At 40.8% G+C, this 124322-nt stretch overlaps 2 protein-coding genes across 6 annotated transcripts; both read left to right on the top strand.

The window, feature by feature from the left end:
* The first annotated feature begins 16863 nt into the window (after positions 1–16863).
* Positions 16864–79128, top strand: st3gal3b (ST3 beta-galactoside alpha-2,3-sialyltransferase 3b). Of its 5 annotated transcripts, none has more exons than XM_084731406.1 (13): positions 16864–16964; positions 30135–30282; positions 37215–37277; positions 37827–37868; positions 39896–39938; positions 42014–42106; positions 48475–48569; positions 55038–55101; positions 55188–55283; positions 55887–56073; positions 69626–69772; positions 72315–72461; positions 78058–79128. In XM_084731406.1, exons 2-13 carry the CDS (start codon positions 30174–30176, stop codon positions 78145–78147), a joined length of 1176 nt encoding a protein of 391 aa, XP_084587532.1. In that variant the 5' UTR covers positions 16864–16964; positions 30135–30173; the 3' UTR covers positions 78148–79128. The 5 variants fall into 5 exon arrangements, with proteins under 5 accessions (XP_084587532.1, XP_084587533.1, XP_084587531.1 ...); XM_084731407.1 differs by lacking the exon at positions 16864–16964 and adding an exon at positions 25365–25611; XM_084731405.1 differs by lacking the exon at positions 16864–16964 and adding an exon at positions 25369–25813.
* A 12701-nt stretch (positions 79129–91829) lies between these two features.
* artnb (artemin b) lies at positions 91830–119281 on the top strand. Its single transcript, XM_084732405.1, has 4 exons — positions 91830–93290; positions 115242–115312; positions 117638–117851; positions 118170–119281. The coding sequence occupies exons 1-4, from the start codon at positions 93188–93190 to the stop codon at positions 118679–118681; spliced, it is 900 nt and encodes a 299-aa protein (XP_084588531.1). The 5' UTR covers positions 91830–93187; the 3' UTR covers positions 118682–119281.
* The last annotated feature ends 5041 nt before the right edge of the window (positions 119282–124322 follow it).

Raw genomic sequence — 124322 nt, 5'->3', positions numbered from 1 at the left:
TTGTGGGCAAATAGTCCAACAGTTTGAGAATGTTTCCCAACACACAACTGTGAAAGTTTAGAGTTTAGAAATGTCACCATCTACAATCCATAATATCATTAAAAGATTCAGCGAATCCTGAGAAATCTCTACATGCAAGCGGTAACGTTGAAAACGAGTGTTGAATGCCCGCGACCTTTGACCCTGCAGGCGACAGTAAAAACTGACAATTGTATACAGGATACTATGTGGGCTTGGGAACACTGGGATGGAAAAATGTTGTCAGTAAACACAGTTTGTTGTTGCATCTAAAAATGTAAGTTAAGACTCAAAGAGAAGGACAGGAATCAACAACACGCAGACTTCAGACTGATGCAAAGTTGAAAAGTGTGCTGTGGTCTGACGAGTCCATGTTTCAGATTGTTTTCAGAAATCATGGACGTCGGGTCGTCCAGCCTGAAGAGCAGCCAGCATCTGAGATGGTATGGGGGTGTGTTAGCGCCCACGGCATCATGGGTAACTGTCTATGACGGCCCCATTAATGCTGAAAGACAGATGTTTTGGAGCAACATATGCTGCCATCAAGACGTCTTTTTTTAAGGAATGTCCCTGCTTATTGCAGCAAGGTAATGCCAATAAACGTTCTGCATGTGTGACAAGAGCATGGCTTCGAAGCAAAAGAGTTCGGGGCCTGTCTGCAGTCGAGACTTGTCTCCCATCGAAAATGTGTGGCACATTATGATGTGCGACAAGCAGAAACAGAGACACCAGACTGTTGAGCACCTGAAGCTGCACATCAAGCAAGAGCGGGAAATAATTTTGCTTTCAAAACTTCACCAGTTACTGACCTGGGTATTGATAAATTATAATGAAGTTCATCAGTGTCAGGGACCAAGCAGTGAGGCAAAGAGGAAAGTTGAAAAAGAGGGTTTTTATTTACCCAAAAAATGCAAAACAATATAAACCAAGAACTTAATAACTAGGCCTATAAAAGAGGTCAACAGATTATAACTAGACTCAAAATGAGAGCAACAAAACAAGGTGTTAACTGAACAAACTGAAACATGAGGGAACATATATACTGACTTGGCCAAACCAACTAACACAAAAGGGGAAACAAAATGGGTATCTACTAAAACTAATACACAGAAAAAACTAACAAAACCCAAACCCCCCTCTGACATGGCTGGAGATGGTACGGCCTGATGAGCTGGCCACAGGATTTAACAGGATCCACCCCTGTGCCGCACCTTTTGCCTGTCCAGGAGCAAACCACCCCCACCAGCATGGTAACTCAAAAAAAGACAAAGAAAAATAATTAATACAACAGAAAATTACTGAATTTAACCTTACAGTGTGAAAATGTGTGCACTCCATTTAAACAGTGTAAAGCTAAAGGAAAATAAAGATATTATAACTCAAATAAACTGTAGTGTGGACCTGAATTGTTTGGGGGTGTGGTTGACTGCAAATTAAATTAACCTGTGCATTGATGAGTGAGGTGAGTGTGTGCGTGGTTTTACCCTCAACTGTCCATTTGTGTGGCCGTGGCCATCACAATCACATTTAATATTAAATATCCTGTCTTTGCACTGTATTCAGTTGAATATAGGTCAATGTTTTTGTAAATCATTGCATTCTGTTATTTATGTTCTACAGTGTCCCAACTTTTTTTTTTGGAATTGGGGTTTTTAATCTTAGTTTTATTTATCATATCACACACTATCAGGCTGATTTTCAGGCAGCCTCTCGCAGGCAATAGAAAACATCAAAAGATTACAGTATCCACTCTGCAGGCCACTCGTTGAAAAGGCCTCTACGTTTCTGCAGCTCTGCATTTTTTAACCTTTCTTCTGCTGTGAGCTGCCGGTGTTGGATGTCTCAGCCAGAGGGCCTGCAGCTGTGCCAAAGCAGGACGAGTCTTGCGAGGTGAAGACCGCTGCTGGAATCTGATGAGATGGATGGCTCCTGGCTCTCCGTATCACTGCACCCTTTACAACCCCAGCGAGCTCCGGGTTATTAAACGCATCAGATTTAACACCTCAGAATTTATGACAGCCATCCCAGAGTCTTACAAAAATATTTAAGCTCATTTGAGACAGTAACTTAGTAGTTATGTGGTACGTAACCTTCAACATTTTTGCACACTGGTACTGTGGTTGTTCCTCCTGAAATCAGGTCAGGTAGGTTTACAGTCGAACATGTTGGATGCTGTCCATCGAAACCAAAAAAGCTCTTTGACTATTCCACTGAAACCACCAAAGAATTTCCCTTATCACTATTTAACAAAGAAAAACAGCCGTTGCATCACATTGCACAACAAATAGTTTATGTTAATAAGTTAATAATGGCGTCTTATTGGGAGGAAAAACCCCACAGTTGTTTATAGTTGTGGGATTATACAGCAGTTGTACTGGACACTGAGAAAATCCACAGAGCTCAAGTTTTATTACGACTGTCTGACTGATAATTTATGATGGAAACTTCCAGCTGGCTCAGAGTATAACTGATGAAATCAATAACAATAATACGTGGAACAGGTGGACTTCACGAGGTGACGATGAGTTCTGATCCGCCCTGTTATCTATTGTCTCCACAGAGCCAATCAAATGGCCTGAGACAGCCTGTAATCATCTTTAATGGACCTTTAGCACCTGTACAGTACACAGTTATTACTCCTTTAAACCACAGGTATGCAGTCTACCTTTGTGTCTGGCTGACAGACCACAGACACCGAACTGCCTGAAGGAATATCATTTAACTAAACAGCAGAGCATATACAGCATTAATTATGGACTCCATGGCTTCATTGCTTGTCATTATATGCAGGCCTGTCATGGATCTGCCCCCCGTTTAAAACACACTATAGTGAAGGGTTAGTTAGGTTTAGTCCACCAGTCTTGTTTGTTTCACAGGCTAAAAACTAAAGGGAACAGGGCCTTTTCAGTCACGGCCCCGAGGCTCTGGAACAATCTGCCTGAGGAATTAGGTCGGCCGAATCAGTGATCTCTTTTAAATCCCTTCTTAAAACATACTTTTATCAGAGAGACTTTCCTGATTTTATCTGAGTTTTAACTGTTATTATATTTTAACCTGCGCTTAAATACACATTACAAGATGTAATCTACTTAGTTTTAAATCATAGTTGAGTGCTGAGCGCAATTTGAATTTATATCCAAACCTTTCATCTGCATTTTAGTAGCCAATCAGCTGATTTGATCACCAATAAAAAACAGGATTTATGGACAAAAAAACAAAACAACAGGACAATTGATTGCTGTTAAGAATTTAACCATTTAAAAATGTACTAATGAACAATTAATCAATTGTCATGGCAGTAACAGCACCTCAATTCAAAAATGACAATAAAAAAAAAAAAAAAAAAAATCAAAATAAGGGGAAAAAAACATGTTTTGTATCATATAAACTCTTAATGATTAATCGATTGTTAGTATTTTCAACGACTGGTTAGCAAAAAATTGTCATGAATTTTCTTTGGCAGTGAATGTTTGGATTATATACATGTTTGAAATTAAATAAAATCACAGTAGATAATCATCCCAGTCCAGTACGATATTAAGACATTTTTTTTCCATTGCAATAAAGTGATATGTTGTTACATCCCTAATAAATAACAATTCAATTTTCTTATAGCAACTTAGTACATTATAGAGTGTTATAAACTGGTCATTAAGTGTTTTATGTGTTTAATAAACGAGTAAGAGATAAATAAGATCAAATAAAGTATCACCACAATGTATGGCCGTGGTTTTATGACATATTTCGGACGTGTTTTCCATATTTGAAGGGAGATTTGGCAGCAAAATTCAAGACTGAAAATTTTGCTGATCTTATCTGAGGTCTGGTTGGTGCCACTGCTGACATATGTAGTTTATCAAACTCTACATACTGCTGAGTTCTTTGAAAATGAATTAAAGGACTTTTCTGGGTTTTCATTGAAATGCCTCTGGGGAATTTCTGGACTGGCTTGAAGTGCCATTTCACTTCAATCGACGTGAACTGTCATTTATGTTGTGCATAGACTCAGTGGATGTCGTCACTGACTTGTGGGCTGGTAGTGACATGATGAATGCATGACATCCTGCCATGTTCAGCGCTTGTGCTCTCAATGTTACTTCCTCCAAACCACTTGTGACAAGAAACAAAAGGATGTGTGACGCTTCAGAGCAGGTAATCCCCTTCTTTGGTTTCAGGCTGGCATATTCTGGTTTCTCTGATACTGTGACAACTAGTCCGTGGTTCCATGTAAAATCATCATATGTTTTCCTTTTTTGTTTTCTCGTTCGGGAAAATAGAGCAACATATGTTGTATTCTCTGGAAGTTCATTTCAGACATGAAAAAAATAGATTAAAAAGTTATGTAAAAATAAAAACAATCATATTAAAATTATGCAACAACAAGTCAAAGGCATAAAATAGTAAACACAATAAATTTTAATCTAATTTTTTTACTTAAAAGACCCTGCATCTACAGATTGTAGATTGCAACCATCTGAGTACTGCTTGCCTCACCCTCCCCTTCCAAACACATATTAGAAACTACGGTGGCTGCAAAACCTGCAAAATTACAAAAGGTTGTATCTACTGCAGGTGTTTGGTTTGTCCATTCTGGGCTCCAGTAGAAACATGGTGGTTCAACATGGTGGACTCCGGCTCATTCTAAGGTAAACAAAAACACAGCAGTTATTATTTTCAGGTGACTAAACACTAATGAAATCATATTTATGAATATTATATCACATTTCTGTTGGGTTCTGCCAATAAATCCCCATAAATCTGACACACTGAACCTTTAATTGTTTGCAACGCTAGTGGCATGGAAGCATGGATTGAAATTTTGGTTTATTGGTCAGCTTGGAGCCACGTTCACGTGCACATGAACACCATCTGGACGTGTGCGGTGTGAAGGCGTGTGCGTACAAATGAACGGCATGTTGGGGCTTTCATTGTTTTTGGAAGATTCTGCAGTGTTTTGCGAACTAAAAAACTAAACCCGACCTTCACTTGGCATGAGGCTAAGTAGATAATGACTGACTTTTAATTTTTGGGTGAACTATCCCTTTAAATAGAGCCTGACAGAGCTGCTAGAGTGGGTGTAGCCTCTTAGTTTGTTTTTACTTAATATTGACTTAAATGATCAGTTAAACATACAATATTCTTTCACATTAAATAATAAGAAAAGACATGGTTTGATGATGTCATGACGTACCGTGGGATCATGGGAATTGTTGTCTTCACTTTTAAACAACCACCATCGCTTCTAAAAATCTATCTCACGTGACTCAGGCAGAAATCGTGTTCATGTATGAGGAAATATTCATGTTTAGTCACGTGGCTGACTTCCTTCCTCACTCTGTGGTGCATCCAGACGTAGCTGGATTTTATAGCAACAGCTAGTAGGAAACGTGCCGTTACCTTGAGAGAATTAAGGATTTCTCTGCGTTTTAACATTGTTGGGAACATCTGGGGTAACGAAAGTACACAACTCGACAAAATATGTAACATGCCTGGTGTTTTTATACATTTTAATAGACATGGCTTGTTACCTTAGAATTTAGATTTTACATTTTTGTCTGTTCCTGGCAGAAATGTTCTTCCACACTATGGAGGATTTAATCAGTGTTTGAACCTAACAGTCTCTGGGAAATGAAGGTCCATTACCATAACAGACAGGTGGCAGGAAGCACAAAGCTTTGTTGTGGGGGTGATGGGTAGATAGCTATCTTATTGGTGCACACACACACACCACACACACACACACACACACACGCTGACGCCTTTTCCGAGCATCACTGCTGGCTGGCTCTGCGTTCTTTCCCTCCATCCTCCACATCTACACAAGATCATAACATCTGCTGACAGGCGGGCGATGCTGCCAGCTCGAGCTGCTTGGTTTTCCTCCGCCCCCGAGCCTCTGCCAGCTGGGGGGGGGGTACCATGTACCAATTTGTAAATGTTACATAAAGTAACTGGAAGAGAACAAATACAGACATTTTGGCAAAAAACATTTCGGCGTGGAATGAAAGTTTTCGATATCTGAATCCTGGGAAATGCGGCACTGATTTCTCTGATACGCCTGAACACGTGTTGTGCTCCTTTTAGGGGGTTTTAGATCAAATTCACACAGTCAAATTATTATTTTTTTCCTGTTTCTGTTTGTTACTGAGGTTGGTATTACAACCCTAATTGTGAAAGGGTTGTGATGTTGTGTAAAAAGTATATAAATCAGTCTTTGATCCGTTTTTATTTTGCTGCTTGATGTGAAAGCACGAGCTCCAAAAACTAATAAACTGTGGAGATTTGACAAGACATCCTGCGCAGCTGCTGTGAAAATGGATGCAGGGGAAATAATCCGTCTTTGTTCGGGATTATCACAGCCAGAACTTTCCATCTTAAATGAGGATTTATTTTGCTAAATGATTTTAGTGAGAGAGCTGTTTCCAAGTTGACATGAAATTCAGGTGCAGCTTTCACCAAAAGCTTTCAGTGTTTTGTTTTCAGGTTTTTACTTTAAAAGTGCCTCACAGAGAGCAGCTTCTCATCTGGGATGCAGAAACAGAAATCCATGACTCAACGCTGAATGCAGAAATATTTAATTAGCTGCTTTGCTCGACTATTATTTTGTATCACCAGCGGCTGTTTTTCGATGAGTCTGTGGGAGCTAAAATTAAATGAAAGAGCTTCTGTGTGGTTAAGTACTACTCGCTAAATCTGATGCGCTCAAGTGGATCATCACAAAGAACAAAGTGATTTTTATGTGGGGTAATAGAGGAGGGCGTATCATGACTGAACACAACAGGGTCATGTGAATTCATCTGAGAGTTGTGCCCGTTTCCTTGACACGGCCTGTTTAATTTGACTTGTACAGAAGCTCAGATCAGTGTGCTAAAAACAAAAAAAATACTTCAGTCAAAAGAAAACTCAGGCACCTCGAAAGTAAGTATTCAAGAATATTATTTTTAACCTTTCTTGCTATAAATTAGAGGTTGGAGAAATGTTTCCTCTTACTGATTAGACTTTTGATTTCAAGGTCATGATTCGATTTGATTTCACTGACAGCTGTGCCATCGCGAGTCTTGATTTGTAACTCAACAGATCATTGGTTTTATGCCCATCTACATTTCCAAATTCTGTTTTAAAAAGATAAACAGATAAATACTACCGGCGGAAACACTGAGCTAGCTGCTAACCATAACAAAGATTAAGTCTCAGGTCTCAGTCAGAGAACTGGATCCATCTCCGGCTCTGTCAGTGGAAAGTGTAGCTGCAGGCTACTGTTAAACTATGTTGTCTTTGATTGAAGGAAAAAAAAAAAAACACTTCAGAGACTCTGACATGTTTTTTTTTCTTCCGACGTGTGCCAGACACGCTCAAGAAGGCAGGGATGAAGACAAAAGAGAAATACTGGGAGAATTGCAGATCCTTAATATACACATATTGATTGATTTTTGATTTAGAACTGAAATCGTGACGGCCCTGATTGGGTCGTCTAACCTCCCACTGTTTTGGTTTGACGGCCCGCCACGTTACTGCGTTGGTTCAGTCTCACGGCTCTCATTGGTGGTGTTGTTTTTGGCTGCAGCGGGCAGCTGTTTCCAACAAAAAAGCTCTGCTATGGTGAAGTGAAGTAAAGATCCAGCACCAGATGTTTGCCACAGGAGGTGGTGGAGACCAAAACAGAGCTAAAACTAGATAAATGTACGCTGCCTCGATCTCATGAGGTTATCGCTGCCCACGTGTGCATGATGTCAGAGCAAGTCAGACACAAATGTAATCGGCATGCATTGTGCGGCGATTGCCCGTGATCGACTCTGCGCAGGCTCATCTCGAACGCACCTATAGTTTGATGATGCTGGGAAGAAATGTGGGATCATGGGAGTTGTTGTCTTCATTATTAAACAAAGCTGCTGAAAATTAAATTTAGCCTCATGCATCAACTTCCTCCCTTGCTGTCTGACGTATCCCATGTATCCCGTGTTTTCCAGGACGTTATAACAACTAGCTAACAACGGCTAGCAGCAAATGTTACCTTGAATAAATTGCACAATTTCTCTGCATTTTAAAATTGTTGGAAACATTTGGTATAATGTTAGTACACAACTCAAGAACTGATATAACATGTCTAGTGTTTTTAGACTTTTTAATGTGTAAATGTTACACATTATAGCTTTAACACGTTAAGTATACAGATTTACAAAGTGATAATGTGTCAGTGGCATGTTTACAGCCTCTTTCTGTTGCCCCGAAGTGTCCAAAAAAAATCAATTAACACGGTAATTTTTGTCATGAAGACATGGAGACAGGAACATGTAAACAAATGTCTCTCTTATTGTTTTCACACCGGCGCTCCATCTCTCAGCATGCCTCTGTATCTGAACTCTCACACCGTCTCTCACTCCTCTCCGTGACCCCAGCAGCTGTGGCTCCCTCAGGTCGCTCTGTTAGGAGGGTATTATTGTCTGCGGCCGCCTCAGACCGGTCACATGGTAGTCAAGTGACAGAGCTCAGGTTACTCTGTGCTGCTGATGTCTGATTTCAGACTCTGATGTTAGCCAATAGTTTGCTGAGTTTGTGTCCCCAAAAACAGCCGTACTAAAAAAACAAAGAGTAGTCGCAAGTGTTTCTGCTGTTCCTGCTTTATTGATCAGTGTGAAGCATCACAGAAGGCTACAGTGAGCATGAGAGTGTGACAAAAAATAAACAAAAGCTTTGACTTTTACACATTTTATTCTAACCATCGCCCATTTATAATTTATGAGCAGTATAAATCATTGTGGTAAGAAGATGTAAGTTCATGATATAAGTGTCTGTTAATGTTTTTGTCAACAATTCTCTCTCATAATTATCCATGACTAATGTATAATAATAGCTGTAATTATATTTAATTATATGTAATTATACAATTGACCAATTCAGGGTGTGTTATAAAGCATTTATTAACTGACAGGTTTATAAAACTGTTTTGCAAATGTGTTCAAAACTCATGAGACATAAAAATCACTAAATACTCCAATGAATTCTCTTTATAAACAAAATGCCTCTATTGTCGGCATCAAGCGTCTGTCAAACACCCTCTTTGTTTTAAGGTCTAACATGACGATGCCATGACAATAAAGGCATTTTTATTTGTTTTAAAAGAGAGCAACTTGGAATTTTTGTGATTTTTGTGTGTCTGTCCAAAGAGCACCTCAGACAAACTCATTTTGAGTCCAGGAAGCGCTCCTACCCAAAATATTTTAGACTCATGAAAACATGTGGAGCTTGAAAGCTTGTTTTTGACCTTGAATATCATAATCTGAAAAAAAAAAGAAAGAAAATAACTTAAAGGCATAGTTGAAAGATTCCAAAAATTATGAGCTGCAGATTTTGGAGATATGGGCCATGGAGATGTCTGCCTGCTACCCAGAATAATGGGACTAAATAGCACTTGGCTTGTGGTTCTCGAACCCCCAAAATACATGTGAAAAATTCAAATCCAGCTTCTCTTTTCAAATCTCATGACCGGGTTACTCAAGGCAATCCACAGACCTTGTTGTGAGCAGTTTCATGTAGGAACTACTGCTCTTTCTATTAGAAAAAAACAACAACAGTTGTTCCAGGCGATTCTACTGAATAAAGAAAGTAGTTCCTACATGAAACTGCTTACTACAAGGTCTGCAGATTATTTTGAGCAATCGGGTCATGAGAAGGTAGAAAACTGTGCAGCCAATGTCTCCAAAACTCTGCAACCCACACAAATACTATATAGATGGATAAATAGCACTGCAGAGGAAAAATATCTATTTTTGATTTTGGGGTGAACTGTTCCTTTAAGATCCACCTAGAGCACTAGATTTCCTCGGGAGCTTTCAGCCAGATCACACAGTCTACATCAGCAGACGGTGTGTTTGATTACAGCATTAATCTTAATCTGTTAAACATACTTGTTTATATGATGCTTATTAAAAGGGAGAGAAGAAATAAAGTTTTACCACCAACTCCATGTATTTTCTTTTGAGCTGGAACTGTGCAAAAATATAAAGAATGAAAGGGAAATGTGTACTTTTGCATTTGCGCAAAGCAAGTCGACCTCGCCAACATGGTGTGACGTTTCAGCCACATCAAATCTACAGGCAGGTCAACTAACCGCTGATCAGCACCTCCTGTAAACCTTCATGACACCTAACCACATCCTGCTACAGTCTTCATATAGTCACGTATGCAAAGAGAAAGCAATATGAGTAATATGCACTAAAGTAAAGTCAAGTGAATAAATCACACATTCTCTTAAAGTAGGCTACTACTTCAGCACAGGCGAGGTACTAGATACTAAGGTGGTCTAAGGAAAAAGTAGGAAGTGAAAAAACATAAAATACCTCCATGCTGCTCATCTGGTTGATTAAAAAAACGTTATTTACACCATGTTTTTATCCTGAATCTTCACTGTAGATCTTTAGTTTGGAGCCACGTTCACACACACACTGTCTGAACTGGGTGTGTGTGGTGTGACGGTGTGCAAACAGCATGTTGGGACTTTAGGAGACTTGGATTATAACAGACAAACAGTATGGAGGCACTTTTTTTATTTTTCTTTCCAGTTGTTTTTTGGTCACCATTCACTTCTGTTGTTTGGGAGATTTTGCTGCGTTGTTTTCCTGTGAAACTCCAGCAGTGTTTTGTAGACTAACAAAAATAAATCTGATCCTCAATCGGCATTACGGTGAGCAGATAATGACTGAGTTTTCATTTTCGGGCGAGCTATCCCTTTTAAAAAAGTGTTGTCGCAAGTTGTATGTAGCGTTTGTGGTGTTGGCTTCCTGTAATTAGTAAACAAATGTTGAGCTATTCTGGTTTTTATTGAATTTCCACCACTGTCTATATGTGAAGTATTACCAAACTAACTTATTATGAATGTGTGAAGATTCTGTGTAAGATCAGATAAGGCCTTTTGCCACATAAGCACAGTGTTTCACACGGGGTGATGCTTGCAAAAAGAGGAAACATGATCCTTCCTCAGTGAAACTAGTTCAAAAGAGAAATGCACTGGCTAATAACAGACATTCGAAGGAATAATTTTGTACAACTGTCATCAAACCCCTGTCAGTACTGTGGAACAACACAAAGAGAGACACTCGCAGTGTGCTGCAATATACAGGATGCTCACTTTCACTTTTCTGACTGTAATCTGATATTCTCACATCAAAGATGATGAAGAAAGGCATGAAAATGTGCGCTCAGAAAACATTAGACTCTTCTGGGCTGATGCCTGCAGATGGTCTGTATGACCTGCACTGTTCGGAGTTCGGACTAGAGAGCTGGCAGGGATAAGTCCTGGCCAAAAATGCTGACAATTTGTGTTCATCCTCCGGGTTGTGTGTGGATAATTGATAATTGAGTTGCAGTGCATGAGTGAGGGCGGTTTTAAAGTTCCTATGAAGCAGCTAGCGGATGCTTATTGCTGACCTATTTCTTGTAAAAACAGGCAGCTGGGGAGGAACTTGTCACAAACAGTGCTTACAGTAGCTAATCCAGCTGTGTGTTACACCCCACCATGGGTATTAGAGCGAGACCGGTCCTATTAGCTGACTCTTCCTGGACTGTGAGCATCTTGTGAACGCAAAATAATACCGTGGTGGTTTTCTTGCTGGGTTTGGCTGCTGGCACCCTGGAGCTAACAGAGCTAAAAGCAATTAGCAGTAAGCTAACTTACTTTAGCAACAAGTAAAGCTATCTCTCCATCAGAAAACTCCAGAAACAACCTTGGCGCTGTATTCCCTGTTGGTCTGTATTCATCCCAGTGACCAGCCGTGTTCACTGGAAGGCTGCTGAGCCCAGCAAGCTACTTTAGCAACAAGTAAACTGCTACAGCTATCTGTCCAACAGGAAACGCTGCAGTTAAATAACTGAAAGTTGAAGCTGAGCAGCTGGAGGACATCAGAGGGGAAATATTTTCTCCATAAAATATGATCTAGTTTCACTAAAATCTTTGACTGAAGTTATGAAGTTGTGTTTTTGTGCAGTGAGGCCCGTTCCCCAGAAAAACTACAGTCTGCTCTGGTGAATGGATGTTTTCTTTTCCCATACTGTGCTGTGTCATAAGTGAGAAAGTGTTTCATTGGTTGGAGCTTTAGACAAACATTAAAAATACCAGACAAAACTTTTAAAACAACTTTTTTGTCACTGTTGAACCAGATACTGGTTTATAGGTGACACATAGTGCAACACATATGTGATTAAAAAAACATTTAAAAACTGATTTTGACACCATGGAAATTTCTGTTCCATTTTTTTTTTCACAGAGAGTGGATTTTGTCCACTCTGTTTAATCAGATCTGGCACCTTATTGTTGATGTAAAGTAATTTTAAGTTCCTTTTGATATCAGTTTCACTTCCCGCTTCATCTGGTGAAAGTCCTACCCTGAGAATTGATTTCACTTATATTCTGTTCAATTTCTGTTCTCTGTGCTTGTAAAAGTTACTTGCGCTCACATTAATCATTACCACATCAGAGACAGTGGACTTTTCCCACCCAAAGCCCCTCATGAGGTGAAAGTCAGACATAAGCCACTTGTCCATTAACAGGGACACACAGTGTTTCACACTTCACGGTTTAAGGCTGCTGACAGCTGCGTTTGATTCAGGGCCACGAGACCACTGCCATGGTTACACAGCCCCGGACGAACACAGGTGGACTGCAGGTCAGCGCAAACAGGGATTACTGTCAACCTCAGTGAGTGAACGTGTGACTCAGTTTCATCCTGCCGTCGTAGACCGATAATGTTTGCATTTTGTCTGGCTCAAATTGTATTAAACCAGTATTAATGGGTGATTCTGATAAAAAAAAATCAACAAAGCAAATGGCATTAGAAGGTCAATCTAATTTAATCCCTAACTTATTGCAGTCTTGCATAATTGAAGAAAAGCCCTGGCTGCCTCCCTTCTCAGGTTTTAAACTTTCACAGCAACAAACAAAATCAATAAAGCTTCTCTGTGGCTTTAAGTGAATCAGACTGCAAAATAATTGATTTTGCTGAGCACAATACCCTACGCAGGATTTACTGTGACAGCTACAGTACTAAGAAGCAGAGGCACATATGAGTCACGAGCAAATTTCAAGTCTTAACCGTCAAGTCTCGAGTCACTGTGGTGAGAATCAAGCAGGTCAAAGACGAGTCCCTGCTATGAGTCAAGCAAGACAAGTCAAGTCATGAGAAATTCTGATGATAAAACAGTACAAAACATGACAACAACTCACTAAATGCATTATATTTTCAGACCAGGCAGGATCACAGTGTTTTCTGGTCAACAATATTGTTTACATGGAGCTGATGGTAGCTGCCGCACAGTGTGGCGAACGTTAGCACCAGCAGCCACAAGCCGGTGCTGAATGCCGTTACTCATTGTTCTGTTTAGGTCATATATGCCAGTTTATTCTGACACGACCCGCATAAAGCCTTATTTTCATTTTCTGCTGCTCAGTTTATGAGCTGTCCTCTGTCTCACTTGGCTGATAACAAGATCCAGGCCATCCGGGTGCAGGAAGAGAGGGGCTGCCGACTGACGGAGCTCCGCTATTGGCAGTCGGCTGCATAACATCTTAACAGTTGATTCTACTACGGCGTGTCTGCACCACAGTTCTGATCCGTCCTCCACACGGCTGCAAGGCCCACTAGCAGCGTTTCAGAAGCGTTTCAGCGGTTCTACCCACCTGATTATGTTTACTTGCTCAGATTTTTGTTGATTAGGTCCTCTTTCCTTGCTCTTTGTGTTTCTACCACGGATAATCAGCTTATGTGGTTAAATAGTTTTTCTTCTATCTGTCTTTGTGATCTTGAGTCTGCACAAGGCCTTTTATTTTATATTCTCCCTGCCTCTCCTGTGTCTGACTTCCTGCCCATTCGATCTGCTTTGTGCTAATTGACGCAGCATCTGTCAAAAAGGGACTCGGCGAGTATTTGAAGCGGAGTGGAGAGCTGCTTCTGGGATGCGCCGAGGTGCTGCTAGTTGAATCACAAGCATTGTGCAGAATGGCCCTGGCTTGGTGGAAAATGCTACTTGGAGGTAACAGTTATACTAACCCGTGTTGGATGTTGTGGTGGCTGCATCGCTGATTTTTAAGCTGAAGATTTTGCACCTCGCTGTTCTCTTCTTATTTTTATTATTTATGGCGTAGTCACTGTCATGATAGCTGCCTTGTGCGCTGGCCTCTGGTCTGCTTTGTCCCAGCAGGTTGCCACGTTTGTATATCGCTCTAGAAATCAGCAAATCAGGTTTCACAAGCAAAATATAACTTCTCCAAATACAGAAACATGCAAATACTTCAACCCATCTGTCTCAAGTCGAGTTTAAGTCACAAGTCATGAAGTCAAAGTCAGTTGGAGTGTTTTATCAAAGTTAGTCGAGCAAGTCTAAACTTCTCGAATTTGCGACTTAAAGCTACTACAAGGGACTTCCATATTGTGTTGATTTTGGCGGCCCCTGTGGACAAGAGATAGTGTTTCTGCGATCATTACCACAAAATATAAAGTCAAAAATGAAATTATCTAAAGGAAATTTCCTCCTGCTTCCTTATAACTGACTAGTTAGCTTGTTTCATTTGATCTCAAATGAAAATGAATCTGACCCAGTGGAAGGCATTAAGAACAACTAGATGTAGGTCATAAAGAGGCATCAGTTAAAATGAGATTGTTTCATAAGCAGGTAAAACTCCTTGTAGTAGCTTTAAGTCTAAGTCACGTGACTCAAGTCCCCCACACACACCAAGAGGAGCGGTGGTGGAATGTATGTAATCAGATCATGTGTGAATGGCTGGTGGCAGAGACCCTAACCTATAGTCTAACTGCTGGTCTTTTATGTGCAGTGTGTGCCCGGCGCTTGTCTCAACCTGCCCGCTGCTTTTCCACTTCCTCCGGCTTGAAAGCCCCCTCACACTCGTAAAAAGCAGAAGTTTTGCAGATGCTCCTGCAGTCCTACAGAGCAGCCCCGAACAGGGAGAAGCAACATGTCCTGTGTGCATGTGCACACACAGACACAGAGACAGAGAGTCTAGCTGAGTCTAAAAGATGTGAAAGTGTGGGCTGATAAATGTTTGAACACATCGAGAGCAGACTACATGATGACTAGTTTTGTGCAAGCAGAGCAACTGCTTCTTGTGCAGCAAGCTCTTTTTGGCTTTATGGTACCATTTGCTGTTTTATAGCACATATTTAAAAATTGACTGTATATTATAAGTATATTCTGCTGTGTTACTTATTCATTTTATTTGTTTGGCTTTATTGCAACACATTATTTTTTCTTTGCCCTACACTGCTCCAAGGTAGGTTCAAAGAAATCCAATTTGTACCATACTGACCAAACATAAATAATTGTCTTTATTCCCCATTTTTCTACACAAAATATATGTCATGTGCTGCTTAAAATCATGTACAGCACTGACTCTGTTTCATTGTCTTGTCTGTTTCATTCATTGGACTTCCTGTTGTTGCAACCTCATTAAGCAGCAGACGGCAGCAATCTAAGCCCATAGGTTTTCCCCAAGGCTCTACTTTATCACATGATTGATCGAGCTCATAATCGTCTGAGCAATCTTGTGTCTGCGAGCACGCAATCTTTCCTGGTTCCAGAGCAACCAGTTCTGGTGTGGCATGGCTGGAAATATCATATCTGTACTGTGATACAGTTTCTACCACAAATGAAAATGCCACATTTTCACAATCATGGTGGTTTGAGGAAGAGAGGCTGTCAGAGGGAGCTTTCATTCAGGGAATATTCATCCTGAACTGATGTAGAAACCTCCTGCGGTTTAAATGTGGTTTGCATGACTCAAATCTTTGACCTTATCCTTGCTATTGTGCTTTGTGGATTGTCGAGTTATTGCTGGGAGGTAAAATATTTATTACGTATTTTGAAAATGTCATGATATTCAGCATGTGCTATTTTGCTGAAACACACATACATTTATGCCGCAAGTATACCATAGAATTCTGCACCCTGTAAACCAAATCCACATTTATTCATTCCAGTGTCTTTCAGCCCTTTTAAATACATGTGCTAGCTTGGTTTGACTCGGTACGTTAAGCTCAATTTTTCACAATAAAAGTTAACTGCTGTTTTGTTGTCTTTTTATTATGAAGCAGGAAATGTTGGGTTTTCAACAGCAGTAACATGACTCCTATCCATCTATCCAGTAAAATGAAGCTGAAAGTACAAACAGCGGCGCAGGAGAGAAACTAAACTTCAAACCACAGAGATTCAGTTAGGAGCTACCAAAGTACTGAGAGCTGAACACAGACACTTTTAAAAATTACAGGTCTGCTCAAACAATGATTGCATAAACGTGCAAAAATTTTCACCTTTACTTTCCGAGCATCAAAAGTTCAACATACTGTTTGCAAAAATACTGTAGTCTAATAAGTGTGGTAAGTAGCAAAATATGTATATCACAAAGTCAACTGATGGAAGCTTTTAACCCAAAAAGTACACAGGACTCACATAGAGCATTTACAGACTCTTATATGATACGAATATGTTAAATTTCCACAAAATCTTGTTATTTAGAAAAATATGCCAGTAATTTTACAAAGGATCATAATCCCAACAAAATATCTTTCACAATATAAGCTGATTTAAACAAGCTTCCAGCTCTGGTACAAAGTTCACCCCTCCCTTTACCTCCTTGCTCTCTGCTACATCTGATCCTCTGACATGTTATGAAATGATTATGATGATGTGACGTAGCAGAAGAGTTTACTTTTAAAGTGTAACAGGCCGCCCATCTTGTCATTGGTTTACAAATGTACTTTTATCTATCCTTCCTGTTATTGGTTAACTAATGTTTGCAGAGAGCACAAAAATGACAGTGATCTGTGTTTGCTCTCTCTTTTGGAAATACTGCCAGATGAGAGCGTTTGATCATTATTTCAGCCACACGTGTCTGTTTGATACTAATACTCTGGATTAAGGACCTGACAGCCACAGCTGAAAAGGTAATGTCCATTTCTACCGTTGGGGAAATTTAAGGTCATAGACCACAGAGATATATTTCATTTGTCTGAATAAGTTTTGTAATTTTTTGTCTCGTGCCTTTCACAACACCACATTTAGAAACAGATCAATTTCTCTGTCAGATGGAAGGAAGTTAAAAGCTACATCCTCACTCCTACAGTTTCACAGTTTGCATGTGATCAAAACAAGAGTGTGCAAATTTTAAAAGCCCAAACAATGCTCATTATACCGTTCAAAAAAATTTTCTATCATGAAGACTTAATGTTTGTTTCTCTTCTCTTCTTTTGTGTGGGAATGTTTTTCCATATAATCTGCCTCCTAAGATACAGTATCTGCCCGAGCATAGATAAAGGCTCAAAACAAAAACAGGAATTATTTGTGGTCCAAGGATGAAGCCGCGACCTTGGCCTAGTGGGGCCTAAAATAAACTCTCTGGTCCACCCGGGGAAAATAGAAAGTGACTCTGAAAGAAGTACAGTCCATAAGAAAACCTATGTGCTCATAATCACAAACTTTTATTTGAGAAACAGGAGTTTTACAGTGGCATGGGGCTGAAATGTATAGAATTTCAACAATTAATCCTCAACCTTGGATGATTATTAACTCCTCATGACAGAAACAGCTCAGCATCATGGGAAATGTGCTTACTTCGTTTCTTGCAAGAGTTAGGATGCGAGGATCAATACCACTTTAATGTCTGGAGCCGGAGCTGGAGCCAGCAGGTAATTACCTTAGCTTAGCCAAGAAACAGACAAAACACAACTTGCCATTTTAAGTTTTGTTTTTATGCACAGATAAGAACAAGCTTTATATAACGATATAAATTCTGAAATTCTAAAAGCTGACCAGACATCAGAATGATATTAATCATCACTCTCAGCAGGAAAATAATTAAGTTTTTCCCCAAAGTTTCAAACAATTGCTTTTAGAATGGTAGCCTAGCATTTTCCCATGAAGGACACAGAATCTATGAACAGCACAGAGAACTAAAATAAAGCTCAGTATTAACTGATTTTATCTGTTGACTCATTACTGAATAAGCACGACCTTTGCTGTCTTGTGTTTACTTCAGCCCTGAATAGACATGTTGTGCGTTTCACAGTATCATTGCATGGGAAGAGAAGTGTTTGCATGGGAGAGAACTGCGGATGATAAAGAGAAAATGAAGAAAGAATTTGAATGAGATCTCTGCCAGAGTTTTTCCTAAGCATCTTGACTGGGATGTGACTAATGCTTTGCACTTTACCTGACAAGCTCATCTCTTTGACTGCCATTTAAAGGAATTTGTATATTTTATAGGCTGTGTATCATCAGTCCAGAGACAGCAGGATACATGGCCTTGTGTGTGAATTACTGCTGATTCAGTTATACCACAAAAATAATGTTGCAAGAAGTGCTACCAGAGCTTTTCCTTTTTATCCTATTTTCTGTGTGAACTTCTCTTATTGTGGTTATATTGCCAAATTTTTCTTTTGGTCCATTGGGTCTTCCTGTTATTATGCATGCACCATCTCTGCATCTGGTATCCTGTTCTTACCCTGATATATCCACAGTTGGAGCCAGCAGCTGGTTAGCTAATGCCCAGGCCACACTGCTTGCATAAGCAGCATGTGTGTGAAGCAGAACGTCTGGCTTTTCATTTTTGGTGCAAATATTCACAGGTTAGGCTGGAGACATACTTGCTGTTTAACCGTGCGATAACGTACGCGTAACATTCATTTCTGAGGACGCACACAACCATTGCTACAAATGGACTCGGGATGCGCGAGGCAGCCATGATGTGTAGGGATGCGAATGCAAGCAAGAATATCTCCAGCCTTAGAGCAACCACACAGCCCATGTGAGCGTCGTGTCTCGCGTGTCTTCATCTAGAGATTCGGCATCTCACCTACTTTTCGCACATGACGCACACAGTTCTCAACAAAAATAGAGTGAAAACGATCTATTGACAGTCATATCGACATCATGCCTGCACAGTTTCAAGGTCTAAGTCTGTCAAATGTGCCACGGACATGAAAAAAATTGGATGAATGATGAATGATATTTTCCCAGTGTGCGCTCTCTTCTTTTTTCTCTTGCTCTCCTTCTCTCCGAATGAGGGGAGAAAAATCACACTGCTTTCTTCTCCTCTGAAAACATAAAGTAGAAAAATAGGGCTGCAGCTCACTGACAGGTAGCTTATCACTGAAAGTGGAATCAGGGGAAACAACTCACCCGGCTCCATTCACAGGCAACAAATTTTCCTACTAGCAATGTTAACACAATTTAACATGTTATATCTTGTTTGCCTAATCTGTGCAAAAGATTTAACGTAAAAACGTGAAGTTGTGGTTTTACACAGGGGTATATAGTACCCCAGTGTTTCCCAGTGTGGGCCACAAAATACTACTAAACTAAAACTCCATTGGCCCTTTTCCAAAGCTGGCCTGGCTTGACTTGATTTTATTCGGCTTGTCAGTCCAGCATGGCAGGGGTTTGCATTTCCAACAGGGCTACCTGCTTGAAGGTGTGCCTTTCACCTGAAGACGAGCTGTTGTTTCGTTATTTAAATGCTTTTATTATGAAGCAGCACACACAGGAAATGTTTTCACTCAGGGGTTTCATCAGGAGTAACTTAGCATGACTCTGACACAGCTGAAAGCAAATATGAATGGCAAATATAGGCTCAAAGGGGTGTTGGGTCTGTTATTAAAGAAGTTGCTGTAGTTATGTTTGTGCCAACCACAGTCGAAACCAAAAATAAATGGGAAGTGAAAGTGTTGTTCACTCAGATGCACAGTGCATCGTTGTATCTATGGCATCTATCAGCAGCATTAGTTTATTTCCTCCTGCCTGCCCGCAAGAGCAAAAGCCACGGCATTGAGCAGATAGTTCATCTATGATTCAGATGATACAACTATCAATTATTTATTTTGCCACAGTAAAATCTGGCTGTACTCATGTAGGAATACCACTCAGAGGGATGACGCAATCAAACATGAGAACGTCTGATTAAAGATGGTGTTAGTTACCACCTTCACTACCAGATGCTATTTTCGGCGTGCTGTACTGTTGAACGGTATGGCTGACTAGAATTTGTTTGCACATCCAGTTACACGAGGCTCCGGAGCCTGGCTTGCAACAGCAGTGAAACACAAGAATCCAGATTAAGTTCCTCTAAAGAGGGATTCATTACTCAGCCTTTGTGGCTAGTAGGACACAGATTTTTATCAAGCGGTTTATGATCTCTAGTGAGCTTCTATCCCGATGTTGAGCTTCTGCACATCTGTTATCTCCCAGTATTATCACTTAGGGGAGACCAGGAGCAACTGAAACATCTTTTTTTTACATTTCCTTCATAACCCACAGACTACTTGAAATACTATAGTCATAGTTTGATATAAGAAACATACATGTGCACTAATTAATAATGCAACCAATGTATTTTCACTATTAAGGACTATATGATATTAAATTTAATGCAAGAAGTCAAAGTGTTACAGTTGCCCCCTTTGCAGGGACAGTTGTTGTTGTATTTCTATTTTTGCAGAAGCCTAGAAAACTATTCTAGTGGTAACTAGACATCAAGTTAAATGGAATATTGCATTTAAATGGACTGAAATGTGTTCTTTTTCTAACAGAAAAGCATGTTAACACTGGCAAACAAGGTCCTCTTGCAGCCATGATAAAATCTTGCATGCTAGCTAGCAACATGTATATTAGCATAGTTTTTTTCATGTCAACACAGAGATAAAATTGATGTAAGTAATTTCAGTCATCTAAACTTTAGACAGCAGGTGGAAACTTTCATACCTCAAAATTATTTTTTTTGTTGAATACTTCTGTCGAGGTGAAATTATCCTGCATGTGCACGCTAGCTTGTTTCTGATTGGTGGAATTCAGTGTTGAGACATTTTCCTCTGACATCACCCTCAGGGAGGAAAACTCACACGTTGTACTGTTGTGTTCCTGGTTGCAAGTCGTGTAAACGTAGGCAATCTGACAAATCCTTATCATGTCACTTCCCAATTGATCAACAACAGCTAAAGTAAATGCATTCATCCACTTCTGAGCTAAAGTTAGTGACATCATTACTGCCACACAAAACACAAACTACTTAAGCTCTTCTTTTGTGTTTGATGTTATCTGTAACACTGCACAGAAATGTATGTTCCAGTGAGCATAATGTCACATAATGTTACTGACTTAAAAGGAAACATTTCTGAAGTCGGGTGAAGGGACAGCAAGACAGCTAACACAACTGTACGACATTTGAGCTTGAGCTATGCGAACATGGTGAACTGCCCCTTGTTACAACTGACCCTGGACTCCCTTGCATGTAAACTATGCAGTATTTTTAAAGCCTGGTGGATATAAATTGCTCTCAAAAAGCCACAATTAATACAAGCACTTGAAAGGCATTACGTTTTCCGACACATCACCACTGTTTCCACCACACACTGATCTGTTGTACCTTTAAGCTTCTAGAGTGGGCTTAAAGTGGGAGCTTGTGCCCAGCGAACACTGTCTGACTACACTTGAAGAAGATGAAATGCTAATTCCAGTAATGGACCTGATGATATCTCTGCTAGTGGCACAGATTCCACAATCCACACTGGATGACAGATTTCATTTTTCGTTGGAGTATGTATTTCTGTTATCGTGACAGACCTGTCATTCAGATCCGTTCTGTTATTTTTACCCTCAGCAGTGCGAAAATAATTAGAGCATTGGAGGAGTGGAGCATGACGAAGGAAAAGCGGGAAAACCACAATTGTAAAATGATTGAGTCACATTTCAAACCCCGAAGGATCAAATTAATTCGGATGTGGCTTCATCTCAGCAACCCGACTGAGGATGTACAATGAAGCGAATGCATTACGATCTGTGGATCTGGTATAAAACAAACACCTCTTTCCCCTTCAGGAGCGCAGCTCCTCACTGGCAGACAAACAAATAACACTGTACTTCCCAGACGTGGTTAGACAATGGAAAATGTTGGCTCCTTGCATTGTTTTCTGTGTCCATTGATCGTTCCCTCTTGTAAGTGTGATGTAAATGAATGATTTGTGTGCCAAAGGCCACAGAGTTCTGCCAAACTCGCCAGGAGTCCCACGCCAGCTTTGAAACAAGCGTATGATGCTGGGACACTTCAATAGGCTTGTGTATGTGTATGTGTGTGTGTGCGTGTCTCGGTGTTTGCTTGTGTATGTATTTTATTCTCCTGGCTCCTGCTAATCTCCTGACCCCAGATGGAGAGCAGTGGGTGAGCAGATTGTATTTCCTGCTTGATTTAATATTAATAGATCGGTATGCTACTCTGCCACACTCTTTGCAGGGCAACAAACGGAAGACTGTCCCCCACCCGACACCCTCCCACTCACTTTCTCCAACCTTGGCTCTCAGCCCAACAACTGCTTATGTAGGATACAAGGCCTTGTGAATGTCAGGGCACAAGAAAGACCCAAGATCTGAGAGGAAAACTGAATTAACAGAGTAACCCGAGCAGGTGTGAAGGACAGGACTATGGATCTGCTGCCATACAACAATCTGCTGCGAGGAGACAGACACGGGGCCTGCAGAGCCGATGTTTATTTAGCATCTTAGCCAAGGAGAAGTCACTCAATTATTTATATCAGTACGCCTATTCTTAGAAGTTTGATAAAAAGTCTGTTCACATTTATGGGAAACATCAGCATGTGATTCTCACACCACCTCTTCAGGCTGCTGTTCATGTTAGTGCTTTACAGCGATATTGACAACGAGGTCAGTTTGAACTGAATCTGAAGCTGTTTTCTACATACATGAGCTTATGTGCACAGGAACATGAGCTGATAAGTGCAGGGATTTATTGCAGAGGACTACCAGAATGTGTTATTATTCTCCTTTAAAATAATATTAGTGATGGCTGGTTGTGGCTTAACTTGGACCAACACTGAGACAAGAATCTTTATAAAAGGGCAGGTCTCATTAATGACAGAAAATTAGATACTAAAGCTGTAATGTGTAGCATTTCTACATTAAAGTGTATAAAAATACTCAACATATGTTCTATATTTTGTTGTGTATCTACATTATCCCAAATGATTCTAACAATGTTCAAAAGTGGTGAAATCTGTAATTTATTCAAGGTTCTAGCCATTGCAGGCTAGCTGCTAGAAGCTATAATGTCCGGGAAAACACGGGATACATCCAGATATGTCAGACACATAAGAAAGAGAGGAAGGAAGTGAGCGAACGTAACTAAACTTGAGTCGTGTCACCTACCGTGGATGTTTAACAGTGAAAGCAACTCCCATGAGCCCGTGCTACTTCATAATGTCATCAAACTGCATCTTTTGTTGTTGTTTTAGTGTGAGAGAGACCCATAGTGGCAGAATTTACATATTGTGTGTTTAAAAAAAGCAATTAAAGGGCTGGTGTGTAGTATTTAGTTGCATCTAGCGATTCGTCACCCTCCCCTTCCGAACGTGTAAGAAAAACTATGGTGGCTGCAAAACTCGTGAAAAATCGAGTCAGTCTTTGGTTGTTCAATCTGGGTTACCATAGAAACATGGTGGTGCAACATGGCAGACCCCATGGAAGAGGACCCACCTTCTCTGCAGATATAAACATTCCATTCTAAAGCACCAAATCTTATTTTCAGGCTATTGATCATTGGCTACAAATGAATATTATATTCAATTTCTGCCGTATTCTGGCTATAAATATCTGTAATTCTACACAGTGGACCCTTTAAGGTATGTTGGTTTAAGTGTCTGAAAACTGTTGCAATGAGAGAGTTACAAGCCTGCCTATTGCTGTAACACAAGTGATTCCTGTAACCTCTTATCTATGAAAAAAAAAAAATTGTTTTCATTCTACATGCCTGTGTGTATGAATGTGTGTCCCTGACTGATAAATGGTTTTCTAGTATGAATGACTAAAGCCCCTTTGGGTGTTTGAGTGCCAAACACCTACGTGATCTTAGACCAGCCAGACTTAATACATCACTGAGCTTTTTGAACCCTTGATACCAACAAAATATCCACCTTTTCTTCATTTAGAATGGAAGTCAATGGGGGATAGTTCTGAACCGTTCATACTTTGAGCTGGAAACTTTATTCAGACTTTAAAAACTGGTGACTACCTTTGGTGCTTTTTCAACTAAGCGCTTCCTGTTTTTCATGAATCCCATCGTAAGTTTCATGTGTTTTTTTTTCTGTCACTGCAGTCAGTATTCAGCGGTGATTCACCTGGATTTTCTGACTTCATGATGAGGAAAGAAACCACCTCCTTGGATACAATACACAAAAACAGTGCAATACACACAGCAGTTAGCCTACTTATGGTTTGTGGGTGGAAGCATTATCATCATGATGGAGCAAAGGGGATTATACTTGTGTAAGTAATGATTATTTGCAGTCCTCTAAGGGATAATTTGAGCTAACGTTTTCAGGAAAAGCAGTCCAAACCAGTGCAGAGACACCAGAGACACTGGATGGTGGTCCATTGAAGGTTTGATATGGATAAAGATAAAAAAAAAACTGATCATGGGATACTACTGACTAAACAAAACAAGAGGGATTGTCTGGAGAAAAATGTTTATTTCAAAGACATTTTTTGTGTTGGTGATGTAAGGGGCAGGCTGAATCTGAAAAGATAAGTTAATAAGGTAATTTTGTAGTGGTAACTTTTTTATGGTCAAATAAACTTGATATTAATTCAGCTGTACTTCAGAAAACATGTTCAATAAGGTTTAAGTTAAATTGAGCCAACAGCAACTTAACATTACAAACAAATTTGATTTCCTTTGACATTTTCTCAGTCTCTGCATTGGCACAAGGACAATATAACTACTCCAAGGAAATTTATTAAATTTTATGTGTAAGGGGTAAGAACTGAATTCAATATTAACCTCCATCATGGTTCGCGTGTTTTCAGTATTTCATTAAATTATCAGAAACGCAACAAGTGTCTATATGTTCTCCACAAATATAAAAAAAGACAGGTCTCAGTTGAGTTTTACTCACAATGCATGCTGGGAAGCCTGCTATTATGTCAATCATAGTTTGGTTTAATGAGTTGATTGAACTCTGCTCTAAAAATAAATGCCAGTTATCATGAATGGAACAGCAACAACTTTTGCACCACTGATAACATGTTAAGTCTCTGGGTTTCAGTGAATTCCAACATGACAGTAACATGTGAAAACATGTCTCAAACCTGTACAGTCAATCAAAAAAAAAAAAAAAAAAAAAAATAGTGCAGAGCCAGCACATACCATTACAGTGTGAGGCAGGCAGTTCAACGAGCTCTATGCATTATTGCATCTCTACTATTGCTGCTGAGCATTGACTGTTACAGTTGCAGATGGGTGGGGGGTCGATGTGTCTGCTATTATAAGTGCGAAAGCAAACCCAGCTACAGTGCCATGTTAACAGCTGACGCGCGGAGAGGAGCGACCACGTGAAGGACCGGATGAAAAGGTGCATTCATTTTAGCTCTGTTATAACAGGAGGGGGCATCATAATTCAGAGACGCCTCATGTGACTGTCGCCGCTGGCAGAAACTGTGATGCTGTAGTCGCCGCTGGTAATGTTGATGGAGAAGGGTGCTGCCTGTGCGCCGTGCCAGTTTTCTTGATGCGAAGAAGAAGTGGAGCTGCTGGTGAGACAGTAGTCAGTAGAGGAAACACGCAGTCAAGAGTGGTCGTCTTGTGCGCACACAGCCCGGCTGGGGTACTTTCACGGATTTTCATCACGATGGCTTGGAGAGGAGGGAGAACACGGTCGTTTTATCGACCAATCCATTCGTTAATCTAAAACCCTGGTGTTGTTTCTGACCCGAGGACTCAAGAGGAAAAGAAAAGGTAATGTCTACAATTGAGTAAATCAATTGGAAATGGCAATGAGACGTCGCTGCGCCGTGTTTTACTCGACAGTGATGGTGGTGGTGCTGGTTAATTTAGGCAAACCGGTGGTCCAGGGTTCTCCAAACCTCAGCCAGCAGCATTGTTCTCTTGGTTCACTCGGTGCTGTTATAAACCGTTATTTACCCAACGTGTGTGGACCGTTTGAGGCACCGATTTCTGCTCTACCAGAGCCTCATGTCTGACCACAAAATCTCCAAGCCAGTGGTGTGTTGTTATGCTGCAGGCCTGTCGACGGGATCAAGGCAAATTTCCCACTATGCCAACGTAGCGTTGTTAGCATAGCGACTAAGCTAACAGAAGCTAACGGTAACGGTCAGATAGCGGCTTCATATTCTTTTCTACGGCGCTTACTTCGTCTGTATGCTAACTAAATATCTGATAGTTAACCCTTTGTCGCGTTCGTAGCGACAACTTCAGCTCAAACTGTGCGTTTTAAAGCAAAATGAGCCCACAGGTAATCTTTAAAGTACACACTGTATGTGGAGACACTGAGGTATAGCGTTGAATTGTAGGACGGTAAAGTTCCGTTATGTTTGTTTTGCTAGCTTCTCATCAGCCTTCACTGTGGTCACGTAGCTAGCTAAAGTTAGTGAACTACACGTCTCGTTAGTGAAAGTGGACACCTGAACAGTTGACCTTCGACATGGCCTGAAACACGACGCTGTTTAAACCGTGCTTTAGTAATGAGTATTAACTGTGTGTGAGGGGAACAGTCACAGTCAACAGCCGCCGCTGCTGCTGCTGAAACCCGTTTCACAATGATGTGGTGAACTGAAACCACTGTGGGACCCTCACTGGTCGTCGTGGTTAAGCGTCTTTTCTGCGTGTTTGTGCTTTTCTCGTCACAAATGTTATTGTAATTCCCGTTTGTATGGATAATACATTGTCGCGAGAAGTCTACAGATGCAGGAGGAATTTAACGTTATGTTTTGACTGGACTCACAGCAGCTTCACTGGTGCAGCAGCATGCTTGTGTACATTTGGCTAAATTGGTCTCTGCAGTAAATTAAGACTCATCGATATGAGTTATAACCAATATCTAGATATTTTAGGCTGTTCCGCAATATATTATATATTTAGGGAGGAAGCAGTGTAAACATTTCACATAATTATATAGTAACCACGGTTGGTTAAAATGTAGAGCTTGACAGATGTATTTGTCAGCTGATATATTCAGTATCTGTTTACCAGTAAGTCCTAACTGACTGAATGTTAAAATATTAAGCAACTGTCTGATGCTGAACAGTAATGATTTTCATCCAGCAGTTTGTTTTGTTTTTATTTTAATTTATTCTTTATTTTCTCAGTGCTAATTTCTCCAGTTGGTGGACAGTGTACGTGTTAGATGTGTTGGATTATTGAACAGAAACAGCCTTCTGAGTACATTTGGATAGAAATATTGGTGCAAAATCCACACAGAAAAGGTCTATTTTTATCCCAGCTCAAAAAATCACTACATCAGTAATGTGAGTAAATCCTGTGTATTTAAATGTGCAGAAAGTGTTCAAAAAGAACTGAAATGATGTCACCAAGTTTTATATTGAAATGACATCATGTCCTTTGTAATGTTCATGTTTTCATAGATACAAAACAAACCCACATTGCTGCTGCGCCTGCGTCTGGATGACTGTTGCTAACACTGGCATGATTCTTAAAGACAATTAAAATAATAATCATCTGGAATTTTATTGCGGTTTATCTTGAAACCGGTGAATCTTTCATCTCTAATAATCATCAGTAATGTGGATATAATGACTGAGTGGGTAAAGGCAAATACTTTTACAGCTAGAACTGGTAAATTCAGATAATTATATCACTTTTCTGTAATGCAGCCTTTAAAATCAGGAAAAGACAACACTTATGCCATATCATGATGTAACGATATCAAAAATATAAGATGATATCTACTCCCATATCATGATATTGGTACAATATTGACCAGCCCACTCTTTATGCTGTTGAATGTAAAGCTACAAGTTATCAATCAGTCCTCTATTTTTATAATCAATTAATGTTTGAGTATTTTTAAGACAAAAAGTCAAAATTCTTGTGGATATTTTCTGGTGTCTTTGCACTTGTAAAAAGAGGATACCTGATACCTCTTTCGATGCCATGTCAAAAAGAAAAGAAAAAGAAATAGTCGTAGGCAAACAAAATAGGATACTTTGAGACATTTGAGGACAATATCTTAGGCTTTGCGAAACACTGACATTTTTCACAGTTTTCTGACATATTATAGACCAAATGATTAACAGAGGCAATGAAAATAATTGTTAATTGCAGCTCTGGTTTAATGCATGTATGAAAGTATTTTTCATTTCAGTTATTGTTTTCAATAAGCACAATCAATCTGACTGCCTGGCAGTTTGGCAGGTAACTTTTAGGAGTATTACCAAGTTTTATTTTTAACCCGGTAGATTGCATCTGTTGCCTCATGTGGATTATGAACTGCTCTTTTGAAATGCATGGTTTTGCAGAGGTATTACAGTCTTATCTGAGCTCATCTCTGCTCAGACACCTCCCTGTGTGCTTTATAGTCCCTCACTTGCTTTCAGCAGTTGTCAGGATATGCACCAGATAGATTTTCTAAACATGTTGCATCTATGAAAATGCTGCACAGCATGTTGTGTTTCAGCAGGGTCTGTTTTTAATGATAGCTGGAAATTATGCTAAGATAAAAATACGTCTGGGGTTGAAAGCAATTGCACGGTAGTGCTGGGTTACAGTCCATAAGATGGTACATGACTCAAAGTAATTAGCAGAGTTTGCTCAGAACAGAGATCAGGCCACACAGACACAGAGATGAGTAATGGGTCGACTTGTCTGCTGTCAGGCGACAAGTAGACTGGACATGATTCACTGAAGGACTCTGCGATATGGCTTACAGGCTGAAATAACATCTCAGTATTCCCTGATATATCATATATAGCTCAATATACACATTTTCTCCAAAATAACTTGTGTAAATTCTCAAGTAGTGCAAAGAGATGGTCTGTAAATTAAACTACCCAGTAGTATAAAGTAGTTAGGGCTGGGCGATGTGGACGTTGGTGATTTCACAAAACCTATTTACACAATGAGATGTTTTAATGAATAGGCCTAATCATCGGTAATGTGAATATAATCACTATGTGGGTAAAGGTAAATAATAGAACCGCTAAAGCAGTCTGGTAAGATTAGACAACTGCATCACTTTACTATAATCCAGCCTTTAAAACCAGGAAAGACAACACTTATGCCATATTATGATGAAATGATATCTAAAATCTAAGACCATATCTAGACTCATATCACAGTATTGATATCTCAGACCCAGAATATAATATGACTAAAGACAAAACAGTGTGATAGCTTATCATGATTATAATGGCAAAAATGATCAGTTATCAGTATTATAACAGTTTTGTTAAATGGGCTGAAAATGTTCAGGAAGTACTGATGCGCACATTGACTGCAGAATATGAAAGTGAAAAAGGAGAAGAGGTTTAGGTGGGGTTTTTATGCTAGAAGAGCTGTGGATGTGGTGCGGTCCTGCTCCTGCAACTCTGCTAGATAGCAATTTTCCACCAAGGACCAAACCATTACCAAATTGCATTTATGTTATTTATTGGCAAAATGAAATCATCTTGAATGGCTTCTTCGGCTTACTGCAGCAGTGAGGGTGTGGTTTCTTATGAACTCGTACGAACATGCAGGGTGTTTTAGATGCCTGGACAACTGATAAGAAGCAGTGTGCAACCGTCAAAAACCACTTCACCAAAACAAAATGGTTCTCTCTTCTGTCTGTCATGCAGGGACAAGTTTTTCGAGGCTGCCCATGACAATAATCCAGCTTCCCCCCAAAAAAACAGCTAATGTTGAAATTGTTTTCTTCTTGTAATTCACGCTGCCTTCAGGGACTGTCCTCCAGACATGATTAAATAGTCCTCAAGGAGAGAGGATTGTAGCCAAGGGAAAAAGATGCCAAAAATAATCTTTATTAAACTACCTTCCGCCCCATGTTTAATACGTACATTATATCTGCTACTTACAAACCTCTCAATCATCCATCTCAATATCTCTAACCTGTCTCCAGTTTTGACTCCACCTTTTCCCCTCTATCCTCACTCCCTGTGTCTGTATTCGTCTTTTCTCTCACACAGCATATCATCTTATTGCCTTGCTTTTGTCAGTTTTGTTTCCTCACCACTGACAGATGAATTTCTCTTTCGGGTTGTGTAAATAAATGCCGCCTTCTGGTCCCCTCTTGTCATTTCAGGTGATGACCTGGATGGTGCCATGTGAATGACTGAAGACCATGAAGCCCACACACAAGCTGCTGTTCGTCCTGTGCCCCATGCTGGTCCTGGGCTTTATTTACTACTCCTCCGGGAAGCTACATCTACACGTATGGGGCCAGAAGCCTCGTAAGTGATACCTCCAGTCTGACTGTTTGTAACATTTATTCATCACCTGACCATCCATCTGTCATATCCCATAGTCCGTTTGAAACCAACACGCATATTTTTTATCTGTTTTATTGAGCAAATATGTGCGACACCTGTCTCTGTTTTGATGTCTGCCTCTCTGTGCTGACTGCCAGTGAACCGTTCGTCTATTTCAATATGTTTTGTTTTTAATTTGTAGTCTCTCTGCTGAAACGTTAGTATGTCAAGCTGTATGTTGGTGTCTCAAAATCTGTCTTCCTCGGATATTAAATTAGGTTTTCATTCACTTCACCAGAGCACCGGATGTTGTGGGGAGAGTGTAATCAGATTTCCTTGTATATCTTGTGCTGGTTGCTCCATCTCTGCCACTTAAAACTAGCCCTTGCGGTTTGTCTCAGCAATGGAAATCTTTTGACAGACGTCTAACTTGACTACAGTAAAACTTATTTGTTTTAACCAAACAGATGTAAACCTTTTCTGACTCTGTTTTAGACAGTGTACTTGAAGGAAGTGGTATTTTGAGATAAACACACTCAAATGGTGAGACCCTAACACACAGGAAAAAAATGCAGTTTCACAACGCCCTTTGTTACATGCTGGGAAGGCACGTCTCGAACTTAAAAATACCCCTGGCGTGTTTGGGTGGTGGTTATGACTCAGTATAATTCCTTTTTAATGTTGGATATCCTGAGATTTTGAGACCATATTTAGAAATGTAAATAAAAGAGTAATGATGACAGATCTGGATGTTTGTATGGGCTGCTGTTACAGTTTGGCTCACTAAGAAATATTTCTTTAGGCAAAGTATGTGGTCACACGCCGCAGACCGATGAGGGAAGAGGGGGAAATTATGTCATACAGCGCAGGCGCCCTGAAACAGCTGTCAAAATCCAGCAGAGGGGGCTAGAAGATTTCTCTTCAACAAGTTTGAAACTTTCTTGCCTGTGCCCCCTACAGAGCATATTTTCTAGGAAAACATTCTCATGGAACAGCCTTTGGCACAGAAAACACAAATGTCAGTGTTTTGAACCAGATTGAGAGCCTCGGTAGAGGGACAGCATGCTGTCTAAAGTGTGACGCTTGGCGAAGATTTGTTAAACTCCCTTGTGATGTGTCCTTGATATCCTCACACCGGCTGTAATGTAAAGTTTTGCTATGGAACTGGTGTTTTTTGTCTTTTTAATTATAGACATTGTCAGTTTAGTCTTAGGCAGACAGAGGAATGTCCACTCCATTCCCAAAAACAGTCATGTGCAACGCTGATCTTAGGTAGAAGGATTATGCTAACAGTTGGCAACATGATGATTCAGGATGGCGTGTTGAAGCCAGGACCGCGGCTCTGGTGTTGACCCATCGATTCACACCACTCTACTGCCAGCTATCAGCAGCTGACTCTTCTTGTACTGTTGTCATCAGGAATATTTATCAAGCTTGTTTCAGAGAAGTATATCATGTGTAGCACTTCCTAAATGCTCTGAAAACTTCAAATGGCTCTGCCACTTTTGAAAACGGGCATTTTTGCACTGAAGTTGCTGCAGCGTATTGCCTACAGAGGATCGGGTAATATTTCTGTGAAGCAGTTGGAGCAATGGAAACAAACATTGTGCTGCAAAATAAAAAAAAAATCAGCCTGTGAGAGAATGCTCTCTTCCTGGGTGTTGTTCCTTTCTTTTCACTGTTCTCTAGTGTTTCTCCTACTGTGAGAAGAAGTGGGATTCCAAATTTCCCTTGTCTTCTGTGCCAGGTGCTGGTTATGCAAGCATCGATTTTTCTACCTGTAAAAAGTATTCTGTTAACATGGAGTTCTGTTTTACCATGCCAGAATAGTGTGAACTTAAAAAGACTTAATCAGATAGAAGAATTCAGCATTGTTATTGTCTGAATGAGCTCTAAAAGTGTCTGATAAGTCTTTGCTACTTCATAGTGAAATTTGTAGGTCTTTCAGTAAGAAACTGGTGCAATGTTGCTCAGATAGTTCAGATTATTTGAAGCGGGGTTGCATGAGGTACTTTGTACTCCATAATCAGTGTATAAGCTATAAGATGGCAGTCGGGACGCCCTCAGTTTGAAGAAACAGCAAATGTACTTGTGTAGAACACTGAAGATCCTGGTCTATCCCGCTTCTCAATCAGTTTGTGTTTTGTGTTATTGTGTGGCTGTAAATCTGCACTAATCTTTTACAATGACACTTTAATAAAATATAGATTCACAATGACACAAACAAACTAACTGATCGATACGGTGTTTAGACCAACAGCTACATTGTTCTGTAAGGTTACTACTTTAACTGTTTTTGCCAGAGAAGTCTGGTGGATTTGGAGAGAGTGGTATTTGACGTTTCTTGTCAGAAAAGGCTGCCTCACAGGCAGGTAAAGTGGTGAAGATATTCTAAATGTAGTGCACACTTAAACTGACTTGGTGGTGATATGTTTCGCTCCTGAACCTGTCCACAGCACAGTACTGTATGTTCACATTACCGGTGACACAGCTACAAAACAGCCAAATGTGGTTGGCTGCAGTTCAGTTTTTATTTTCAGTGCATCATGCAGGACTTGCAGCGACAGTTAGCGGACATCAGTTTCTTCATGTCGCCAGCTTTCTTTGAAAGTTGCTTGCAGCCTGATCCTTTGCTGCCACTGATCTGAACATACCAGTACTCCTCTCTGCTTCTCCAAATTTGGGGCTTGCAAACTGCCATCTGCTGTACTTAATGCTCTGACTATGGAGAAATACCTCATGCAACCCCATTTTTAATAATACTAACTATCCCATGCTTGTTCCTGGTCCCATGAACATCTAGCAGGCTCACAGTCAAAGTGTCGTGTCCCATCTACTGTGCACGAATATCAAAATTTCTGTCTGTATTTTTGAACTTGATGTTGCTCTGCCCTTCTGTCTAAATAAACAGTTGGCTATGACGTGAACTGTTGCAGTTTGTCCACATTGTGGTTGTTGTGGCAAACAGCCCTGACATAAATAAGTCCAAATTTAGCTGTAAATATATACTGTAGATTATATAGTTTGTGTAGGTGATTTCTCACACTGTGTGTTCAGTAGCACAAAGCAAAAGCAGAGGAAGTCAGAATGCCATAGATAGCATGGGTAGATATTGGCTCTGCATTACCGTGGCGGCAGATGTTTGGCTTAAAGATGATGAGAGGGGAAAGATGAGCATGTTGACTGTCTCTGTCGCCCTCCGACCCGGTCAGCTAAGCTGATAATGCTGTCTCACTTGAGAGGATCAGATCCGGGTAATCGCTCTTCCTGATTCTTGACTTACAGTGTGTTACAGAGTCAATGCTTGAGGGATAAATGAAACATACAGAGGCTTACGTCTTGCTCATCATATACATCATCAAGCGCATCTCTGTAGTTATTCTGTACCTTTTATTTTCTAACATGCATTAATTTCTTGCTAGCGTTAGTGTATACTTATTTAAAGGACTCATGTCTGATTTCTTGCAGCAGAAAACACAGGTTTGAAATGCACTGGGATGTAAAATCCATGTGAAATATCTGCATACTTGCCATTGAACATCTGTGAAAAAATGAAAATAATGAGCTGTATCTAATAGAGAATGAGGGCCTGTGTGTGTGATTCCATGCCCTGTCATGTTGTTCTTCTTTAGTCTGTTTTATTTGTTTGTCTAAAATTGTTTAAGTAATCATGCCTGTCACCAATCATATTGGTCTTGAATTCTGTTCCTGTTTTTTCTTTCATTATTTCTTTTTTAGTTGGCTTTTTGTTTGTTTTTCAAACAATGGCAGCATTTCCTGTGGCCATTTGCTTTGCATCTCATGACTCAGCCTGGCTAGCTACCACAGAGTCTCATTTTCGGAGCAGGTTCGTGTGACCATTGTCATTCCTCTGTCAGCTGGGGTGGTTGTTTGACTCTTGTAAGGTTGGAGTGATGAGGGGCCCCTGTCCACTTTATCTGCGTCCTTTCACCAATAGAGTCAACAATAGAGCCTTTTTTTTCCACCTTATGTAGTTCTCTGTACTGTACTCTGTAGCGGCTCCAGTAATGCTCTTGGTTAATGTGGTCAAGAATTACTGTCACTGACACACAAGGGCCTGTTAGCTGCCACTTATATCTCTGGCTGTTTTTTTTTTCTGTCTCATTCAACTCTGACACCATAATTAAAGCCTGTACAGTGATGATTAAATACATTCACACAGCCCGCTGAACTGCAAAAACAGGTTGTTTTTGTCTGCAGCTGTAGAAGTAATGCAACCATGTGTACCTGTTAGGGTTTTTGAATCTGATACCTTGACTTTGATAACTTTTTTATGAAATCCATTTAAAGAAAAATAAATTTACATTACACATTATGGTACAGTTTCTTCCTTTTAAAGAAGGAAGACGTGGAAGCAGCTGGTGAAACTGGACTAAAATGAAAAAACTGGTGGATTTTCTATACTGTATTGAAGAAGAGGGTACTGTGGGAAAAAAGTGGAATACTGGGCAGTTCCAGCATGCATCTGTGATGTGGAGCCTGATGTTAGCCAGTTCATAAGAAAATTCTTAAAGGCTCACTGGTGCTGGTGAGATTTGGGCCTTAAGCATTGAAATTTATTACAATATGACCAGGCGTTTTTCAATACTTGTTTGAGTCAAATTACAGAACAGCTGTTGTCATTGATCTGCATTCATGTTGTTAGACAACTGTGTGAGTATAAAACTTTGTGAGCATAAAACAAGGATTTAATCCACTTCCCCAGTGCAGCAGGGCAGAAATTATTGTCGGCCTTGTTTAGTGGGTAGTATTTACGAGGTGCAATTGAATCACCATTTTGGACAACTGAATTGTTTTGTTTTGAGAATAGTAATCATGCTTACCAGTTAATGGCTGCAGTGAGTTTTACACAAGATCCGCTCACTGGACCTTTTCTGGAACTTTTAGTCTTATATGGTGGCTTTCATCAGCAGATGGAGTTTGCTCAGTTTTCATGGAAATGTTTTTCGGGTTGAGATTTTTCACTCATTCTTTTTACATTCTGCTGCAGTGTGGATAGTAGGGTCGGGCCATGTACAGTATTAAAGTTGTTTGAACAGCCACCGTCAGCCCAACAACTAGCAGCTACTGATATATGGATGCAAATGTGTGTCCAGAGTTTCAACTCGGAGACATGTAAGAGTGGCAAGTCTTATGTTATATGCAATAAATAAACAAAATAAACTCAAAGTGTCAAGAAAGGAAATATTCTACTGTACACCTTATTCCTTATACCTTTTTCCTGAACATTAATGAGCTTAATTTTCTTGTTAAACTCATTTCATTCAAACTCAACAGAAAAACAAAATGAAACTCCTCCTGCACCTTGTCCAACTCCTTTTACACACAGATCCCACAACATCACTTTTTCCTGGCTGTTTAGTGGTTTGAGTCCCTCGGTGTAACGAGGATGTTCCAAATAGATTGACCAACACTTGTCTGAGACTTGTCATCTTCAACTTTTGTCAAAAGTTGTGGTGTATAATGAAGTTCAACAGCCATCTATCTTTTAAATTCAGAGCCTCCCAACAGCACAGTCACTTTCAAAGGTTCTCTGTGCTGATAGTAACAGGGACATCACCTCGGGGTGTTAAATCACACTTGAAATTAACACCCGCAGGGTGAGAAAAAAAAATGTGTTCCACCAGCCAAGCTGCTAACATGGCAGCAGTAACCAACAGGCAACAACATTTAACCCTGTTGATTTCACCCCTAAACTGCTTTTCTAAAATAAAACGCCAAAATTGATCATGAAAATATTGTTATGAGATAAATCCAGGTGTTCGCTAATAATGATTCTCTGTGTATATCTTTCAAATCGAAGAATGTTTTTACTATAAAGATACATGATCTTTCGGAGAGCAATTTCCCGTTCCCCTGTCATTTTCAGCGCTCACTTATCAGTAATGTCAGCAGTTGCTCAGGAGGGTTCTCTAAATATTCCCCAGCTTAGTTTTCAACATCAGGGATCGCCTTCTCTTGTCTCAGAGCTGAAGGAGTCATACGCCTATACAGTTTCAGCTGGAACAGGCTTTTGAGTTTTATTAATTTGGGAATTAGATCTGCCAGAAGCCCTCACATGGAGATGCGGAGCCGGAGTCATGCTTGCAGCCTGTTATGAAAGAACACATTTTTGGACAGCCATTTACATTTGAAGGATTTTCTTTTTGTCACAAGGAGCACTTGTTGTTCCTGTTCTGTACTTTTTATCGTGCTTAATCGTCGACATTTGAATGAAATGGCGCGGCAGCTGTCCTATGATTATTTGTGACATTATGACATTTTTCATTTTTCTTTCTCTTAAACCTGTGTGTTTTTTTTTTGCTTGAAGCCAACTTTCTTTTTAATTATAGGTCCACTGTTGTTTTAATCTATTTAGTAAAACAAATTAGAATGATTAATCTGAAATGGGAAGTGCAATGGAAATGTGCGGCAGATGCCAAAATCTTAACATAATAAACACGGCTTGAGGCACTTTCAGAGTACGTCACAGTCATTTGCTGTGGGTTCGTCAAAGCTGTTAACACGTCTCTTTACAGAAACGGTGAGAATCTTTCACGTTGCTCTGTCAGTCTGTAATAAAACAGACTATAAGCAATAAGTCATTCTCCTAGATTTTTTTTTACTGTTCTCTATGAATGGACCTGTTGTAATGGTAGATAAACATTGAAGGATCAGTGTTAAAGCTTTGATGTTTTGTTTCTTTCTGTCCCTGTCTGGCTTTTGTGTGCATCTGTTTTTGTGCGTAGCCACGGTCTGTGTTTTTGCTGCAGATGTGCTGATGTTGATAACATACTTTAACATACGTATTCTGAGTGCATTGGATTTGGTTAATAGTTGTATGGTTAATAGTTGCTTCCACAGCTCTACACTGATGATCTTTTTTCAGTGTCTTAACCCCCTTTTGTTTTCAGAGGGTGATGCAGAAGAGACAACTGTAGGCCTGACTAAAGTGGCTGAAGTGAAAAGAATTCCAGGTAGAGGCACTGAGCCCAATTTTTTGGGTGACTGTAAAACTATTGTGAAGCGGATGATTTTAAACTGGGCTGTTGAGTTTTGTTGTTTTTTTTTTTTTTTTTTTTTTTTTAAGGAATAGAAATCGCTGCTAACTCAACAATGAAAGCTTTCAATAATACCACTTTCATCTACCTATCATCATTTTTTTTATGTTTTATTACCAAAAATGTTTGTGCTCATTCACTCATTACGTCCTTGTGGGTAACTTTCAATATACCGCTGCCATAATAACCACAAAAACACAATGGGGGCTTTTCTGCACTCAATTTTCCACTTCATTGGTCTTTCCGTCTTTGAATAAAGATTGAGACTCAGAATTATAATTCAACCTACTGGGATTAAAGCTATTAACCACCTCCTCCTCCTCCTCCTCCTCCTCCTCCTCCTCCTCCTCCTCCTCCTCTTTTTACACTGTATTGTCTGACATTTGCAGTTGGCTTTATTTTCAAGTCCAATGCTGCCATAACAGACTGACCTCAACGGTGCTAACTGACCATTTTGTGTTTCAGAGTTGGAAACGGACGTCACCGTGGGACGAATAGTAGGCTCAGGTACATCTGCAGCCCCACCAACCGAACCCGCACCCATCCTTGTTGTACCTCCGCTGTTTGAAAGAAAATGACAGAACCTTTTCTTAAAACCCTGCAATACTTCAGCAGCCGCATTACAGCCGGGCTGCTGAGAACCTTTACCAAAAAATAGCCAGACAACTTTGCCAACCAGATGTGTTACTACTATGGAGAGAAAGTCGAGGTTCCCAAAGTGTAGTAAACAAAAATATAAATGCAAATTACATTTTTATCACATTTTTCAGGCTTCTTAAAATACTTTAATAGTTTTAGTCTTTTTAACCACTTGTCCAGTCAGGCAAGTGAGTTGCCATATTTACTTGCCATCATGCCAGCATGGCATTTTACGTGTCCCAGGCAAGCTGACAGTTCTTATATTTGCGCCCTGGGTTAATTTTGTTTACAAAATTGTTAAAATCTGTGTTAGTGAGCACCTCTCCTTAACCAAGATAATCCACCCACCTGCCAGGTGTGGCATATAGAGATCCCGATTTAACACTGGGGTTATTGCTGAGTATTATTGGGAATTTTTTTCCCAATAACCTTCCCTACTTTGCCTCCAGTTCTGAGGAGCGATTGGTTAGGGTAAGAGTATCAGGGTAGGCCAATAGTGGCAGAGTAGGGCAGGTCATGACTTTGCCCTCCTGGAAGAAAAAGCCCTATGTGAAATAGCCCTAGTTTAGTGCAGGTTTCAAGCTCAAACTGTACATTTTAGTGTGTCCTTTTATTGCAACCAGTCCGCAGCACACCTGTGAAATAATCATGCTGTTTAATCAGCATCTCTGTTTGCCACTTCTGTCAGGTTGTTGGATTATCTTGACAAAAGAGAAGTGCTCGGATTTTAACAAATTTGTGAAAGAAATAAACCTTTAAAAAGTCTTAGATCTTTTACTTCAACTTTGGAAAGTTGCGAGCAGAACCAAAAGTGTTGCATTTATATTTTTGTTCAGTTTAAGTTGTTACAGTAATAAAATACTAAATTTGGTACCCATGACAACAAGTGAGGAGTTAAAACATCTGCTCAGCCATCGTCCTCCACATGAAACCGTGGCGTGATGCAACACTGCCCTCTGTTGTCTTGGCTCAGTAACAAGTGGTTGGCAAGTGAAGCAGTCTGCAGGAGTTTTGGTGCATCTTACTGTGAGGTTCTCACAGACCAACATATTTTTTTACTGGTAGGACCCTGCTGCTTTAATTTCTCCCAAGCTGTTGCCTCGACTCGGCCCTCTGGCTGCTTTATGCTTCTCAACAGAAACTCACACACACATGCACACTCACTCACTCACTCATCTTGGCTGCTATGGCAAATTACCCATCCTCCAGGGCAGTGCTTGGATCCTTCCCTTAACCGGCCGTCACGCATTCCCATTGTCCTTTTTCTTTATCTTTCTCCTCCAGCTTCTCTGTGAAGACAAGATCCGCAACCACAGGAGTAATACCACGCTCTTCCTACTTTCAACTAATGCTCTGTCATGCTAGATGGCTATTTTGCAGACAGAAATTAATGTAATATGTTAAGTGTTTTATAGCATCATTATAAAATACAAGAGTGCAGTAGATACTCAAATGACACCATTCAGAATAAAGTTCTCATTTCTCCATATCCTAGTTTTTTGTGCTTCTGTCTTCTACTTCAACGCTTCACCAGGCACCTATCGGCTGCCTCTTTGGTTGTCCATAGGTGATCTCTAACTTCTTTTCTAACTTTATTTTAAACTCAACAGATTGTTTTGGCTGGCTTCTCCCTAACCTCGCTTGTTTGTCACAAATCCTTAATTCTAATGCTCATATTCTTTTACATTTGCCATATTGTTTTCCCTGTGACGGATGCACAGGTTGTTCACAACTACAGCTAATGAGCTGTTAGTTGAAATTATGTAGCTTGGATGACCAGAGCTAATGATCCAACTATATAAACTTTCAGCCATGCTTTCTATTGATGTGCTTTTGTGACCTGCAGGGTAATGGATCATTTCCATCTCTGTTTTTTTTTTGTCTTTCTTCTCCAGTGTATGATAAGCAGGGCTTTCTGCTACAGCTGGACACAAAACTGTGAGTATATCTCTTTCTAGTAAACATCTCTGTCATTTAATGTAACACATTTAGCAATTCTCATTCATGTACAGCAGGGAATATTTTCAATTCGTAATATTTATAACAGCTGAATTCACAGTTAAACTCTGACTCCATTAGTTTAAATATGTTTTACAGCTTGTTCCACTGAACACTTACTCATACAGGTTCTGCTTGATCAATGGGGAAACGCAAAACATGAAAATGTAAACCTTCAGCCAATTAATCTCACTTGATATTTTTTTTTCAAATAAACATGTCTCATTGGAGACCTAACCAAATCCTGGTGACAAATGTGCACATTTAATTGGTGGCCTGAGTAATACATGAAGAGATTTGTGTGAACGGAGATGTAGTTGGTGTTTTCCCGTTTATTCCAGAGCGGCTGTGATTTGTCAGGGTGAGAACACGCTAACGTTTAGTCATTATGCAGCCGTCACTGTGTCAGCGTGTCTGTTGATTTGTGTATAATTCCCTGAATTGGTTTGACACTCTTGCTCTAAACTGCCACGATAAGGCCCTCTCTCCGGCCCTCCCATTACCGGGCAGGCAATAATCATATGCTGCCATCACCGCCCAGGCTCTCGCGGGGCACGTCTGTCCGCACTCTGTACACACACTGTAAGCACCATGTCAGCACGCACTTTAAAGTGGTTCTCACATGGCTTCAGTTTATCTCATCCAGCTCCTTGCATTATATGTACAGTCTCATTAATTACTCCATTAGATGACATGCATACGATAATGCAGTTCATCTTAAAGCTGGTAAGTAGTTTTGCTGCTGGCGGTCTGAGTGATTGAAAAGTGCCCCTAAGATTTCATTCTCACCAAATCACTTACTAGCTCGAGGACAAATAAAGGGATAGTTCAGATTATTTGAAGCAGGGTTGTATAAGGTACATATTGATATTCAGCAATATACTGCTGTGGACAGGGTCAGCAACAAAAAGTGTTTCAATCACTTAAAAAAAAGTCCACCTAAAAAAAATCAATATCAGTTCAAGTATACGCTTTACATTGCTGTCAGGCAGCTTTTTCTGATGTTATACAAGCCAATTATCACTCTCCAAACCAGCTAAACTCCATAAACATTTTTTAATTTTACCTCACAGAACACAGGAGTTGTTGATCTACTGCTGCCTCGATCTGTTGCTGTGTTATTGTGTGACTTTGGGGTTTTACAAGGTTAGTTCAGATTCACAGACGTCACACAGTTACACAAACGAATTGAAGCAGCTGTAGACCAACAACTCTGTCTTCTGTGAGGTGAAATTATTGATTCTGTATATGGAATTTGGTTGGTTTGGAGAGACTGATGGTTATGGCTTATATAACTGCAGTTTCCAGTCAGAAAAAGCTGCCTCATCACAATGTAAAGTGGTGGAAATATTCTAAATATAGCATACGCTTTAATTAAAACTGTTTTTTTTTTTTAAAGTGGCTAAAGTACCTTTTGTTACTGACACTGTCCACAGCAATTCATTGCTTATATTCTGTGCTGGTGTCCTTCTCTGCCTCTCCAAGCTAGGGGCGTGTCGACTGACAGCTACTGTAGCTGATGCACCGACTGTGAATAAGTACAAGCTGCAAGTGAACAGCGTTATAGCATACTGAAATAAGTTATAGTAGCATAGAAGAGGTTCAGATTGTGCACAAGCAGGCTGCAGTCAAGCCCCTTCTGCTGCCAACTTTTGATTTCATGCAGTGCTCAGACTTGGACCTCTCTCCCTTCTCCTTGTTTATTTGAACTAGATTCATGGCATACATCAGGTTATTAATGATCATGCTAGTAATCGGGAGGTTTCTAGTTTTAGCGCTGCCTGTGTGATTATTTGAACAAGGCCCCTCTGCTTTGTCATGCCCCCACACAAAGCGATACGCTGTTGATAAGATCTCCGACTTCCTAAGCAAACCTGTTTTTTTCCTTCTCCTATCTTTCAAGCAGATTGTTTGACAAGCTCAATTTTTGAGGGGTAGAAATGTGTCGGCATGATTGATAATCCGTTATCCTGATGTGTCTGATTAATCGCTTCCTTTGTTCTTTTACTGCACAGGCCACCAGAGTTGGCGTACAAGTATGGCAACCTCAGCGAAGGAGTGTGCAAGCCAGGATACGCAGCAGCCAAGATGACCACCATCTATCCTAAGTGAGAAGGATTGCTCTTTCTTTTACACATATTTTCACATAACATTGAGGAGATGCATTGGATGCCCGCAGACCTGCCTTTGAAACTGGCTTCAGAAACTTCACATGCAGAATTGGGAGCTTCACAAACAAATCATTTTAATTGGATGTCAGCGGGAGAAAAGCTAACACTGTTACTCGAGCATACCATGATGCATGATGTCACTCCTCAAGCCAGCTTGGCCTTAAGGGATTTGAGTCAGAAACAGAGAAGCCCCCACATTCCTGTTCAATCTTCTCCAGTCTCAATCATGCTTCTATCGCCTTCTCCCTGGCCACAAAACCCCGACTGTGTCCTTGTGATCCCCCTGTCTCACAAAAGAACCTTTGTCACCAGAGCACAAGGTCTCCCATCTTTCTCCTATCGCATCGCAGAGCCTTAGAGGCTTTCTCCATGAACGACACCAATCAACTTCCTGTCCTGACTCATCACGAGCTTCCTGCAACGCAGCCCACACAGTCCATACAATCGTCCACGGCCCTCTCTGATGTCACTGGCGCTTTTGATTTTTCTCTTTGCCTCCACTTGCCGCCTGTCTCAGCTCGATCTGTAGGGCATTGTCCCATCAGAATTCTTGGAGCTAAGCTAATGGAGGGGCAATTTACCGCATTGCTGAACAATACCCAGTGGCACTTCAGTGCAGTATTTGAACTAGTTATGGGCCAACTCCTTTCCAAAAATAAGTAATAAAACCAGATGCATCTGTTGCTTGAAGATGCACAATTATATGTTCATAGCTTTAGATGAAAAAAGACAGCACAGCAGTCCAACAACAAATTCCAGTACATTACAGATTTTTTTTTTATACACTCATGAAAAATGAAAAAAAACATATGGAGATGCTGATTAAACAGCATAATCATTGCACAGGTCTGCTTTGGATTGGTCATGAAAAATGCTACAGGCTACAGATGCTCTTTTTATCTGGGGGGGGCAAAGTTATGACTCACCCTACTCTGCTTCTGATTGGCTTACCCTGATATTTTTACCTTAACCCTAACCAATCGCTTCTCATGCCTAAACCTAACAAACACAACCCGTGGAGGCAACGAGTACTAGCCACTCAGAAGGAGAGTAGGCCAGGTCATGACTTTGCCCTCTTGGGGGAAAAAAAATGGTTTCTGCAGCCTTATGTGAAATAGCCATAGTTCGGTGCCTAATAAATGTCTTTTCTCATGATCAAACTGTGCATTTGATGCTGCATTTGAGACAATGTCGAAGGTCAGAATTTCCCAGCTGAACTTCCAACCTGAAAGCGTTCCAGGTGCACGACGCCAAAAGTAAACAAATAACACAGCTGACCGTGACAAATTGAAACCCTCAGCAGTGCGGCCTCCTGACACAGAGGAGGAAGAAATGATGGGTGAGGCAACAGACGGCATTATACATTTTATTTTACGGCACTTAATAACATCGGTGACACATTTTATCAGAAATGCAGAACAAGTTTGACTATATGATAGCTTGTATTATTTTAGGCTTCCATGGTTGCTGTCATTGATGTGATGTCAGACAACAATTTAGATGGATTTACTCCAAGTTCACAAGCAGGAACTCTGAGTGGCGTTCCATTGTACTTTTTCTAGACAGTGTGTGGACCATAGCATAAGAGTGGCCTTTTAGTTTGACCAGCCCAAGACACACCTGTGCAGTAATTGTGCTGTTAACTCAGCACCTCTCTCTGCTTGTTTGATATTCTTCCCCAATATTCTATTTAAAATGGAAACCCCTTAAAATAAGATGCTGTCAGAATGTGTAAAGGATCCAAAGCATGTGGCATAATCTGTATAGTATGTTGAATGAGCTGACAAACCATCACCAAGCAGCACCATCAGCTGTAAATTGCGGCACTGCTTAACAAGACAGACGAAGGCATTTTGTGGAGCTGCCCTCTACCTATCTGAGAGGCTACGTGTTAACAATGTCCTCCCTCGTAATGACTTCCTCTAATCAGCCGCACGTGTCGGATCAAAGTTCTGTACAACTCGGGACCCCCACCGGGAGCCCACTGATTACTACCACCTTCAACCCAGTCACACACAGGTCAATGAGCCCAGTTAATGCTGCACGTTTGTGGAAGTTTGTGTTTGTACACATGCGCATATGGTTGAACCTACACAGTCGTGCAGTGCGTGAGTTTGTATGTGATTTATTGTGTCCTGTCTGAAAGGGAGTCAGTTAACATCTTGTTTGTTAACCTGTGTGTTGTTTCTTAATCTTGGTCTGCTTTGTATGTTTACCAAGCAAAAACAGATCAATTTAAAAGTCCTTGTTAGCATTTTGGTTAAATATGTGTGGCCTGCAGCTTCAGCTGTTAGAGAAAACCTACTTAACCTCTGGCAGTGAGGTCCTGTGGCTCTCCCTCTAATCATCTCCTGCTTCCTCCATGTTTGCCTTCTCTGAAGCCCCTGCCCCACAGAATCCAATTTATTTTCCACACCTCCCCTCCACGCCGCTTTACCCAAAACTGTTTGTACTGGAGCCCTAAATCAAGTGTTGGCAGTGAACTTGAAGCGGCACGGTTATGAAAATATTTCCCATGAGAGATGGACCTAGCAAAGGAAATGAGCACAATGCATCCGTGCTCGTTGGCTGTTTTGGGTGCCCTCACTTTTTATTTAACAACAAGCAGCCCCCCTGTCTCTCTGCTTTGTCAGGATGTCAGTGACTGACTGTCGGTCAGGGCTCAGTGACTTGCAATGGTCTCGTGTTATTTATAGCCCCTTCTGGCCTCAGAAGTCTTGGGTTTAATGAATCTCCATTTGTTTTGGCAGGGCAGAAGTCTCTGAGTGTGTGTGTGTGTGTGTGTGTGCCCCTGTCAGGTGATGTGAGGAGGAGAGAGAGTCATACATAACTAGCTCTCCTTTCTCTCTCTCCCTTTGCTTTCATGCTTTAAAACTGGAGGATAATGAGGGTATCAGAGACCGATTGGGGTGCTTGGAAGAGGTTTAAGCTAACCGGAAGGCCTCCCAATAATGTCGGCCATGTTTGGTCATTGCGCCTCAGAGCTCCACATATTTCTTGTGAACCCATGGCAGTGTTATGGTTAGCTATCCAAGATTCCTGCTGAGAAACACGGCAGCCTGATGGTGCTTGTGTGTCCTGCTCTTGATTCCAGTTTAAAATGCCTTTGCCAGTTATTGCAGTCTGCCGGCTGTGGGAACCATAATTTACAGTTGGTGTAAAGATGCAATCGTTATGTCGCTGGTGGTCTGGTTTCTGGTAATGAGACAATGCAGCAATGTCTGTAACTGTCTCCTATCATAAACAAAATAATACACACCAGCTCAGTAGATCTCTCCAAGGCGCCTAGTATTGTCTTTTCTGTGTGTGTGTGTTCTGATTGATCATTTCGGTCTGACATGGAGCTCCATGCACCTTAACGTCTACCTCTCCTCTCGCGTCCGCCCAACCTGACAGCAGGTCATAAAAACACACATCCATCCTGAAGCAGCACTCAGGTCGCAGGCGTGACTAAGAGGAAATGGCTTCTTTTGATTTTAGGGCTGCAGTTAATCAAATGGAGACACACATACACACACTTATGCAGACACAGGATAAGGAAGAGGCGATGCTGGAAGGAGCGGTTATGGGGCATTAAAAACATTGGACACAGACATGTTTTTGATTATCAAACTGAATTTGTTTTTGTGTTTTTGAATATCAAACTCAATTTGTTTTTTTAATCTGGCAGGATAATTTGCTTTCTCTGCCATGGGCAAATGTAGACCTTGAGGCATATTTTAGGACACGTTCACTCCTAAAGGTCCGGTTCATGAATCGAACCAATGTGAGGAAGATGCGTTGTGTCAATTTGCCAATGGGTCCGGTTTGCATTTACAAAAGCAAAACTCTGATGATCCAGAAATTCTAAACACAAGTCATGTATTGTTATTGTTAAGTCATTGGTTAAACAGTTGCTGTGTAACAAGACAACAAATGGCCTAATTTCTACTTTGATATCATAACAAAGCAGGTATTAAATAATTTAATAATGCAGGTTTGTCGCTTGTCATTCCACAGTTTTGTTTCAGCCGTGCTACTGGTTCACCAGTCACCAAAACAGGAAGACCAGTGAAATGACACCTACAGTGGTGCCCTTGAACACCTGAGTGGTGTTCACACCAGAATAGAGTCATCCAGAGTTCACTTAACAGTGGTCTAAGACCACCAAATTACCGCTCTCCAGTCCACCTCAGAGTTCATGTCCAGCGTTCCCACAACCCGAATGAATCGCACCAAGGGGGTCAACGATCCAGGGGGCTGTACTACGAAGGATTTTCTATGTTAACTCAGGCTTTTTTCTTCAGGCTTTGACTGTGTTCACATGTAAAGGGGCGTCTAGGGCGTAATTTGACTGGACTGATCTTGTGACACCTACTCCTGTCAAGATCAGAGACGCCCAATTACAGACCCGTGGGCCTCCTTTGGCCCTTGCTGTCTTTGTTTTGGCCCGCCATGGCAAAAGTCTTTCCTTTTACATTTATGCTCCCAAAATGAAGCACATGTATGTTTTGTGTCAATCATCTCTGCAAATGAATAAAATCTCTGTTAAGCAGATGAAAGAATAGTGTTTAAATTATTTTGAAATGTAACTTTACATAACATCAGAACTTATGATTGGTCCACGGCTTCGTATCCAGAGTAATTTTGGGCCCTTTATAGGAAAGAATTTGGGCACCTCTGGTCAAGTTGTCATTATAACGTAGAGCTATGAAGAATATAAAAAATATATTACAGCAAAAAGCAACAGCATTACTACGAACAAGAAATGCTGGCAGAAAACTACTAATCAGCTTAATGCACTAATAATGTCTGCCATTTATTTCTAATGTGACAACTGCACATTAAACAATTAAACCTGATACAGCAAATTTAGCAAAGTGTCACATTGTCCCATAATGAAGGGTAGAGGAAGGATATGCATAAAATTTAAAGAAGAAAAGTGATGCAGAAGACGGCTTCGTTCAGTGACATCACTAATATACAGCTCAGGATGTTGCCATATATCTTCCCTGCTTCTGACCAGGTTATGAGTTCAGGATAAGTTACCATGGTGATCTAGCCAGGTTAAAAGAGAGCCACCTTCATGACATTGAACACTCTGGCTTTAGACCCAACATACCTCGCTATCCCATTAATCTCACTTCGTATTTCACCCCTCAGGGTTCATTTCAAGCGGACTAAACAAGGCTGGAGTAAACCTGCCCTGAGGCTCAGATCTCAGTCAATTTTCTGGATACTTATTTTATGGTGTGTTTTTCCTTAAACTGTTTCTCCTCTCACAGCGGAGAGAACAACTTCCTCCACTGTAACTCGGTTTGTAGAAACAGTCTTGCCCCAGATCATTTGAGGAAAAGCATTCTGGCACGAGTGTGCTGTCTCTGCAGATTAATCAAAACCGTGTGTCAGCTGTGATTTAGGCCTGGGTGGAGAGGTTATGTTGATGGGTTATGCACTGCAACCGCCTTCTGTGTGTCACCCCCCCCCCCCCCCACCCCCCCAGCCGCCTCTCAGTTTTTATTACCCTCTTAGTTTTCTAGCTACCTTGCTAATGTGTGTGCAGTCTTTGCTTGTTTTGGGCGGCTTTAGCAGAGGAGGCGGGGATGCTGTTAGGTTAATGACAGTGGAACAAGTGAATTCATTTATCTCTCTGTGGCTTACTGTCCCAGGTGGAGCAGGGATTATGGGAAGTCACAGGGTTGATCTATGGAGAGGAGAAAAGCTGAAGTCAGGAGAAATGCATGACAAAGTGAATAATTCTTAATTTTAGAATCAGTTACAGAAGTTGCAGTAGTTGTGGGTATTTATTGGCCACAGCTCGTATTGGCAGGGATGTAATTGTATATCACTCGGGTAGACACTCATTTTTGCCCCTTTTCCACTGCGGGCAGTGAAGACTTGTCGCTGTTGTGACTTCTGCGACTCTTTTGCCCATTTTCCATACACATGTGCTACTTGCCTTGACTCTGTTTGACTTTATGTGTCAGCCCAGCACAGCGGAGTTTGTGCAACTTGAAAGTTTGTATTTAACTGAAAGTACAAACAGCGACACAGGAGATAAACTAAGTTTCAAACTGCAGAGATTCAGTTAGAAGTTACAAAAGTATTGACAGCTCAACACAGACTTTTAAAAATGCATTTCTTTCTGATTTCCTGCATGTGAGGTGCACATCAAAAAAACAAAAGTAGAAAGGCAAAAGGGTCTACTGGTATTTGGAAAGGAGTCGATCTCCTATTTTAGCCAGGTTTAGCTGCATTTAAAAACCTTCATATATGTGTGGTAAACATTTCTTCCTTCTTCCACTCTTTCCTACGTCTCATTGCAGGTTTATGAAACCAGCACCAATGTTTCTTGATCGGAACTTCAAACGTCTAGCAAAAGTCAGCAATTACTTACCTCCATTTGGATTCAAAACACAAGGTAAGAATTGTTCACTCCATCAACCTACCTTCCATTAGCAATGTTTACTGTACATTTCTTGAATAATGTGTTCAAGGATGGTGTCCACAAAAAACAGTAACACTAGTAGGAACATTTCGGATCTGGTGTGTAGATGCTGTATGGGAGCTTGACAGCAGCTGGATGGTACAGCATATTATCTCAGAGGAATAAACTGTGATTGAGTTTGTTATCAAGCTCAGATTTGTGTTTCCAGTAATGTCCATTTGATTAACAGTTTCGTTATATGCTGCCAACATTACACTTTGTTTAAAAGAGGTGATGAAATGAAAAGCAAAGGCTGTCTTCCCTTATCAGGCACCTGTCAGATTCTTGTCTTTCTTGTATCTACTTGTGGCATCAATTATCAATTAACTTGTCAGACTGATCAACAGACTGACAGCTCGGTCAGACTACAGAGTAACTTGTCTCAAAGGAGATGCTGACAGTCTGTTTTTCCGTTTTTAAATAGTTGAAAACAGTCTTTCAGGCAGCGATTCAGAGGTATGAAACCAAGCTGGTTATTATGTCCTGCTTTTTTTAATCTCTTTTCATGATCAAGGTTTCGCTCTGATGGTTCAGCTGTGGGGAATGCCAGCGTTCTGCCACCTTGCTACTTTTCATCATCCGTCATTGTTGCAGGGCTGTTGATATTGGCAGAATATATTCTGCCTCAGGTCTGTTACTCTGCCTTGTCCTGAGTCAGGACAAAGTGAGATGGGTAATCCATCACAGTGTATATTTGGTCACCTTGCCAAAGTTATGCTATTATGAAACGGTAATGCGAGCAGGGACTGTTTTTGAAAACTCCTGCTGTTGGTTTATCCATGGGAGATGGAGATGTCAGAAGCAATTGCTAAACGGCAGCCTTTTTTTAAATGCAAGACATTACCTCATGTTTATCTCACATCCATGCTTATTGTTTGACTGTTGAGTAGGGATGGGTTCTTATAGCTAGCTACATTTGGGATCTGGTTTGCACTTGGCAAAATACCAAAATATCTTTAATCTCTGAAGTCAACAAATCTCTTATCAAGCCATTTATCTGTCCTCTGTTTTTTTTATTCGCAAAGACCAATGGAAAACATACAGGCGGCAGACTTCTCATTTTTAGAGGACTGTTGCTGGCTCCATTGGCCAACATCCCGAGCAAACGTTAAATTTGTAACAGTTCAAATGAAAAGTTCAGCTGCTCTCTGGTTAATGTGAGCCCTGAAGCTGTTGTTTCTGAGTAAAAAGACACATTGCTCTGTAACCCCACTTTATACAAGTGGACAGCGTGTGTGATGATCTCACCTCAATTTAAGAATCTCCCTGTTAAACTCTGAAATCATCAAATATATTTTAATGTAATCACCTAACAAGGGTTGGGCTGATGGACAAGACACGAGTTTTGCTCATGTAGGAGAGAAAATAAAAAGAAGCTCCGTTATGTTTCCATGTCCCGTTTATTATTTTCTCATTAAAACAGACCAGTTAGTCGAACCTAAAACGCTTGGTGTTTCTTTTCTGCAAGCAGCAAGTGCAAGGCAGGAACTGAATGAGGAGATGGAGTGCTGGTAGTGAAAAAGCCAGTGAAACAAAGAAATAAAACATTATTTGCTGATTTTTTCACAGCAGTTATATTGTATTGTTTTGTTTACCGCTATAGTGGTGCAGATGGATCACCCACTGATGATGTTTTCTTGCTTGACTTGCGTTGTAGCCTGTGATTCCGTAGGCGTGATCGTCATACAGTTTACATACATCAAACTTGATCTCACTCTCTGCAGGCATCATTAAAGCTGTAGTCATTTTAGCCATTAGCTTCCTGCAAATGTTGAAAGGTAAACCTATGAGATTCAATGAGGCATTCAAAAGGATTTGGACTCAATAAGTGGATTTGACACTGGATTTGAATTTGTTAAAAACCTTTTGAACCTCCGTTCTTTCTTCTGGGTTCTATTTTCAGACATCATTGCTTATTTAATAAATGTTTTTTGACAGCTGTCTCATACTGGTGTGTCCTTGAGCGCACCACCAAAACAAGTTCCTAAAACGGTCCCTGTTTGGAGCTGGAGGATATTTCAGAAAAGGAGGATTTGCGAATGGATGTGTTTTTATTTTTAAACATGGGGCTTGAAGGAAAGCCCATTCTCTGCATGACTGCATGCTTTATGGCAGCAAAATGCCACGAAACTAACCTGTTACGTGGCATATTAAACTGATTTTACCCCTGCCCAGTTTTCAGCCTCCAACTGTGGCTCAGCAAGTGTTATAACCTTCTGACCACGCTGAAACTAAATGAACCAAAACAAGAATAATACTTTTATTGTACCGTGCACATAAATCATCATATCTGAATATTTTCAGTTTTTTTATTTAGGCCCCTGTGTTTGTCATCATGGCAGCTCATAAGTGTGTGTGCATTTGTTTGCAAGATGAATTCTATCTTTGGACCAGGGAACTCTTCCAACGCTCCAACTTAAATGCCTCCACACACACTTATACTTGTTCCCTGACCTTAACACACACTCCAGCACTTCAGATATCAAACCAGCACACAGTGCCATGGGAACTGAAGAGATAACATTAACCTGGCTTCAGTGACATGCTCTGCCACATATTTTCCAATACTTACAAGAAGAAGGTATAGTGATTGTTACCTTTGTGCTCCGCTGTCATACGAACAACACACACACACACACACACACACACACACACACACACACACACACACACACACACACAAACGCACACACAAACGCACACACACGCCCCGTCTCAGTCGCTATCAAAAGAGCACTCTGTGCGAGTGTTACACCTGGTTTCTGTTTTCTCCACGGGCTGCTGTGGCAGCGGGGTTTCCCTTTTAGTGGTACTCATGTGGAGAGATGATACGTGTGGATGTTGAATAGAACGCCACAAAGGATTCCAAATTGGGAACATGGAGTGGTGGTGGTGGGCGGGAGTTTTATTTTTACTTTTCATTGTGCCAAGAGGTATCTTTGGCACACATCAACTATAGCCTGAGAACATTAAGTTGAAAAACCGCACTTGTGAGCACTGCAGGAGGCCGGTCAGCCACTGAACAGACAGCTGGAGTTACGTTATCCTGACACCTTTCTGCAGACTGAAATGAGCTTAGGTGTTTACAAGGGCTGTCCCGAATGCTTCAGAGCTTTGTTTGTTGCCATAGACTTTTCCCTACTGTCCACCAAGTTGTCGCCCATGCTGCAGGAGTTTGCCGCTCTGTGCCGAGCTCACATCTGTTAGTTCTCAGTTCTGTTAGAGATGCAGTTTTGTAGAAAACTTGAAGGATGTGCACCATATCATCAAGTGCAGCGTACACAAGATTGTAGCAGTTTAAGTATCTTTGCAACAAAGATTTTCAAATGATCCATACATATCACAGGACACACATTGCATGAAATGCCCAGAACTTCACAGTGCCTTTAAACCATCTATCACAGCCCTTAAAATTGTTGACTAAAGGGATTGAGCTAACAGAAGCTGACAGAGGCCTTCATACAATACTTCTTACTGGTATGTGTTGATGAGAGATGCTGCCAGGAACCGGCTTTTAATTTAGCCGAGCGCACATTGCACTAATGTTTAATTTAGTTTTGATTGTGAGTATAATCGCATTAAAATAATCAGAGTATGTTTTCCGTGAGCTCTGCCTCAGTCACATGATCAAACCTTGGATGTGAGAAGTAATGCACTGCTTCTTTGTCACTGCCTTCTTTGTGACATGAAAAAAGTGCACAAGTATATGAGAACATTCATAAAAAAAACGCAGCAAAACTTCTTTTATGGAGTAATCCGGAAGTGTAATTTGTAGTACTATGTGCAGCAAATGAATGATGTTGTTTCCTCACCAGGTAATTCAGAGGATTGGTAAATCACTGGGCCATTAGGGTTGCACTGTGGATGTATTTGTGTGCCAATAGCAAACTGGTGCCAAAGAGTTGAGCACACCTCAGTTTTTCAATCTACAACTCGGAAATTAAGACCTTTGTCTGTGCAGCTGTATTTTGGGATTGTTCAGTTATAAATATCTTTGATAGATTAGTCATTATAGCATGATAAATTATGATCTTTTTTTTCTTTTTTGAGTCAAAACCTACCAAAGTGCACGCCTAATAAGCACCACTCTCTCATCACATGATGCTTTCATATTGTTTAGACTACACTCTTCCCAACAGTGTGTCTGTGTTTATGTGTTGTGTGATGCTTCTGACCTTCTTCCATGTTACCAGCAAAGATTTTTGTCATTTCAAGAGTTCCATGTTGGACTAATGTCTGAACCCAGAGTCATTCGTCTTTGGCTCCACCACGAGACATACTTGGTTGAAATGTTTACCCCGGGTACTTATAACAATTAGCTTCCATGTCGTCCTCTGGAAGCGAGTCCTGCCCATTGTGATTTTTCACTTTTCACCCTCTTGGATCCAGGTGTGGTCCTCAGCCGTGTGTTTATGCTGCTCAGGGTGATGCTTGACGCCAGACATCGACACCACATCCAAACAATGGGCTGTTGCTCTGCTCGCCTCTCCTCAGCAGGTTAATCATTAGGATCGTTAGCCAGGGTGAATGGGGCTGTAATACGTCTCACAAACTGCTTTGAGGCCCCAGTCTAAACCCTCTTGTTCTTACTCTCCCTGCGTCCCTTTACTCTCATCTTTGCTGTTTCTCTTGGCCCCCCTTTGTCCTATATGGTGATTATATTAAGTGGAGTAGAGAGGGCAATGAAAATACCTCTCATTTTTAATGATGTGACACTGAGCGACTTCCAAGAAGAAATGAGAATCCAGGAAAGACGATTAACTGCTATCATTAGCTGCAAAGATTAGTCGATTAATCAGTTAGCAGATTGAAATAAAATTAGTTGCCACCTATTTGATTTTGTAAAGATTTGCTTTGCCATTTCAGTAAATGAGGAGTCTTTCAGTTTTGGTCTGTTTGTTGGACAAAAGAAGCTGTTTGATGGTGGTATTCTGGGAAATAGTAATGCAAACTTTTCACAATTTTTTAACGTTTTATAGATTGAACGATCAATCGATTTAGGCCACATTTGACCAGAATCAGATGTTGTTGTGTTTAGCATTGGGAAAGCTGGCCAGAAAATACATTTATTTCTCCAATTCACTGGCTTTCTCGCTGCCAGCGCTCTCTCACCATATTCAGTCTCTACCTTGCTCTCTCCACCTGGATAACACAGGCTTTCAGAGATATTTCAGCCTGACTGTAGAGAGAGTCTGATTGCTGGCTTGTGATTGGCCACCGCAGCATGACATCGGGTTGCATTTCTGCTGCATTCTTATCTGAATGTGCCCTAATTATTGAAAATAATTTGCCGATTAATTGATAGTGAAGATAATCATTAGTTGCAGCTTAGGCCATCATAGTACTGTAGTTAAATCCAAATAGTCCTTCTATGGTGCTTCCTCATCACTACAAATGCAACTTGGATTAAAGATAGCAACAACTGTAATGGAATCTGCACATTTGAGTTGTTATGATAGGTGAATTACAAGTGTGCGAGGCCTAAAAATGGTCAGGAGAGTAAGAAATATATGTCACATCTAATGCTGGAAGCATGACTCGAGCAGAATGCCCCGTGGAACATGGCAGGAATGTGTGCTATGGCTAAACATCCCCGTTTCTCACCCTGCGATCAGAAGCGGTGCTAGCCACGCAGGGAGACGAGCTCAACTTCGCCCACTTAACAAGGAGAATGTGCTTGTTTGAAAACAGCATTCCTCTCTGAGTGCTTTTATGGGAGAGTTTCTGCATACACACACGCATACCATCCTGAACCCTGTATGTCCGCCTCTCCCAGATTCACTCCTCTCAGGAACACAACAGCTTTTTTCCCTCCGTGATCCCATCACTGCTATTCCTGAGGGCTGATTGGTCACTCCTTATCTGTGAGTGAATAAACGGAGAGAGGTGTTCTCTCCTCCAACTGTCTTAAGGACCACCTAGATTGCTATATCTGTGGTGGTATGTTGAAGTCCGTGGCAGCTTGTTAATCTTTTTAAAGGAGCAATCCCCTGTTTTTGGCCTCTCAAATATTTCATTTTCATTATTAGGGAACATCACCACCTCATCTGCAATGTTTAAACTGATGCGCCACTCCCCACAAGGAGTGAACGCTTAAAATGACTGGCCCTGATGATAGCGCTACATTTTTCTCTGTCAAATTATGAGATACAGTGTCTTTTGATGAAGAGAATTTGACACTAGTTTTGTGTATCCAGCCTCCCATTCATTGCCAAGAAAGCAATTATCCACCAGTGTATTTATACACAAACTGCTCTGGGCAGTAAAATTACCTACACAAGTATTTACATTCAGTACGCCCATGTAAGAAGTACATTATTAATATTGTGTACTGCAGTGCAGTAAAGATGTCAGCTTAATTGTCCTCTCACGGTGGTTATTTCCTCTTTTTTCCCTCTGCAGAGAGAATCATAGACAGCATTTTAACTACCACGAAAAATTACGGACTTGGAGAGGACTTGGACAGGTAATTGTTGCAGCTCGCAGGAAGTCCAGTTTTTGTCTGTCCATCAGTTCTGAATTTCACTAACTTCTGACCCTCCTGCCTTGCAGTCTCAGCTGTAAAAGATGCATCATCGTGGGCAACGGGGGCATCCTGTCCAACAAGTCTCTGGGCTCCCGTATAGACGACTACGATGTGGTAGTGAGGTAAGATGACGCCATGCAGTAAAATAAAATGAATGTGAGAACACTAACAGGATGAAAGCAATACTATTTGTGATATTTAATATGTCCTAATTTAAAGATGCAGTAATGGATCTGGAGAAAGATTATTGATTGTTGAGTCTAATTCCCAGGCTGTCAAATACTAATGCTTTGGTATTTGATGATAATGTCAATATGTGACGACCTGGGAATTAGACCCAACAATCTACTCTCTCTCCAGAATGACTCATAAATATTTAATGTGGGATTGTATGAGGTACTTAATGATAGTCAGCGTTTTACCAACAGTAGACGCCAGTCAGCAAAAATTGTATTTTAGCCACTTAGAAAGGTCTGAAACGTCTGCTGACCCTGTCCATAGCAGTTTAATGCTTAGCTTCCATGCTGGTTCTCCTCTTTGCTTCTCCAAACTGGGGGCGTCATCTACTGTAGCTAATACACCGACTATTGATGAGTATCTCATACAACCCCATGTTAAATAATCCAAACTACTACTTCTGTTATAACCTTTAAAGAAGACCTCATGAAGGTGTATACGCAGTAATTGATGAAGTGTTAATAAAAATGTTTAATTTGCTCTGGCAGGTTGAATGAAGCTCCAGTAGCTGGTTATGGTAAAGACGTAGGAACCAAAACCACCATGAGGATTACATATCCAGAGGGAGCGATCCAGAAGCCTGAAAACTATGAAAAAGACTCACTTTTTGTTTTTTCCGCTTTCAAACCGCTGGATTTCAAGTGGCTCAGACAGATGGTCTTCAAGGAGAAACTGGTAAGGACGCTTTTAAGTCATTGAGGAGTGAAAGTGAAACCAACCCTGAAAGGTCTAGGAACGGCGAGTCACAGCCGACATTTAAGAATAAAAGAAAATCCCAGCTTTAAAACTGCATGTCAGAAAGAGCAAAGGTATTTTATCAGGTTCACTTTCTCACTCACACCCTCAGAGAATTTCTGCTTCTCTTGGTGTCTAAATGAGTCTGAATGTCTGAGTTGTGTTTTGTTTAAGCAGAGCATAGCAGCGTAACCTCTGATCACATTCTGTACATTCCTTCCTGTGGAAACGTAAGCCGTTTTGGTAAAGGGGTTAAGCGAACATCATGAATCTCTGCTATATAAAGGGGATGTTTTAGATTGTTTGAATGCTCAGTGTGGAAAAGACAGTTGAGGAAAACCAAAGACGAGCACACAAGTTTATTTTTTTTCCTCCTTTCTCTCTCTTGAATCGTCTTCATGCTACATGGACATTATCTCATAGGTTATGTTGCTCCCTTCCTAACCTGTTCTCTCACATGTTCAGATGTACCAATAACTATGAATTAATTTACTAAATAACAAGTCTTTTGGGTGTCCTTGCCATGGTTAAAGGACAGGCTGTGAATTGGTTTCTTAATCACAAGGGTCAGACTGAGTGGCAGACCAGGCTTTCCTTTATCTTTTGAAGTATTACAGAAGGCTGTCATTTTTAACGGCTCTTGTGTCCTTTTGTAGTCCATTGTCACTGAAAAAGCTGTCATAAGCACTTTCATTTTGTTCTTGTTGAACAGTCTCTAGTATCTCTGAGATTATTTTTAGTCCTTTCAACTCAAAGAAAGTGGGAGCCCTCAGTAAATGCTCTTCATAGAGTCATTAAAATAGAAGTAGTCGTACTTTGAAGGATGTTTAAACCATTGACTGCAAATCTTGATTACTTACATCACTGCTGATCATTTTCCAAAGTATGGAGGGCTAAAGGTGGTTTTATTTCACTTTACATTACTATAATTTATTGTAAAATAACACAAAGGTAAGACATTACACATTTTGTTAATAATATGTAAGCTACTGTATTTAAGTTGTAGCAAACTGGTTAAACCATGCAGATACACTTGTACAGTCCTTTAAGGCACAAGCTGTACACACGCCAAATAGCTGAACTCCTTATTCTTTATGAGAGATGCTTCTGTCAAACCAGAACTGGGGAAACCTGCTTTGTTTTCCAGCACAGCTGTGTGACTTTGAGGGAGCAGCTGCCAGCTGGATTTTTTTTTTACAAGGTGACATTTGTCAATATAGTACAGTCATGAGTGAGGGAGGGGGGGATAAAAAAAATAAAGAGAAAAGGGCAATGCCTTTATAATACGGGATGGAAAGGTTATACAGTGGTAAGCTGAAACTAACTAATGGTGTGAATTTGGATTAAAGGTTGAGGAAATAGAGGAAAAGGATAAAGTGAAATGGGGTGAAGGGATAATAGCTGGGGAAAAGAAAATGAGCAGTGGAAGGTAACGGTAAAGTGAAATGGAGGAAAATAGCTTGCTTGGCTGGCTGATGGCCCCTTCGGCCTCTGATAGGGCCCAGATTTTTCTGTTGTGTCAGAAGGAGAGGACAGTGGAAATGGCTGCCTGGGATAATTGATCTGGCCCCTGGCGTCCGATTCAGCCCCCCTTTGATCTGCTGAGGAAGGAAGAATGTTTCTCATGGGTTAAAAATTAGGGAACAAAAAAAAAATCTGTCTTTTGGTTGGAGCCTTGATGATAATATGGAAGAAGAGAACTGACAGATGTGCAAAGACCCATGTTTGACCTATGGATAATCTTTGAAAAAGATACGTCTGCAGTAGTTGCTTTACCATCATAAAGTCACTGGAATTTCTTTTGGATAAAGCATCATAAGCTCCATTCATACATATTCATACAGTTCATTAAGGCTGTGTATTGTTTAAAAAACGCACAGTTTAATAACAGTATCCTGAAACTTATATTGATACCAATAGAGGGCATCTTTTCTTGACACATGCTGGACCACATCAACACTTTTCATCTCCAGTGAGAGTTAACTGGGCCGGTGTCTGCTGGTTAATTTAGGCCGGAGCCTTTCTCACTGACTTCATTGTGCAAAAATGCTGATGCCATTTCCTAGGAAGGCTTGGCATCAAAACAAGAAAAGGTGTGCATGCTGATATTTTCATGTTGCGAAGAATCCTTCCTGGTGCCTGCGGGCTACTGTAGTGATAATTCTGTTGGAGCGCGCAGAGTATCTGCGTGACACGATGTCACCAGACATTACCCAGATTTTTTTGTCATTCTTTCTGTTATTGTGCCATTATATTACAGTTAAGTGCATATTATGTAGCAGATTACAAGTGCCTTTCACTGATAATTTAAATTAACCTTTAAATGATCATTTAAATTTCTCTGAACATCTTTCACTTTAAACGATAATTTAAATTAGGTAATTTAAATGACTTATTAGAGAGTTTGTGTGTTAATTATACACATCATCCCCTTTACTGTTTTGAAATTTTGTTGATTAAAAATGATCATGTCAGGAGAATACCTAAAGATCAGTGACATGAAAATTTTAGTGTACAAGTAGCTACGTAGGCAGCATGAAAGAAGCTACAAATACTGAAATGAGGACCTTTTCTTAAAACCTGTTATCGGGGCAACAGTATCTGTTTACCATGGAGAGTGGATTTTAAGTCTTAGCAACAACATGAAAGGAGTTGCAGAGCTGTTAAAAGACCGTTATCCAGGCTTGTAACTGTATCTGACTCTCACTCAGGATAGACTAGACATAGAGATGTTTATGCGTGTCTGTTCATGTGCCTTCTGTGAACTCGCAGATGAATTTCCAACAGTGTTTCAATTTTTTTCTCATTTTTTTCACTTATTGCAAAACAAGACATCTAAATCAATAAAAGCTATGTATCATATTATCAGATCAGAGATTTTGTTTAGAGGGATATACCAAATAACTCAAGATATTAAAAAGGAAATTCTCACCAAGTAGCAGCAAGCATCCCTCCCTTTGCTTTATCCGTTCAGTCCACCCCAGAGGGACAGCTAATGTAACGCTGGACAGTTGTCCTTTGGGAGCTTTTACCTCCGCTGGTCCAGCAGGGTATTTCTTTTTGTGACCTGCACACTCACAGCTGGAAGGGATGCAAAACCTTTTCACTCTCCTTCTGCGGTTATGAAAGCATGTGTATTTCTTCATCTTCTTCTTCTGTGAAAGGTTAGTGGGTGGTGCACACAGTTGTTGTGCAGCCGCAAGTGACTCATCCAGCCGGTTGTCAGCAGCGTGCTCGACTATCCTGCGCTATTGTGGCTTTTCAAATGCCGACAGCGCTGTCTTGGATGGCTGAACAGAATACAAATTAGCGAGGCAATTTCCCAATCTGTTATTTAGTGTTTCGTACACTTAAAAACACAAACGCGTACATAAACTCCCACATACTCAAAGGCACACAGAGTCATAAACTTCAGGGAAAAATTCAGACTTAATTCCAAATTTGCAAACTTAACCAGAACCGATTGTAGACTTGCAGACACAGTTTCCTCTCTGATTGTGACTCACATTTTAGGTCTTCTACCTATACAGTTGAAATACTGCAGCATCACAGGCTTCCAATTTCACTTTCTCATTATTGCAAGTCTGCGTGATTACGACTCTGTCACTCGCTTTAAAGTCTGACCCCACATACGCAGCAGCCTGGTTGATTGCCCAGTTACATGCTGTTTACAAATGTGCTCAAACATGATTTCCACAATCACTGATATATTCTTTTTTTCCTATTTATCCAGTTTAAAATTCCCCCTCATGCACGCGGCACACACTCACAGCCGCAGTTGTTTGTATATGCGGGGATATTTTCAAACAGAGCCAGTGAAGGATATACAGCCGGTGGTAAACACGGGGTTCCAAGGTGGAGTGTCGGTGTTCTATCTCTCCTGTTTGTTTACAGGAGCTCTCCCTGCTCTCTAAAGGCCAGAGAGATAAATGATGGATGGAGACAATTTGTGGAAGAGGGTACTTCTCCTTTAATAGAAATACAGCCAGTGGTTCTTAATCAGAATTACCAAAATATTGTAGCCAAGCCAGTATTTTAAAAACATTGCACGTCTGTTAAGCAATGCCAGAAATCAAGTGTACGAGGAATTACCAAAATAGCCAGTTGCTTCACATCACTGACAAATTTCCAGAATTAGCTCCTTCCTGCTGGAATATTGTGATGGAGCATTTCCCGTTCTAATCTGTGTAACAGCCAGGTTTTTCAGTTTGTCATTTTAGCCCTAAAAGTTTATTGTAACTCTATCACTGAGGACGCGCTGTGGGACATAAATAACAGCTATATGGCTCTTCTTTAAGCCCAAACATCTGTGCAGAAGCCCAAAGTAGCATGCATACATGCATTCATAAACATTTACATACTTGTAAACATGGATTTTGAACATGAACCAAGTGACTAACATAGGGTCCGGATGTCACTGATTACCATGAGTGTTGTGTTTCAAAAATGAGTCACCTACCTAGCCTGCAATGATTAACACTCAGACCTGCACTTGTGATTCCTTTAGTGGTATGTTCTGTTTGGTAATTAAGTATTTATGCAAGTTTAAGGAGAACTTTGACATTTCATGATAAGTTGCTACAAGGACTAATGTGTTTTTTTCAGAGACCAGTAGAGGGTTTTGCCTGCTATCATCTAAAGAGACGCAACAGTATTCTTCTCTTTAGCTCTGCAAACTGGCAAAGGCTTATTACAGCAGAAAAACTGGTCTGCACAAACACTTGAAGTGAAAGCACCAACAGTATTACTGTGACAGCAAGACAGCACAGTTCTTTTCACTTTTTAACAGGATGATATATCAGGATTACCACCGTGCATGATTCTGTCAGTAGTATTAAGTTAAAATCAGTTTTTAAATGTTTCTTAATAGCCTCCATGTTAAAGGTATGGCCTGCACCGCCGCTGTAAACTCAACTTTAAACCATGCATCATCTAACATTATTATTTGACTGTTTTTTACTTTCTGTTTACTTTAACGACCACGTCTGAGTGAGAAAATGTCTATAACTAACATTATAGACTGTTAATGAAGTCTGTGACTGTTGTTATAGACCGTAAGTCATTTTAATGTTTTTCCTCACTGCACAGTAATACAAAAATAGATTTGCCAGTGATTATCAAAACTACATATTCCTCCAGTGATTAAATAAACCATGTCATAACTAGGGAGGTGCGCGATTTGTCAACTATACGATTAAACATCACCACCCTTGATAGTCAATATTTCATTCATGCTCAATGCCAGTTAACTGTTGCCTCTAAGATGTTATGCAGCGGCCCGCCACTAGTCGGGGCTGTGGCCCAGACAGACAGCAGCCCCTCTCGTTGTATGCTGTAAGCGCGTACACCCTGATGGCTCAGGCAACCCCGGATATTTTTATCAGCAAAGTCAGACAGATGACAGCTCATAAAACCAGCGGGGTTTGGCAGCATTTTAATCAAGAAAATGGAAGTAATGTTGAATGTAGACAGTAACAGAATCAACTGGTATATTATCACTTGACTGGAGTAACATTTGATCACGTTCAGCACAGACATGGACGTTAACCTGCAAGCAGAGCAGCTACTGCTGCTAGCACTGCTAACATTAGCCACACTGTGTGGCAGGTTGCCAGCTAACATCAGCTCCAGGTTGTTAACCTGCTGCAAAGTAGTGCACATTTCAGTGGCATTTAAAGTATGATTTGGTGATTGTAGACTGTGATTAACGGCTTCAAATGGCTCTTAACATGCACATTTCTTTTTCGGACAGTGTTTAACATTCTAAATGAATATTTCTGCTCAATTTTAACAGCTTTCTGAATGTTTTCTTAGTGTTAGATTAGTCGACTAGTCTAAACTAAATTTTGCGTTTAATCGACAGGGAAATTAGTCGCCAAGAATATCCCTAGTCATAACCATTTTAAGTTTAAAGTCAAATACTTTACAGTTCATGGAAACAGTTCATACAGTGATTAAATTAACATGTGTCGCATCAGTCCTTTTGAATTCGAAGTCCAGTGTTTCTCTCATCAGGCATCTGACAAATAGTCTAATATCCACCCTATGTATTAGATCCTATTTTTAGAATCTGCTACTATTATCATTATTTTAATGTGCATTATGTGTATTTTTCAGGATTATGATTGAATAAAATATTGAAATATTAATTAGACAAGTTGCATTTATTTTGGCTAACTTAATCTTTAGAATAATTGAGAAATCATAATTGTTTAAAAATAATCATCGGTTGCAGCAAGCAACCTGTTTTTACCCAGAGACCATGTTACAAGTCCACAGGGTCACAATGCTGTCAAGCGTTGGCACCGTTTTCAGTTTTGCCGTCATGGGAGTGTGGAGACGAGGTTTTCACACACTGGATAACCTTAAAGAGGCCAGGAGAAGAGAAACCACCGTGACCTCAGTGAGGGCAGAGGTCTTGGTATGTGTCAAGAAAAGCAAAAGCAAATTGGTGAATGCTTCAGATTCCTGGCTAACAAAAGGAATAAAATAACTAAAGCTGCTCCAGGATTTTACCTCTCTGGATGTCAGAAATCATGATACCCTGCTGTGCTCCTCAGCTTTTTACCACCTAGTCTGGCAAACCTCTCTCCGTTCAAACATTTTTTCTGAAATGGTTTCCCTTGTATGTGGCGAGACACTGCAACTTGTAAACTCAAAGGTCCAACATGTACACAGTGCTAATGACCTCCAGACAACCTTAATTGTGATTGTTAGCAGCTCGGAGCTGCCGTTTTCATTTCTAAATTGCTCCAAGTCTACCTTCCGGAATCCAGTCCACCTCGTTTAAGCCGTCCTGCCCATAAACATCAAACGCGACCACATCCTCAAACAGGTCGTTTACAGGACCGAAGAACCCAGATAGAGCCAAATCATACGATATCTGCCCATCATCCGTGTCATTCCAGCCGTATTATGAGATCATTGTGGAGAATACACAAGAACACTTCAAAACTTTGAAATCAAACATATTCTGTTTCTGGTTACTGCTTGTGGCTGAGAGAAAACTGCGGTTTGTTTGTGTTTGTTTACATTAAATCCTGAGGAACCCAGCAGATGTGAAACTTTTTTTTTGTTCTTCCCTGTTCCCCTCTATATTACAGCTCGGTTCAGTGTCCCACATTTCCACACTCAGTCCCACTGGAACTATAAACTAAGCAGCCTGCTTCATTCAATACAGAGAAACATTTTAGTTTAAAGGTGAGTTAAGTTTCATTGGCCATAACCATAAACACAAGGTTGGATAAGTCCAGGGTCTAAACCAAGCTGTTTCTTACTTAGGAATTTAAAATTTGTGGACTCAAGTGCAGCTGAGGAGTATTTTGTTCAGTTAAATGCAACTGGAAAAGCCTTTATGCCCTGCTTAATTTAAGTCACTAGTTCCTTTAGTAATAATTTTTGTCATAATTTTTTTAATACTTTTTTTTCACAGACGAAACAAAGAAAACTAAATAATACTTTTTAAAAACTTTTTGATGACAAAAACTAAATCTATTGACACTTGTGTCAACGAATAAAAATAAGACGAGAATGTGCGGGAGGGATAAGTTGTATATGCATAATACTTCATCTATGGTCCTCTTCTATCAAGTCCTGGTAACTAAACCACAAGCAATAGTGCAGCTACATTACTGCCCTCTGGTGGTCAGGAGGACTAATAACGCAGTGATAATGGGTGCAATGATAGATAAAAATTTGACAGTTGACACTAAAATGATAATGCTATATGTGCATTAATGAGAGAATTAAAGCAGACGTTTAAAAGTAACAATGTTAATGTTAATAACAGGTTGATAGACGTTTCCCACAGCAGTATCAAGAGTTTGGAAAATCTAGAGAAATATATAAATTATGCATTTCGCTTTAATTAAACCTGTTTGATTTTAGTGGACCAAATCTACAATAGATTGTATTTAGTCAACTAAATGTAGATTAGAGCTGAAATTTTTTTTTTTTGGGGGGGGGGGGGAAATTTCATTTCATTTCATTTCATTCATTATACAGGAAAAGATTAAAAGTAACATAATCTGTACCAAATAAGGATATTATTTGAAGATATTTATTCTTATTTTATTACTTTTTAAAGATATTATTCTGTAGAATCTGATGTGTAGGACAGCATATCTCTGCCAATTCCGATTAATTGTGCAGCCCTAATCTAGACTACATTAAATCAATTTTGATGACTAAAATATAACTAAAAGACTGACTAAAACTAAATAAAAATAATTAAAATAATAATAAATTAATAAAACTATCAGTAGTTTTGTACATCATCTAGCTGTTTTGGGTACAGATACATGAGGGAAATCATCTTTTTTTTTTTTGAGTTGCACATTTTCCATTTTAGCACTCACTTTCTGATTGTTCTTAACCCTCTGTATCTCTCGGTTCACATCACTTTTTCCATCTGTTTGATCCCTTGCTCATATTGGCTTCCAGTAGGTCCTCTCTTCACCCCACCATTGTCCTGCTCTAATCCTGTGCTTTAAGCTCCTTTGGTGATGGTTTCTATGGCTGTGATTTTTCCTACAGCTGTGAAACTACAAGACAAATACATTTAGCTTTTGCAAAGCTTCTGTTGCAATTGACAACAAAAACATAAAGAAACTGAGTGCTTTTATGGTATTAGTCAACTCTCGGTGATGCATTAATGGTTCCTCCTTTTGCATCAATAACACAGAGAGAGAAATGGAATTTAAATTTTACAGGCTCTTCAACATGATCGTACACTATAAATAAATATGTTGTGTTGCCTCTTACAGGCTCACCACCAGTGTTGAAGATCTCACCAAATCTCAACACATTCACATATTTATACATGTATGATAATGTGTTGCTTTGTGTGAGCAACCATTCTACCTCCGTCAGTTCTCAGCAAATATTGTTCTTGTAGCAGATGGCCACTCAGATATAAAGTAGCTTTACTGCAGACTACAAATTTGGCTTTCATTCCACTTTTGAAGCCCCTCAAAGTCTTACCAGTTTTGCCCTCAGCTTCTATGAGGCTTACTTGTTTCCAAGCCTGTGAGCTGGAGGAAAAAGTTTGGAAAAAAGGGACCTAATTTTGGTGGTTTTGCCAAGCTATGTAAAATGTGAAACTGGAATCTGTGACCATTCTTACATTTTCTTGTGCTCTGTCATTCATCAAAACTTCTCTTCCTCACTTTTTACTACTAGGTAGGCTCAGTGTACTCCACATGTACAATGTGAAGATGACTTTTAGGGAAGGAAGATACTAAAAGTGTGCTAGAATCATGGCCAACAGACAGTGTAAAGTGTAATATGTTGTCAGAATGTGCATAAAAACGGGGATGGAAACACAATTTTTGGGGCATCTTAAAGGGCATGTTGATTGTTATCAAGCATTCATGAGCCCTGAGCAAATACAAAGTTACATGCATCTTAGCCAAGTAATTATTTCTTGGAGTTAAGAAGACTGTAAGTTTGGTGGCCAAAGCACATATTTGGTGGCCCAAATGTAAACCCATCTGTAAACAAAACAGAAAGGGCAATTTAATGGAACTTAACACAGACTTTCTTTACTATGTAACCTGTATTGTGGACATCTATAAGGATGAGTAGGATTAGTAAACCCATACTTTAGTAGCCCTGACATATCGGAAGCTAGCTAGTGCCAAGTACTGTCAGCTGAAGTAATCAGGATGTAACATCGTGCTGGTGAAGGCTCACAGTGTGGGGATAAAACCTGATGGCCTGCATGGAATATCTGGTGGCCACAGCGTAACTTTTTGTGGCCATGGGCTGTCTGGCCATTGATTGAATGCAGTAAATCAATCAAATGAACAACATAAGGAGACTGTAACATAATTAACATAACATATTCCATCACTTTACTGACATCGTTTTCATTGGTTTAAGGCTCAATGGACACTCTTTAATTTCCATCATCTTGTAGCGCCCTCTTCTTCTTCTGAAGTGTTTTAATGGCACCGGAGTTGGAGGATTAGTGCCACCAACTGTTCTTTATCTGCCCAAGTCCATCCACAGTCGTGGTTGCTTAAAATTTGACCAATGTCAAGTCAGGTGAAACTGTTAGTTTCCTAGTTTGCCTCCTTCCTCTGACTGTTGTTGACTTCTCTACAGTCGACCTCTATTGTGATCAATTAACTCTCCCAGTTCAGGGTTGTTTTAACAGGTGCCTCATTGGAGCACGTGGCCTTGTGCACACACTTAAATCTAATAATCCAGACCAATTTAACCATAAAGCTGTCGCAGGAGAAGGGAACCAGTCATTTCCTTTCCGACCACAGCCCGGCGACAGGCCCCGAACACCAAAGCTACACACTCGTGTTCACCTTTTGAGGGTGTGTGTGCGTGTGTGTGTATGTGTGTATGGGGCTGGATGAGTACGTGGTGTGGGGCCGCTCTGCAGCTTCCTGTTCAGTGTCCACGGTCAAATGCCACTGACTCAGCGGTGTTTCTCTCGACAAACTAATACACACGCACACAGAGGTTAGCGGTCAGTCCACAGTTGAAGCCACATCCTGTTCCCTGGAGGTTATTTGCTTCGAGCTTTGAGTACTACTTCTGCAGAGCATTTATTAAACAGTCTTTGATCGCTATTGCTCATAATTTACAAGTTTGTTTTAACCTTTATTCAACTAGTTAAGGCCTGGTGTATTCTCACTAAACTCACCTTGTATCACTGCTCCATTTTCTTAAGTATTCGTTGCCAGTCACAACCCACAAACAACCTTCATTGCTCTCACTTTGGAGAGCTAAACAAGGATGTTATAATTTCCTTTCCCTTTCCTTTCCATCCTAATTGGTGGAGGTTTGAGTTGGTGACCTTTACTGTAAGCAACTTCCCACATTTTTAAACCCATAACAGTACCCACAACCCCCTCCCTCCCTCCCGACCGTCCTGAATCCTCACATACTAACTGCTCTCGCATTTCTCACAGCCACCTGTACTTTGCCAGTTGTCTGAATGTCTTCAAAGAGATCCCCACCCCGTGACATTCGTGTCTATGTACATGTCAGGTCATTTGCTGTTTAAAGCGAGGGGTGTGTGTTGTGTGTCATTAGCTTCTCTCCTTCCTAGAATAAAGGGGAAAAAAAACGCATCACTCTCTTTATTCAGCATACACAGACGCACACACATCCAAACAGTGCTGCTAAATAGATTCCTGGCAAACACAAGCTGTGTTGACAGGAGAGATGAGCTGCTGTTCCTGTTGCAGCTTGCCGAAGGCACAGAGCCGGGCCCGCGTTCAAAAAGAGCCGCCACTGTTGAAGCCACAAAGCCAGCAGACTTGTTGCTACTGCCTGTGCCAACACACACAAACACTCAAGAACAAACACACACACACACACACACACACACACACACACACACACACACACAAGGAGTCATGCATTGCTGTATCAAAGGCGGCCGGGCGGGTGCTTGACTATTTGAACAGGTGATTCCCATTTACATCTGCTGACCCTATTGGCTTCGTGCCTTTTAGGAAGTTGCACTGTCAGGCGAGTCAATCACGCACTGCTAGTTCGTTGCACGTTTGTTAAGTTCATCATTTGAAGTAAAGCTGTGAAGTGGACTGTTTGATGCAGGTGTAATCTCGTTAATTAGGTTTTAAAAAACATCAAAACTGTTATTCATATAGATCCTATAGTTTTCAAAGATACCTTTTTTATGAGTTTGTGTCTCAGTTTCCCGATATTCACTGGCTGTTTTTTAATGACTGAATTCAGGTAAAATTAATTTTATCAGTTACATAATACCATTCATGTGGTTCTGTTGGCCTGTCTGACAGGTTGCCCTAGCGACTGATGACGATTGCACTGTGTAAAAATACCTCAGGCCATCGTATTTCATACTGGGCTTTGGAGGTTTGTGATTTCCCAGCTGCACGACAACAACAGATACTACAACACTGATTCCAGTAAAGCTGTGTAAAACTTCTTGTAAAACAGAATGTGATCATTTGCTGTTAATTTATGACATTTATTCAATTGAAACTGACTGTGTAAAGACAAAATATTTAATGATTTACCTTTATATATGTTTATTCTGAATTTGATGCGTGCCATACTTTTCGAAACAGTTTGGACAAGGGCAACAAAAGACTGGAAACAAAGCACCTGTCTGGAGCAGATTGAGTGGTTACAGGTGATAGTGTCATGATTGGTTATGAAAACGGCATCCTGGAAAGGCTCAGTTGTTAGCAAGCAAGAACGGCTGAGTTTCACCACTTTTAGACACATGATTTTATAAAAGATATTACTACATGGGCCCGATAAAACTTCATGAAACATTTGACATTAAACAGCGAATTTGCAAATGATTGGGTTCTGTTTTCATTTACGTTTTACGCAGCATCCTACCTTTTTTGGAATTGGAACTGTAAATGGAGAGTCAGCCGCTGTTTTTCCTCAATTAATAATGTAATTTTACCAATGTGCAGCGCGGAAGCTGTGGTAAAGAAAGCAGTAAATTCTTATAGGACAGTCATGGAGAAACCTTATAAGGGAAAAAAGTTCAAAGAAAGATCACACTGGTCCTAAGTCAGTGTGTGTAAACATAATTTAACTTGCTAAAACTTAATAATCCTTATCAACATCATAATAATCATCCCCATTTTCCATCTTGTCTGGTTTTAAGTTGGAGGCTTAAACATATAATGTAATAGTTTTTAGCTGTTAACTGTAGTGTGCTACAGTCATAGACATTTTACCTTACATTTGACGTTGACCATATAACATCTTAATGGAATTAAAATGCTTCTGTATTTATTATACATTGCCGTATTGCACTAATATTTAACATTAGCGTTAAGCTGCTTAATGAAAGTTGGAGCAAATGATGACTTCACGTGGTTTGATTTGCATGTTGGCACACAGTCTTCTTCCTGAGGGCGGCGGTTTGTAAACAGAAGAATGGATGTTTAGGGACTGCAGTGTTTCAACTGCATACTCATATTTTTTCATTACTATCACCTTCATAACTGTTTTGTGCGTGCTGTCAGGTTTGCTTTCAGTTGCACTGTTAGTTTGCGAAACCATTATGTGATTCTAATCAGAGTCCCTAACTCTTTTCCTACAACTTTTCAGACGGGGTTTGTTCGGCTCTCCAGGGCAGCTGCACCCCTCACCCACTGCTCGATTCTGCTCCTACCAGGGTCGTAATTACTGATGTCTTGCGAGCCCCTCACCCTGATTTCATCCATTAAAAGCCCAAGAGCCATTTCCCTAATCAGTGCTAGTATGGGGTCTGGCTTCTGCTTGGCTTCTGTGTTTAATGTCAGTGTTGCGGAGGATAATCTCACTTTGATGTTTGGATGGTAAATTGCAGGTGGCTGTCTACGGTGGGAGGTGTCATCGTGCGAATGTCACTTCTGTGTTTGATGCACATGACTCTGATCTCACAGAGGAAAAAACAGTCCTACCACTAATGCATCATTTTCTGTTTTCTCTCCCTTCCTTTTGTCCATGTTTCTGTCTCATTTCCTTGCCAATACCTCAGAGGGGCACAGAGGGGTTTTGGAAGTCGGTGGCTCACTACGTGCCTCGGGAGCCGACGGAGATAAGAATCCTCAATCCCTACTTCATCCAGGAGGCCGCCTTCCAGTTCATAGGCCTGCCCTTCAACAATGGCCTAATGGGCAAAGGGGTAAGTCGCACGCAAGCACACTTTTACAACTTGGGCTGCAACTACCACTTATTTCCATTGTTGATTGATGTTTCCTAAAGCCCAAAATGATGTCTTCAAATGTCTTGTTTTCTCCACAACCCAATTATATTCAGTTTACTGTCATACTGGAGTAAAGACACCAGGAAATATTCACATTTAGGAAGCTGGAATAAGACAATTTAGACTTTTTCTGAAAAAAAGCTCCAACTGATGAGTCTGTTCTCAAAATAGTTGGTGATTAATGGTCGACAACTAATCTCTGCAGCTCTGCTTACAACGTGGTTGTTCTCTTTTTCCAATGTTTTGTAAATTTGCACACCTTCACGTAAATATGAAAAAAGTCAAATAAAAGTGACTGACAGTTGACAATCAGTCAAATCATGAAAAAGAGACACACCCAACTGAAAAACTGAAATGATCTTTTTCAGAATCATTACACTGAAGCCAAGGTCAGATGATGACAGCGCTGTGCCCTGTACTGTATGTGTATTTCTAGATAATTAATAGAAGAAAATAATACAAATTACACATAACCTGTTGTTTCTTTGGACATTTAAGGCCCATTCTAATTCTTTGATGAGTAATGTTTGTTAGTCATGTAACAGGAGCTCTAAATAGAGAACAGTTGTACTAAAAATATGGAATTTAACTGTACTTTTCCCACCTTTCTATAGATATTTATGATCTGCTCTTTAGCTTTGGTGGATAAGAATGAAGAACATTTACTTGGTTATCTGTACTTTACTTGACTTTCACTCCACTACATTTCAAAGACAAATATTCTACTTTTGACTCCACTACATTTCTATGAAGGTTGTCGTTACTCTTTACTTTTAGACGAAGCAGAGCTTTGAAGTCAGCTGATGCCGTTTTTTCTTTTCTAATATGCAACTGGCCACAGAAGGAAACCAATCACAGTACCCGCTCTCAACTGGGACTGATGTAAAAGAAGAAATACATCATCCAAATTTTGACTGAGCAACTTTCACTGGTAGTTGAGTAATATTTGACCAGGAGTATTTATACTTTGACTCAAGTACTGTGATTAAGTTGTATTTTATCTTAATATTTTTGTACTTTAATCTTTGTTTTAAAGGCTTTCTTTAAGTGTTTTTTTTAACCTCGAAATGGCATCTTACCTAAGTCAATTTCAAAATACAGAGAGTTAAGGAAAGTACCAAACAAGAGGAAATGCCAACCAATTTCTTACTGTTGAATACCTGCTGCAAACCTGGTCCAGTCTGAATTCTACAGTACTCTATTGTTTTTGATGTATGTGCTATGCTCATGAACCATGTTTGTCATGAACGACTGTTTTAGCTCTTGAAAAGAGAACAGAAAACATTTTGCTGGAGAAACAAAGTGAACAAATTGTAGCCGGCGACCACCAGCCAGAGTACACAGGAGAAAATTCCAAAGCACTGATCATTTGAAATCAAATACTGGTGTGTATGTGTGCATGGTTGAGTGAAAACAGCACCGTTTGTGTTCATGTATGGTTGAATTGTGTGTCTGTGTGTTTTGTTGGTAAGTAGAGGGGATATTGTTAAAGAATAGGAGAGGACATGAGGAGTGTATCACCGTAACTCTGCCCTCTGGGGCCACCAGAACACCCCTGCATGAACTGCAACATGTGTTCAACATGTGGGCATCTGGCCTGCGTGTGTGTCCGTGTGTGAGAGAGAGTGCATTGGTCATTTGTGTGTGTGTGTGTGTGTGTGCACATTTATGTTTGTGTCTGGGTTTTTGCAGCGCTGTCTCATACAACACAGGCCGCAGAGTTGTATGATTTGGCACATTGTCTCTGTAGAACACTTTCCTGTCTATCTTCTGATCATCGGAGTTTATGTTTATGTGTGTGGTAATTAATGAGGAGGTCTATTTGTTACGCTAGTGTTTATGTTGAGTGTGTGTGTGAGTGTGTGTGTAAATTAATCTGTATTAGAACACGCAGTAGGGGGTGGGCCAGCTGCTGGTTCAGCTCCACCTACCCTGAGGGCTGCAAATCAGGGTAATGATTTAAATGGGGCCTCCCTCCACTCTTTCTTCTGCACCCACTTTTTTCCATCGCACACACACAATTTTTTTTCCCTCTCTCTTATTCTCCAACACACACACACACACACACACACACACACACAGAGCCCCTGTACCCCCCACATCTCTGGCAGCCCAAGGCGATTAGGAAGCACAATTCGACCCTGTAGATCACTGTGTCGTAGCAGGGGTCTGCAGGGGTCGCGTCTTAAAGGTAATAGTTAATCACCAAGTGCTCAAAGTCAGTTAGCAGCAGCAGAGCAGAACAAAGACAGAGGTACAAAGGAGGGAGGGAAGCAGATACATGAGAGGGACTGGACATCTGCATCTGAGCTGGTGTCAGAAACCACCATCAGTTTCAAAATTGGCTGAAAATGATAAAACTGCACATCTTTCGTCCATATGAATCCCTGTGTTAATCTAAATAAATGAAGCCTGTGTGCCGTGATGTTTCTGACAGTCTGCGTCTCTGTCCTCTTTCCAGAACATTCCAACTTTGGGAACAGTCGCTATAACGATGGCACTGCATAACTGTGATGAAGTGGCCGTGGCTGGCTTTGGCTACGACATGAACACGCCCCACGCACCTCTGCACTACTACGAGACTGTCAAGATGTCCGCCATTAAAGAGGTGAGTTTGTGAGCGTCTGAGCACAGCAGTTATTTCTCTACGAAAAACCTGAGGTGTCGATGCTATTTTTTTCCTTTCGCGCACCGATTCTGACACCTGAGCTTTGCATAAAGGCTATTAATGAGAAACAATCCAGTACCAGTGCATTCACCTGGTAAAGAGTCAGTTTTGTTTTCCACACATCCCCAAAACAGTTCAGTCTCAAAAGACAGTCAACTCAAAAAGCCTGCTTTGTGATTTGCCACTGATCCCCACAAAAACAAAACGAATCAGATAAGACTAAGACTGAAACTGAAACAGTTAAGTAACAGAGATTATGTACAATATATACACCAGGTTCTCACATTACCAAAGGTCAGTCAGTGACTTATTCAGTCAGGTTTGCAGTGTCTGCCTTATGCAACTCCTGCAGAAACTCCAGTGGAAATACACAATCCACCAGAGTCTTCCTCCTCCTGATACAGACTCTAGAGACCTTGAGCTGGCTATAATAACTCAGACTTGAGAATACGATGTGATGCTGAGGTAAAGCGGGCGTTTTTTTCCCTCCACTGGCCAACAAATTTGGTGTGCAGGACGCTGGTAGAAAGTAGCAGGGTCCCATTTTGGGGCTTATACATGACGTAGTATCAGATCGGTGCACAGACTCGTGTGCTCGCCGATAGCCTTACAAAAAATCTATTTTTGTCTTTGGTCGAGAGTCTATCAAGAGGTAAAAACTTTTTCTTGTGTTCTACAAATTTGCCATATTAAGGATCTCATAAATGACCAGATTTTTAAATGAAATCTGGTGTGATATTCTCTACATACTAATGAGAACAATATTCTCTGGCTTCTCCCTGATCGCTGTGGCCACTGAAGAATAACTGAAGAAACAAATAACTGTAATCCTTGATTAGGAGAGACCACCACTCCTGTGGAGTCGGGTGAGGCGGAGGTGAACTGGCCTACAGCCAAAATACATTCACTCCAAAGCATTCACTCTGTTGTCTGATGGTTATGTTAGTCTAAGAACTGTGCATGACTTGGACTTCGCTCAGCTTTTGTGTTTCACATCCAAAGCTGTGACAGTTTTGAGCAGGACTTGAGGAGTCGCACTAATTGGATCCGTCGGTCAGGACACACGCTGATCAGCTCCTTGTACTGTGACAGATGAGAGTATTCAGATATGAGGGTTTAATGGCAGGCTCTTTTGTGCCGTTTGAAACCGTGAAGGTGGGAGGAAAAATTCTGGCAGGGAGTTGTAGCTTGGCTGTGTCATTTTCTTTTTATGATAATTATACCATCAGTTAAAATATGCTCATTTTGCTCAGTTGCCAGACTTTCAGCACTCTGAATATTCATATTAACTCAGACTAAATACTGAGATTCATATACATTTTATTTCCTTGTATGTTTTTTTTAAATATAGCTTTATGTTATGTTTAACTTTAATGTGAACTGACTGGTTAATACACAAAATAAAAATGCAAAAACAAACAAAAATAAGACAGTTGGACTAAAATTAACTTAATAAACTTTATAACTTCTTTCATTTTCATCTGTTAAAGGACCAGTGTGTAGGATTTAGTGACATCTACTGGTGAGTTTGCACATGCAAACACCTTGCCTCACTTTCCAAGCGCACAGGAGAACATACAGTGGCTGCCAAACTCACACAAACATCGAAAGGCCGTATCTAAACATGTGACTCGTCTGAACTATCATGTCTTCCCCTCTAAACACCAAGTCTCTGTCTCGTCAAAGAGTGCATAAAGGTTGTGGTGAGGCGTTACCCAGCAGGCCACACGTGTACACGTGCAGTAATTTTCTACCACAAAATGTAAAACTTCAATCATAATCCAGAAAATGAAAACTAGAACTGACGAATGAAAATCAAGGTTAAGGTTAATTCAGCCAGACTGAAGTGGCAGTGGCCTTTCGTCAGCCACTGTATCAACACGCTAACTGCTAACGTGTCGTTTGATCAATCGTTTTTTAAAAGGCCTCATGACGGATCTCTCTCCTCCATCGGTCAAGTCTTCCTCTCAGTGTTTATGCTGAAGCCCAGTGGAATCAAAGATGTCACCCGCCTGCTGACGTGTGTAAACCATGAGCTCAGTATGATGATAACCTTTGTCTAAACTCCCAGTGAACCTTTGGCATCTATTATCATCATCTTCATCAGCATTGTCATCATCAGCCACACATGGCTAATTGATGGGAATACTTTTGCCTTTTTTTGTTTGGAACACTTAACAGCTCCCGCTCCCTCGGGTCGTGAAATTATCCACGCATTTTTCCGCTGCTTCGGAGAAAGAGGCTGTTTCCTATCTGGATGGACGCTTTAAAGGTCCACGGAAATCATGTAATTAAGCAAGATAGACAAAAACATGATCTTAAAATGTCACATGCATCACTTAAACCAGTATAGTGCTACTGAGGTCACCTGTCAAAGCTTCTGAGATCAATATTTTTATATTAACAATCGATCAAATGACCGTTTGTATGTGAACAGGTTTAGGTTGTCACTCTGCTCTGCAGTTCCCCTCAGCTCTACAGCACTTTTTGGCAGCTTGAAATTTTTTGTTTTGATGTTATGGCCTGAGACGTTACTGTTTTAATTCACTCTCACTGCTTTGAACCGCAGCAGGAAGCTGTTTTCAACAATAAAACTTGCCAATCAGCAGACAGACAAAGTTAACAGTTTGTGAACGCACTGGAACATTTATCAGCTCAAGAGGCAGATATTTGGTGGTGGAGAGGAAAACGGAGCTAAAAGAAGAGTGAATCAGGAGGTCAGAATCATGACTCCAAATTAATGTTTACACCTTGTTTCTGCTGCAACCAAGGACAGTGGACATAAAATCTTTAGGTTCAGATGAATGTTCTGATGGTGACTCTAACAGCCAGACAGGAATCGTGTCATAACACAGCGAAAAACTCGAGTGGACAAACACATATTGGTCCTTTCCTACCGCTCCTTTCTGGAGAGCACTTTAACACTGTTCTGTGGCCTGGTATTTTTCATTGTCATGTCAAGTAAGATTGCTGGACAACAAAATAGTTGCATGACAGTGATCTCTGGGTTCTGAGTGGTGAGGAAAGAACAGGCGGTTATTAGAGAGGAAGCACGTCCCAGGCAGACGGTACAGGGTCCCATCCCTCCAAACCAATCGGGATCAAAGATCATTTGTACCGACCAGTATTATATTGCTGAACAAACTGTAAAACAAAAGGACAACTGAACCTCTGTGTGTCAGGATGCTGTACCTTACAGTGTGTAGAGCTCACTGATGACTGACAGTGTTTATGTGTACAGTATTGTTGATGTTTGGAGTCGATGTTGTTGGTTCTGATGTAGTTTGTCATTTGTTTTATGATGATTGATTGGTGTCCGAGGTTTGTTTATATTGTCTGATGAGGCACACACTGAATTTCCGTGAGGACATAAAATAAATCTAGCTATCTATCAATAAATCTATCTATCAACAAAGATCCACAGACTGTGAACCGCAAACCACATTAGCATTCCAGCTAATGCCAGCTCATTCTACAAACAAGAACACGTCTTGGGTCACACCTTAGCTGGCTAACAACCAAACAAACATCCGTCAGGTGAAAGCTGCTCTCCTGATGTCAGTCTGCTGGCTTGCTAGCTTATTGAAAAGGCAGATGTAACATTGCAAAGCTCAGAAATGTAAATGCAAATGTCAACATCTCACAGTTTACATGATCGTTCAGTCTTTGATTTTTTTTTCCCCTGATGAAAATTGTAGTTTTTGTCTGTTTCAAAATCAGAACTGGAGAGCAAAAAACATGTTTTCTGTTTTTGTTATACACCTAGTAGTTTACACATTTTGTCACACAGGCTATGTCAGATTTATGAGTTGGATTGTTCTCTATAGATTGTTCTCAGACACAGGCTTATGTCTATATACTCGTATAAGTGATCTCATCAGACTGCACTCAGAAGACATTAAAACTAGTTTTAAAATCTCAGTTGAGAGTTGCACGTGCACAATACTGATTGGGCAGGATGTACAGATCAGGTCGTTTTCCCTGCATCTCTGGTTTATGACATACAAAAAAAACCAAATTTGAGTTTTTCATTGGTTTATCTGGTTTTAAAACCAAAAAAAAATTATTTTTTTTCAAATTTTCAGTTAGTTTTTGAAATGAAAAAATAAAATAACAACTCTTACATAAACTACATTTATCAGCGCTCAGCAGTTTATGTTGTGTCTCTGTGTCCCTGCCAGCTCAGCTGTCAATCAAACAGCAGGTTGTCACCCCAGAAGCTGTGAGGCTAAATTCTGATTCATGTCCAGAGTCTTTTCCCTTTCAAGAATACATTTGAAGATCACTTTAATATGATTGTTGAGTTTCACTCGGAATAAAAAAAACATCACAGCCCTGTTTCGTATGTTAATTTCTAATAAAACTGTAGCTTATTGTTCCTCGTGGTCCTGCCGTGACCCATCACATAGTGGTAGGAGGTCCGACCCAGACAGGCCTGGAGTCTATAGGAGAGTCTTGAAGCAGCAGCATAGACCAGAGGCAGCTGCAGGGCCCAACCTCCCTCCTATTCCCTCCTGTACGTTTCTTCCTCCACCCTTTGCCTCCTTCATCTGCTCTCTGGCTGTTCTTTTAGTCTCCGCATCCCAAAGCACCACACAGGAACCACCGGCTCTGGTTACAGGTCGGCCCACCGGACTGAATCCTCATAGCACAGCAGGGAGGAAAACTGACCCAGCGTGGCTTTACACATATAGATATATGCACGCATGAACACCCACACGTATAGACACTGGGAGTATGAAAATCCTAAACTAACCCACAGGTTTCAGTGAATATTTCAGTGTTTTTTCCAGCAAGTCCTCTCAAATGCTAACGTTTTCCTAGAATGATGATGTGCTGTTTCCATATCAAGGTATAAAAGTCATTTATTATCATTATACAACAAAGGTTTGTATGTGAAATTAGAGTTGTAGTTTCTCCATGCTATGCACAAATTAGACACATATAAAGATAATTAACTAAATTCAGAGTAGAATGAGATAAAAGCAAAAGAAAATAAATATACACTTATTTACATGCAGCAGCAAGATGGACAACTGTGTGAATGGACAGATCAGAACACTGAAATGAGGCATCAGAATCTACTGGTATAGGACATATAGGAACCTGACTTGTGCCACATCTGCACTTTTTTTGGTATCCAATCCTAGCGTCCTGTCAGCTCAGAGTACGATCCTCCCGTCAAGTGCAACAGTTTGATCTGGGAGCTTGAGAATTGTGCCTGAACTCTGTGGGGCCCAACCCGACGGGTTTGGGTCAGGTTGGGCTTTACTTCTCACATATTTTGAAGATATATATAAAGATGCCATGTGTATTCTAAAGGTGTACAGCTCTTAAATCCAGTCCAGTTTCAGTGTCTGAGTGTATTTCTGTCGTAGTTGATTTGTGTTTCAGCAATAAAGGGGAAAAAAAACAAAGACGTAAAGTGGCAAAAATTGAAGGAGCTCCTGGCTGTAGCATCTACATGCACAGCCGTTGTTATTGCATATATATTTTTATCACTCTGAATTTCTTTTTTTCTTTTGATTCTCTGCAGTCGTGGACACACAACATATCCAAGGAGAAGGAGTTCCTCCGCAAGCTGGTGAAGGCCAACGTCATCACAGACCTGACCAACGGTATCTGAGTTTACACCCACCTACAGTCTCCTACTGCCTTTCCCAAAGGACTGCTAAACAGGAAGCGGGGAAACGGATCGACTCTGGGAGAAAGAACCCTCAGAATCAGGGTGGCCTGCTCACCGTCGGGGTTTTCATATCAAAGGAGATTATTTAAGAAATTTTATAAAAAAAGCTACAGGAGGGTTTCTGTGGAGAGATGCACACATGTGCCTTCTGAACCAAAGACTCCTGCTGACTGAAGCAGGGAGGGGGGTGGGGGGACACGGGGAGCACTGGATCTGCCCGGTTCCTGTCTCATCAAGAGACAGTCGCGGTAAAGATCTGCCGGCCCCCACGCTTCAACGTTTACCACTTCAAATCTCCCCCACAAGTATCACATGAATGAATAGTAAGAGGTGAGGGGACATGCTGACATGCAGATGTCAGGATTTAGCTCGACCTGCTGGCTGACTTGATGAGGGGGACAAAGGAAAGAAAGGAATGAACGGAGGACTGAAACAGAGCGCGTGCGGGGATGGGTTGAGTATTAGCAGTGCCAAACGTACCTCGTACAGGGGGAGAGGTCGTCCTCCTCTCCTTTTGCTGCCTGAATGTATTCACTTTCCTCAGTGTAAATATCAAAGATTTTTACTGTGCTTTTTAACAAGCTGCAGCAGCACCCCTCCCACCCCGCCATCACCCACCCCCATCCCCCACCCGCCATTTGTCCATTCATTCACTTTTTTACTGTTTGTCCAGGGTCCAAAATTAACACTTGCCAAGCCAGATGACAGTATATAAATCAGCGAGGGTCACCTTCCACACAGACTTTGAGACACTAACATTTAAGTGTTTTAGTAACATAAAGACTTCCTTTGTAAAGTATTTTGTCTGTAAGGGAATTATTATTAGTGACTCTCTAAACCAGGTTTTTTTCTGTTTGTAAAGCTGGCTCTACACAGAGTGGGTGTGAGTGTGTTTTTCTATCTGGACGGTTGGTTCGTTATCACTAAAAAGATAAGAATTAAAGATTTTAATGTTACTTTAAAGTGTTAAGTTTTGCATTAAAGGATCAGTGTGTAGGATTCAGTGGCATCTAGTGGTGAGGTTGTAGATTGCAACCATCTGAACCCTGCTGACCTCACCCTCCCCTTCCAAGTATGTAGGAGAAACTACGGCGCCCACAAAACAGAAAACTCATAATTTCATGGCAGCTGTCTGTACTAATTTTTTTTTATTTTTGAATCAGACTCTTAAGTTTTGAAACAAATCAAGAAAAATTCCCAGCCTATAATATTAAGTTGAGATGGTTTACTTACTAACAAACAAATCAAATTCACAGCTCACTGTGAACAATTAAATACAGAATTATTTGTGTTTCTAAAACTCAAAGATTTGAGTTTATCTAAAGAAGAAAAGTAAATTAGCTCAACAAAAGATTGCAGGTTGGCAAAACTTGTTTTTGTTTATCTCAAAACTTAAAAAAGACTTAGTGAAGACAGTTACTTTGAAGTTCTCTCAACAATGGTGTAGAAACGTAGCAGTGCGACATGGCGGCGTCCGTGGAGGAGGGCTCACCGTAGACAGTACGTAGCTGCCACATAGCAACGTTGCCACCATATTGGACAGGGCAAGACTGGCCTGTGAACACGTACAGGTATGGAGCAGAAAAGAAGATGTTCTAACTAATTAAAATCAGTTGAGAAGTCAAAACGTTATGGTGCGATTTCTCCAGAGAAAGAGCAGCTCTCTCAGTCTTGCCCTGTCCGATATGGCGGCAACATCGAAGTACAATCCAAAGGCCAAAGCAGCAACTACGTTTATATTTCTATGACACACATCATCTGTAGATTAAAGGGCTCATTCTAAAGTAACAGAAACACAACATATCTTGATGACACACTGATGAAAACATACATCTGAGTATTAAACTCCATTTCTGCCATATTCTGCCAATGATCCCCTGAAAATCTCACACACTGGACCTTATTAAAACTCAGAATCTTTTAGTTTTAAATCATGGTTTTAGCCATTTAAGATTCTTTTCACTAAATAACATTGATGACACAGAGCAGAAAAAAACGTGCTAATTATTTTGGTCAGTCTAAATTATTTTTGTAGGTTTTTTTTTTTAATTTACCAGCTCTGGCAGGTGAGCCTAAAAGTTAAACGTCTCTCTTCCTGTGTCTTTGTAAATCCTTGTTCCTCTCGATTCATTCATGTCACAGTACTGTCTCCACCGCTTCATCAGCTGTTGGCCTCCGGGCCGCAGCGCAGACACACAGTAACATGTCGGATCCCATTTCCTTCCTCCCGTTGCTGCAGATTTCCTTGTTCTTCAGTAAATGGTGAAATCTCGGATTGTAGAATATTATAAATATATATATTTTTGTTTTTAGGTTAATTTTAATTATTTATTTTGTTACAGAGTCCCAGCGTTTTGGTCACAGGCAGGCCTGCTTCCTGTTGTATTTGTTCAGAGAGGACACAAAAGTTTGAGTTTGTGTTTCTTTCGACTCCACCACCATGTGCTTCCTCAGAGACTGCATCATGTTTTTAAGTTTGTGGCAGAAGCAGTGTTGTAACTGAATCCACTGATGAATTGGCTGAGTGTTAAATGTTGTCAGTCGGCAGCCCTTCATGTCTGTGCTTTATGCAGTTTACGTTAAACACTTTTTTTTTTGTGATAATGGACACGTAATAGAAATTTCTTTAAATTGAGAGAACCTGAAGAGGTGATATAACTGCCACGTTCAATCTCAGATTCACCTTGTACATGTGCAGCTCAGGCCTTTGCAGATGAAGGCTGTACCACAAGCTTTTCAGTATTTCAACACTGCATTGACATAGGAAGTGTTCAGTATTACACAATCGAAGCTTTTGCTTCTCCCTCTGCTTCCCCAAATGTCTGAATGTCACATCTGTTTGCTTTTTGTCATTTTATCAAATGAATGCGATAATCAGCTTTATATAGTGATGGTGCATTTAAATACTGCTTTACCAAAGCAGGGTTTTGTTGTTTTACAGTTTTACACACACACACACACACACACACACACACACACACACACACACACACACACACACACACACACACAGAGAGGTTCACTTCCATTATTCTCAATCAGTAAGCTGCTCTTGTTGCATCTGTTACACTGCTCCATCACGTGTTCCTCTTCCTGATTAGTTTTCCCGAACGCTGCTGGGATCGCGCAGCAGCGTGTCCGGCCCGGTCCCTACAGAGCGGTCCCGCTGGGTTTGCAGGAATGGATCTTCCCCTGTTTTGGGACTTCTTTATTTTATTTTGTTTTATCCTTTTTCGAGAGCAAAGGCACAGGGAACAGCTGACCATTGCACTATCACGAGGCGCTCTCAGTGCCTTACACCTCATCACCTGGAAACTGTAGCGAGGAGTTTCTGACATGGGGAAAAAGTTACCGCAGCTTGATCCAGAATGTAAGATCGGCTCCAGGTCAGGACAGGTCACTCCTCCATGGGCGTGATTTGGGACCAGTCCATTTCATATCTGTGCTTTATATACAGTCTTGGAAGACCTGAGGCCCCATACTGGTGGTTTTGTGTGTTTTTTAAGTATTAATGGCAGCAGTTTTAAAGGGCAGCTTTAGATTATTTGAAGAGGGGTTGTATGAGGAACTTATTGGTAGTCAGTGTGTTACCTACAGGTCAGCAGGCAGAAGGAACAGGGTCAGCAACAAAAGGTATTTTAGCCACTTACAAAAGGTCCACCTAAAAAAATTAATAATCAGTTTAAGTGTACTCTATATTTAGAATATTGTCACTGCTTTACCTCGCTGTGGGACGACCTCTTCTGATGGAAACCAGTGTCAGAAACAGCAGATGGACCAACTCCTGTATTCTGTGAGGTAAAATGACAGATTTCACATTTAGAGTTTGGTTGGTTTGGAGAGAGCGAGATTTGGTTTATGTAACGCTGGTTTCCCATCAGAGAAGGCTGTCTGGCAGCAAAGCGAAGTGGAGAAAAATTCTAAATGTAGTGTGCACTTGAACTGATAGTGATTTTATATCTTTTCTTAAGTGGCTAAAATAGTTTTTGTTGCTGACCCTGTCCAGCTCATTGCTTAGTTCACCTTCTACTGCAGCTAATAAACTGATTATTGATAAGTACCTCCTACAACCACACCTTAAATAACCTGAATTATCCCTTTAATGCAAGAGATTACTTTCATCTTCATCTATGGTTGCTAATTGTTTGTCTGCAACATTTTTCATAAATACTATGGTTTCTGGCAGCTTACTATTAAAGGAGCATTTCACCAGTTTACTCGTCACAGGGAGTTCTACTGCAGCCTGTGAAAACAGTCATAAAAAGCCTTCTGCGGCTCTGGAGGAACTTTTGTAAGTCTGAGAAAATGTAGGATCTTGTGTTTTTGGAGCTGAAAGGCAGAATATGTTGCTCTCTGCTGCTACAATTTTAATCAATCCCTTTTTTTTAAATCTGTCTCTTTAGACCTCCAATTTTATAGACGTGCAATGCTAAATCACTGGAGTAACTCTTTAATGCTTGAATGTTGGAACATCCTTGAATGCACCAGCAAGTGAGAGCTTGAATATGGTCCTCTGCTGACCGCCGCAGGACCATATCATTATAACAGGACAAAAATAAACGAGACCAAACAAACAGGTTTGATTTTGCAGAATGAAGATTATCATAGCATACTGAAATAATTGAAACCAGCAGCTGCCTGAAAGATAGAAAAACAATCTAAAATCTTATTGTATATTTTGGAAAATGGTTATTAATAATGTAAAATATGTGCAATCTGTGGTCAGTGGTCTAAAACTAAAACGCGCCAAACCACTAGTATGGTCTTTAAAGCTTTGAGACAAAGCAGATCCTTAGTTGGAGTGAGTTCTTTTTCTTTTCTTTTGTTTTTTTTTCCTTCTAGGTTTTAAATTTTTATGAATGCTGGAGGAGTTCAAATGGATTGGACCCAAATCGCCTCTTCTGCAGACATGTTGATATTAAAGCCGAATGTATTCGCTTTTATCATTCATCATATTTATAAACCTTTATTTTTTATTTGACCATCATCAGTGGGAAGTCAGTGATCAAAAGTGTTACTGTTTCTTTTTTATATAATGTTCTAAATGGCTTTCTGCAACTCAATAAATAAGTTTGTAATGGATATTATTGCCTGTGCATGTTTGCATCTTTTGCCTGCTTCCATGGAGCAACCGGATCTATTTTTTTTCCCCCAAGCAGCTCACCAGTGTTTTTTGTTTTGTATTTGTCTTTGTACATACGTATTTCTGTACACTGTGAATTTTCAGTATACATAGTAAATATTTTTGATGTATTTAGTCTACTTTGTTTTACCTCAACAGACATGCAGTACAAATGAATTACAAAACAGATGGAGTACAAAGAACAGTGCAAAGACAGTTTTATTATTTTTCATAACTGCACACTCATTCTTAATTTGATGCCTGTTTCAGAAAAGTTGGGACGGGACAACTTTACCTTCAACAACACCGAGAAAGTGTTTGGGAACTGAGGACACTAACTGTTGAAGTTTTGAAAGCGAAATTCTTTCCAGTTCTTGCTTAATATTTGAACTATGTTTACTGACTGAACGGTTTTCCAAAGTGCTCCTGATCCCACATGGTGTCTTTTACAGAATTATTTGGGTTTTTAATGCGTTTTTTGATTCAGTGCCGCCTGAATGATCGAAGGTCATGGGCGTTCATTGCTGGTTTTCAGCCCTGCAAAGACATGCAAAGAGTTCTCCAGATTCTCTGAATCCTTTAATGACATTATGGATTGTAGATGGCGAAATCTCTGAATTCCTCGCGGGTTCGTGTTGTGAAACAAAAACCGTTGTACATCTTTCCCACACAGTTTTTCACAGATGAACCTCACCCCAGTCTTGGTTGTGGACGACTGAGCCTGTCGAGGAAGCCTTTTTTCATACTCAGTCATGATACTATCACCTGGTCCTTAATCTGTTTAACTGTGAAAAACTGCTGTTTTTATCATTCCATAACTTTCCCAGTATTTTGTTGCCCCAGTCCCAACTTTCGTTTTGTTGCAGGCATCACATTCAGACTGACTGAATATTTACAAAGCGAAAAAAAAACCAAAGTTTATCAGTTTTTAAATTTTGCATTCTGGTTTTATCAATGCTTCACACAGCGTCCCAGCTTTTTGGAGCTGGGGTTGTACTTTTCATCCTTGCCTTTGTCAAAACGTGACAGCGGGTTGCCTGAACGTCCTTGCAGATGGCTTTTCAAATCACAGTGCGGCCTTCAGTACTGCAGTCTAGTGTGCTCATAGTGGTGGGGGCCTCATGCTATGCAGCGTCCATCAGGTACTCTCCTGTCTGTGTGTCACTTGGTGTGTTTCAGAGGTTACAAACTGCAGGAAGCTCCCAGTAAAGATGAAGGAGGGATGGAGCGGAGGAGCGTGGAGAAGGGGATTTCCTCTCCTGCTCTGTACTCTGTATCTCCTACCTGCAGAGCCAGAGGAAATCATTTTTCAATCCTCCATCCACCGGACTTCCTCCCTAATGTACTCTCCTCTTCTCTCATGTGTTTATGTCTGTCCCACTCTGTCCCTCTCCGACTCTCACTTTTCCCCCCTCACACTCTCCTCTTTCTCCCCCCCCCAAGTCTTTCTCTATTTTGCTGTCTGTTCTCATCTCTGCGCCGTGTATTTCTCTCTCCTCACCTGCTCAACTCTGAGGCGGATCTCATTTCATTGCCGTAGCCACGAGGGACCCATTGGAGACCTGTTCCACACACACACACACACACACACACACACACACGCACACACACAGTAAACACACAGACTTTTCAGCTGCAGCCGTGAAGCTCTCACTCACTTTCACACAGCGCAGCATCACCATAAAGCTGAGGAGGCCGTCCAGCTGTGGCTGCTGTAAGTCAGTGTTGGTGCGAGGTGAGGGAGGACAAGTCGCTGAGGGCCCCTTAAAGCGCCGCTGGACCGTCCCATCCTGCTGTTAATGGGGTGCCAGAAACTTTCAGCCCCCCCACACATGAGTCACGCCTCACCGGTCACCAAAACCACCTCTCTCTCTCTCTCTCTGGCTACTCTTGACTCAACAGATTTCCTGACCTCCGCAGGGTGGGATGGAGCGCTCCTTCCCCGCAGCAGGGAGGATATTTGCCACCTGGGATCCTCCCAGAGGCAGCAGCTGGCCGGCCGGTCCGGCTGGAGGCGGTCGTTCCTGTTCGTCCGGCAGACAGGAGTGCGAGCACGCCTGTACCTCTTCAGCCGCTGGGCCTTTTATTCTCAGCGACAGGTTCCCCGCCCCACCTCCTCTCAGAAGGGTTGGAACGGAGGGGCCACGACCCCCGGGCCTGAAATTTAAACTCCTCGTAAAAAGAGTTGGAGTGGGGAGAGAAAACACCCATTCAGACACCCGTTTTTCTTTTTTTTTTCCTCTTCTGTTTACTTAAAGTTGGGTCAGCTGAGATGAGGGAAAACAACATTCCCCTCTCCTCCACACTGTGTCCCACATTCTGTCAGTTTACCTTTGTCTCTGGACGAGACACACCTACACGCCTGTCACGAATCACTGACGGGAACTGACTCTTTCTTCTTGTCCTCTCAGCCTTTAAAAACCTCTCATGATAATTTCTAGTTTCAGAATCATACAAAACATCACAAAGGTTACACTGAATTGTTAAAAGATGGCGGAACTGCTAATTCTGTCCTGCTGCGATGGAAACAAAACACACAAACAAGAGCTCGGAGGCATAAAGCAAGTCAGAAACATCTGTAAGCTAGAACATCTGTACGTCATAAGACACTCCACTCAATCAACTACCTGGCCTTTAGGTTAAGAAAGGAGGAGTCAGTACAAATACAACTTACTAAGCACAAAATAAATAGATGTCATCATATTTGCAGCCCTGAATTGCTCTGACAGTTTTGTTTTCATTTGTTTATTTGTAGCCAGCTGGAAACAATTCTCCTCCCCTCATTATGTTTACAGTACATTATAAAGTTTGATCTGTCGGTTATCCTTTAAATTATTTTTAACAGTCAATTATTTGAGTCTAAAATTGTCAGAAAATAGTAAAAAGAGACAATCGAAATTTCCCAGAACCCAAAGTAGGATCTTCTAATTGCTTCAAAATGTTCAAAACCACCAAATTGTTGGAAAATTGTAGTTGTCCATTTTTTCCTGACAACTTTAAGGACCGCTCATCCATTCATACAAATTGAGATTTAGAGTTCTTGACCTTGGTTGTAGCTGTTCTGGAGATTTTTGATCATATAACACGTTCTTCAGCAGATGGTGTCGACACTAAGTGGACCTTGTGGTGAGATAATGGCTGTTTCGAAATCTGAACATCTGCTGCATCTCATGATGAAGATCATGTGGTGTGAGATTATTTTGTGAGCTGCTGTTTCCAGTGTCAAGAATGAACTCCGACTCCCAAATCAGAAATATTGCATTGATGTAAAACAGCAAAAAGAAAGCAGCAAATCCTCATGTCAGAGCAGCTGGATCCGCTGAATGCTAACAGGCTCAAGGGCTCCACAGATGGATGTTGGTCAGTCGGTCCACCGCTGTGGTCCAGACTGAAGCAGCTTAACTCGTAGTAGGTGGTTTGCCATGATTTTTAATAGAGACATTCGTGGTTGTCAGATGATGATGTTACAGTAGGCTAGCGTCACCATGAGGCTCATATTTGTGGCTTACAGTGAAATTTCTTCACAAGTCTCGGCTGGTTTGTCGTGAAATTTAATTCAGACATTCATCTCCTCCTCTGGATGAATTGCAGTAACTTTGGTGACGCCTACACTTTTCATCTTTAATTGGTCCACTGTTGTGGTTTTTGATTAAATAACTAATGACAGTCTAATCACCCTCAGCTGCACCATGTGTTTTGTCTTAGCCAGCAAATGTTAGCATGCTAACACACTAAACTAGCATTTGGCTTAAAGCACCACTGTGCCTCACGACAGCCTCACGGAGCTGCTTCGTCTGTACATTCTTGGTCTCATTGCTAAATTGAATTATTAATTGATTATCAAAATTGTCACTGATTCATTTTTGATCATTCAACTTGTCATTTCAGCTGTGCTTCCTTGAGATGAGACTGAGACAGAAGTCGCGTTTCCACCGCAGGGACTTCAACAAAGACTGGGAAACTTTTGAGGGAGACCATGGTCTAAATTAAGTTCTGGGGTATTGTTTTATCCCCCCTGCTCAGGGGGTCACATGTGCCAAAAGAACAGGAAGTTTGGTGGTGGGGCCTACGGCACTGAACATTTCTGTTTGAAACAAAATGATGCAAGCACTCAACGAGTTTAACAGATTACCAGTCAGCTGAAGGTAAATCACATACAGTCCACATGATGCTTGTTAAATTCTATTGTGCTAACTGATATAATGCTATCGTTACCCTCGCCAAAAGCTAATGTTAGCTACATGCTACTGAAAAGTGCTAAAACGATATGTAGAAACATATGTCACTGTTTTAATCATTGCAGGTCAGATCACATGGGAAACACAGACAACAACAGCCTTAAGGAACATTTTAGTTTCTTGAAAATAGCATGACCACATATCCACATTTTTCGTGGCCTGTCTCCTGTTGGAGGTGTCCTTGGAAATGTCCCTGTGCATTAAAAACAGAACGCAAAGTGAAATAATATTTTATGTAGCAAGAAAGACCAGGCAGCAGAGCCTACAGGTTGATGTCTCACTCACTTTGTGCTTGTTTTGACCAACAGAGGGGGCTGCTCATGCTCCGTATCTCTTCTTCTTCTCCCTTTTTTCTTTACTTTACTTTCTCACGCAGGTTTTGAAGACAACTGCTGTGGAAAACTTGGCCAGAAGCTAGCAAGTGTCAAATGAAAAAGGAGAACCATTGAGGTTTGATCATTTTCTTCAATGAATGTTCCACAGTTGACCATATCTTCACTCACTATAGTGAATTATGATTTTCTGACAACGTACCCAGTTTTATCAGTCAGCCTTCACGGTTCTTATTTCAGAAATCTGGTCACCTCACTTTAAAAAAAAGTTCCAGGGATGAAACGTTTCGGACACTTTGGGCAGAAACGCGGTTAAACTGAATCACACAGTTGTGGCTCCTGTGTTGAACACCCTGCTAACCCAACATTCATCCACATAATACCACCTCTAATCAAGCCGCATGCACAGCCTTTGCTTTATGATTTGTTTGTATGAACAGTGATAGAACAAATCTGGAGGACGCCTGCAGGAATGTAGCTTTGAAATGTTCTGATGAAGTGTAGATTATCTGCTCTGTATCGAGTTAATGTGGAAACACGTTGTTATGGATTTCACTGCTTTGCTCTTCCAGCAACAGTATGACTTTGTCCTGCAGATTTGGCTTCGCTTTACAGATTTTGGCCTGAGGGCTTTGGACAGTGTGCTGGATGAGGGGAGTTCCCACTTGAAAAGTGAAAACAAACTTTAAAAATCTGGAACGGGCCCAAGACAGAAAGGCACCTTTGGATGGAGAGAGCACAGAGGAGATGCAGGGGAGGAACGAACGGTGAGGGCAGTGACCTGTGGCTCCAGAAGAAACCAGAGAAATCATGGAGGAAACTTAAAATACTCTTTAACTGTCCATCACATCTGGAACAGTCGGTCTCCTGTCTGACTCTCCCTTCAGCATCACCACCCAAAATCCAAACCACCCACCCTCTCCCCCCCGTCCATTATCCATGGATATGGATCCATGGAAACAGCTGTGCACATCCCTCAGAGCATCACCTTCTGCACGCAAAAAAAGAGATAAAAATCAAAAAATCTCATATCTTACTGTTAAAACATGCTCCTCTCATAAATTCAGTTTTATATTCGTGCAAGGAAATGAAAAATTCCTCAACAGCCATCGTGATTGTGCAGCTTGCCAGCGACTAAACCTGTGTGTGTGCTGAAGATATATGAGTGTTGTGCTTACACGGGGTTTAACTGTGGGTGTACAAACAGTGTCATGCTGCAAATCCCTCTCACAATGCCGAACAAGTTCATCACCATCGCTCGCAGTGATGGATGATGTAGACACACTTCTGTAAAACACACACACACACACACACACACACACACACACACACACACACACACTTCTTAAATGTGTGGCCCTGGCTGCAGTGTGGTGCCCTCTGCTGAAACTCTGCCACCCTCCTGCTGACTTGTAGTTTACACAGTAATTGTCTGATCTGTTTTAAGAGGATGGCACATGATGTGTGTGGTAACGGGTGTTTAAGGAGTAAAATGGGCTTGTTTTGGGAAATATTTGTGAAAGAAATAAGCCATTTTTCATTCATCTTGGATCTCCGTAAGTCACAAATATTAGATTTTTATATGATCTTAGCAGGTCTCTCTTCCCTCCTGTTGCTATTGAGCTCATCCTCATTATCTGACCGTACATTCCTGCATGTCATGCACCTCAGCTGTGTGCATTGTTGCCTTGTTGGTCGCTACTATTAATAGCTCCGTGCCAGAGACCAGGGATCCTCCCTGCATTTGTCTCTGCCTTGGCGTGGAGAGTGGGCCCAGAGAGGAAAGTTAAGGAGCTGTTTACCCAGCCTTTGTGCTCGTCGGGCCTCAGTGTTTGCCCTGCAGGGAGTGCCTCAGCTGGAGGGCCTTTCTGTGCATCGGAGGGTGGGTGGGTGGAGTGGGTTGGTACGATGGAATGGGATAAACCTGCAAGGCCCCGGCGGAGAGGGGCCGGGAGCTCCGTCAGTGGAAGGTGCATGGTTGGTGGTGCAGAGAGGAGGGGTCTGTGGTTTATCAGAGTTAAAGCTTCCTTCACTTACAGTTCTCACGTCGCCCATCCTTCACGCCTGACAGCAGGTGACACGGTCTGGCAAAGAGGCAGGGCAGGACTGACTGGGCAAACATATGAGGCAGGGTGGCAAACACACATCAGTGAGTGTGTGTTTGTGTACAGAATGAAGGCCTACAGGTGCACACAATCAATCAACCATGTGTGCATGGAAGGATCTCTTAACAGGCCTACTGGGCACTGGCCCAGGGGCCCAAAGGGTCAGGGGCCCCTGTTTGAAGATACTGTTAATATTTCTTGTTGAAAAGTCAAACAAGTCAAAGTGAACGTCTAAAAAGAGATGCAAAACAACCACAAACTGACTACAAATAAATTTAACCACAAAAATATGCACGACTACTACAAAGAGACACAAAACAACTACAAACAGATGCAAAATAACTACAAAAGATGCAAAACTCCTACAGACACACAAAATGACTACAAATGGAGACAAATTAACTACAGACACAAACTGACTACAAACAGACTCAAATTAACTATAAAGATGCAAAACAATTTCAAAACAGTTACAAGGAGATGCAAAACAAGTACAAAGACATGCAAAGTGACTACAAAGCGTATGCAAAACCACTACAGATGCAAACTGACTACAAAGTGATACAAAACAACTGCACAAATGCAAATGATCTACCAAGAGATGCAAAAGTATGACAAAGATATGCTAACTGATTACAAATGGACTCAAATATGTTGTCAAAGAGACACAAACTGACTGCAAAGAAATGCAAATTAACAATGAAGAGACACAAAACTACTAGAAACAGACACAAACTGACTACAAACAGATACAAAACAACTACAAAGAAACTGAAAATGACAAGAATTTCGAGTAGCACGGCTTTATGAAATGCAGCTGAAAAACCTTTTTAACACATGGTCAGTGTGAAACGGTTGTTGTTTAGGTAAGTTTAGGCACTAAAACTAGTTGGTTAGGTTTAGGAAAAGATCATGGTTTGGGTTAAAATGAGTTACGCCACATACGTCATGTGGAATAAGTGCAAGTTGCAAGACTAAAGTGATGAAAGTCACATGACATTTTTTTTTCACATGGGACACAAACCCTGGTCTTGTAGGTGACAGTCCTGTATTTGTTTGACACCTCCATCCATCCACCGCACCTCCTCCATATGTGGACTTTCTCACTCTTTGTAACACATTAAAAGCCCAGTGTGTCCCATAAAGGGTATAAAGGGTACCTTGTGCGTCTGTACTGGTCACCAATGCAAAACATTTGTATCTGAAGACTTGGGAATGAGACAGGCTGTGATAACACCCACTGGAAATTAAAAAATGAACTGAGAGGTATCAGGCTATAAAACGACCACAGAGGGAATAAATCAACTGCAAGGAGATACAAACGATCACAAAGACAGATGGAAGGATCACAAAGAGACACAAAAGCAACTGCAAAGAGAAACAAATTGAGTACAAACAGGCGCTGCTGTGCCTTTTGTTGTGGTTTTGTATCTCTTTGTGTCTCTTTCAGTCTTGGTGTCTTATTCCTACTGTATGTAGGAGGGTGGTGGCCTTGTACATGTCTGTGCCCAGGGGCTCACTGTCTCATAATCTGTCCGTGCATGTGCGTCTATCCACCTTACACTGTCTCTGTGCGCAGCCTACAAGTGGAATATAGTGAAGCTCTCGACATTTGTGAGTCTGGGAGTGTAAACACTGAAGGACACATGTCACTCGCTGGATTCTTCCACTGGAACACTTTTCCAGAGACGCTCCATGACCGTCCTGTATGACAATCACTCCCCTCCCTGCCTCCCTCCCTCCTCCCAGCGCAGGAACAAAAAGACATCTGAGCTATGTGGATGGTGAAGACAAATCACAGCACTTTGTGGAGCGGACACCGCGCTCCGGTTTCACAGAGTCTGTGACAGGCGGAGCGGCGCGCTGTTTTTACGCATAGCCCCCAGTCCTGCGGGGCATTGTAGACATTGTTCAGTAGCTGTGTAGTAGACTCCTGAGAAGACACCGGAGCGACACAGTCTCTGATAACTGGATACCTGAGTCCGAAGTAAGACAGCTTTTTTAAAAAAGGGGGGGAGAGAAGCGCTTGGAGACGCGGACTGTGGCTGCGTAAAGGCGTGACGCATGGACTTTTTATGATTAAGAACGATGTTTTGAGCGACTCTTTACGGTTTGAACTTCTCATTCAGACTTTAAGAGCATCTGACGCGCAAAAGAAGAAGAAAACAAGACACTCCTGCGGTTTCGTCCAAAATTAGGGGACCGCGGAGACTTTCTCCTTGGACGTTTTGATACTGACTTCTCTTTTAAAGAGACGCAGATCATGTTGTGAGAATTCTCCCGCGGTGTTATTTACTCATTAACCATACAGACTATTTGGAGGCAAGACCGAACAGGTTACTGGAGGTAAGGAGAGGGGAGTCATGCCTGAAAAACTGGCTTCATTTCATTAAACGGTGATTGGACGTGAGTCAGCAGGGAGACCGCACGAGTAGCTGATTGAGGAGAAGCATTTTTTACACTTCTGACTGTTTGACTGCGTGTCCTTCTTTCTCCTTCGCCGTGTTGGAGTGTTTATGTCGCTGCAAACAAACTTCTGCATAATTAGGTTTTATATAGGCATGCGTCAGCCAGCTGTAAAGTTTTATTTTCACTGACCTGAATAGCTTTCTGTCTGCAAAAACGTCTATCCTAACAAGTCATTTGGTCTCGTATTCTGTCTTAAAATACACATTTCTTTAAAAAAGTGCTAACTTCACTCATTCCAGGAGAGTTGGGGGTGTTTTAGGAGTTTCCTTTGAGACAATGAGACACGATTCATTTCACACAGGCATCTGGTTTTATTTATTTTTTTAAAAGATTCATTACATTTGTTTAAATATGTCAAAAGGTGTGAAATGGTCTCAGATAATGGTGATATTTCACTCAACTTTAATATCCATCGTAAAATTTGAGATATTTTTGGATAATCTGACTCAAACTCGCAGGTTAACAGTCTATATTCACCATCCACCCTCTGTCTTCTTGTCCAGGGTGCCAAGAAGCCGTGACAGGACACCGGCCAGAGAGAAGAAGGGATTTTTTTTTTTTTTTTTTTGGCCGCGTAAAAAACGAGGAGGAGGCGCCTCTCCCGTTGAAGCAGAACCGCTCTTTAGATGGATTCTTCATGTTTGCTTCAGCCTCAGTGGAGACAGCCCGTTCGGAACACTTGCAAGCCGTGACAGCAGCAAGGTGTAGCGAAACATGACGCATCGCGGCGGCGTATGGATAGCAACAAATATGAGGAGAAGCGGCTCACCCGTCCTCTCCGTTGCGCACTTGGAGCAGAATGCGCACAGGACAGCTGGTAAGGCTCCATTCAGTATCTATAAAGTTGTCTGTGTATGGATTTAAGACAGCGGCAGTGTTATTGAGAGGAATATTGCTGGATATCTTTACGCGTAATGTTGCTGTGAGAGCAGCTCTGCGCTCTTGTCTTCATGTTTGCTGTGACAACAATGTTTGATGTTTGATTTCTTTTCACATCAGTGGCTTTTTTTTTTTTTTTTTGAGCTCCAAACCTTCACTTGACTGCACGCACCTGCCAGCTGTTTTTTGGCTCCTCTGGCTCTGGCTCTCAGGGGTCACTGTGACCTGGATTCAGTGTAGGACTTAATTTAGTGTTTACTGGGAGTGTTAGTGAAATGCAGTCTGGGAAGTGTGTTTGTTCTCTGTGTTTTTATTAACGTGAAGTTCTGGGGATTTATGGTCTGGAGCGTTTACAAGGTGCTAGAAGGTGAGTCTGAATTATGGAAAAATATAAATCAAAGTGACTGAGATATTGTGTGAAGCAGTGGCAGTCAGGAAGTCTTCCAGTGTGACCCTGTCCTGCGGTGGACCGCAAATCTAAATATCAAAGTGCTGGGCACACACACACACTCAGAGTCATGTTTCCATCACTTCAGAGGACATTGCATTGACTTACATTCATTTCCTGGAGACCTACCCTAACCCTACCCATGATGACGACTTACCTAACCCTAAAGTCTTCGCCCTAAAGTTTGATGAGTTACATTCTGAAAACTTGCATTTTGTCTCCATAAGGCAGGCTGTTCCCAATGTGAGTGTGTAAACAGATTTATGTCCCTAAAAGATGAGTAACGCACGTCCACACACACACACACACACACACACACACGCACACACACACACACACACACACAGCTGCACCCATTTCCCCTCCTCTCCAGCACCTCTGAGGGGATCAGGGGCAGATCAAGTCCTTTAAGCTTCAGGTGTTTTGACGTGCTCAACGTCAAGCACATTTCTTCTCGGTTTCAGATGAAACTGTGTTGATTGTTTCAGCTTTGTGAACGAGAGGCTGGAGATGCTTTTTGCCAGAGTTTCCACTGACTCTGATCTTTTTATCTTTAGGGCACTCACAGTTGAACAGTTCTGGGTACTTTCCGTCCCACTTGGTGCAGTTTGTCAGCATTTGTCTACTCAAAGATGTATAAGAAGGTAGATGATGTGTCATTGAACTTTCATACTCAGTCTGTGACTCAATGGCCCACTGACTCACTCAGTCATGTACATACCATGTTACTCATGCACACAGGCTCATTTTGAGGACTGCAGGCCTCTGGGGCCACATTACAGAAACTCCCTATCTTAAGTCTCGAATTAAGATAAGAAGAGTCTAAGATTGGATTTTTCCCAATTTGGCCTTTCAGCGGCAAATCCAAACTAACGTTAGGAATCTTATCTTAATTCATCCTGTCTCATCTCAGGTTAGGAAATCCTAAAGACTCAATCCAGCATTGCCTTTAAAGTTTTATTTCTGTTACCTAGCGACCGATACTACTTTTTTCATCTCGCCGAGCTAAACAACTGTTGCAAAAGTTGGTTTCTGTCATTGAAACATACAGAAACATATGAAAAATGGAGAAAAAGCAACAAATGTCACTTAACTTCAAGTAGGGCTGAACGATACAGCTTAACAATAATATCATGATATTATCAGGCTATTTCACAATATATGATAACAGTATATATCTCAATGTACACATTTTATTTAAAATAACATACCATAAATTCTCAAATTGTGCAAAAGTAGTGGCAGTCTTGTAGAATATGATGTATTGCTGTAGATACCCAACAGTACGTTAAGTAGGGCTGGGCAATATAGAAAAAATCAAATATAAATATTTCTGACCAAATACCTCAATATTGATATTATAACATGATTGTAGGGATGATTATTGGCTTCCACAAAATATTAACACAATAAGATTTTTGGTGAATAATCATCAGTAACATGGATATAATGACTCAGTGGCTTAAGGCAAATAACAGAGCATATAGAACAGTTTGATAAGTTCAGAAAACTTATCATCACATGTCATGATATAACGATATCCAAAGTCTTTTGCCCAGCCCTAACTTCAAGACAGATGTGTTAAAGGTGTTGGTAACATCTGTAGGGATATTCAAAGATGTTCTTTTGGGGAAATTTACAACAATGCTAACTTGTGAGGTAAAAGGAAAAGAGTGGGCTAAGATAGAAGACACAGTCTCTACTGTATCTGGCATTCATTGTGTAAAAACAATAAAAGAGGAGCCATGTGGATTAAACAAGTTAGCTAACACGATTGTTCGCTACTGTCAGTGAAGACCACCATTAGCTGCTGTTAGCTAACACTATTATTAGACACTCTTAGCAAAAAATACCTTTAGCGACGAATAGCGAACACTACCATTAGCAACTGTTAGTCTTCGCTGACAGTAGCCAACAGTAGTGTTCACTACCATTAGCCTCTCTTAGCAAAAATACTCTTAGCTGCTGTTAACAAACACTACCATTCGCTACTGTTAGCAAACACTACTGTTAGCCACTGTTAGGGAACACTACCATTATCTACCGTTACCTAGTTAGTAAATTAGCTGCTACTACAGGTGGAAAAAGTGCCAGTTTAATGATTATCCTAAAGTTGGGAGAGTTTAATTAAGGTTTTGGGAAGTTAGGATGTTTGTGTAAAACACATTTCATATCTTCAGTTAGGATGGGAACATTGACTTAGGAACTGTTCATCTTTAATGGCTTTTTTCTTAAATTAGGTCCTAACTCTAATAGTCGTTATGACACAGTGAAGACAGGATCTGTAAGTTAGGATGTTTCTGTGATACGGGCAGTGATATTCAGATCTTGCTTTGGTTTTCTGTCTTTTTTCTCCTCCTCTTTCTTCTTCATATTGAAGCCGTTGTACTTGATGAATCTGTGTTTGTGTGTGTGTGAGAGAGAGAGAGAGAGAGAGAGAGTCTTAGCATCAGCTGAGACATGTCGCACATCCTCAGCAGGCGTCCACCACTAAATGCCTGTAAAATGTGCAAAAACATGTCGTGAAACAACCTTGTTTTTCTTTGCCCGTGTCGTTGAAAAATCTCCAGTTTGCTCTCAGGCCGAACATGAGAGCGTCGCCTCTGCCTCAGGCATCTCACACTCCCCCGTCACGCTGCCACAGCTTTCACTTCCTCCAGTCAAAGGTCACGGGGTCAGCGGCCCTGCCGAGGGTCAGGTACGGCGGGCCGGCGCGCTCTCTTTACCAGCAGCCTCCTGATGTGTGGTCTGGTTTGTTTTAACTGGCATGTGGCTTTACGAGAGCTAGCGTGCCGTTTGTTGGTGTTATGGGTTTAACTCTTTCTTGTTCTCGTGCTGTTCTGTGTCTCACAGAGAGCCAGTTAAACACACATTAATTAAAACGACAGAATAAGTTATCATTATTACCACTCCTTTATGTCGAAACATCCTCATAAATATATTGAGAGACACTGTGGCTGTAAACAGGCTCTGTCACTGTTTGTCTCCCTCGTCCAGTGGTCTTCATTACTCACTAAGCTTCCAGCTGCACAGCCTGATACTTCAAATATTACTTTTATGCATTTCATTTAAGACTCTGAGATATACTGAGGATAAAAAGAAACGTATTTTTAGAAAAGATAGCATCTTTGTCTTCAAATTTGCCAAGAAAAACAGAACATCTACCTCAGCCTACAGCCAAGAGGTATGAATTTGGTAAAAAAAAAAAAGCAGAAAGGAACAACAAGTTCAGTTACTTACAGAGCTTAATAAACATTCAAAAAACAATACAGGACAATATTTAGAACATGTTTTTTTCTGACCTTGTCTTCTTTTAGCCAATTTTTTGCCTCAATATATACTCGCTATACCAACTGAAGTAAAGCTGAAATGCAGCAGCCTCACCTGTAAATAGCCTTTCTTTTTGTTTCTTAGACTCTTTATAACCAAATGAAAAACAAATAAACAAACAAAACATATTTAGCGATAGTCAAGGAAAAAAAGTCACTCACTGAGCGTAAAACACCCTTCACGTTCACTCCACAACTTTCTACTGTTTTTCTTAAATCTTACATCACTACAGAGGCTAATGTTTGAGCAACTTCAAATAAATATTCAGATCAGCCAAAATCTACACTTCATCTTCACTACGACATTCATTAACTTTAACTGAAAGATATTGATAAATTAGGTTAAAGTCAAGTTAGCCTGCCTAAATGATGCTCTATACCATAACCTACTCAAAGCTAGCTAGCTATAGCTAGCATGAGAAAATGTGCAAATTCATCTGTGTTTTGAAAAAACTTCAACTTAAGTGAAACTTTACAGCTCAATAATGTTATTTGTAAGTAATAATATTTACCAGCTAAGACTGAAGGGAAATTACTGGCTGTAACTGATTCTCCTCTTTGTTCTGCGTCTTGTTCTGTGAAAATGTAAGCTAGCACAAAACGTAGCCTGCATGTTCAGTGTCTGTATTTCATTTTAGTTACTTTATATACTGCTAGCTTAATCTAAAATAATGCATCATAAATTATTAATTAGTTAATTTATAATTTGTGCAATCCGAATCTGCAAAGTAATTAGTAAGTAAAGTTAACAGATAAATGTAGCGAAGTAAAAAGTACTTTTATTTACCTCCAAAATGTAACGAAGTTGAAGGATAAAGTAGCTTAAAATGGAAATACTCAAGTAAAGTAGCTCAAAATGTTACTTTTTTAACTTTTTTTTTTTTTTTTCACTTTTTAAGACTTTTATTTTTACTGCAATATACAGTAACCAGTTCCAAATATCTAGTATTCTAGTAATTCTAACTGTTGGACTTAGTCATCAAGTATATATTATGTATATTATGAGAATATAAGCGAACTAAGCGATGGTTGTATTGACAACTAAGTAAACTAGTTTTAAAAATCTGAAAACATTACTACATTAATTACACTGATAGTTTTTACAGTAAAAAGTTTGTTTTTTTTTCTGCTGAATGAATCACAGTGTATTGTCAATTTTCAGGATCAGTTTGTAGGTCGTTAAAAGACAGAATCAGATCTTAAACTGTTCTATGAAAATACACACTAGAGCAGTGTTTCCCAACATTTTCCACTGGGGACCCACTTTTTTAAAATGACAAACCATCGTGAACCAAATCAAAATGTTTTCACATGTTTAGGCCCATTTTTCAACTAGTGATCAATCTGGCATTAATTTTTCTGCTCCTTAATTAGTTGTATGGTCCATAAAATGTCAGAAAACAATGAAATTCAATTAATTAATCCTGTCCCAGTCTTGTCACTTGAAAAATAGATCCAAACACGTGAAAACAAGTTGAGGGCACGGACATACATATGTTCAGCTAGTGATCAATCTGGCAATAATTTCTCCACTAATCGATTAGTTTGTTTGGTCCATAAAATGTCAGAAAATGTTGATAAAAGTCTGACGATGTCCTCAAATCTCTTGTTTCATCCATAACTCAAAGATATTCAGTTTGCTGTCAGAGAGGAGCAAAGAAACCAGAAAATATTCATATTTAAGAAGCTGAAATCAGAGAAATTAGACTTTTCCACAATATTTTTATTTCCTCTCAACAAGAAACCAATATAGGACATTTTTAGCCTACTTCATTAATGAGACACAATAAATACATACATATATACACTATAATATACACATTTTAGACACTTTATTAAAGGTGACTGCAGATATACATCTTAAATTTGCAGAATTTCTTCCACAGTCTTTTATTTATCTGGTGACCCAAATAAAAGCTCCTGTGACCCACATGTGGGTCATGATCCAGTGTTTAGGCATGACTGCTCTAAAGAAACAATAATGACAAAAACTGAAGACTTCTAAAAGTCTTGACTCGAATAGAAACTTTCAAGGGACCTTAATGCAAAAGGTGAAATGTACAGATTGCTTAATCGTGGCACCAGAGTCGAGCGTTTTGCTCCTTCGTTCTGCAGCAACTTTAAACGCTGTGAAATATTCAGCCATTAAAGCAGAGCTCAGGCTTTCCAGATTAGTATAAATCTGTCGTTAAAAGATGGATGTGCGTGGTGCGCAGGGGAGCCTTGTCTTCATCTGTGTCTCGGTGTGTAACGTTACTCGGGTTGTTTTGTCCCAGGACTAATGGAGAGAGTGCAACGGAGAGAGATTGATTATGCAACGTGAAGTGCCACAGGGCAACTTCAATCTGGAAGTGCTTAGAGTACGCAACGAACCACAGTGATTCCTTCAGGGCAAATTGAAGGAGGCATGATCTGACAAAAAGGAATTTCAATTTGTTAGATGTATTCCTTCAGACAAATGCTTCCCATGCTACTTCTGTTTTCTGTGTCCGTGCTTTTGTAGCGGCGGACAATCTGGTGTAAGTACGCTGGGGGAATAATTTCTGTCTCTGATCTTGAATTGTTTTGTTGTTGTTGTCGAGCACTTTGACTTCTTCGAGTTCAAACAGCTTAAATTATTTAGAACAAAGCAGCACTTAATACTTTCGGAGCCGCTGATGAAACATAAAGCAAAACTCCTGTCCTTATCGGAAAATCTCCCTCTTTAAAACAACTTTTTTCTCAAAATACAGAAGAATGTTAACTAGCCCAGCGCAGTGTTTGTGTCTGTGGGAGCGTTTTTTGATACAATAAGCCGTATTCTCCCGAAATTAGCGGGTCAGATTCATTAATCATGGCGTCTGAGGGCTGCTTTGAACTATCAGGCCAGGTCATTAAACCCAGCCTGTCTGGGGCACGAGCGGGCGACACGGAAACACTTTGGAGAGCGCTGGTTCGCCCACAAAGACACACTAATAATGACCAGTGTGTGTGTGTGTGTGTGTGTGTGTGTGTGTGTGTGTGTGTGTGTGTGTGTGTGTGTGTGTGAGTGTGGGCTTAATTTGGAGAAATAACAACACGAGATGGGAGCAGGGAAAGGTCGCAAGGGTGGGAGAGGGGATTTCAGTGTGTGTGTGTGGTTCTGTGTGAAAGGTGAGGGGTTCTGTGTGTGTGTGTGTGTGTGTGTGTGTGTGTGTGTGTGTGTGTGTGTGTGTGCAAAGTCACTTTGTTGTAGGAGTATCAGTTTTACACAGGGCTGGGATTAAAGATTAAATTAAAAACGTATTCTGATACATTCAGCTGTAACCATTAATCATTTAATCAATCGACTGTTTTGATAATCAATTCATCATTTTAAGTCATTTTCTGAGACAAAAATTCAAAATTCTCATCTTAAAAAAAAAGTAAACATTTCAGTTTATTAAATGTGACAACAGCAAATTGAATATCTTTGAGTTGTGGACATTTTTTAAAACATTTCCAGCATTTTTTGAAGACCAAACAAGTAATCGATTAAAGAGAAAATGATCAATAAATTAACTGATAATTAAAATAAACATTAGTTGCAGCCCTACTAATTACCTGTTAAAAATGTCATCAGTAACCTAATCTAGGTATCAAATATTTGAAGAGGGCGCGATTGATGCAACACTGATTGGGAGCAAATAAATTTCGGTGTCGATATATCAGCTGATATTCTTTCTTCTGAATATAGAATATCTACATAAACACACATTTTTTGGCAGCGATCGCTCAAAAGTGGTTAACGTTTGTGACAAAGATATGTAATGGAGGCAGGATATTTTACAGTTCATCCAGAAACTTGTCCAAAATGACATCAGGGCACTGAGACGGTAAACTTTCACCAGAACTTTTAATAATTATAAAAAAGTATGAGCAGAAGAAACACAAACAGAGCGAAATCTATGTATATATTTAACTTGAATTAGGAAAAATAATCAAATATTCATAAAACACTGTGAATAAAACTAACAGCTAAAAAACGATCTGCATTAAAAAATCTTTTCATATAGACTCATATCAGAACATATACTGATGTAGACTGATATCGATGTGACGGGCCAATATTAGGCCGATAATATCATTTTCTCACTAGAGGCCATGATAATTCACAGCTGTAGATAAACTGGTTTCATTAAGAGCCAGACACACATTCGTCAGCTGATATTACGGCAATAACTTTATCAGTCTATACTGGTATCGTGTGAACGTTATTTATTTTTTTTAGTTTTTAGCTTTATAGAAAGCATTTCATTTGATCATTTTTCTTACTTATTTTTTCTATTTTTTTTTTATTTATAGTTATTTATAATTGTTAAAAATACCTAGTTCAGCATTTCATTGTCCTGGCTGATATATTGATATCTGAATTTTTTGCTGCCTAATATCAGTATTATATACCCTGTATATCCTTCATTCCCCATTTTTACTAGATTTATCTGTAATCTGATAATGTCTGATTATTTTTTCTGTACCTGTAATGAATACAGTTAGTTTTGTTTTGTATCCTAATTGCACCACTCTGTTACATGTAATCCATAATATGTAATCCATTACTCCCCCAAGTCTGGTTTTACAAAGTGTGTTTTAAAGAAAAAAGTAGAAAGAGAAAGAAAAAGAAATTGAGATTTGCTCTGCCTTTAATGCGTTTGTGTGTTTTCTATCTGTTCCTCTTCATCCCTCTCCATTCTTTCCCTCTGTCCTCTCTGCGGCCTTTTAAGCGCCGCCGTCCTCACAAACACCGGAAAGTGAAATCCTACCCTCTGATCATCGCTCCAACACGGCTAAAATGTGTTCCCATTTAAGGTGAGGCTCACCCAACCGCTCTCTGTGTGGCTTCCCTTTTAAAACCAACTTAATCAGGCAGGAATTTGGGTTATTAGGGTCAGGGACACTGGGAGACTGCCTTAGCGAGAAGCAAAGTGAAGAAGAGCGAGACAGCGAGGACGCAGATGTGTCGCATCAGGAGGCTGTCTTCATCTCGGCGCTCATGGGAAAACGGGCCCCGTGCAGCAGACGATGGTGTCCTGTCTAATTTACCTGATCGGGTCACAAGACGCTTGTAAGTCTGTTGCATCGTGGGTTTCTGACTAATAACTGCACATTAGCTGAAGTTTCCAGTGACCCTGCACACTTAATCTTGTACATTGTAGAAGTTAAAGCTGATGTGGAAAATCCTGCAGCAGGTTCATTACGCTTCCTTTCTGTACTGGAAACTTACTGCACAGTTTCAAAAGCTGATGCAGGTTTTCAGTTGTGTATTAAATGTCTTATTTTCATAGTTGGCCATCTTTCCTGCTTCTGTAGTAACACTGTATTTGCCGGTTATATTGTTAAGATACTAATACAGGTTTTAAAGCTGCATTAAATTCATGTTTGTCTACTTCTGGGCAGCGGAGCGAGCTGTTAACACAACAGAAACATAGTCACAGAGGTAAAAATGTTAGAAAACTACACATCCAGCAGATGCAGAGCAACTTTAGCATTCATTTGGAGTCGCGTTTGTGTCCAAATGAAAAACACAAGTCCAATATTCACTCTTTTTTAGCTCCAGTTTTGGTCTCCAACTCCTAAAGGGGAATACCTGGTTCTTTAGCAGCTAAATGATCCACTGTATTCACCTGATAGTTACTAACTTCTGTCTGTCTGCTGTTGCTAAAATGCTCCGTGGAGCTGAGTCGGGTGAGAACTTTATGAGGAGTTTGTCATTATGAATAACACACTACACAGTTATTTGATCCATGGTTTATATAAAAATATGGATTAGTGTAGCTTTAAACGATATCCCAAATATAATATGTGATATAATGTAATAGATTTGGATAATCTGATGAAACTGTTTGCTAAAAAAAAAATCTATTTCCGTATTATTTGCACTATGTTCTGAGGTATTTGCAATTTCTTTGGTGAGCACCTTATCAGTAACCTGACGTGTCAAATGGTTTGTTGCACAAAACCATCTGGGAAGCCATTCATAGAAAGTGGAAAAGGGCAAGCACTTTCAAACAACACTTGGCAGTTGATTGGATGAACTTCAACCAATCAGATCAATTCACTGAACTGAAGCTGCCCAGAAGAAGATGTAACTGATATAACTGATGCTATCACAGTTTCTACGCCAACATCTTCCGTCAAGAGCCGCCATTGTTTGGGCGCCATGGAAGCGTCAGACAGTATTTAGTCTGTCGCTTACTCTAAATACGCTACGCTGCAAACAGCCTGCAGGTAGTCTGTGTCGTTTGCAGGCTTACCTTTATCACTGGGACTGAATCTAAAACTCTATCAGAGCAGAGGCATTTTTCCTTCTTACTAGTTGATCCTGTAACTTGATCCTCCAGACGCCAGGTTTATCGTCTCAGCTGTGCTGCCCTGTCCACCAGTAGAGAGACTGACCTCTAGTGGCCTGTGCAGTGCACCTTAATAGAAAGAGGAGCGTCTGTATTTTTGACGGTATTGAAAATCACAACTTCAGGATTACCCTGGTACACTGTAATACCTTTATACAACACCTCCTAAACCTATGGGACACGAGCACCCGTCTCCTGGATAAAAATCCTATATTTATCTCAAATCTTCACAGACTTTTTTGCTCTTTATGCTACATCACCTGACATATTTTATGCAGCTGAACTTTGGTGCATGCACTGCACGCTCTGTGACAGTATAAAGTTATTTGTACACACACTGAAGAGACTGGGCTGGGTGCCACTGTCGAAATGTCACAAAACCAGCTCATCACATAACCTAAGTATGACATGAGTTACTTCAGGTTGCCTAGTGATTGTAAACCAGTTTAACTTACGGTAAATGATGCACTGCCTAAAGAATGATTATAGTTCCGCTTTTCTTGCCTCTTAATGAAACGGTATTGACAGATTGATGGAAACAATCACATGATGAGAACGAAGCCAGAAATCCCTGCAGGAGTTGACAGAGTGCTTACCAACAACAACAGCAGCTATTATATAGCAAATATACCAGACAAGTACTTATTAGTCCGGCATGTAGAGGACCAGAAATGTGGCATCATGAAAGCCAGTGTTTTATTTGTTTATTTGAAACCAACCTGCTGGGTGTGTCTGAGACATCTGAGCAGGTGAATCAACATAGGATCATTTCAGGACTGAGGTCATGCCTGATTGCATGATATGTTAGAAACCACAGTCATTTTGTTAACCTCGCCGCTCCATTTGGTTGTCAAATTCCTGGACATCCCCATTATAGGTCAGTCAGTATCCTCTGCTGTGACCTCTAGCACGGCCTCGGCTCTCTGGGGTTTGTCTTCAGCCGCAGTGATGCTTCACGGCGAGCATATGTTGTCTTTATTAGAGCCATGTGGCTGAGACGATGACAGCAGCTCTTTCTCCGTCTCTGTCTGTTGTAATAACGCCGTCGGGGTCGCGGCTCGAGGTTAACGCGCTGGTCACAGATGACACTTTTACGCCCCGTGGAAACGTGCATTTTATTGAGTTTGTTGTGACCCGCTGATCCCGGAGCTTTGATGACCTGCAGTTAACTCTCCACCGCACCTTTGGCAACTTGAACCTGCATGTGTGAGGGCGTTAATCCAGAACCGTTCCACTTCAAACACATTGTTTCCACTGAAAGTACTTCATTTATCCTGTTGTGAAGAACCATTAGACACGATCCTCCGGAGCTCCACTCTTTGGTGTGAAGGCTGCAGGGTCGGTGCAGTAAATCACTAATCACTCAGGTTTATCATTAGGCAACCAATAAGTTTACCTCTAATAGGTACTTCTAATGAGGTCCAGGTTGTACTGTTTAACCCTACAGGCAGAACTTGAAAGAGGTACTGTTCTCCATAAACTGTAGCTAGTTAACCCCGCACAAGCAGAAAATCAGCTGGATAATCACCATAATAGTGAAAATCTATCTTAAAGCTACTTTATTTTTTTTCTTGTTCATTGTTTTGCTTCTTTGCAACCTGGGGGCAACAAGGCGCAAGCAGATATTACCATCTTACAAAGTGAACATGCAACAGTTGCCCATTTACCATAAAACGTCATGACTCGTTCGGAGTTGTGCTTCTGTCCACCTGTGCCGTTGTTTTCCTGTGAGGAGAGGAGCTGCACCCAGCAGGCAGAGGCACTACCCTTGGCATTCCTGCTTCTAATAGTTCCATTGTATTCGCCAGTTTAATTGCTCAGATAATAATAGAGGTTTTAAATCTGCATTAAATGAATGTTTTGGCTACTTCTAGGCAGCAGAGCAAGCTGTTAACACAACAGCAACACAGCTGCAGAGGCAAAAATGTTTTGAGTTTTGTTTGTGTCCAAATGAAAAACATTAAGTCCAATATTCACTCTCTTTTAGCTCCATTTTTGGTCTCCACCAACTCCTAAAGGGAAATACCTGGTTCTGTAGCTGCCAAACGATCCACTATATTCACCAGCTTGTTACTAACTTCTGTCTGTCTGCTGTTTGGTTCTGAGCAGGAACAGTAGAGGTGGTTTATCAGAGCTTTTTCACTGAAAACAGTAACCAAATAAGTTTGATTTAGGAAGTGAAGCTGCAGCCAGCTAGGTTGAGGCACTACCCTCTGCAAAGCGCACCGCTCAAAACTGCCCCCAATCACCACCCTCAAACTTCAAATTATCTCAACTTTGACTTCAGTTGCCGCTGACCTTTCAAAGTGCATCCACTGAGATAACACCTACATGTGACCACACATACTGTACAAGCAGGGAAGGGAAACGGTTCAGAGTTTCAGAGTTCCTCAAACTGTATAACACAACATTAAAAGCACCACAATCTTGCCAGGAAATGTAAAACACTGCAAAATATCAGCTAAAAGACACTTCCAGTCATTTACAGTGTTTTGACCATGGAAATCAGTCAGTCATGAGCAGTACTAGATTTTTTTTTCTTTCATGTGTCTATTAGTTGGTGACCAGTGTGTTGCTAGGTAGCCAGTTTCTTGTCATTATTAGCTGGGGATTGCTGCCGTCATCTTGCTAGCTGCAGTTGGCAAACCGACCTGCAGGCTTGTTTGATTCTAGGCGAGACGCCAGATTTATCTTTTGGGTATTGAGCTGAAAAAGTTTGGGAAACCCTGACTCAGTCTATGAAAAATCAAACAATGGTGAAAAATGCCAGCCATAACTTCCCAAAGCCCAGCGTGACATCAAATTGTTCCTTGTTAATAGATCAAAATATTGTTAATGACAAAGCTAACATTTTGATTTTATAGCAGGTATACTTGCCACTGTGTTCCACCTTCTTAGTGTAGCATGTTAGCATGCTAACATTTGATAACTGTCACTGAACTGAGTATCGGACTCCCTCTGAAATGTTGACCTGATGATGGCGATAACAGAAGAGGTCATTAATGTCAGCAGGATTCCTCCTCCTGGGGACCTTGAACATCTGCACAAAATTTCAAGGTAATCAGTCCAATAATTAATAATAATATTGGCGGACCACACTGCTCGCACGGCTTAAAGTCGGTGAATTGCCTGGTCGTTTTGAAGACCAAACCCCAGCTCAGCCTGGTTCATGTTATTCACCTCCTGACAGATTATTCCTCTCAGTTTTCCTCCCGTGTGTGTCTTCTGTCTCGTGTTTTACTGTCTCTTACTGGCCTGAAAGACTCTCAGACACCGACAGACTCATATGTTGTCAGTGGGTTAATAAAACCTCCTGGAGAGGGTGAGGTCATGCAGATTCACTCCTCTCCTCACCATCCTCCTCCAGGCTATGTAGTGTCCACATCTCTGATTACCTCTGTGTGTGTGTGTGTGTGCGTGCTCAAACTGTGTGAGAAATTTGACAACGACGGGGTGTATCTTGTGTGTGGCAGAGAGAGGATTATGAAAAAGGAGCAGCAGACAGAAGAGGCATGTGTGTGTGTGTGTGTGTGTGTGTGTGTGTGTGTGTGTGTGTGTTCGGGGGTGTTTGGGTGTGGGGGGCCTCCCCACCTATCTGAAGCGAGGCATGGGAGCCGCTATCTGTTTCTCATTTTGCGGGCGCTCTGTGGTTTTCCAGCAGTGACAGGCCTCAGAGTGGAAACTGGCACTAACGAGCAATTACATCCTGCCTGCCTGCCAGGGATTATGGGATTACAGACTGACCGGGCTGCAGTCTGCGCTCTCTTTCTGCACTCTCATTTTGTCATTCCCTCGCTTCCCCGTGTTCACCTTATCTCTGCTTTTAGACTTCTCCCATTCAGTGGCTCAATTATCTTTTTCTCATTTCTCTCTCCCCAAGACGGTAACCCATTCTCTATTTTTAATTCTCCTCGCTCCTATCATGTGATTTCCTTTATTATCTCATTCTCTCCATCGCCCCACCTCCTTCGACTTCGTGGCTGTCTCACATAGTTAAGGCGCGCTGTCGTTAACTGCTGAACAGTGAAATTGTTTTAGTCAGAAGAGGGCAAGAGACCACATTTAACAAGAGAAAAAAGACATTTAATGTATGAAGCTTTAAATGAAGCATGATGAAGATGAGAAACAGGAGGAGATGAGAGTGAAGGCAAACTGCAGGAAAACAGAACTTCTTGACAGCATAATACTGTCTAAAATTCTGAATTTAGTTTGTTTATGTAGCTTAGAGGTGTACTCCGGATATTTTGTGGTGGGTTTTATGAGGTATTATTGATAGTCAGCCTATTATCTACAGTTTGGAAAAGCAGCAGAAGTTTGAAGCTAAGCAATGAACAGCTGTGGACAGGGTCAGCAGCAAAACATATTTTAGCCACCAAAATAAAAAAAAAAATCAATATCAGATTTAGTGCATGCAATAATTAGAATATATTCACCGCTTTATCTCTGCTGTCACACAGCCTTTTCCAACAGAAACCAGAAGCCAAATATCCCTCTCTGCAAAGCAGCCAGACTTCATTAGCAAAATCTATCATTTTACCCTGCAGAATTATGGATGTGCTGGTCTGCCGCTGTCGCACAATAACACAAACAAACTAACAGATGGAGGCAGCAGTTGCCCTGCAATTCCTGTTTTCTGCAAGATTGTTGCGTGCCACGGTGTCTGTGTATTGTTATACTCTCCTGTGCCCAGGTTCTGCCCCTCCCCCACCATTGCAGGTTGCAGGTGATTGGCAGCAGGTGCAGTCACTCTGCAATCAAGACCCAGGGTGTTAAAAGCCTGGAGAGTGGAGCCAGTCAGGGCCAGTGGGCTGTTCGGCAGACTACAGTCTGCGAGTCTCGTGGTGGTTGACAAGTGCTTTGCTAGCGCTCTCAGCTAGTGAAGTCACTTGTCTTTGTGTTTCATGTGCCGTGTTAACCTCCATGGTTGGCAGGGGCACTCGTTTGGGTGACCCCATGTACTTTGCTAGACCTGCCAGCTAGCAAAGGCGCTCGTTGTCTTCAGTGTTTGTGTTCTTGTTAGCCTCCCTGGCTAGCACGGACACTTGTTGTCTTTTGTGTGTGTGCTGTTGTTGTTTAATTTAGTAGATTAAGTTAACCCTTTTGTTTTATTTAATTTGTTAACTGAACTTTACACATAATGTAATAATTTTCATTCCCTTTTCTCACGGTTAAAGTTATGTACTGTTACACCCCTCATCCCCCAGCCCAACTTGGGATGTGCTGGTCTGCCGCTGTCGCACAATAACACAAGCAAACTAACAGATGGAGGCAGCGGTTGCCCTGCAACTCCCGTTTTCTGCAAGATAAAATGACCAGTTCCACCTATGGAGTTTGGTTGGTTTGGAGAGAGCGTTTTTTTTTTTCGCAGTTCCCCATTGGAAAAGGTTTCTGATGGCAAAGTAAAGTGGTGAAAATGTTCTTAATATAGTGAACGTTGATTTCTTTTTAGACCTTTTTTTAACGCCCACCTTTCGTTGCAATCACCAACTCTGGTTTGGTCGAATTAAATCCTTGATTCACTGCGTGAAAAGAGTGCAAAGACTCTAATTCTGCAGGCTGTTTAAAAGCGATATATGCATCCGATAGCCCAACCCTAGTGGCCGCTGCATCTGCATCTCTATCTGCTGTGTTTGGGACATTTCACTGACCCAAAACGTTGGTATCTGACGTCCTGATGCATTTATGAACAGCTCAGACAAATTCTACTGACTACCTTTAAAGCTACTTCAAGGAACTTTCATATTTTGGTATTTTGGAGCCCCTGTAGACAAAAGTGGTAGTGTGTCCATGGTAATAACAACAAAATATAACTGTAACAGAGAATCCAACCCAGAGAACGTCCCAGAGGACTTTTCTCAGACTCTTCACTCAGATAAGGTTGAAAAACATTCAACAAGTCTGAATGTGAGGACTTGTCGTTGAAGTCGCACGTATGACACATTCCTCAGAAGACATTAAACTTAGTCAACAGAGCGCCAAAAGCAAGATTAAAGGAAAGTTACAAAACAGGTTTCCACTCTGCTCTGGATGCATATATGCAGAGCTCTGGGGCACGTCTAAGTACAGCCGATATCATCATGCTACGTTTTGTGGGACCTCCGCAGGTTTCTCCGTGTCTGGTAGTGATCAGACGGCTCTCCTGGTGTTCTGCTTCTCTCTCCTGCATCTCCTCTTACACTGCAGGTGTCTTTTATTGAGCCAGCGGTGATTTACTGTACCCTTGTTTTTCTCCTCGCTCCCGCAATCAGGCACCGCGGCAGTGACAGGTTAAAGCTGCAGGTCAGAACATTTCACGTACGTGCACACGCAGCGGGGAACAGAGCGCGTCTCTAATAGGAGGTCATTATCGGAGACGTTTGGCTTTCAGAGGGAGGCCAAACACCAGAGAGCTCAGAGCTTTTTTTTTTCTTTTTTCTTTTTTTTACAAGGTGAGAGGTTTATGGAGGCTCTGTGGGCAAAGCTCAGGTCTGAGGATGTAATAGTATACAGTAGGCACCAGGATCACTAATCAGAAACACATTTATTATGTTGGCCTGCTTCTTTTCTTAGCAAAACGTGTCTCTGTTGAAAATAGCAGCATTAATAAAAGTCTGAATTTCACTTTTGCTTGTAAAATGGAATTATTGCGCAATTTATACAGCCTAACAAAGGCTCCTCTTCGCAAAATGTGTAACCGATAATATGAGTTGTAAATCTTTAATTTTGTGTCTTTAAGGCTGATTATTTATCATTGTGACAGACTTTACATAAATGAGTTTGGACAGTCTAAAGGGCACAAGGAAAATATATCCTTGTTGTCCATTTGAACTACAGATTAATCTGAAATAAAACTTTTATGGTGTGTGAAAAATCTATAACCACAAAATACCAATATCAAAAATAAAATGGCCTTAATAAAAACTTCCTTTTATTTTACGAGTTAACGTACAAATCATTATAACTTTAATCTGATTTCAATGAGATTTAGGAATAACTGTGTAGACGTAGCCAGTCTTCTACCTGACGGTCTTGTTTGTTGTTGTACGTCACACAGAGGCATCAGTGTTAAACTGAGACGGTTTCATAAGCAGTTATAAACACCTTCTGGTAAGTTCAGCCACCTCAGATCATGAGTAATGGCGTCAGGAGCTGCAGAAACAACAGGTACATCATATTCTACAACAGACCTGTGCAAAATGTGGCCTGGGGGCCGGATGTGGACTTTATTCACTCAGCGCTGCGAACTGAAAACGAGGCATATCAATGAAAAACTGGAGAACCAGAAACATCTTTGATTGAATGTCTTCCTTCAATAATGTGTTACACATCAACGGTTAAAAAGTAAGGTAACACTTGAATTTCTAGGTCCCATAATTTCATGGTAAATAGGTGATAATTGCCAATTAACATGTTTGAAATATCTTAGAAATTACCTACAAATTTCATGGTTAATTATGTGATGATTAGCAGGTACCATTTTCATGTAGCTGGTGGTAATTACAAAGCAACATATTTGAAATTTCTCTGAATTTACCTGCAAATCACCTAAAATTTCATGGTAAATATGTGACCATTCACAAGTGTCATTTTATGCAAGTATGTGTATATTTCACATATTTGAACTTTCTTTGAAATTAACTCTGAATTTAACATTTTACTTGGTGATTATCGCCCACTACTGTACATGAAAACAGTACTTGCTAATTATCTCATAATTAACCAAGAAATTTGAAGGTAATGTTTAAGAAATTTCAAATATATTACTTGGTAATTAACACCCATTTACCATGAAATTATGGGACCAGAATAACTAATACTCTGAGTAGTTTCTGAGATGAGTATTTTGTACTTTTACTTAAGTATTTTTCTAACACCAGTACTTTTACTGTACTTGAGTACAGATTTTCAGTACTCTTTCTACCACTGCCCTACAGTGACCACGAAACTCGATAAAATGAGAAAGGCCGTACGTAGAGTCAGTGTTTGATTTGTCCATTCTGGGCTACTGTAGAAACATGGCGGTTCAACATGGTGGCCCACTGTAGATATAAACGGCTCATTTTAAGGTAACAAAAACACAATGATTCTTATTTTAGGTGATTATACACATATGAAAACATACTTTACTTTTACACACTGCACCTTTAATATTGAAGCTTTAGTGCGTACTGCTGCTCAGTGCACATGATAATCAGTGAACTGATGTTACTCCTGCACTTCCAGCCTCTGTTTTAAACCTGATACTCTGTTCTTTTACCTCATAAATATTCCTAAAACAAAATCCACATCCATCCTGTCCAAGCACTTAAACAGTATTTGCAATAGCAGTTTCCAGCAGCAGAATGAGCTGTGGAAAGAGTAGCTGGCTCCAGGTTTATGGGTTGTATTTGCTTCAGGATGGTTTTCCCACTGAACTAACTGTGAACAACAACTGCAGCACCGAGGACCAACAATGCAAATGGAAGGTGACAAGAACTCCGCAGACATCCCGCCTGATGGACAAACCAAAAGGCTTTAATCAGCCAAACAAGGAAGAAACACATGCTCAGCTTTCTAAACACACACATTAAAACACACACACACGCAGATCTGAAACTGTACACACACACACACACACACACACACACACACACACACACACACCATCAGCAGGCTTGTGTCAGTCTGGAGCACTTCAAGGACCAGTGTCCCGCTCCTTCTCTCTTCTTCCTCTCCCCACCCCTCGACTCCCCCGCCCACCTCGTGCCCGAAAAGGCTGCAGGCGTCGGGCTGTAAACAGCTCCAGAGCGCCGGGGTGAAACGAAGCAGCAGACAGGCCCGCGTAGACTCCCAGCACGCTGATCTAAAAGAGGCTAAACACTCCCAGCTGTGGCATTAGGGACTCAGAATGGCACCTCTCCTGAGGATCTGTAGCCCTCCGTCCAGAGACGGAGGGAGACGGAGGGCTGAGGAGTCGGAACAGTTTGGTTTTAGGTTGCAGCGCTGGCGGGACGCTGTCTGTCAGCCAGAGGTGGCAAAAGTACACACAGTCTGCACTCAAGTAGAAGTACAGATACTTCTGCAAAAACAATTCAACTACACATTTAACTTATTTACTCAAATAAAAGTTAAAAAGTACAGGATCTGACGTGTAGTCAAATGTGAAAAGTCGTCCTCTGGAGGACATTTCTACCAGCTGTTTTTGTCCTTCACCTTTTGTCCAGTCAAGTCCCCCTCTTGTTATGTCTTTTGTCGTCTCGTTGCATCCTTTTTAGTCTTGTTACGTCTTTTATTTTCTTACGTTTTTTTACGTTGTTTTTCATTTTCATCTTGCCACGTCTTTATGTTGCTTTTTGTCTTGTCGCATTTTTTATGTCATTTTCAGTCTTGTTAAATTATTTTTGGCTGGTTACATTATTAATACCGTTTGTCATCTTGTTGCGTGTTTTTCCTCTTTCACATTGTTTTTTGTTTTATTATGTCTTTTTCGTCTTATGTCGCTTTAGTCTTGATATGCACTGATGGAAACACCAAAGAACCATCTTTTCTATATCTTATTGTGTTGCAATGAAGCAAAATAATCAATAATTCCACTCAAATGCATTTAAACTAAAGTAACAAGCCTCTTCTGAAAATGTGAGGAGTAGATATTTGTTTTAAATTGCAGGGGGTGAAAGTAAAAGTTGCCAGAAAAATAAATACTCAAGTAAAGTCTACTTGGGTAGAGTAAGAAGGTATTTGTACTTAGTTACCTCCCACCTCCCTGCTGTCTGCCTCCTCGCCCTCTTTTCCCCTCTCCCGCCCCTCAGTCTCCGTTACTTTGCTTTCTCTCGACTGGATCGCCACAGCTGGAACGTGCAGGATTGCATAAATGCATCAACAGGTCTTATCGCGACGTGTGATCTGTAACCTTTTGTCAGTCGTCCTTCTCACTGCATCGACGGAACTGCTGGGATTGTTTCTGAGTGTTAAATAAACATTGTACTCTGCATATCAGTGAGATCTACAAATACATGAACAGCACACACTTGAATACGTTGCTATGGGCGTACAGTGTTGTTGTAGTTCAGCACCAAGATTATACAAAACAACGTGGAGATGACAGATGTGGTTTCGAAGATGCTGGAGGATCCTGTGGGCGGAAAGTTGTTTCAAAAAAATGACTCATGTCAGGTTTAAACAGAGCAGACACATTAGTGCAGAAGTGATGAGTTAATTACCAAGAAAGAAGGTTAAATTCATTTGTCAAAACAGAAATTATAAAGTACTTTACAGAAGGAAAAAGTTAAACTAGGAATATAAAGAGGCAGAGACAGACTGTAAAAACAACAAAAGATTTAAAAGACTCAAAGGAAAGTGGGGTTTAAATTGAGCAATGCTAAAAATCACGTCAAAGCTCACCCTCAAGTGTGTTAGCATGATTGTGCAACAAGTTAGAGACAAACTGAAAGATATAATCAAGATTAAATTTTTTTGTGAGGCAATTCGCTCTCAAAATAAAAAAAAATTCCTTGTATTATCTCTATTTCCTTGGAAACACATGAGGTCTGATTAATGTCTAGAAAACCATCAGCCACATCATTAGAAATGCTATGAAATGTAATTTACTATTACAGCAAGTAGGCCGGCCCTTAGCAACGACGTAGCAACAGAGACCATCTCTCGTCCCTGCTCCATAAACAACCTTGTTACTGTACTCCCTGTAGGTCCCGAAGGTTGTTTGTCCTGGTGACCTGCCGTGTTCACTGGGAGTCTGTTGAGCCCAGTTATGTTGCCTGCTAACGGCAGCTAACAGTTATGGTTAGCTACCTAACCAGTTTCACCCAAATCAGCAAATAAAGAAAACAATTAAGTTGTTCTTCTCTCCAGTGAGGCCTAGCTCCCAGAAGAAACACTCCAGTCCGCTCTGATGAACGGATCTACTTTGCTTCCATGCTCCAACGCGTCATAAGTGAGAAAACGTTTCATTGGACGCAAATTTAATGTGCGCCCTCGAGTGCAGCATGAGTCATCAACTGTTTTTAATCATTTTGAAAAAGAAACTCTGAAACAACATTAGAAATACCCAAGAATATCTACAGAACAACTTTTCTGTCATTGTTGGGCCTGATACCGACATATACGTGACGTAAAAACACTTAAACAACAACTTCGACTTCATGAGGACTTTAGGCTCTTGATGCTCCGACCACCGCCGAGGTTCGCATTTGGGGGGCCTCAAATGAACCTGATGGCCGCTGCCAGCGCTATCCTCCACACTGCACGTACTGTATATAAACATCTGCAGCCGTGACACTTCTTATCACCGGTCCTGCATCTCTGTGGTTTTGTTTGTCTGGGACCTCCGCGAAGTGCTCTCGCCATGCCTGGTTCCCCCCTGCTTGTACCTCTGCCACAGGAATAACCCTGAAGAATGCCTTTGACAAGTGTATCTCAGATGCTGCCTTTTGTTGCCGGACTGGGGCCGCTTCGCATGGATGTATGAACCGACAAGCCGACACCGGCCACGCTAGCTGGCAGCAAACAGTGGCCTTTTACTGAAGCAGCAACAAACACGGCGTCCTCCTGCATTGAGGACGTGATTTATGTGACATGTCGACCCGCTCGGGGGCCCACAGGGCAGTGTTTTTTTTGTTTTTGTTTTTTTACAGTATCTGGACAATTGTGAATGTATAGACATCATATCGCCCGCATGTTGTGCCTTTAGTTTATGTTGCCCTTTTCAAGAAGAGGTCTGGGAGGAGGAAGGTTGACAGAGTGAAGCCTTGTTCTTGTTCTTACATTCCTCTCTTTCTCTGTCTCTCCAGGTGGGACCAGATGGAGGGTTCGGAGGAAGGATAGACAGGAGATTACGTCTGTAATGTCAGCAAAAGCCAAGGTTTGTCAGGAACGGACGCCGCTGCCAAAAGAGCACCCCGAAAATATCCTCTCCTCCTTCTTCTTCTGCTGCTTTTTCTTCCTCCTACCTTCTATCACTTCTTCTGTCCATCTCGTCCTCCGTTCTCTCCCTGTTTTCCCGTTCACTTATATGAACTCACCATCTCTGCAGCCTTATCGTTTTTCATTTCCACCGTACAGGCCACTATAAACCAGAGGCTGAGTTATGTGTAGATATAAATTGTTAATGAAATCCATCCCCACGAGGCTCAGAACTGAGCTTTCCATAAAACCATGTCAGTGCCGAGGCTTTCATTGCTAAATTATAAACCAGTGGACAAAGTTTGATCCGGGCTGGAAAGAAAGCAGAGTTATTTGACTTAAGTATTACTGAAGACTAAGTGAGATCACTTTTGATGAAACAGGCTTAAGACAAAGTACTCCTGCAGCTCATTTGAAGGGCTTTTGAAGAGCTGTGTGTTTTATGTGCTCTTATAAGTATTATCTCATTTTCTTAATCTGTTTTTATATCTCTAAAGCACTTTGTCAATGTAGTTTTGTTATTAAGTGTCTGGTCGCCATGAGAGCAAAAGACCAAACAGCCAGTTTGTCTGAAAGAAGAGCCAACAGCAGAAGTCTGTGCTACTCTGCTTACCTTTCTGGAAATAGCTGAGAATACGTCATCAAAAGTCAACAAATGCGCTTATTTGCTTTCTTTCTGAGTGGGATGAGAGAGATATCACGCTAAATGGACTCAGAAGGGGCTTAGCATTAAGATTGGAAACAGGTGGAAACATCTGGCCTGGTTCTGTCCAGCAGCACCTCTGCAGCTCACATTATATCTCGTCTGCTAAATATGATGTTCAAACTTCATATGGCGCAAAGACATGAATAAGATTGCTGTATAAAAGAAAAGAGCACACAACAAAATTGTACAGGTCTTGGGTGTAATTCTTGCCTTTTTAAAAAGTATCTAAAGGGATAGTTCACTCTAAAATGAAAATATAGTCATTATCTACTCACCCTCACGCCGACTGAAGGTTGGGTTTAGTTTTTTAGTCCACAAAACACTGCTGGAAAAAAGGAAAACACAGTTGCAGAATCTCCCAAAAATTAAAGTGACCAGTTTTCAAATGTTAAAAAAAAACTACTGAAAAAAACATACACTGCCTCCATACTGCTGGTCTGGTATAATCCAAGTCCAGAGCCTCAACTTGCCCTTCACTTGTGCACGCACATCGTCACAACACACACACCCACTTCAGACGGTGTGCACATTGCATCTGACCATGGCTTCAAGCTAAGGATCTACACAAATTGTTTGGGAGATTCTGCAACACTGTTCTCCTGTGAAATTACAGCAATGTTTTGCAGACTAAAAAAATAAACCTGACTGGTCACTGTCCTCCGGTTCTGGTGACTCAAACATGTCTGATAAAGCTGCCAAATGGAGCATCCGTGTTTTAGGTCATAGTGGTGTTTTTTGATGATGCCGCTGGCGTGTTAGAGCAGAGAAAACAGCTCATTTTTCATGACTTTGAGACCAAATTTATATACTTAGTGATGTTTTTAATAATTCAAATCTGTCTCAACACATTTCTGTGGTGAGACAAACTTAGAACACATATTTATTGTTGCTCCACACAGATTTTATCTGTTACAACTTGTAACGTAACAACAGAGTATCATCATGTCATCATCAGTTATCCAAACTTCTGACAGTTTGAGCTTTAAACAGGATCCTGTGACATTCTTGGGCAGAAAGGATTAAGAAAATCCTGCGGAGCTGATTGGTTGACTTGCAGTGTGTTGGCTGCATTCAAAAAAAGTTGAGAGCTTTCCATCTCTGTGCAAAATAGCAGGCACATTGCAACACATGTGCAGCACGACAGGTTTTGAGTGTCCTTGTCGCGCATCTCCATTAAAAATAATGAATGTGCTCATGCAAAAGATGCAACATCTGCACAGGCCCTTACACTACCTACACCAGACAAACAGACAAAACATACAAACTTAGTGGCTCACTGATCAGTGCAGTGGAGTATTTCACTTCTAGAGTCATATTTCCCACAAGAGCTGGTAGAGACCAAAACAGAGTTCAGAGGAAAAGTAGAACTTGCGTTTCCCAGGTGCACAGAAAAAATTACTCCAAATAAATGCTGATGTGTCTCTGTGTTTGAGACTTGTAGACTTGTAATTAGTTACTTTCCATGCCCTGGTGGAAACTGTCTGTTTGGACAGTAATCCTTAGCTTCATCATGCTAACTTTTAGCAAATCCCCCAGATTTCCTCTTGTGACCTACCATGTGACTTCTGTGTCCTGTAGGTGCTGCTGTGGGTGCTCCTCTCTCTGCTGCCTCTAGTGGACGGAGCTCACATGACAGCCGGCGCTGCTGGCGTGGGATCAGACTCGGGCCACGCTGTGGGCCTGCTGGGAGGCCAGGAGGAGCGGGAGCTTCCTGTGACGCTGCCAGAGGTGGTGGAGGACGAGGAGCAGGAAGGCGACAGTGACCCTTACTCCACTTGGCACGCTCTCTATGGTACTGAGGCTCTTATGAAAGTTTAATTTACGGCACATCTGCCTCACCGCCACGGTATTAGAGGGTGTGAGCCTGGTGATCTGCTTTGTATCTCAGTCTGCAAAATATATTTACATGATTTAAAGTGTGACAAATCATTTTAAGTGAAAGGTAGAAGTGAAATTGCACATTTTGCAAGAGAATCTTTTAAATTTTACATTTAATAAACTTGAATAAATGAAATGTGTGTATTAAAGTTAAGATTAGTTGATTCCACTAAATTCCTGTATGATTTTCTTTACATTGTGTTCTACCACTCCTCTTTCCTCTCCATTTCAGACCCCTTTGTAATAGATGAGGTGGACGACCATCCCAGTAGTCGCTGGGCGGGGCGTTCTCCACGCTCCTCTGACCCCTCAGAACCTCAACCCAAGGGATCACCAAAGAAAAAGAAGAAGAGGAAGAAGAAAGAAAAGGAGGAAGAGGAAGAGACAGGAAGAGGAGTGAGAAAGGGTAAAGGTAAAAACAGGCAGGCGAAGCAGAGCAGCAGGGACTGCCGGGTCGAGAAGAGAGAGATGAGGGTCCGGGACCTGGGACTGGGGTTCGACTCGGACGAGATCGTCCTCTTCAAGTTTTGCGTGGGCTCCTGCCAGTCCTCAAGGACAAACTACGACCTGGCGCTGAAGGCGCTGCTGGAGAATGGCTCGCTTCCCCGGCGCACCACCCGCAAGGTCAGCAGCCACCCCTGCTGCCGGCCCGACCGGTACGAGCCGGTTTCCTTCATGGACGCCCAGACCACGTGGAGGACCATCCAGTCGTTATCAGCCGCCAGCTGCATGTGTATGGGCTGAGGGAGAAGGTGACGAGGAGGGGTGTCACCCATCCTGAACGGAGAGGGGTCAGGAGGCTCAGTGTGAGGAAGGCCTGTGTACAGGGAACAGCCAGAGGGGGGCGCTGTTACACACACACAGCAGAGGAAGTGATGGAGGCCACTTGTTGGCTTCCTGTGGTGTATTTCCTGTTGAGGAGGAAGAGGTCTGGGTGCTGCTGGACGATGGTGGTCAAAACGAGAGACTGAGGGGGAAGTCATCAGCGATTCACAGTCTGGATTTATTGTTGCATCTTCAAAGAGAGAATTGTTTTCAATAACTAATGCAGAATACTCCAGTTATTACACATAAGAGACGCTATAGACCCTTTAAGTGCCGACATCATGACTATGTCACAGCGTTAGCTGGAGGCAAAACAAAGAAAGAACTGGAGACAAACACAGAACCAAGCGAAGGTTTCATCTCGTTGTGTTGGTGCCAGAATCAAAGTAGTAACGGCTCAAAAGTTAGATTGTACACCAGCTGCCACGTTCAAAAAAATACAAAGACAACTACAGCGACATCCAAAAGCCAGAGAAAAATCGGTTTTAAAATTGCAGTAACTACAAAATCTATATAATAGTGTCGTTATCGCAGAAGCTGGGAGAACTGTGACCAAAAAAACCCAGAATAAATAAACAAAATGAAATATTCTTACACCTATTTTCCTTATTAAGCAGAAAAACGCAACTGATTACCTTCTGAATTCATGTTCCTCTCTTATAGCATGTTCACACAACACGCTGGAGCAGCGCGCCTGTGTTGCGTTACCTGCTGGTTTTCATTTTGGCGCCCATATTATCAGGTTAGAGCGTCCACACAGCACGCTTAAGCAGCACAACACGTGCGTAGGGTCGCCTATTTTTCCCGCGTGATGTGTGCAGTACTCCGGTTTCATCGTTTACATCTGTGCAGTATGTCACAGACATGAAAAAAATCAGGTGCAGGACAGCGCTTTTATTCTTTCTCTTTTCTCTTCTCCCTCTGTGCATTCATCCCTCCCTCACTGACTGCACTCAGAAAACAGCTTTTTTCTTCTCTTCAAACTCTTCTGCAAACTCTATGTAGAAAGAGAGAAGTTTGAGCAGCCGCCTGGCATCAGAAACGCAGCCGGCGTGGACACGACGACATGTGTGCGAGCCGCAGCAGTTTGGCAACGGTGCAACAAGTCGTTACGCCGAACTAAGACGAGCTTTAAATGCCTTGTTAACACCGAAACACTTCATTTAAACTCGACAGTGAGAAAAGAAAAAAACTCACCAAAACCATCTTGGTCCCACTGTCACAACAATCACCAGCTCTGGTTTGGTTGCAATAAATCCTTTATTCGCTGCACTAGGCGTGAAAATATTATGGCTTTAGAGGCGGTTTAACCGTCGCTCGTACTCCGGCTCAGTGTGTTCGTCGCAGAGCAGCAGCTGTCACTCATGACGACCATTAAATTAGTAAAATAAAATAACAATATTCCTTATATATTCATCCTATGATGAATGTAGAAGTTCGTCCATCCGTTGAGTGAGCGTGTGCAGGTCGATCAGCCTGCTCCCATTGATTAACATAAACTTTTTCAAATAACTCTCGCGGTCCTTTAGAGTGGAGTGACCGTACATATTCAGAAAAACTTGTATTTTCTTCAGCCATTGCTAAGAAACAAGCTAAGAAAACCTGCTAGCTGGTGTTAGCTAACACGTTCGGGGATTTGTTTTGCCTCCACCTAAGCTCCACCCACAAAAAACAAACAAACTGCATAACGTTTCAGAAAAAAAAAGGGTCTATATGTGAACATGAACGTGGGTGAAACCTGAAGGCTGCCGCTCAGGAGATATAAAGAAAAGACAAAAGGACTGATGCTGTTTATATCCTTAATTCAGACTAAAACAAGAGACTGATGTGATGTTGATTATTTCTCACAGTGAAGCAGCTCCTCCTAAAAGCAATAACTTTTTTTTTTTTCACATAAAAACAGGCATTACATTATATCGTTTCTATGTTCAGGTGAACTCAGCCAAATGGATGCCATGCATCTTCATGTATTACTGTATAAAAGTAAAATATATTTATTTCTGATAAATTATTTATTTATTATAGCTTGATATGAGAGCTGTTTTAACTCTATATTGTTGATAAATATCTATTTATTGCCAAGATTCAGATTTCATGTTGACAGTTACTTTCTGCTCGCATACAGTACATCCATTTTTATATTTTTTATTTTAAAGGTGCTGATTTTCACATGTATCTGACGCCTCATAAACCTGGGCTGGACAGCTGATTCTGGGCGGAATCAGACTGGATGCAATCAGGGCTGAACAATTAATCAAAATTTACTGAAATCAATACGTCCTGCTGCAATTCTCAAATTGCAGGAGGAGGAGAAGCAATATTTTCAGTGGTGAAATACATGCCTACATTCCATTTTCAACCAAATATTGTTGTGCTACAGAGATGTCCTGGACTTCGCATCATATTTTACAGACTTAAGAAAACATGACTTTGGTGCAGATCCCTGCAAAACACACACCACAATAATTTTAATGTTTTGTTCCTCGAAAACATAAAAAATCATATCACAGTTGCAATAGCAGTCAAAATAATTTAAATTAGATGTTTTAAAATCGTTCAGCCCTAGATGCAATGAACAATTCTGAAATTAGCTGAGTGATTTTTTTTAAAATAACTATCCAAAAAAACCTCAGATTATCGGTCATGCAGCTTCTCTGACAGACTTTAAAGGTCCAGTGTGTAAGATTTACAGGGATTTATATGCAGAATATGGCAGGAGTGGTATATAATATTTATGAGTATGATGAGTTGTTGTCATTGCCTGAAAATAAGAAGCATTTTGTTTCATTACCCTAGAATGAGCTGTTTATATCCTGTCCCGTCCATGAAGGTTGCCATCATGTTCCTACAGAAGCCCAGAACAGACAAACTGAACACTGGTTCTAGATTCGGCCTTTCATGTTTTTCGCGGCTGCTGTAGGTTCTCGCGCTTGGAAGAGGAGGAGCAACTAGGTGTTTGCAAGCTCACCGCTAGATGCCACTAAATCCTACACACTGGTCCTTTAACAAACAACAGGTTAACAACAGGTATCAGAAACAAATTGACCTACATTGAAATGATGTGGTAAATTAATAAAGTCTGACAGCTGATCTCTGGTTTTGTGGTTAATTCTGGGTAATTATATCAGATTTTCTACAGCACAATGGAAACAGACAGACAGTCTCTCTGTCCAGAATGTGTGTACAGCAAACATTTATACTACAGGACCTCAACAATTCTCATGTTAAAAGGACAGTTCGCCCCCAAAATCAAAAATACATATTTTGGGCTTCTGGCTTTTAGTGCTATTTATCTGTTTTGATAGTTTTGGTGTGAGTTTCTGAATTATGGAGATATCAGCCGTAGATGTGTCATGGCTTGTGTTGCTCAAAGTGACAAAAAATACAAAACTCAGCTGCAACGACAGAAGGAAGTGTGCATCTACTCATGGAGGAGAGGCTCGATGTAAACCTTAATAGTGTCCTCGTCAGCTGAGCTGTAATCTCGTCTGTAGACGCTTCCTTCTGCACAGTGATGCAGTTTGCAGGCGTAATTTAGTAGAAAGAAAATACCTCCTACTGGGACTTTCACTACGCAATTATTTCAAAAGCCATAATGTAAGAATAAGTTAACGTTTAATTTAAAAATAATGCAAAATTCATAGTTTGTCGTTTCTGTTCATTGTATAAAATAAAGACCCAGCTTATGTATTTTGGCTGAAAACTGCATATAGTCTCTTTAATTTATCGAGTGACGTGCCGTGCAGTTGAGTGGAGCAGAGCAGAGAGCTGCGTCAGGCACAGTGCGTAGTTTTTCTACCATGTGACAACATTTTATTTTGATTTTTGTGTATTACATGTCCTGTCATTTGCGTCAGACTGAAGTCACTGCGCCTACAGCTCGTTAGTGGCTTTATGACATCCAGAAGGAAAGCCACTGCAATTATATTATCACAATATAGAAAGAATATTGGCATTTTTAAAAAATTAAAATGATAATTAAATTGAACTTTAACTCAAAAGTCATGTGTAGGAAGGTGGACAGAGAGTCTGTAACTGATGTTAAGAGCATCTGATATGTCTAAGAGGTCCTGGATTATTTACATAATATTATTGTGTAAGTAAGAGGTGCTATAGCACCACAAGCCGAGTGTCATCTAGTTCTGTTATACTGAGAAGACTCTCCAAAACTCTGCAACTCACACCAAAAATTAATACAAAGAATATGTTATTTTGGGGTGAACAGTCCCTTTAAAAAGGTTGAATATTTCCTTTCAGTTACACAATACCAGTATGTCACATTATTATTATTATTATTATTATTATTATTATTATTATTATTATTATTATTATTACATAAAGTTTCCTTTATTTTTGTATGGCATTATCCTTTAAGGGAATAAAGTTTTCTAATTTACTTCTTGTCATCACTTTATTTAGCATTTTTCTCAAAGTGACCTTCATATTGAGTGAAGAGGATCCACACCTCCTCCAGTTCACTTTAACTGGGACTCTTTATGTTGCAGAGCCACCTGCTGGTCTGAACCAAACACCAGAAACGTGTGTGAACTGGTTTGAACTGACAGAGAAGCGTCGCTCTCCTGCCACCTGTCTGCTCGACTGAGAACCATCCCTTGTTCTTTTAAGCACGAGAACAGGCAGAACTCAGCAGTTTGCTGTCTTTGGTGTCATTTTATTTCAGAAACACCGACACGTCCAGCAAAGCACCACAGATCATACAGCTTACAACAGCAACAGCACTTTCCCCCCCCCCTTCTTGTTTTAAAAGGTGATATGTTCACATCGGCTGCTCACATCTGCAGTTATCAAAACATCATATACAAATGTGCAAATATAAAACAAGGCTCAAAAGGTTTACATTCAGTTTTCCCTGCATCATGCAACACTGTTTAATGGCACAGAGTAAATTAGCAGCATGTAGGTTTTTTTTTTTTTTTTTAAAGTATCATATAAAAGGTGCCACCACACAATAAGACTACCCTTATAAGTGGTTTATAAATGTTTTATAATCAGGTTATTAATTAGGTTGTAACCACCTCATAAATAATTTATAAACAATTATCATTAAGCAAAAATAAGTTCTCATACATTGGCACACTATTTGGCAAAATCACTCACTTTTACTAATCTAACTAAAGAGTTACTATAACGTACAAAAAGTGTAAGCATCACAATATTTATTTAATATCCACTGTTATATATATATATATATATATATATATATATATATATATATATATATATATATATATATATATATATATAGTATAGATTATATATATAATATAACCTGTTAACATATCATCATCACATGTGATAATAATGAGGAAGGCTGCAGCCGTCACGCTGAAACTGTCACAGTAAACAATGATGCCAAACCTTTAATGTATGAATCTGGTACATGCATTTGTTAATTTGATGCAAAACGAAACTTTTTGACTGTTAAGATATGTTGAAAGTGGTTAAATTCTGGTAACTTATAAACAAATACGTGATGAAAGTGCTGCTGCTGCAAGAGAAGACGAAATTCAGCAATGAGATCTGAGGCTTAACAGTCTTA

The sequence above is a fragment of the Lutjanus erythropterus genome, chromosome 12 (assembly GCF_056507025.1).
Source record: "Lutjanus erythropterus isolate fLutEry1 chromosome 12, fLutEry1.hap2, whole genome shotgun sequence".
NCBI classification, from domain to species: domain Eukaryota; kingdom Metazoa; phylum Chordata; class Actinopteri; order Lutjaniformes; family Lutjanidae; genus Lutjanus; species Lutjanus erythropterus.
Note: the sequence above shows the minus strand (reverse complement) of the source record. Positions and strands in the feature narration are given on the sequence as shown.

Excerpts from the sequence above, each read along its gene's own strand:
- st3gal3b (XM_084731406.1), top strand. The coding sequence starts at position 30,174 with ATGAAGCCCACACACAAGCTGCTGTTCGTCCTGTGCCCCATGCTGGTC. Across the intron at positions 55,284-55,886 it reads GACTACGATGTGGTAGTGAG|GTTGAATGAAGCTCCAGTAG; the intron begins GTAAGATGACGC and ends TTGCTCTGGCAG. Across the intron at positions 56,074-69,625 it reads TGGTCTTCAAGGAGAAACTG|AGGGGCACAGAGGGGTTTTG; the intron begins GTAAGGACGCTT and ends CCAATACCTCAG.
- artnb (XM_084732405.1), top strand. The coding sequence starts at position 93,188 with ATGACGCATCGCGGCGGCGTATGGATAGCAACAAATATGAGGAGAAGC. Across the intron at positions 93,291-115,241 it reads GAATGCGCACAGGACAGCTG|GTGGGACCAGATGGAGGGTT; the intron begins GTAAGGCTCCAT and ends CTGTCTCTCCAG. Across the intron at positions 115,313-117,637 it reads TAATGTCAGCAAAAGCCAAG|GTGCTGCTGTGGGTGCTCCT; the intron begins GTTTGTCAGGAA and ends TGTGTCCTGTAG.